General features: G+C 39.8%; 5 protein-coding genes, 1 non-coding gene and 1 pseudogene across 17 annotated transcripts in view; 1 reads left to right on the plus strand and 6 right to left on the minus strand.

Moving 5' to 3' along the window:
- The window catches only part of LOC148346658 (visual system homeobox 2-like), a 16475-nt gene extending 2428 nt beyond the window's left edge, over window positions 1-14047 (minus strand). Inside the window, exons 1-4 of the mRNA XM_088325357.1 lie at window positions 13568-14047; window positions 12584-12674; window positions 11568-11691; window positions 4855-5035 (exon numbers count right to left, since the gene is read on the minus strand). Of these exons, the coding sequence (XP_088181483.1) occupies window positions 4855-5035; window positions 11568-11691; window positions 12584-12674; window positions 13568-14012 (841 nt within the window). The 5' untranslated portion in view covers window positions 14013-14047. The remainder of the gene's footprint in view (window positions 1-4854; window positions 5036-11567; window positions 11692-12583; window positions 12675-13567) is intronic.
- A 22645-nt stretch (window positions 14048-36692) lies between these two features.
- On the minus strand, window positions 36693-64196 carry LOC148346659 (adenosine 5'-monophosphoramidase HINT3-like). Of its 3 annotated transcripts, none has more exons than XM_088325331.1 (6): window positions 64077-64196; window positions 63902-64019; window positions 58351-58420; window positions 58161-58287; window positions 58003-58091; window positions 36693-36850 (listed from the first exon to the last, which is right to left on the minus strand). In XM_088325331.1, exons 1-5 carry the CDS (start codon window positions 64152-64154, stop codon window positions 58044-58046), a joined length of 441 nt encoding a protein of 146 aa, XP_088181457.1. In that variant the 5' UTR covers window positions 64155-64196; the 3' UTR covers window positions 36693-36850; window positions 58003-58043. The 3 variants fall into 3 exon arrangements, with proteins under 3 accessions (XP_088181457.1, XP_088181458.1, XP_088181456.1); XM_088325332.1 differs by lacking the exon at window positions 36693-36850 and adding an exon at window positions 40016-40151; XM_088325330.1 differs by lacking the exon at window positions 36693-36850 and having other exon boundaries at window positions 57385-58091.
- LOC148346660 (uncharacterized) lies at window positions 47745-53060 on the minus strand. The gene has a single exon (XM_088324878.1). The coding sequence runs from the start codon at window positions 53000-53002 to the stop codon at window positions 48062-48064; it is 4941 nt and encodes a 1646-aa protein (XP_088181004.1). The 5' UTR covers window positions 53003-53060; the 3' UTR covers window positions 47745-48061.
- A 4748-nt stretch (window positions 64197-68944) lies between the features above and the next one.
- LOC148346661 (adenosine 5'-monophosphoramidase HINT3-like) lies at window positions 68945-73456 on the minus strand (annotated as a pseudogene). The gene is made up of 5 exons (XR_015848298.1): window positions 73264-73456; window positions 72600-72717; window positions 72458-72526; window positions 69954-70080; window positions 68945-69868 (listed from the first exon to the last, which is right to left on the minus strand). The product of XR_015848298.1 is annotated as an adenosine 5'-monophosphoramidase HINT3-like (transcript).
- Window positions 73457-73682: 226 nt separating this feature from the next.
- On the minus strand, window positions 73683-111561 carry ncoa7b (nuclear receptor coactivator 7b). Of its 8 annotated transcripts, none has more exons than XR_015848195.1 (18): window positions 111077-111413; window positions 110620-110792; window positions 99798-99964; window positions 96046-96113; window positions 95871-95978; window positions 95711-95803; window positions 94585-94710; window positions 89574-89758; window positions 87649-87803; window positions 86194-86619; window positions 84773-84944; window positions 84554-84701; window positions 83521-83646; window positions 83206-83358; window positions 83007-83102; window positions 82790-82863; window positions 80931-81213; window positions 73683-73982 (listed from the first exon to the last, which is right to left on the minus strand). XR_015848195.1 is itself a non-coding variant. In XM_088324398.1 (17 exons), the coding sequence occupies exons 2-17, from the start codon at window positions 110655-110657 to the stop codon at window positions 81078-81080; spliced, it is 2271 nt and encodes a 756-aa protein (XP_088180524.1). In that variant the 5' UTR covers window positions 110658-110792; window positions 111424-111561; the 3' UTR covers window positions 78207-81077. The 8 variants fall into 8 exon arrangements, 6 of the variants coding, with proteins under 6 accessions (XP_088180524.1, XP_088180526.1, XP_088180525.1 ...); XR_015848194.1 differs by lacking the exon at window positions 73683-73982 and adding an exon at window positions 78207-78633; XM_088324398.1 differs by lacking the exons at window positions 73683-73982; window positions 111077-111413 and adding an exon at window positions 111424-111561 and having other exon boundaries at window positions 78207-81213.
- On the minus strand, window positions 89897-92635 carry LOC148346663 (general transcription factor II-I repeat domain-containing protein 2A-like). 2 transcript variants are annotated; one of them, XM_088324404.1, is made up of 2 exons: window positions 92119-92635; window positions 89897-91956 (listed from the first exon to the last, which is right to left on the minus strand). In XM_088324404.1, exons 1-2 carry the CDS (start codon window positions 92351-92353, stop codon window positions 90506-90508), a joined length of 1686 nt encoding a protein of 561 aa, XP_088180530.1. In that variant the 5' UTR covers window positions 92354-92635; the 3' UTR covers window positions 89897-90505. The 2 variants fall into 2 exon arrangements, with proteins under 2 accessions (XP_088180530.1, XP_088180529.1); XM_088324403.1 differs by having other exon boundaries at window positions 89897-91080; window positions 91150-92635.
- Window positions 111562-111651: 90 nt separating the features above from the next.
- On the plus strand, window positions 111652-111723 carry trnae-cuc (transfer RNA glutamic acid (anticodon CUC)). The gene has a single exon. It is a non-coding gene; the product is annotated as a tRNA-Glu (tRNA).
- The last annotated feature ends 25656 nt before the right edge of the window (window positions 111724-137379 follow it).

Consider the following 137379-nt stretch of genomic DNA (forward strand, 5'->3'; position numbering starts at 1 on the left):
TGAAATATCTCTTTTTGGTTGGTTGGATCCCTTAACCACTAGGGTCGATGGGGCACCATTTTCTATGGTGTCTCTTGGGCAAATACAGTATAGTGGTGCCAATCCCTTTCCAGACCAAAGTATGTTTCTACATGATTATAATCTGAGATTAGGTCATGTGCAATAGCGTCTGCGTCTCGAGCGGTAACATAACCATACAGAAATGGCGGCATGAAGTACATGTACCAAAACTTCTAAAGTTTGGTAACATTTTAGCTTGGATACGGTGAATAAACAGACGACTATAAGCAAAGTACTAAAGACTATAAGTATAAACACAGCACTTCACACCGTGCTGAAACACCTGGACCACCGGGGGAGCTACGTCAGAATGCTCTTTCTGGACTTCAGCTCAGCCTTCAACACCATTATCCCGGAGATCCTGGTGGAGAAACTTGCACACCTAGGACTCTCTCCCTCCATCTGCCACTGGATAATGGACTTCCTCTCCAACCGCCCACAGTCAGTGAAACTCGGTACCCACGTCTCTCCCACCCTAACACTGAACACTGGCTCCCCCCAAGGTTGTGCACTGAGCCCCCTGCTTTTCACCCTCTACAGCTCCGACTGCTCACCGACCCACCCCACAAACACTATAATTAAGTTCGCTGACGATACCACCTTGATCGGCCTCATCTCTGAAGGGGACGAGGCGGCATACAGGGATGAGGTGGAGTCACTTTCAACGTGGTGTTCGGAAAACCACCTCATATTGAACACCACAAAAACAAAAGAACTGATTCTGGATTTCAGAAGGAATGGCAGGAATCCAGCACCACTCACCATAAAAGGAGACTGTGTAGAGAGAGTCCACTCTTTCAAATTTCTGGGTGTGCACATATCCGACGACCTCTCCTGGTCTGCAAACACCAGAGCGGTGGTAGGGAAGGCCCAGCAGCGACTGCACTTCCTGAGATTGCTCAGGAAAAATAACCTAAAACAGCAGCTGCAGGTGTCCTTCTACAAAGCCACAGTGGAGAGCATCCTAACATACTGCATCACGGTGTGGTATGCTGGGTGCACAGCAGCAGACAGGAAAAAGCTCCATAGGATCATCAAAACAGCCCAGAGAATCGTCGGCTGCTCTCTGCCCAGTCTGGAGGACATTGCCTGCTCTCGCTACCTCAGCAGAGCAGAAAACATCATCATGGACTTTTCTCACCCCGGCCACCACCTCTTCGACCTGCTGCCTTCCGGCAAGCGCTACAGGTCACACAAAGCAAAAACAAACAGACTCAGAGACAGTTTCTTCCCCACAGCCATTACCACCCTAAACAGACACCGCACAAAAAAACTGAAAACTGTTGCAAAAAACTACCTCACACGAATGTAAAATGGTACTCACGTACATGCTGTCTGCACTATGTTTGTTCACTGCTCAAAACAGACACAGCACAAAAAAACTGAAAACTTGTGCCAACACTACCTCATACGAATATAATGGTACTAATGTCTATGTTCTTGCACATGTCGACTGCACTACGTTTACTGCTCACCTTGCACAATGTCTGACCATTTCCTTTTTTCTGCACTATGTTGTCTATGTTTGCACCAATGCATATGCTGACTATTTTTTGCACTATGATGACTTTGCACCAAATGCAATATTGCACAACCCTTACGATACCAACGGTATCACGACAACACTGTATGTAACATCCCACATGCCGACATTTCTTGTGTAAATACCATGTAAATTATAACTATAGCCTTATCCCCCTTGTTTTATAACCTTATCTTCTCTGTTCCTTTATCTTCTTGGCTCATACCTGACTGTGAATGTGTAAAACTGGAGTGTCATGCCCAATTTCGTTGTCACAATATGTTAACCCATTTTGTAACAATGACAACAAAGGTATATCCTATTCTATTCTATTCTATTTTTTTTAAGTCTGCAGCATTTGCTCACTTTGAAAGGCAGATTAGACCAGAAAACTGCAGATGAGAAAAAAGCTTCTTAACTCTGTTTTAATGGATCACTTGGAAATGCTGAAGACTGCACCGGGAAAAAGATGCGTCTTAACTCCATCTTAATCAATTAGGAGCAGCCTGATAAATTTCACCTAATCAATTGACACGTGGCCAAGAGGAGATATGGCTGTAATCTCTCGTAATGAAGTGGGATTATCACGTCATTGACTGGTGCCGTTGTATCGAGCGATGTGACACTTTCTGGCCTTTACTGTCTCTCCTGTGGGAATACATCCTTAGACTGAATGTAAATTTACGGAGGGAAATGTGCCTTGATGAGATAATTCCAAACTGAAACAGGAACCTTTTAGTGTTGTCGTTTACCCTGTTTTGAGCATAAAAAATAAAAATCTGGCATTAAAAAAATTAAAGTAGGAGCTGCAAATTAGGAAAACAACCTACATCAGATAGAGCGTTAATGCAACCAATGGCCATCAGATTAAATAGTGATTTGATTGTCCTTAGTAAAGGCCTTTAAAACTGATCATTTTTTATTTTCCCCTGTTTTACTGTTATTTCTGAATATATTTTTTTTACCTAAGATGCCTGTGATCGACTGATAACTAGCCCCCCCAAAAATTGTTTCACCGGCAGATCAATATTTAAAATTTGAAACATACATAGTTTATCATTTCAATAGTTTAAAACTAGATTCTCTAGCAAAATAAGATAATGTTAATATTTTAATATAAAAAAGCATAATGGCTTTGCCGGCTTGGCGTTGCTTGGCATTGCTGGGCATTCTATTTGTGTGAGATTGTTGGGGCCTTGGTTTTTTAAAAAAGTGCCATTGAGCCACTATTGCGTGCCAAAGAGCCACATGGCTGCATTCAGATCCAGAGGCGCTTGTGCACAAAAGGAGAAGTTTATGGATTTTGTTGGTATTTATTTGGGTACCCTTGAGACAAAACACTCATAGAGGCCTAAAGTACAACTGTGTAAATTTATACAAAAATCAGTTCAGCTTTTTCATAGCCTATAAGTCACATACGAATACACGTAATAAGTTCAGCTGTTTCGTAGACTAAAAGACACACACACACACACACACACACACACACACACACACACACACACACACACACACACACACACACACACACACACACACACACACACACACACATACACATGCAAACACAAATCGGAATTCATAAATATATTTAGATTAGATTAGATGGATACATTCAATCATTTTAGATATTTTTCCCTATTTACTACATTTTTAATACGTTTTTCTAGTGGAATCAGATCCCTTTCCTTATTTCTTAGTGAGTTTTCAATTTTGATATATAAACAAATTATAAAAGTAGTAAAATATTGCTCATGTCTTGTATTCTTTTTTTATTTTACTATCATTTTAATGTTTTTCTCTATTATAAGTATTATTTAGTTATTTTATTACATTTTTCAGATATAAAGAATTTAGTCACAAGAAAATAATACTTAAAATGAGTAATAACTCTACTTTTTATTTATTTGTTTATCTCTTAAAATTTAAATTAAATAAATGAAAAATAACTACATTTTTTCCCATTTTAAGTATTTTATTATTTTACAACATTTTATATTTACTTTTCGAGTAGAAAATAATACTTTAAATGAGCACTCTTTCTTTACTATCTCTCATCTCATCTCATCTCATTAGCCGTACCGCTTATCCTCATTAGGGTCGCGGGGGGCTGGAGCCCATCCCAGCCATCTCCAGGCAGCGGGCAGGGGACACCCTGAACTGGTTGTCAGCCAATCGCAGGGCACACGGGGACAGACAACTCACTCGCTCGCTCATTCACACCTAGGGACAATTGAGACTGGCCAATTCACCTGAAATGCATGTTTTTTGGAATGTGGGAGGAAACCGGAGTGCCCGGAGGAAACCCACGCAAGCACGGGGAGAACATACAAACTCCGCACAGGAAGTCTGGAGCTGGATTTGAACCCACGACAGGTTCCCATGACATGAACTGTGCCGCACAAGCGCTAACCACTGCGCTGCCGTGCTGCTCTTTACTATCTATTAAAATAAAATAAAACGATACAAAAACACCAATGTTTTTTCCTATGTTAAGTGTTTTATTACTTTACCAAATTTCAAATATATTTTTCTAGTAAAATAAGAAAATACATAAACTCAGCAACATTTATTTTTTGACTATTTTTTAAACTTAAAGATAACTAGCAAAAGTATCTGATACATATCTGCTTATCCATCCATCATTTATCTGCTCCGCTTATATCCTCATTAGGGACGCGGGGATGCTGGAGCCCATCCCAGCTGTCTTCGGGCAGTAGGCATGGGACACCCTGAATTGGTTGCCAGCCAGTCTCAGGGCACACAGGGACAGACAATTCGCTTGCTCATTCACCCCTAGGGACAATTTGGACCGGCCAATTTAGTTTGGTTGCCAACCAATAGCAGGCATATTTGCTTATTTTAAGGAAATTTGTACTAATTAATCAAAAACAATTAAAATAATTTTAAAAATACTTTTCCTAAATTTTCCAAGTGAATTTTTTTTCACATAGTTGAATAACCACTGTTGAACATGTGGTTCTTCTCTACAGAGTGTTAAATTAACACTGGTTATTACACTGTGCAGTGTTCCACACCGACAGTAAAGACCCTGTGCGTTTAACCAGCCTATTATGGTAAGTGGACCAAAAATCAAAACACTGCTCGTCAACTAATGTAAGAAAAATGAAACCTTATATTCATGTAGCGTAAAAGTCTGTGGACTCAATAATAGAGGCATGATCAGGGTACAACAGTTCCCGTATTGGTGAGAAAAAGTAGTTTTGTTTTTGTCTAATACAACATATCAGCAACACCTGTCTGCTTCTTACCTAATAACCATGGAGCGTAAGACTCGGTGACGCCCTCCTTGGCCGATTTAAGAATAGACTCTGGTAGCGGGATGGAGTGGCGCACCATGGCCCCGTACAGGCCATACTCTGCCATCACGCTGCTTCGGCCCCAGCATTTCTCACGCTTCCGCCACTTGGCTCGGCGGTTCTGGAACCACACCTGGTGAAAGATGGGGTGCACGAGACATGACGGGTAAAAAACAAGCACTAAAGTGAGCAGTTTGAGGTTGTAATTACAATTTAGAAAAAAACAAACACAAAAAAAACAAAAACAAAAATGTGTTCTTGTAAATACAGCACAGCTGTGTGTCTTCAACAAAAAACATCAACCAAATGGCTGACTGGAGGGTTGTTTTTTGTTTTTAGGAAATGATACGAAAAGTACAATGCATTGGTAATTCAGTGGAAAATTCCCAAAACTCCGGTTGAAATGGATCTTGATGGATTTTTCAGATGATTTGACTCGAGTTCTTCACTAAGCAGAACAGATATCAATTGGAAAAATGTAGAACCTGTATAATGACTGGATCCATTAAGAGATCAAGTGAAGACATTAATAACTATAAGTAGGTAAGTAGTTATTTAAAAAATGATGTGATGATTAAAATACATATAAAGGTTGTAAGAGAGCGAAAATACTTGACTACAATGGAGTGACATATTTCAATATTCTAACAGTATTTATAGTATATGCCAACAGGGTAATACAGTAATTGTATAGTTGCACAGTACTAAAGTAATAGCTATGCCAATTTCAAGTAGCTTCCCTCCAGCCTTTTATTATAAAAGTTAACAATAAGCTAGCATCCCTTTTTCCTGTCTGAACATTTTAGTGCTTAAATATCACTTTTTAGGTATATAACTAAAAGGAAGGTATACAAATGTGTAAGTTCAACTTCCGTCTACCATAGCTGCTTCTTGCTAAACATTGGGCTTTGAAGAAAAAAAATTGGACCACAATGGAGGCTTCCACTTTTTATTACTTGTACTGTAAGTGTTAAGAACCGGAACAGGAGGAGGACCCAGATGCGTGACGTTTCTCACATAAGCTTTATTTTACGGCAAATGGGGCAGTCATGCACGTAAACCTAAAACGCCAGTGATCGTTGGGGGGGAGACGTAAGGCAGCAGTCTGGCGTGGAACGACAGGAAGCCAGAGTCCGACGAGATCGATACCAATTGCCCGAGCAGATGGGGTCGATACCGGACAGGACAGGACAGACAGGATTGATATCAGGCACTGGAGATTGAAATTAAACAGGACAAACTAGACGGGCACGCTACCAGACACTCGAGACCCATATCAAACAGAACAAAACAGCTGGGAACGATACTGTAGATCAATATTAAACGAGACAAAATAGACGGGAACGATACCGGACAGGAAACACAAGCAGGAAACCGGACAGAGTCAAAACACACATCTTGCGGGTGCAGAGGTTCGTTGACGGACTGACGAAGAGTAAGTGAGAGCACTGAGCTTAAATAGGAGGGAAGCCAATCAGTCAAAAAGCCGCAGCTGGCACCAAATGGGCGGGGCCAATTGGGGGCAATGGGCAACCGTGACAGTAAGCAAATTATACAAATATTTTACTTATACAAAAAAAAAAGAAAACTAAAAAAGGGAAAAAGTAGCAAAAAAACACACGCAATTTTTTTGGGACCATGGCCAACCCAAATGCCCAAACACCCAAACAAGTTAGGCACCTCGGCACCTAAGTTAGTCATGCTTTCGTCCCTCCAGATGAAACGGGACGCAAGAAAGCGGCTGTGTCACTCGGGTCAGGGTGACAACACACTCTTCTGTTCAACAGCAGGGCCCGACAGCTTTCACTGGTTTACCCCTGCCGCATCATAAGGGTGCCCAGCCCATCCTTTAGAACGAGTCCACCATCCCACTATCCTTTCCTCTAGCTTCAATTATATTTAGACCTCTTTACTGCAGTGCACTCATCACACTATTCATCCACGTCAATTGCGGCCTTCCTCTCGGTCTCCTTCCATTTACTTCAGCTCTGTAGATCCTCTTCAACATTCACTCCCCATCCATCCTCTCCATGTGTCCAAACCAACCGAGTACTCTCTTATCCACGCGCTTGCTCAGTTCCACTACTACTCCAGTTCTGTCTCTCACAATTTAAATTCTCAATCCATCCAATCTTGTCACCCCTAACATTAAAATTCTACAATAGATTTAATTGACTAAGATTTTAAAATAAACACTGTATTATTATTATTTTTTCCATTGGTGACTGAAAAATTGGTCCTAGTTGTGCATGAGCGTGTGAATGGCTGTATGTCTTCATGTGCCGTGCGACCAGCCGGGAACCATTTCAGGGTGTCTTCTGCCCACTGGCCAAAGATGCCTGGGAACGGCTCAAGAACACCCTGGATGGATGGTTGTCGCAAATTAGCAACTCTAGCTAAAATGCGGCTCGTAAATTCAATCTCGATATTTGTTTTTCTTGCCCAGCAACACACACCTCAGAACGTCACTTGTTTCGTACCGGACTCCGTGATGGACCTCAGAGGTCCGTCCGCATCCCTGTTTTGCATCTTTGCGACACACGAGCACAAGCTATCCATGTGCGTACTTCTCCTTCGTGAGCACAGATTGATTTTTCACCTAGCCGTGCCTCGTAATAGCCCCGGCAAGCTCGTGAATATGGATGAGCTTCAACCTGCGTCGTAAAATGACCCGGCGGGTGGAATGAGGTTGTCGGTATGGAACGTGTGATGGTGCGATTGTGTGTGTGACTGTGAGTGTGTGCAGAGACAGGATTAAAAACGATCAAAGCGGAGAAGCGTCTGAGCTATTCAGGTAGATCTGATGATAACCTCTATCTCATAAAAAGATGGGCCTCAGATGAGCAATCATGGTTTTGGCAGCACTGGATGTGTGTGAGAGATTTTGTGTGAGAGTGTGTGTGTATGAGAGAGGTGACCTCAAGGGCACAGAGCGCTGATTGAAAAATAAGTTAATTTTCAGGCCCGACGGTTGAGAGGCAGGCGCCGAAATATCCCGGGAAATTAAAAAAGAAAAAAATCGAAAGTGTCAGCCGGGAAGGAGACGACGATCAGCTGCTAATTAATTTCTTTGTGGTTATATTTACATAAGGAATTGAGAGGTTACCACATTTCTACCCAATTAACTAATTCAGCTCGATGAGGCTCCGTTTTGTATCAACTTTATACAGCTGTGCCTTGAGATTACCCCCAAAATAGTCCATAATAAAAATATTTAATGTAGTTATTTAGTTTTTGGATGAAAATTCCAGTGTGAGTTATTCAGCCACTGGGGGCAGTAGAACAGTCTTGCAGACACAAAGAGGAATAATCTTTTTCAGCTAATGAGGCTCCATTTTGTACAACCTTATACCATTGTGCCTCAATATCACCCCCAAAATATCCTATACTAAAAATGTATGTTATTATTTAGTTTCAGTGTGGGGCCAGTAGAAAAAAGTCTTGCAGATATGGTGAAATTACATCTGAGCCCTTTAGTGTTACCTGTTGTGTTCCGCAGGGTTCAGTACTTGGCCCCTATCTTTTCAGCATTTACAGGCTTCCATTAGGTGATATTATTCGCAGGTAAAATATCAGTTTCCAGTGCTACGCAGATGACACTTAACTAAATCTTCTGATGGAGGAATCTGCCACACTAAAAGAACTGCTTTTTTCCATCTTCGCAACATTGCTGAAATTCGCCCTATGCTGTCTTAGTCCGATGCGGAGATTATAATTCATGCGTTTGTTACCGCCCGACTCGATTACCGTAATGCACTACTCTCCGGTCTCCCAAAGTCATAATTCAAGAGCCTGCAGCTGGTACAAAATGCTGCAGCTGGGCTTTTAAATAAGACATTAAAGTTTGATCACATTACCCAGATTTTAGCCAACCAGCATTGGTTCCCTGTTAGCTTAAAATGTGACAAGTTCTCTTGCATTGACTTGCTTCCTCATATCTTTCAGGTTTAATTTCCCCCTATGTTCCAGTCCGGGGCCTTCGCTCTGAAAATGCTGGTCTACTAGTTATCCAAAGAGCCAAGAAGAGAACCGCAGATTTGAGAGGTCCATTTGGGCCCCGGTGTTGTGGAATGCTCTTCCCACTGAGATTCGATCTGCACCCTAAGTGGAACTGTTTAAATCTAGGCTTAAAACACACTTCTGTACTATAGTTTATGAATGACCTCTTTCCTGTTGATGATATCTGTGTATTATTTGTTATTGCAACATCCATTGCAGCCTGGTCATCCTGGAGGGGGGATGACCTCATGAGCAGTCCTTTCTCAAGGTTTCTTCATTTTCCTCATGTTGAGGTTTTTGGGTTTTTCCTTGCCCTCGTGTATATTTTAGATCAGGGGACGGTGTAATACTAGTTTGTGGTTTGGTTTGCAATAATCTGTGGTCTTTGCAGCCCTTTGAGACTCATTGAAATTAAGGGCTATACAAATAAACATGACTTGACTATAATGTTATTATTTAGTTTCAGTGTGAGTTATTCGGCCACTGGGGGCAGTAAAACAAAGTCTTGCAGGTACAAAGTGTATATTCACAAAGACTACAACAAACCTTTCTACCCAATTAACTGTTTTAGCTCAATGAGGCTCCATTATGTATCAAGTTTATACAACTGCCTCGAGATCATCCCCAAAATATTCTATAATAAATATGACAACCAACATTTTTAGAATGTGTCTTTGAAGGCAAATAAATTGTCTGTCCCCATCAGGGGGTCATCAAAAAGTAGTGCCCTACGAACATTTGTGTAGCCTGAAGACTGGTTCTGAAAATAGCCCACTAGTGTTTCATTGTGATTTTCTCAGAAATGTGATTTCTAACCGGTTTACAGCCATATCAACCTGACAACGTCCAGTCTTGGGAAGCTGGGTCAGGCCTGATTAGTACTTTGATGGGAGACAACTTGGGAATACCAGGTGCTGTACATCAGTCATTTGGCGCACACTATGTTGTGACAGCACTGAACGGTGCCCCCACTATTTATTTAACTTCTTGATTTATTCAATTGTCCGGTTGTTACTACTCAGCTTCCCCATTATTTCAGCTGTTTATTTTGTAGCCAGAAAGCGGCTTTGAACAATATAAGTATTTGTTCAAAACCTGTATAGATAAAGACGATCATTTGGGGATTTTCCACTCCAGCTATATGAGTATTGTTTTTATTCATGCTTCCAGGGTAAAAGTGATTGTCTGCCAGTTTAACATTGCACTCGTAAATTCCTGCAGTCAATGTTCTGTAGCTCACGTGTCCCCGGAATATTCTGTAATTAAAAACTTCAAAAAAACTATTCCTTGTCCAGCTTTTATTTTGGCTGGCCAAACGAGTTACAAGCTGGATGTAAAAAAACATGCAAAGGAAGAAAAGGACTTCCTCTTTAACAGTTAACTTCAACGGATTTCAAAAAATATATTTTTAACAGTTTAAGTACTTTCTCATGTGATCTCGACCAGCAAACAACAAGTGAATATTTTCATTGTTTTTTTAACTTAGACGCCTGCAAAGGAGATTGTATAGGATGTCGGTTCGTTATTTTACTATTATAATTATACCTCATTTTTCTTTATTTTGACTGGTATGCACTGTTCACATCATTGTCACTATCGGCCAATTATGTTGCTGTTTTTTGATTGCCACACCTGTCAGTGCGGATCTGGTTTATTACACCTAGGATATTTAATGAAAATGAAGGCTTGCTTTTACATCATCTCCTGTTCTTGCAAGTTCAAAAAATAATTAATGTCTCCTTGTCACGGTTGCCATGGCGCCCAATTGGCCCCGCCCATGGACACCAGCTGAAACGTGTTGACGGATTGCTCCCTGACTACTTAAACGCTGTCTGTGAGTCGCCTGGTGTTGGCGCGTCTGCGAAACTCCTGCTAGACTCTGTTGTGATACGTTAAGCCCTGTGAATCCCTGTTTTTGCCTGTGTTTTTGCTCTTGTTTTGCCAAGCCCTGTGAATCCCCGTTTTTGCCTGTGTTTTTGCTCCTGTTTTGCCAAGCCCTGTGAATCTCCGTTTTTGCCCGTGTTTTGCTCCTGTCTTGTTCTCGCCCGATCTGTTTGATTTTTACCACTTCCTCGTTCCAATCAATCTACTTCTGCGACCAACGATCCCTGGATCGAGTGTGCGCTCATTCCTCTTCCCCCCAATAAACTGTGAGTAACGTTAGGTGAGTGGGTTCTGCCTCCTGTTTCCTGTCCTGGTCCCTGACACTTCTCTCCTTATTCTGAGTGTCTACTTAACTATAAACGTTTCTCAAGTATATTATTATAATTTTGATCTTTCTTTTGATTTTGTCAATTTTTCGGATTAACTAGAATGCTATTTTAAGGTTACGTTAAATATTCATAGGTATCATTATTTTTCAAGCTCAAAAGCAAATTTCTGATCTGAGGCAAAAACTGAGGCCCAATTTCTAATTGCAATCATTTGTAATATCTATTTAAAGATATTGTAGTTATGTTATGAAAATCAACACAAAGATATATGCTATAATGGATGAAAATGGGCGAATACTTAATTTTGAGTAGCTAAAATTGTAAGGATAACAGTAGATAAAACCCTACCACCCTGTCCTAAACAGATCCAGGATTTGCCCCAGTCCAAATCCCGAATGAGGACAAGCAGGACTAAAAATGGGCCTCACCACCGAGCCATCTTCCCCCACCCACCTGTATTCTGTCCTCTGGTAGCTCAGTCTTCATGGACAGCATCTCTCTGGCGTACACGTCGGGGTAATGTGCCTCATTGAAGGCTTTTTCAAGCTCCTCCAGCTGATATGAAGTGAAAATTGTTCTGTGTGAAAAATTGTATAGAATAATTATCAGGTAAATATTGTAGACATTTTTATACAGTCATATTGTCTATTGTTTATCGACACAATGCAAAAACCAGTGTTAATGTACCACTCCAAAGATAATGATATCAACCATATAAATAACTAAGGAAGTGTTAAAAATTTAAATTAACACTGTTAATGGGTTTCCTAAAACAGTGTTCGATTAACACTTAAAGAGTGAACTTTTAACACAACCTCGGTGAACATATACTGCATATATTGGGTGTTAAATTAACACGGATTATTTTACTGTGTGTGGGCAGCACGGCGGCGCAGTGGTTAGCGCTTGTGCGGCACAGTTCATGTCATGGGAACCTGTCGTGGGTTCAAATCCAGCTCCAGACTTTCTGTGCGGAGTTTGTATGTTCTCCCCGTGCTTGCGTGGGTTTTCTCCGGGCACTCCGGTTTCCTCCCACATTCCAAAAACATGCATTTCAGGTGAATTGGCCGGTCCAAATTGTCCCTAGGTGTGAATGGGCGAATGAGTTGTCTGTCCCCGTGTGCCCTGCGATTGGCTGGCAACCAGTTCAGGGTGTCCCCTGCCCACTGCCCGAAGATGGCTGGGATGGGCTCCAGCCTCCCCGCGACCCTAATGAGGATAAGCGGTACGGCTAATGAGATGAGATGAGATGAGATTTTACTGTGTACTGGATGTACATTGTCTTTACAATTTAGGCTAAATTTGTAGTACTTCAGGTAATTTTAATAAATTCGGAAATACATAAATAAAGACGACATTTATCATTAGCGCCACAGAACAAAAGTATGAATTGGCTTCATGGTAATTTCCTCAAATACAAATTAATTACGTAAGTTGATTTTTGTTTGTTTGTTTGTGTACTGTTTTACCTGTGTCGTCTCTTCTTTCTTTTCTTGCTTTGGCTCAAGGAAGATTTTGAAAATTTGTTGTCACTTGATGGTAGACTCATATCATCAGAATCTGTGAGTGATAACAAGTAATATTATATTTTGCTTTGATGGGTTACAAACATGTAGATTGTACTAAAGAAAGATGAGAGGAAAATAGTTCCTGAGAAAAAAATATTAAGGTTTGTATTTAACGAACTAATAACAGTATGCAGAATATTTATGTGAAAAAAAATATTTAAAAACGGATAAAACTGAGCATGAATATATTTTCAAGAAAAACGCATGCAACCGTTTCAACATTCCTCTTGTCCTCATTTTAAAGGATATATTTCAATTTTTTTTTTTTACACAGCTTACGTGGAAATGTGGATAAAACAAGATTTCAGTTTTTCTAGGATGCCCAATAATTAAACTGATGTCATCCAGGGGATTTTTAGAATAGAATAGAATAGAATGGAACAGCATAGAATAGAATAGAATGAACGAAATTGGAGGGTTCTCTCAGCGAAAAATTAAAATAAATTAATTATTCTAACCCTCCTCTTGTCCTCATTTTAAAGGATATCTCTGTATTTTTTACACAGCTTACATAGATATGTGTATTAAAGAACATTTCATTTTTTCTAGGAAAAGTTATAAGCTTTAAAGTTATAAATATATCATATGGGTAATTTTTGTAATAGAATAGAATAGAATAGAATAAACCAAATTGGACGGCTTTTCTCTGTGCAAAGTAAGATGAATTAAAAAGATAAGATACGAATGTAAACATGTAGAACACAATATATAAATGAAATAGAAATAAATTTATTTAAATTCAGAGTGGCGGTTGTACAGTACTCTACATTGTGGTCAAGAACGCTGTAGATGGGAGTTCAGAGGAAGAAGGACAAGAGTGGGTCTAAATTCTATGAATTCCAACAGTCAAAAAAAAAACCCGAAACATTTTATTTTGCAATTTACCCGAGCTAGTAGAATGACGCAAATCGTGCGCGTGTGTACTGGCCCTGTGCAGCGGCTGCAGGTGCACGCCGTGCGCTTCGTTGAGCGCCTCCAAAAAAGCGGGCTGGCTGTAAAACGAATGGATCCCGTCCGGGCCCAGCAGGCCGACGCCCAAGCCGCCGTGTCCAAGAGCCGAGCGTGGGGAGAGGACGTGTCCCCGGTGGGGTAAGGCCTCCAGGGGCCGCCTCAACACAACTCCAGCAGGGGCTGCGGACGGGGACACCAGCGGAGGCGGTGGTACAGGCTCTTTATTTAGGCCGAGGAGCTCCTGGATGCCGAAACCGGTGCGTCGGTGCACCGTGGGGGGCATCTTGCAGGCGGGTTGCAAAGGGTGCGCACCGCCGTTACTGGCAGATGTTTGCTTATTTTCTGCATCTGAAAGCACGGTGCTGTCTTTACCCGTCATAATGCCGCGGAGATTTCACTTTTAGTCGGGTGGGATGCTCGCTTTATCCGAACACACACACCCACCCTCCTCTCTACAAAAGGCAACAGGCGTCAGCCAATCACGAGAGATTCCACATTGAACTTTCCATCATTATAAGCATCTCTTTAGGTTTTATGATCGCATCTTAGCACGACAAACCAGGACGGGAGATTGAAAATTTGTTTTTCTACATTGGAGATTATTTTTGGGATCTAATTAGGCAAAGAGGAGATTATACTTTCCCCTTTTCGTGCTCGTGTCAGGCCCCATCATCATTGAGCTCATCTGATGGAGCCAATCAAGCGGAACGAGCTCTTAAGTTCATTGCAAAAATCAGACATGAGGCTAACATTTGGTGTTTAGCTGCAAAAAAAGAATATTCTTTTCCCCTGGAAAAATGTCGGAATATAATTGCATTATGTTAGTTCTACGCAGATGTTGATTTTTTTGATTTGCAACAATATAGAATGATATAAAAAAAAACATTTGGTTAACAGTTTAATCCTTGACATTTCTATATATATATATAAACGTGTTTTATTGTTCAGTTAAAACCATATAAGAATCCATTTATGAGTACATTTTTCTGGATATAGAGAAGATATTAATAAACTAATAGGCCCTAAAACAATTCTTTATGAATCATAATGAGTCTGAAACAGTCCAACAGTTTTAATCAAGTTTCTTTTTAATATTAAAACGTTTATTATTGTGAAAAAAAGTTGAATAGTTTAATTTTGTGTTATTTAAACTTTTGTTATTGTGAAGTTAAAACCATAAGGATGTATGTACGAGCAGATCTGTCTGCAATTTATCTTTTTATTTTGTATCCAAAACAACAGAATAGTCCTACGCAGTTCTGAATTAATAATAAAACACAAGAGCCCTAAAACAGTTCTATATCATTTTAAAACATCAGGATAGGATTACACAGTTACACGGTCAAGTCAAGTCATGTGTATTTGTATAGCCCTTAATCACAGAGTCTCAAAGGGCTGCACAGATCAAAGACTATTGCGAACTATTATTACTAGACACACCATTAAAATTATAGTACAGATTTTTTATAGACAGAAGTACAATTAGTAAAATCTTTAAGATAAAACGTCCCAAAAATTGTTTTATTATATTATTTATTATTTATTTATTTATTTCTTAATTTAAATTTAAAAAATCCTTTTATTTTCATATCAAAACTTTTATTATTGTGCACTGAAATCCATAACATCTGAGATTTTTTTTTTTAGCATAGAGTACATACTGGTAAACAAATGGGCCCTAAACCCGTTCTGTATTCATAATAAAACCCATTGAGCCTAAAACAATCCGTATACATATTTAAAAAAAACACACACAATGGTACAGCACAGATAATTTGATATTGCAGAAGTATTTTTAGTGATATCTTAAAGAGGTAATATTCAGAAACATACAATTTCCATTCTGCCCATGAGTTTGAGTTTGAACAATTTTTATTGACACTTTTAACAGCAAATAAACAATGTAAGGTTTGGAAAAATTTTATCAAACCTTTTAACAGCAATTAAACATATTCACAATTTCATTGTATCATTTCTAACAATATGAGGTTTGAACAATTTATACAGTACATATAACTTGTCAAAATATCCTCTTCCAACTGTAAATTTACAACTACATATGAAAACCCCCCAGACCGTTTTAAAAATAATAATAACAATCGTAACTTAAAAAACGTCATGCATTAATACACGTTGAGGTAATAAGGGGGGGGGGGGGGGATTTTTAAGGGTTATTGTTCTATCTTCTTTATTCATTATCCATGATCTGTTATCGGTCAGTGAGGTAATAAGGCAACGAGGTCACAAAACCATCACGTCTAACTTGCTCAGTCATTGATACGTTAGACTTGCAATGTCCCACCATGCGTGCTCATTTGCATATTCCAATTAGGTTTGCACTCCATAAAAAAACGTTTTTTTCTTATAGTGCTTGCATCTGTTGATCTGTTACTAAGCTGCTTTTCGCCCCCTTTTACCCGTCATCCACCAACAACTCTCTTTATAATCGGCCACGTGATCAAACGTGCACGTCCCACTTTAGAGTATTGAGGACACACAACATTCTATTTAACATTCACTGCAGTATACATTTCATAAGATGAGAAGAGATAATTGCACGAAGTCAATCGTTTTTTCCCTTCTAATCGGCTATTTATTCAATTAGAGTCTGATGATTTGTGGCCCACGCGTGGGCAAGCCACACGCACATGATGAATAACACAAGCATCAATCGCAAATCCTGAGGGGACTGTCTGGGCGTTTAAGAGATGCTTGCAGATAAGAGACACGCGCGCAGATGACGCCGCGTGGGCCATCTGTAGGCCTGCAAAATCTTTTGGTGCAACCTTTATTGCTGTTGCACGAATTCCACGTGCCCAAAACACAAAAACCTATGAGCATCTGTAACAGGACCGAATCGGAACTCATCCTCCAGGGTGGGCACCGGGGACAATTTTAGGTTCAGAGCTGTCGGTGATCAGGGGTGGGCAAACTATGACCCGCCCAAAAATGGGTATATATATATATATATATATATATATATATATATATATATATATATATATATATATATATATATATATATATATATACACAGTATGTATATATAGTATATATACTGGACTGTCTCAGAAAATTAGAATATTGTGATAAAGTTCTTTATTTTCTGTAATGCAATTAGAAAAACAAAAATGTCATACATTCTGGATTCATTACACATCAACTGAACTATTTCAAGCCTTTTATTATTTTAATATTGCTGAATTTGGCTTACAGCTTAAGAAAACTCAAAAATCCTATCTCGAAATATTAGAATATCATGAAAAAGTATACAAGTAGGCTATTTAACTAATCACCTGAATCATCTGATTAACTCGAAACACCTTGCGAGGGTTTCCTGAGCCTTAAAAACACTCAGCTTGGTTCAGTAAACTAAATCACTGCTGATCTGACTGCTGTCCAGAGGACCATCATTGATACCCTCCATCAGGAGGGTAAGACACAAAAAGAAATTTCTCAAAGAGCAGGCTGTTCACAGAGTGCAGTTTCAAAGCATATCCACAAAAAGTCTGTTGGAAGGGAAAAATGTGGCCGGAAACGCTGCACAACCAAGAGAGATGACCGCAGCCTTAACAAAATTGTGAAGAAGAGCCGCTTCCAGAATTTGAGGGAGCTTCAAAGACAGTGGGCTGAAGCTGGAGTCCAGGTATCAAAAGCCACAGTTCAGACGTGTCCGGGAAATGGGCTACAATAGCTGTATTCCCATGGTCAAGCCACTTCTGAACTCAAGACAACGGAAGAAGCGTCTGACTTGGGCTATGGAGAAGAAGCACTGGACAGTTGCAGAGTGGTCCAAAGTCCTCTTTTCAGACGAAAGCAAGTTTTGCATTTCATTTGGAAGTCAAGGCGCCAGAGTCTGGAGAAAGGCTGGAGAAGAGCAAAATCCAAGTTGCTTGAAATCCAGTGTGAAGTTCCCACAGTCAGCAATGGTTTGGGGAGCCATGTCAGCTGCTGGTGTTGGTCCACTGTGTTTCATCAAGTCCAGAGTAAATGCAACTGTGTACCAAGAGATTTTAGAGCACTACATGCTTCCATCTGCTGAAAAGCTCTATGGAGATGAGTATTTCATTTTCCAGCATGATCTGGCACCTGCCCACAGTGCCAAAACCACCAGTAACTGGTGCACTGACCATGGCATCACTGTCCTTGATTGGCCTGCTAATTCCCCTGACCTGAACCCCATCGAGAATTTGTGGGGTATAGTTAAGAAGAAGATGAAAGACACCAGACCTACAAATGCAAATGAGCTGAAGGCCGCTATCGAAGCATTCTGGGCATCAATAACACCTCAGCAATGCCACAGGCTGATTGCCTCCATGCCACGCCGGATTGATGCAGTAATCCGTGCAAAAGGATTCCCAACCAAGTACTGAGTGCATCAATGGACATTTTCAAATGTTTGATTTAGTTTTGCTGTTATAAAATTATTTATTTTACTTGGTCTGAGGAAGTATTCTAATATTTTGAGATAGGATTTTTGAGTTTTTTTCAGTTGTAAGCCAAAATCAGCAATATTCAAATAATAAAAGGCTTGAAATAGTTCAGTTGATGTGTAATGAATCCAGAATGTATGACATTTTTGTTTTTTTAATTGCATTACAGAAAATAAAGAACTTTATCACAATATTCTAATTTTCTGAGACAGTCCAGTATATATATATATTTATATATATATATATATATATATATATATATATGTATATACTGTATGTATATACTGTATGTATATATATATATATATATATATATATATATATATATATATATATATGTATATGTATATGTATATGTATATGTATATGTATATATATATATATATGGTTCTCGACCAAAATCCGTTCCAGAATCCTGTTCGAAAAGCGATTTGTTCGAACACCAAAATCATTTTTCCCATTACAAATAATGTAAATCGTTTTAATCCAACACCCTGAATGTTTACCTTTGTTTACCTTTAAGTCACAAATAACATAAACATAAATGTAACCCAGGCTAATTTCATACGAAAGATTACGCTAACATGAACGTGTAAAAATTAAAAAAAAGGATAAAGAAAAGAATTATGAATAAGATTTTTTACCTTTGTGGTGGTCAGCAGAAGGCACAGGTGGACGGTGGAGAGGGATGGAGGAGGAAGGAAAATGATTGTTTGGAAGGAGAGTCCCCTTCCATAAAAACTTCGGGGAGCTCTTCTGTCTGACGGGTGCTCACACGTTCAAATCTCTTTGCTACGGATGACTCGGCTACAGGATGTTCTTTTCTCTTAAAATATCTATCCAATGACACTTGCTTCTGCCTTCTTTTTAGCACTTTTCGAAAGTGGTTCATGACAGCTTCGTTAAAGTCATTGATGACTCTGGTGGCTGCAGCTTCATCGGGGTGGTGGAGTTCGACGAAATTCTGTAACTCGGCCCATTTGCTACACATTTGTTTAATCTCAGACATCCCCTAGTGTAGTGGAGGTGCAATTGCACCTGAGAAATTTAAAAGGAGTAAAAAAAAATGTGATGTGAAACATCCACCCCTAGACGGTACCACTGCACTACAGTTAGCCATAGCTGTATCGCGGAATACTTAACGTGGTTTTGCGAATTCACGTATTTTCATCACCCGTACGCCGCTCAGCATCCCACCCTCGCATACGCACTCACACGTCGTACCGGCGTTCGAACTCCGATTTTTGTTCGAACTATGAAGCAAGAATTTCTCGAATTTTTTTGTTCGGACTCCGATTTGTTCAAACTGTGAGTTGTTCGAAAACCGAGGTTCCACTATATATATATATATATATACAGTATATATATATATATATATATATATATATATATATATATATATATATATATATATATATATATATATATATATTATACAAAAAGTAATAATGTAGTAATGAAATACTACAAAGACATTAGAAAAATAAAACTACAGAACTACTACCGCAACACTACAAAATTATGACTAAAGAAATACTACAAAAAATACACCTGCAGTGATACGACAGATATTTTACAAAAATTCCACTATAGAAATACTACAAAAATACTACTGCAGAAATACATTGAGTTGTTGCTAGGAATCAAATAGACTTAAGGCAGTGGATTTATCTAAAGTTTTTCATCATTTTTAAGCATATCCTGTCCGTAATTAGGGAAAAGAGAGTTTTAAAAATACTATCATTTTGGGGGGTGCCTGGGTTGAATGGGGGTCATTTAACTTACTTTAACAAATAGCAACAAGTTATTTTTGTTCTTTTTTGTCCTTTTTTCCAAACCATACAAAAATTGTCAGGAACCAGAACTGACTCTCAGATCCAATAGCGTTTGTTTCAAAGGAGTTTTTATTGGAAAGAGTTGTTGGAGCTGGCTTGTGACGCCGGCGCTTGTCGGTCATCAACCTCTTTGGCCGGAATGGCAGCTCCGTGACGGGTAAATGGAAGGTACAGCATAGCGGGTAAGTCGATGGCCAGGGCGGGAGAGCAGGTCGAAAAACGTGGGACGGAAACAGGACAAAAACGGAAGGCAGGCATGAATTAGGCAAGAGGAGTCGTAGGTACTTTGTAGTCTGGAGAAACACACAGGGATACAAAAAGTACAATCCGACATTCATCTCTGGACGCAGACCGCTTAAGAGGAGAACGTCAGCCAATCAGGAAGTGCGCTCCAGCGCGCCAAACAATTGCCCCAGGTGACTTCACTTAGGCAATCACGACAAAAATATATTGGTTTAAAAATAAAGTTCAAAGAATGGACAATAAAAAATGTCCAGAGATAATTATTTTTCATTTATTACTTCTTTATTTATTCAGTCATAATAATGTAACTTTCCTTATATAATCAGAAATGGTAAATGTTAGGTGTGTCGTCTTCATTTCTTGGGTAGAATAGACAATGAGTGACAGGAAACATCAATTTCAGCTCAAGAGGAGATTGGATAAGATCAAGAATGCCCGGAACATCACATTATGTTAAGTTCGGGTTTCATCCCAGTTCACAAAATACAATTAATATCCTCAGTCAAATGTTGAGCGGTTTGAGCTGGATCTCCTCTAGGATAGTAAGGCTATCATCAGTCGATTAGTGCTTTTTTTCAACTGTGACACCACTTTAATGTTTAATATGTCACTTTGTGATACATTTACAACTTGTTGATGTACTGCCATTTTGTGAAGTCCTACAGCCATTGCCTGTAGCTCATTTATGTGTTAAGTTTTGAGGGTGATGGACCATGTGGGAGAGGCAGGATTATTGGATTAATTGGATTTAATAACAATAGGAGGTACAAACTGACAAAAAACATGGGTTCACAAAACAGCGAAATACCCAAACAAAACCAAAAACGTCCAAATAAGAAACAAAGACTGGAAGTAAAAATGGAAAATACAGGGAAGCAAAGTAATAAAGAAACCAGAAACAAACAAACCTGGCACGGTGGTGGAAATAAATACAATACCATGAAAATCGGGATGACAACGTCAGAAGAAATGAAAATGACCCGACGATGTGTGATGTTCAAAATGTCCTTTCAAAGGGTTCCGGATAATTGGGCACAGGTGTATGATAATTGGACAAACCTGTGCCCAGTTCAAACTCCGGTTGGGTGGTAGGAGTGGTATCAGACCCTAACCCTCCATCTATCCATCCATTATCTTCACCGCTTATCCTCAGTAGGGTCCCAAGGGGGCTGGAGCCCATCCCAGCTATCTTCGGGCAATAGGCAGGGGACAACCTCAACTGGTTGCCAGCCAATCGCAGGGCACAAAGAGACATACAACTCACTTTCTCATTCACACCTAGGGACAATATGGACCGGCCAATTAACCTGACATGTGTGTTTTTGGAATGTGGGTGGAAACCCACACAAGCACGGGGAGAACATGCCAACTCCACACAGGAAGGTTTGATCTCATGACCTCAGAACTGTGCCGCACACATGCTAACCACTGCACTAACCTTCAAAGGAACTGCTATACTATAAAAACATAGCTGATCACTGCAGGTTACAATAATGATCCATTCAGTCTATTTATATGAAATAATCAGGTATTTTTTTTAAATTCCAAATTTCAGAGTCAGAAAAAGTACATGTGATTTTGTTGTAATATAGTCCCCTTTTCCCAAGAAGGTCCAGTGATTACCATCATAATCATTTTAGAGCACAAGACCACATATAAACAAATAAATTCCACTTAGTGCTCATTTTTGTTTAAAGTGATACCCACAAGTAGTAGTTTTTTGCATAGTATATATAAATATATAGATTTCATTAGGTTATTTAAATTATTTTCTGTGATAATGCATTTTAAAGAGAGCCTGTCTTGTCTTTGACTTCCTAAGTTTTGACGTCAGCAAGACAGTCACCATTTTGGTTTACGCGTTAAGTAGTTGAATAGGTTTTGAGTGTATTAAGCAAAGTTTTGCTAGTTTTTGTGGTGAATACCTAGGTGTTGTGTCGCAGGTGGGTAAAGGAATGGCAATACAAATGGTGAACAGCCTGAATGGGGTGAACATAACAAAAATAGCACACAGAGAACTAACGGAGACCAACCCAGCCAGCACACGGCAGGCCAGACGGCTACTTAAGAGGGCTAACCAAGAATATCAGTGGAAAAACGGGAGGCTGGCTGACCAAAAACATGCAATAAGCAGCCAGTCTATGTGGGAACAATCAACAAAAAATGGCCACGGGTACAAACGTAAGTGCGAAATAAACCAAATGAACACAGCAGGCTAGCCGGCTGCTAAAGAGACCTAACTGGGACCGATCAGCAGAAAATCGTAAGGCTGGCTTACCAAAAACAGGCAGTAAGCAGCCAGACTAGCTGGGACCCAACAACGAAAAATGGATGCAGCGACAAACATGCGAAAAAATGCTAACTGCTAGTGGGGTTATTTTAGAGCAAACATGTAAGGCTTTAGCTGCCCCCAACAATAATGTTGAGCTATCTGGACAAAATTATACAATTTGCAAGACGTGTGGCAAAAAACAAAACAAAGGCCACAATTGCCAACCTAAACAGTGGCGAAGGGGAAAACGAACGCACACTGAAACAATGGCACGGAAACTTACCTGACGCAGCTTTTGGAGATCGGAGCACGCAACTCGGATAAAACAGTCACAAGTCCCCTGACAACACGGTAAGCAAAGTTAAAATATCTCCGAGCCGAAATGAGCATTATGCAATCAATGTTCACTACAATCGCGGTCTGTTTTAGACGTGTGTCATATGTTATCTCAAAGAGGCGCGGCATTGTTAAAAGACTTGTCTTCGTCCGGCGACATCATAGCTGTAGAGGATATATGCTAAATCGAGCAAAGCTGGTGCGTGGAATATTGAAACATATCTACATGAATGCGGGGAAGAAGACACACATGTTCTGTGTATAATTGTTTTTCTATAATCCATTTAAATGCACAAAATGTATTGATTTTAGGAGAGTCACCAAGAGACACCCAGTAAACAAGCATTGCAGACACAAAATGGCTTCCTGAGAAAACGTCTTCATACTTAAGGACGTCCTCAAAGCGTTACAAAAGTAAACTTTACGGGCATGGTCAGGTTTGTGAAGCCTGGCTCCTTGTGATGTCCTTTGTCCTCAAGGCCCAGAAATGGCTCCCCTAATCTAGCTAATTGCCGTTTCCCAGCGTCGGCGGCGGGTCAGCAAACAGCCGTTGATCAAAACATCCCATTAAGGTGAGGACACAAAAGCTTCCCACAATGTGCCAATGCTGCTTGGGCGCATTAATTAGGGCAATAACTTCATGCTATTGCCTTTCTCCAGTCTCCATTTCTGGGAGCTCGGGTCTCCGCTTTTGGTGCCCCTCTGGCCCCGTTGCATGTGCAGATGTGTTATTGCCGTAATGAGGCCGATACTTTCATGGGAGACAAACCGCAACTTTCTTGATCGGGGGGAATCATCGGCGTTGTGCGTAATGAGAAGCGACATAATTACTCGGACCCGTTTCGAGTGTAATTAGCACACTCCTGCAGTGGACAGGGACAAGGAATCGGACAGGCATGGCGGTGGCGACACACACAGAAAAAATGGGGGCCCCTGCTTTCAGCGTAATTAGGTGAGACAATGCCCCTGACTGTTTTGAGCCACGACGGCGGCTCAGGGCTAGCGGACGCCCCGCCAGGGACATGCTGATAAGCCCCTAATTGTCCTCTCCCGGTCTCACTTGGGCTGCCCCGACCAGGCCCCCTGCCGAGAGCCCCGTCCTCGTCCCTCACGATCAGGAGAAATTGAAGTTGACTCACCCAGGACCTTTAATGTTTGCTCCTCCAAACTCCAGACAACTTTTTCAGGGGGGTGTCACACAACATCCTGTTGGAACATGGGGGAAGGACCATGGTATCTGTATTTTTGTTGCCAAAACCTATGAGGGGTTTCAGATTTTAATCAGAAATTCTCATTGATTTTTGATAAATCTGGCCTCCACTTCTTGCTTGGGATGGGTGAATGAGGCTAAGATCTAAAACACTGATGTCAAATACAAGGTCCGAGGGCCAGATCTGGCCCACAAGAAGATTTTCTACAAGCCCCTGAGATGATCTCAATCTTGTATCGACGCTTTGCATGTGATGCCATGTTGCCTTCCCTGGCAGAATAAGATCTATGACGAATGGCATGAAGCACCCTAGCTGACAGCACTTGAATGGGTCTTTGAGTTGAAACAAATATCAATAACCACGACAGAAAAATATAACCACTACTTTTTACGACGGGGATTTATTGCTGTGCGATGGGCTGTGCCAACCGGTCAGGTTCTAGACCCGATTTGGAATTGTATCCCATCCCCTTTGATGAAGACAGAAGATGGCAAGGTTTATCTTGCGTCAAACAGAGGGACACTGGCAGGCCTCAAGTATTCCTAGATTTGCAGCGAACATTCTTTACAAGGCACATTGAATGTATTTCCGAGCAATTTTATTTTAAGTAGGTACGAGTCACGTTAAAGACACACAATATGATAAGTTAGCTAGCGCTGACTAGCTAATGTTAAGTTCTTACCGTTGCTATTCCTTACTATATAAACGAGTATCTTATGTGTTCTACCATAAAGCTTTTACACTGAAATTAACTGTCAAATTGTTAACAGATAAAACGGGAAACGGAATGTTTAGAAGATTAAAAACATCCTTTCGCCAAAGTAAATATTTTCAACATGCTCAAAAGTGATTTCTGTAGAAGTGCAAATTCCCCGATCTTAACTGTTCTATCACATTCTCCCAAAATTAAGATACAGTTCGTTTGTACGAGGGGGGAACATTTTATTTGCATTTTTCAGCACAATGAAGCGCAGCAATGCGTAATAGATATGGAGAATTGGTAAGCATCCAGTTTTTTGATCAACGCTGGTGTGTGGGGATACTCAATTTGCAATATAGTGGCACAGGTCGTGTGGACTGAAGTTAGGACGATTTGGTTAGATGTTTAAATATGTGAGGAGGAAGACACTCTGCCTCAAATTCTCTAAATAGCCCTTCTAGTGATTTCCAACTAGGTGAGCAACCTCATCGGACAGCCGCACAACATTGGTTTGACTAGTCATTGCCAATGGTGTTAAATAGTATAGCTTTTGTTGTTGTTCTTTAGTTGTTGACTGTTTACCCACTGTTTACTATGGTTTACTGACGTCCGCCATGGTGTTGTCACGTGGTTCGGTCGCATGTGTGCAATAGTACTTAAAACACGCCTTTTGTTACTTTCACTATTTTCATGCAACATTAACAAATAAATGTTGTTGTTTTTTAAACGGTGATGAACATGACGTCCATTTCCAGTTCTTCATCGCCTTTTTCATCCAAATTAATCTGTTCTACATTAACCGCTTTGCTGAAGTTGTTATGGTTTCTATGGCACCCAATTGGTCCCCGCCGTGTGGCGCCAGGTTCTGTCACGGTTGCCACGGTGCCCAATTGGCCCCGCCCATTGGCACCAGCTGAAACGCGTTGACAGATTGCTGCCGGACTATTTAAACGCGGTGTTGTAGAAAATAAACTTGCATTTGTAGAATATATTTGCATACATTTATAAAGAAATGTAGAAAGACTTGCTTACAGTTAGGAGAAATGTTGTTTACATCTCGGGAAGGTCTCGAAGGACGAATTAGTATAAACAATCCTCCTCAAAGGAGGACAACAGATAACGGCAAAGGGCAAGGTGACATAAACTGGCATAAACTGAAAAACACTTCCAAATAAGGACGGAACCCTGGGCATGTACGCCTTCAGGCGTGAAAACGGACGGGGCCAAACCGGGTACACCTGCTATGTTGAAAACTATAAAGACACACGCATATCTTTGATTCGCTGAGTCTCTTGTTGAAATTGTGTATCAATAAAAAGAACTCCCTCTTATGTCATTTTGATTCCTGCATTTCTTTGAACACATTCGAGACGATTCAACAAATTGGTCTTATCTTCAACGAATGGCGCCCAACGTGGGGCTGGCAAAACAAAAGAGATTTCTCGTCGTGAACGCTGCCCCGACGAGCAATTGAAGTAAGGGCAATTTTTTTTCCTTATTTCGTTTTGCTAGTCTGGGTAAGTTGAAGTGCAGGTTTCTGTGACGTGAGAGCCAAATTATTGTCAATTAGTGCACGTGATTTTCAAGTCTGCAGTCTGGCCCATTTTGGACGAATGAGATATATTGAGTATTGCGTGAGTTGAGATTTTTGTCTGACAATAATCCGGTGCTCAGGGATTTTTGTCTTTCTTTTTGGACTGACTGCCAAATCTGATAAGATGCAGTGGTCGCCCGGGATGTGTAGTCCGTATAATTGTCTTGAGATCTGTGAAAAAAGCGGTGATAAGACGTCATCATGGCTGAAGTGACAGTTCAAGAGTGGACAATCTAGATATATTTTATACTGGAATGTGTTTCCCTAGAAGGATTGAGGTTTGGGACGTTGACGTGCAAATATAGTACTTAATTACAAGTGCGGTGCATGAAACTTCGCTATTCCGGCAATCTGAAAGATTATACCGGCGATTAGAAAAATGAGCAGTTAATCAGATGTTTAATTATTAAGATCCAAATCGCATAGAGAAAGTGATGTAAAGACTGTGTGTGTGGAATACTAACATATTTCTGATCCGTGGTAATGTGTTCGTTTGCCGTTTAAAGGTCTTGTATGTGCGTGTGTTCGTATCTTTTGCGTGTCTTAAAAACCTTTTTTTTTTATCCGTTCTCCTCTCCACTCCCCCCCATCTGTCTTCATTTCCTTTTCTCCTTAGACAATGGTTTCAAAACAAGGTGCGAACAAATTTTGTAAGAATTTCAAAAAATACTCAGGACGAGGATACCTTTTTTACCTTGGGTACAGGCGGCACTGAAAAGGGGGGTATTTGGGACGAATGGTCATGCTGTGTTTTTTTAATGAAGTTTTTTTTTTTTCTCCTTGGCTGCGTGTGTGAGTATTAACTATTTGTGTGCTGAATGGGTTTGTGTGAGAAACACGCAGGCGAATTAAATTATTTCCTTTTTTTCGGCTGGGGAGGGGGATTTGTAAAGAAAGGAAAAAAAAAAAGGGACAAAATAATAAATAAAGAGTGGAGTGACTATTTTTTATTGTATGCAAATCTCGCCCGCTTCGTCTGCGTGTGGCCTCTTGATTTGTGAGATCTTGTTCCGTTAAACATCTTAATGCTTTTTGATGCTTAGGCAGTGTGATAGTTTAAAATTTGAATTTGAGCGTGTTAAATGTTGATATGTATAGTTTGGGTAAATTAAGAAAACGATTTGTCAATGGAGAGAGCATTTTCAAAAGACAATGAGGAGCAGATTAATCGATCTTGAGGAAGACCATGGAAAATTTAAGAATATAATTGCTAAGATAATGTCTGCATGGTCATTTAACCTAGAGTAAACATCCGAGTTTGTAAACATGACCGATTTAACAGGATTCTGAAGTCAAATGGACTGTTGAATAGAACTGAAGGTGGACAATATACGGGTCGCTGTGAGGGGCAGGAAAAAAAAAACTAACAAAAAACAAACAAACAAAGACATTCACTCATCCATTGTCTGCGCCGCTTGTCAACAGCAGGGTCGTGGGGACACTGGAGCACATCCAGGCTGTCCTCAAACAGTAAGTAGGGGGCAATCTGAACTGATTGCAGCCAGTTTCAAGAAAAAAAGAGAAAGAAAACCGACAACGACCAAGGTCAGTGTTGCACTGATAAGGCTCATGGACACATTCAAGCAGCGGATTACGAGTGAATGTCACAATGGACTGAGCCAGACGTCCAAGGCCGTCAACGAGGCGGGAAAACAACACGAGTCTGCATTAAGTCACATTAGGGTCTTGTTAATTGACGAAGTGTTTACAAATCTGAGGAAAATTATTTTATTTTTAACACAGGAATACTGCTAAAATTGTATTTTGAATATGCTTTCCAGGAACCGGTGATGTGTCTCTCCAGATGCAGGAGCATCAGGAGGATTTTTAGGGAGACTAGGTAACAGGAAAATACCTTTGATTTTATATCAGTTGACAATAGCACAATTTAGATCATTGTGCAAGGGGGTAGGTTGTAAAATAGATGAAGAAAAAAGGTTACTGGTCTCCATATTTACAGGCCACGGTAGACGAAGTGCTCAACCAGTGTGAGATCTGTGCAGAGAATAATATCAGAAAATGTAGCAGTTCCATCAAAAGATCTAGGTGCGGAAACAGTAATTAAGTTTTTTGATCAGAGAAGTTATTCCGCCATTTGGTATACCGTCAGAAATAAGCTCAGATAATCATAATAAGCATTTGTTCAAAAGGTCGTGAAGGGCATCCTACAAAAATTACACATCAAACAACGGTTGGGTGCGGTGTATCACCCACAAAGTCAGGGGATGGTGGAAAGAGTAAATGGAACATTGAAATCAAAGATAAACAAGATCTGTGCGAGTACTAAGCTCAACTGGGTGGATGCGCTACCGTTAGCGCTGATGAGTTATCGCATGCAAACTCATCGGATCACACATTTAACACCGCATGAAATGCTAACAGGCAGACCAGCGCCGCATTTGAGAGGTCCCTATAAGGGGCCGCCACTTGGGCAACTACAAACTGAACTGAGAGACTATATGAGACAATTGACGGCTGTCCAGAAGGCCATCTACCGGCAGGTGAAGGGACAAGAGTACAAAGTCGAACAACCATTAGAGAAGACGGTGGTCCCAGGGGATCTCGTGTACATCAAGGTGTTTCAACGAATGTGGAACCAACCGAGGCGTGAGGGACCGTACACCGTTGTGAGGGCAACGCCGACCGCAGTCCAGGTCGAAGGCAGCTCAACCTGGTACCATCTGAACCACTGTACCAAGGCTCACGCTGCCACCGTCAATGAGACCAACCAAGATAAACAGGGCAGTAACGTTAAATTAGGAAAACAAGATGTGTATGATAAAGTTGTGTGTGGTAATAAGTTGTTTGATATGGTTGTTACTAGGAGCAGAGCTCGAGAAATCGCAACAGCGGATGGGAATCGCGGGTCCAGAAGTGCAGCCTGAGATCCGAACAGCGGCGCTGCAGTTGCAGACCTTGACGCATCAAAGAGACAGCAGCCCGGTTAAGTGTGACACTACTGTACAACATGCCAAAACGGTTGAGAATTTGGAAAGTACAAGTACATTTTACCTTATGAAAGGCTCACTGGCTCCAAGGTATGGAAGCTCAAAAGTACCAAAATGAAATTATTACGGGAAAAAAAAAGTGAAATAAGACAAAAACGTGCAAATTGTCATTTGTAGAATATGGTGTCATAAGAAACATGCACTCAAAATCTTTTAAAGGGACAGTGTGTATAATTTGACCCCAAGATGTCTCTGCATTGTGTAGTGCAACCGAAATAAGAGTGCTTAACAGGAAAAAATACAATGCACAAAATAAATAAATAAATAAAGAGAGTCAAAATGCCCAAAGAAGCACTATTTTCTTCTAATTATTGTGTCATATCCGCTGCCTCTAGGTGATGCTCATGTTATGGAAAACTCCAGTAACTCCAGTTTACAGTCACGCTGTCACACCAGCAGTCCCCGTTTTGGCTGTAAATTGCTAAAACTACTTTATAAGGAAGCTGATTAAACAATTTAGGTTCACTATCGAGACATTTTTTAAGGGGAACTCACAGGAAAAACTTTAACTCAAAACAAACGTTTTACCCAGAAGCTGTAGCAAAGCACCTCAAACAATTTGATTGGGTAAGTGTTAAGAATAGGCGGAACTATAAACAGGAACTGCGCACTTTTACTCCATTACCCAGCGCCTGTGCTAAAAGTAAATACGTAAGTATCTTCAGTTTTAGGAATTTCTGACATTTTCACAAAATAACTTTGCTTGCACCAGGTTTTAAATCAATAATTTAAGACAAAAATGTCAGACAAAATGAGCCTCAGCACTCAAAAGTAACGGCGGGAGGGAGTTGAATTTTAAGTCCTATATCTCCATTGATATGGAACCCACAAACGTCGCCAGTGAAATGAAATTCGCTGAAGGAAAAATACCCCCCCCCCCAAAAAAGACTGCTAGACTCTGTGTGATATGCCAAGTCCTGTGATTCTCCGTTTTTGCCTGTGTTTTGATCCTGTTTTATTTTCGGCCCAATATGTTCGATTTTGACCATTACCTCGTTCTGATTTCAATCTACTTCTGCGAACATTCCTCCTCTCCCAACAAACTGTGAGTAACGTTACGCGATTGGGTTCTCATTCATGATTTCTGTCCTGGTTCGTGACAGAAGTAAGATAAAAGCAAATCGAACTCATCTGGGCATTGTTATCAATTGACTAATAAAACGTATTTAATGGAGAAAACATTCTACTTTCAACTTTTTTAAGGACATCTCAAACAACGCACCCCAATTTTAAATAAAGTCAAGTCAAGTCACATTTATTTATATAGCCCTTAATCACAAAAATGTCTCAAAATACTGCACAGGATTACAATTACAAAATTGCACAATTACCTGATCTTAAACCAGCAAGCGGACAAGGAACAACTCAAAAACCTCTGTGTGAGGAGAAAAGAGAAACCTTGAGAAAGGACCTCACATGTGGTAATTCCCCTTCCAGGATTGACCAGGGTGAATCACAATTAGCATTACTGTACACAGAATAGTAAACACTAGGTAAGATGTTGAATCTGGAGGCTTGCCTTACTGAAATTCAAAGATGGACGTCACTTAACTTAAATAAAAAAATGATCTTTTAAAAAAGATCCTGTGTTATTTTGACTTGAAGGGACAGTGTGTAACATTTAGTGCCTCCTAGTGGTACAACAAAGGTAAATTCATTAAAAAAATTAAAATAAAAAAAAGATAAGAAAAAACCTGGTGAAATGCTTGGCAAAAAGAAGTAAACCAGTGCAGTGAGTTTGAGTTAAAGGTTAAATCGGGCCTAAAAAAAATCCATCCTGACCCAGTGCGGGCATGCGGTTATTAAAGCTTGACCCTGGCCCGAGGCCGACCAACCAACTTGATTTGAGGGAGCCAAATTAAACCGGAATTTTCATATTTTGTTTGTGAAGACGGGGCATTGAGTTGGGCTCGGGCCGGACTCGGGCCAAAGATATCTCTACTTTGAGTTTCCAGGGATTGTATCTTCCTTGTGCTTTTTAATCACTTGTTTTTGGTTATATGACACAATACAGTGACACCGAGAGATCAGATAATGCCCAGTGCCCCCTTTAAAAGATAGAGTGAAAAAAACAGGGACAAAAATATGGTTAGTTTTAAAAAAAAATCTGGGTCCCAAGTTTATTTTCTAAACTAGCAATAGCAGAATTTTGTACTATGTCACAAGTAGTCAAGGGCATTCGTGCAAATGGAGAATTTCTGGTTCTCTAAATATTCACTTTCGTTTTCCCGCAACTTGTCAGATGTCGCAACAGGTTGCATTTCAACACTGCCCAGTCAGACGCAGGCGCATATGTTAGGGGCCACATGCCGAAAAGGCAGGTGGGCGTCACAAAGCTTTAACGTAAGCACGGCTCACTCTGGCTGCGTTTAGGCACATGTTGAGGTCGAGGGCCGGGCAAAGGGAGGGCTCCATGGGCCCTCACTTCTTTAATTAGCTGTCAGTTGGTGCAAATGAATCAAGTCTTCGCCTAATTAAGCAATGCCACCAGGCAGCTCCCATACACAGGCTATTGTGTGCAGCGCCATGAGAAAGGCACAGCTAGCAAACTTGTTTTGGATCAGGAGTGCAACTTAACCACCGCTTTGTCTCACAAACACACATGTACGTGCATGTTGCACACATACTGGGAAAATATAGCAGTCTGGGGTGGGGAGTAAGGAGGTGCAATAGTGCAAAAAAAGGCGGAATTTTACATGCCAAATCCACCCAACACAAGTGAGATTAATTGCTCAAATGGCAGAATTCAAGCAGAGTGAGAGTGTCAACAAAAAATTCAATTAGCATCCTACAGGGGTGATAACAAAGTAGGTCGAAAACAATCTTTTTCAACCTCTTTAAAAACATGTTTCCTCATTAAAGGGACAGTGTGTATTATTTGACCATTAGATGTTGCTGTATGGCACAGGTGTCAAAGATTTTTGATTCGGCCCACGGGACGCCCAGAGAAGCACGAGAGCTGCAGTTTGAAATATGTCCACTTGATGTTGACAAAGCCAGGCACCACTTGCAGCATAGCTGGAGCTATATAACTTTCTTTCTCTCTCTTATTTTCTTTCACTCTCCTTCTTTATCTTTTTTATCTATTCATCTCTCTCTGTTTCTAGCTCTCTCTTTCTCTTTTTCCCTCTCTTCCTCTCTCACCTTTTCACTCTCCTCTTTTTTTGTCTCTCGTTCTCTACCTCTCATTTTCTCTATTTTTTCCTTTCTTTCACCGTGTCTCTCTTTTCTCTCTCTCTCTCTCTCTCTCTTTCCCTATGCCTCCCTCACAATTACTATTTATTTTCCCTCTCTCTTTCACACACTCTCTTTCTCTCGTTCCTCTCTTTTTTTTCTCTATGTCTCTTTCGCTTCATTCTGGTTTTTCTTCTCTTACTTTTTTGCACTCTCTTTTTTCTCTTCCATCTCTCTCTCTCTCTCTCTCTCTCTCTCTCTCGCTTTTGTTCTCTTTCTCCCTGTTCACCTTTCTGTCACTTTTCTCTGTCCTCTATCTCTCTCTTTCTCTCACTTCTCTCTTGTTCTCTCTTTTTTGTTCTGATTTTCTTTCTTTCTCTCTGTCTTGCTTTCTTTCTTTAATTTTATTTCTCTCTTGTTCTTTCTCTCTCTTTTTTGTCTACTAGTCCGGCCCCTGCAAGATGATTGTTCTACCATGTGGCCCCCAAGCTAAAATCAGAGAGACAACCCTGCTGTATGGTGTAGTGCAACCGAAAATAAGTACTTAAAAGCTCAAGGAGGAATACAAACTAAACTAGAGAGACCAAAACTTACTTCTCGATTAAGGACAATTATCCCTTGAGGCTAGGCTAATGTTACGTAAAAGAAATTTAAATATATTTACCTAAATAAGTTTTGAAAAAAATCATGTTCATATGATAGTTCATGTTCATGGTTTACCACTTCCTGTGGTGTGTCTCGTGCAAAAACAGCCTAGCGGTGCCCATCCCCCTCCAGGCCATTTTTCTGAGTGGGGTTTTGCCTACCCTCATGAAACAGCTAGTACTGATTTCCATGGTTACAGGTAGCAGCCTCCTAATCTGACTAAGATACAGCACCTACATCTGGTCACCGTTATTTCTTGATGTAAAGTGTAATCTCGGTCTTTACTTTTGCTTAACAATTAAATCAATGTAGTTTTTTTCAATTATTTTTTTCATAGTAGCATGTTCTAAATAATCCACAAAGTCTCTTTTAAGATATGGATGTTAAATAGCAGACCGATACCAATATCGATACTCAACTCTTTAAGATATCAATGCCACATATTGATCATACAAGTACATACAATTCCCTTCCCTGAGCAGTGCTCTCAATAGACTGCACACCTTCCATGACTTTGCATATTACTTTGTACATTACTGGCCACTTTAGTTTACCTAATTTTGCAAACTCACCACTGGAAGTATTTTGTTCTTTTAATTTTTACATTTTTCTTAAATAATCCTTGTTTTGTATTGTCGATATTCTTCAGCTGTTTTCCATTGTCTTTTATTGCTGTAACAAAATACATTTTCCCATTGTGGGACAAATAAAGGATTATCTTGTCTTTATCTTGTCTTAATATAACTTGTTTCCTTAATATTGCATTTCATTAATAGAAATGTATCATTCCTCTAATTTGAGGATCCTGGTAAATAGCCACTAAAGTGTGGCCGATTGAGCACCGGTACCTTATAAAAACAGGCTGGCATTGGTACACTTGATTCATATTCTATTATATATTTTCAATAGCTATTAAGAACAGAGTTCTCCAAAATTTGATGAAAACTGTTCCACTATGTTTTTTTTTACCACTAGGAGGCACAAGATGATACACAATGTGCCTTTCTGCCTTCCTAGATGGAAAATAGAGGATGGACGTCTATAGCCGTCAACAGCGCTACATGTGTTAAACATGATCAATACTAATCATTTTTAACTTCTTAAAGTGACAATGTGTATGAATGCACCACTACAGGTCACTGTAGCTTAGATTGAAGCTAAAGTGAGTGCATTCAAAGAAAACACACATTAGGAGCCAGGATACTCTTTTGGCAAAATTGAAAGACTAATTCCATAAATCTTTGCGTGAGCTTGGATGATTTCTAGTAAGCGAACGGATAAAAGTAGGTCCTTCAAGTCACAGCAAAAGACCGAACAAGCTGTATCCACTCGGAGCGGCTGAAAAGAGCAACTAGCTGGAGTTGATTAAAGCTGGTGTCAGTGGCTAACTTTAGTGACTTGCAGGAGCACCTACTGAAAAGGCCAGAAAATACCAAATTAAAATTTGTCAATCGTTGGGACACTGAATAAAAACGAATCAAATCGAATAGAATAGAATCAAATTGAAATGAATAGAATGTCCTCCAGACTGGGCATAGAGCAGCCACTGATCTTGGTGGCTGTGTTAAATACTTGTTTTTGCTGTTCGCTGCCATGCTTCCAGCATAATGAATCCTGGAACTCAGCGATGTTTGCATGTCGGAAGTTAAAATAACAGAGACCACTCAGTACCTCAGGCTTCTGTTGTTGTTGTTGTTGTTTTTGAGACACTCAAGGCGCCTAAGGTAATCCTTAGTAGCGCCAGACTCACTCGTGGGAGGCTCCGTAGTTCTCCGAAGGAGAGGGGGCTGCGACTGTCCTGTGCCGCCAGGCCTGACGGGGTGTGACCCAAGCAAACCAAGCATAAGAAGCCTCTGAAGTCCTTAGTACGTTCGGACAGGCCAGTGCATGATTTATGGAAGCCCCGTGGGCAGGTAGTACAGGTGATTGGGATGTGGTCGCAGCGAATGGTTCGAAAGTACCACTGGCATTTGGACTGGGGGCCAGGGTTGTTCTCGAAGTCGCCCGCCCTAAGAAGAACAGAGAAAGGAGAGTAGAAGAGAGAAAGAGAGGGACAGATAGAAAGAGAGAAAGACAGACAGAGTAAAACGCAAAAAGGGGAAAAAGAGAGTGAGAGAGATGGGGAGAGAGTAGGAAAGAGAGGGATAGAGAAAATGAGAGACAAGAGTGTAAAGGGGGAAGAGAGAAAAGGAGAGACAAAGAAGGAGAGAGGACCAAGAGAGATAGAGAGAACGAGTCTGAGTGGATTGAGTTGGATTCGTAAGGCTCCCCAGGCGAGAGCCCTTCGCAGGTCACCACGGGAAGGTTCCTAGTCTTTGTCCTGCGGCTTCTGTTATCGATGGCTAACTTGTTTGCGGATTTTGAATTGAATTGTCTTTATAGTAATTTATATCAATGTATTTTTCATTGTGGTCAACAGAGAGCACACAGCAAATGCTATCACAAGGCAGACTGTATGTGTATACTAGGTGGGCATGATTGTGGACGACTGTGAAAGGATGGTGTATGCTGTCAGTCAAACAGCCAGGGTGGGCGGGCGCATATCTGGCCACCAAAGCAAACGGCGGAGCATGGGGACAGCTTTTAGCTTTAGAGGCTCATTACATTGAAAATAAATTCATCAATTAAATCTGATTCTGAGGAATGTCAAAAGAAATGCTGATCACAAGCAAGTGCCCCGTGGATTGTTGTCGCATCTGGGGATCAACTGAGGCGGCGTCTGGAGAGAAAGCAATACACAGGCTGCAGATCCATCTGACTGCTACGGCTAGGCTAACACCTCTCTTAAGCTATACCTTTCTAGCCTGTATCTCACCAACGCAAGATCCGTTACCCATGAAACGGATGATCTGGAGCTACAATTTGTGGGAAACCTCTACATTCGGGACGGTGGTATTTTAAAGTAGAGGTTATCTGATGCTAACATGCAGCTATTCAGCCGCTCAACAAATCACTTACTTACACTGAAAGGAGAAGCCCTCTAATTTTGTTGTACTTTTATATAATGTCAATAAAGAGCATTTATTTAACTGCAATTCTGTATTTGTTTTTTGTAGCCTTACAGTTGTTATTTTGTTAGTTTGTATACTCTCAGACGGTAATGACTTCATCTCGAGCTAAGTTTGACTCTTGGGGGCTTTGATAAATGTGTGACGCTACTTTGCAGATTTTCCACTTTTTGGGGGTGGTTTCTTGTCCCAATTAACCAAGATAACCAAGGAATCTCTGTATTTCTTTTAAAATAGGAGTCTATATAGTAGTTGTATTATACATGTTCACATATCTTGCTATCTGTGGTGATTGTTTGTAAATAATAGGTAAAAAAAAGCAAGCCTCAGGCTGATGTGGGGTTATAATGGATACGCAAGGGTGCTTATTTTTCATAAAAGAAATTATTTTGAAGGCTCGATGCACCCCCCTTAAAGCTACCATGGACCATCACCAGGCGTAATTGTTATTTAATGGATTACACATTCATCCCTCCTGCTCTCGTCCCCAGAGGGCCTGACAACAGCGTTCTCATAACTAAAGAGCACCCCCGCCCCCACCCACAAACACACACGTTCAATAGACAGCAGTGTTTGTGCTTAAAATTCAATTACCCATTTATTGATAGTTCTCTCGGGTGCTAAAGGAAGTGGACACAGTGCGCATGATTTCCCAAGAGTCTTTTGGGCAGAGGGCCGCGCGTCTCCAGCTGGATCTATTTCATGGTTTTACTCATCAGCGGCGAAGGCAGATGGAAACGTGCGCGACTGCTGTTCAACTGCAAGAGAAATACGCAAGGCGAGGAAAACATGAATTGCTTACAATGGTATGGGCAAACAGAGTGAAGAATGTAAAGATGAGACAGTTTGACAGTGCCGTGATCAGACATGGGTCTCAGGGGGGAACATATCAAATGCATAGGGGCTGGCACAACTAGTATTACCCTCCAAAATATTTTGCACAGCACTAATGCACCTTAAACATAACCAACAGTACATCCAACAACAGCCTGCATACGCTTAATTTTTAAAAACAAGACAGCCCTTCCAGATGTTTTTCCCCTTTTCTGATTGGTCAAAATGTGTTTTCCATGGGTTCTGTGTTGTTGACTTAGATTTTAGAGTATTTAAAAAGTTTAACGTTTAGTTGTATCTGGTCTTTTTTAGATTTGTGAATATTTGAATTCATGTTTCCTGTGTTTTCAGGTACAATTTGTTTTACGGTTATTCTTTCTTTAAACTTTATAGTTTATTCTTGTATTTTGTAGTTTATTAGTTATTGCACAACACCTAGACATTCTCCACAAAATCTACTAAAACTCGGCCTAAAACACTCAAAACCTTTTCAACTCGTTAACATGTAAACCAATGGGGTGTATTTAACATGACGTCAGAGCTCAGGAAGTCAAAGACGAGACAGACTGTCTTCAAAATATTTTTTTTTCAGAAATCTACTTGGTCATATCCCTCGAGAGGGGTGACTGACAGCAAGACGAACAAATACACAAAAACAAAGAAAAGAAAAAAGGAAAAAGTAGCAAAAAACAAAATAAAATTGTGACCATGGCCAACCCAAATGCCCAAACACCCAAACAAGTTGAGCAACTCTGCTCCCAAGTTGGTCATGCTTTCGTCCCTCCAGATGAAACGGCACAGGAGAAAGCGGCCATGTCACTCGGGTCAGTGTGACACAACACATTCTTTTGTTCAACAGCAGGGCCCTGCAGCTTTTCCTGGTTTATCCCTGCCGCATCATTCTGGTGCCCTGCCCATCCCTTAGAAAGCGTCCAACCATCCAACTTTCACAATACCTCTCCACTCATTCCTATGACCAACATATATCTATATCTATATATATATATATATATATATATATATATATATATATATATATATATATATATATATATATGTGTGTGTAAATGGTTAATGGTCTGCATTTATTTTGCGCTTTTCAAGTCACTGAATACTCAAGGCGTTTTACTTGTGATTCACACTTAGCCACACACACACACACACACCGATAGGAGCATCAGTCTAGCAACGCCTCTTCTTGCTTATCAGGGGCATAAGGGATTTAACGTCTTGTCCAAGGACACTTCGTCATTTGGAGGAGCTGGGAATCAAACCTACAACAGTTTTGTCATGTATTTTGTCATGAATTTTGTTGTTTGTTTTGTCCTGTATTTTTTTCTTCTATAGTTTGTCGCATATTTTACATTTTGTCACACATTTTATAATTTGATTTTTCGTGTATTCTGTTTTATATTTTGTCGTTTATGTTAGCGGATATTGTGTCACGTATTTTATCATGTATATTGCAGTGTATTTTGTCATGTATTTTAATGTTTATTTTGTAGTTTATTTTGACATTTATTTTGTGTATTTTAGTGTATTTTAGCGCATACTTTGTTGTGTAGTTTGTTTTGTTTTAAGTTGTGTATTTTGATATCTATATATTTTGTCATGTATTTTGTTGTGTGTTTTGTTTTGTCAAGTATTTTCCCTTGTGTAGTTTGTCGTGTAATTTGTCGTGTTTTTTTAAGTTTATTTTGTCAGGTATTTAATCACATATTTTGTTGGGTAGTTGTTCTATAATTTGACATGTATTTTCTGACGTATTTTTTTCGTGTGTTTTGTCATGTATATTTTGTGCATTTTAGCGCATATGTTGTCGTGTATCCTGTCGTGTATTTTATATTTTGTCCATTTTTTTGTAGGTTTCATCATTTATTTTTCAATGTATTTTACCACATCTTGTGACGTATTTTGTCATGTATTTTGGTTTTTATTTTGTTGTGTATTCTGTCATTTATTTTTGCTCCTATTTTGTTGATTAGTTAGTCGTGTTGTTTGTTGTGTATTTTGTCATTTATTTTGTCGTGTATCCTGTATATTTATTGTATAGTATTTTATTGTATATTTTTTTTGTGTATTTTGTCGGTAAGTTTTGACGTGTATCCTATCTTGTATTTCATCGTATATTTGGGGCATGTTTTCATGTATTTTGTCATGTATTTTGTTGTGTGTTTTGTCATGTGTATTGTCAAGTATTTGTTTCTTGTGTAGTTTGTCATGTATTTTGTCGTGGTTTTTGAAGATTATTTTGTCTCTTTGCAACAGGTAGCTCCCTGCAGATTAGCCACGCGCCTCAAGGTCCCTCAGGCCCTACAGGTCGGATAGGCCCAAAATTACCCGCACTCCCAGGAGACCTCTTGGCTTGCTGCTGGCTTGGTTCCTTGCTAATTACAGTGCTCATGGTTCCTCCTCCAGGAGGATGCTAGTAGCCTGATGACAACCTGCTGCCTTTTGCCTCGCCGCCAAAAAACAGCTGAGGCTAGCTGCGTCTCAATACTCAAGAGGCCAGGAAAAAGACATGAATGAGGGTGTGTGTGTGTGTGTATGGGGGGGTGTATTCATTCACACCATTCAATGCTTTTGTTGCTTTTTTTGCAAAGATAGATCTAGACTATGGAGGACTAATCCTGACATATGTAGAAATCAATAAATACCGACAAATATAAACTATATTAATCAATTAACACTTAAATATGTCACAGACCAGAACGGACACCGGACTCAATAGCATACGTTTCTCAGTTTTTATTGAAAAGAGAGGGAGAGTAAGGCTTGCTTGCTTGATCCGAGGACGGAAAACGGGAAAGAGCGAGGCGGGAGTGACACTTCCGTGTCGGACGAAGACAGGCGGGAATGGTAAGTCGTTTGGCCGGGGCTGGAGATTAGAGGCGATGTCGAGTTTGTAATCGGGGTCGTAGGCAGAAGGCAGGCAGGTAACGAAGCAAAACGGGTCAGGTAACGGGCAGGCAGAACGGGCGTAGTCAGGTCCAGAAACGGGTCAAAAACGAAGATCAGGCAGGGTAAAGGTATAGCAGGAACGGAGTCAGACGGGACTGCTTACTGAGTGGAATACAACAGCTCGCAACGATCTGACAATGACTGAGAGAAAGCCAGGGGTTTAAAAAGGGAGTGTCCACCAATCAGCTGTCCGGGCTGTTGGTGCCAATCAAGCCGCCGCAGGTGCACCAGATTGGCAATCACGACATATAAGTCATGTCATACCTAAATAGATGGCATAAATGCAATATATTCATTTATTCATGCATTTGTCATTTATTCATTGCAGTATTTATTTTGTCGCGTATTTTGTCGCTTATTTGGTCATTCATGTATTGTATATTTTGTCATGTATTTTTTCGTGTATTTTCTCTGTGTGCCATGCGCCTTGCGCAACGAGTTCAAGGTGTTTCCTGAGCTAGTTGCCAGATAGCGGGGATGGGCTCCAGCACCCACCGCGACCCAAGTGAGGGTAAGCGACAGAGATGGATGGATAAAGATTTGTGGGTTATTGTTGGATATCTATATATTTATCTGTACATATGGCTGGATTGGTCCTCCACAGACTGCTGGGTAAATTTTCGATCGAGACACAAAATGTGTCCTCTGTTCTGACGGGATCTCGCGCTCCTTTAACCCCCTCAAAGCCAAAGTATGTCACAGATCGATGGGGCCCCGAGGAGCCTCCGTCGCTTTGGTGATTGCAGCGGCTGTTCATTAGCAGCGGCACTTGGCTTTAATGGTAGGCACAATTTGTCCGCAGTAAATCTGAAGAGGCAAAAAAAACCCCTAACATCCACCTACTCTCGTCTCGTAAAAAACGCTTGTGAAGAATGAAGCCCGGATGATGAAAAACAGAATTAGATTTATCTGTGCCTTCCATCCTCCGCCTCCATGCAGCGGGATGAGCTGCTTGGTAAACGGCCATAAAAAAAGTGATGAAGCCACTGGATGTACTTGAAGTGCATGTTAGGGCGTGAACGGTAGTAATGTTTCTCTCGGGAAGGATATACAGTAAGCTTAAGAGACAGTATGACTTTGCTTCAAGTTTCATACTAAGAGTAGCAACCACTAACATGCGGTGAGCTTGTGTCTGGTGAAGCACAGACAGATGTACAAATAAATGAACCTACATTTAATTCACCACAAGCATAATAGCTCGGTGTTGCCCCCGGCTTGGCGATCCCTGGAATTGAGGTTCCAGCATAATGAGGTTGTTGGGGCCGCGTTTTGTTTGAAAAAGTGACAGGGAGCCACTACGGAGTGCCAAAGAGCAGTACCTGGAGAGACGCCTGTATATATATATAGATATATACATATCTATATCTATATATATATATACACACAGTCAATCAAATAAGTATTTGAACACCCTGCTATTTTGATATTTCTTCCGCTTAGAAAACATGGAATTTTCATTGTAGGTGCATGTCAACTGTGAGAGAGATAAACTCCAGAAATCACAATGGATGATTTTTTTAACAATTCATTTGTGTGATACAGATGCAAATAAGCATTGAAACACCTGTGTATCATCTAAAATTCTGATCCCAAAAGACTTGTTACTCCGCCTATTAGAAGTCCACCTGCACTCCACGTATCATCCTGAATCAGATGCACCTGTTTGAGGTTGTTAGCTGAATAAAGACACTTGTACACCCCAAATAATAATAATAATAATAATAATTTCCTTTGTATTGTCATTCTTTGTAACAATGTACACAGAACGAAATGTCGATACACCTGACCCGTTGTAGCGAGTCGATGCAGCCGCAGCCAGAGGGCGCCGCCATTATACCAATTAATAACCAGTAAGACTTTAATTTGTAAAATGTCAAAGACCAAAGAGCTGTCCAAAGACACCAGAGACAAAATTGTATAACTCTACAAGGATGGAAAGGGCTACGGAGCAATTGCCAAACAGCTTGGTGAAAAAAGGTCCACTGTTGGAACAATCATTAGAAAATGGAAGAAGCTAAACATGACGGTCAATCTCAATCGGAGTGGAGCCCCATGCAAGATATCATCTCGTGGGGTCTCAATGATTCCAAAAAAGGTGAAAAATCAGCCCGGAACTACACGAAAGGAGTTGGTCAATGACGTAAAAAGAGCTGGGACCACCGTTTCCAAGGTTACTATCGGTAATGCACAAAGACGTCATGGTTTTAAATCATGCATGGCACGGAAGGTTCCCTTGCTTAAACCAGCACATGTCAGGCCGTCTTAAGTTTGCATATGACCATTTGGATGATACAGAGGAGCCATGGGATAAAGTTCTGTGGTCAGATGAGACCAAAATGGAACTTTTTGGTCAAGATTCAACTCAGCGCGGTTGGAGAAAGAAGAATGAAGAGTACAATCCGAAGAACACCATCCCTACAGTGAAGCATGGGGTGGTAGACTCATGCTTTGGGGATGTTTTTTCTGCACATGTTAATCATTGGTCCATCTAAATGCTGTGACTTGTTCTCAAAAACTGCTCCGAATATTGACAAATTTAATATCACCCAGAGTGACTCTGTCAAAAATTTAGGTGTCACATTCGACCCTCTTGTAACCTCCCCTCTCGATTACTGTAATGTACTACTCTCCTGTCTCCAGAAGTCCAATATCAAGAGCCTGCAGCTGGTACAAAATTATGCAGCGAGGCTTTTAACTAAGACAAGCTGGTCTGCTAGTGATCCCAAGAGCAGAGAAGACATCGGCAGGTCCTAGACCTTTCTCCATTCAAGCCCCGGTGCCGTGGAATGCTCTGCCCCCTGAGATTTAATCTGCAACATCAGTGGAACTGTTTAAATCTAGGCTTAAAACACACGTCTATTCTATATCTTCTGAATGAACTATATTTCATGTTGACAATATCTGTGTATTATTTGTTATTGCAACATCTGTTGCAGCCTGGTCATCCTGGAAGAGGGATTACCTCCTGTACAGTCTCTTCTCAAGGTTTCTTAATTTTCCTAATGTTGAGGTTTTTAAGTTTTTCGTTGCCCTCATGTAGGTTTTAGATCAGGGGATGGTATAATAATAGTCTGTAGTTTGCAATAGTTTGTGGTCTGTGCAGCCTTTTGATACTCCTATAGGGCTATACAAATAAACATGACTTGACTTAAAAATCTGCATTTTTGTGGTCTGCTTTTGTGGCGTTTCTAGTGTTTTCTGGAAACCAAACTGAGTACTGCAGCTCCTAACCAATCCAATTTATTATCGTCCTGGCATTGCCAGTTCGATTTTGCTTGTTACATATTACTTGTACAGTCTTCATAATGATTAATAAAATGTTAAGCCAATCAGAATGCATGCAAATCCGTAAAGTAGCAAAGCTGTGAAAATTAAACAGCTAGGGAATACTGTACTATCACTAATACATTACTATTGTCCGGAGCTGTAGTGCGCACCAAAATAGAATCCTTGGTCTCGCTATCGCCCTCAGCCAATAATCAAGAGAATTGCGTGAGTCTGCAGACGCTCAGCCCCGTATTACATTACATAGGAGTTGTAATAAAAATACTTATAATATAATGTAAACATTCAAACATTGTAAAGTTAAATGAGAAATAACCTTAACAATGGCTGAATAAATATAACCATTTAACATATGTTTTTTTTTCATATTTGCAAGATGACAGGAAAACCCTTACCTGCCTCCCCTGACTGCACATTAATGCTATAAACTGTTACATGTGTGCGTAGGCCAACACATTAGCATCAATGCTAATTTTGAAGTCAGCCTATTCCAACTTCATTAAGTTACATCATAAACGTGTCGTTAAATTTAAAAAAAAACATTAACTTACCACCTGCAAAATGTTATTTGAGGCAGTACTTTACCTTCCCCTTTGAATGCACGTCATTGTTAACAACTCTCACACAGAAAATCTGAAAAATAGGGAGGCAATACCCAACCTAATAACAGTCCAGCAGGATTTTAAATCCACTTGTAGAATTGCATTGCATTTGATCGTGCAGCATGTCCCATTTTTGGTCATGTTTTAATAAGGATTAAATAAGGGGATTGACTGGTGAGTGATGACGGAGGGAGGTGGGGTTCTGGGCGAGGTCAAAGCAGTCATATAAGAACAGTTCTAACTAATGGCTCCAAAAATGATTAAAGTCATTAATTAGGCCACATTACAAAGCAATGAATAGGGCTGCATATAACAGTTTATTCATAGCCACTAGGATAGATAAGTCAATGAGACATTTAACAAGGGATGGACAGGTCCCTATTCAGGTCATTTTAAGTATCCATTCTCAGAATAGTAGCTGATATCGGCTGCCTGTTAGTGGCCATTTAAGAATCAGGAAATCAAAGTATTGGTAATTTCCCGAACAGATTCACTTCAGAACCCCGGGATATTGCATTAATCCATTCCTAGGCGGTGCCAAGTGAAATTGCATACCAGTCAACCTGTACGCTTTTGCCGTACAAAGTACATTTATTATGCATTTTAAGACGTGTACGACGTACAAGAAAATCTGTACGGAAAAAACGCAAATTCGTCAATTATGGGTACTAGCCGGTATACACCAACCATCACGAAGCGGCAAATCAATCAAGTCAAACGAGTTCGCCGCGGTAGCCTTTATCTCAGTATCGTTTTTTTTCGTTGCAAACGAAGCGATCGGTTTGATGCTACTGTGCACATGCGTCTGCCGCCTGGGGATTTCCCATCATGCATCATTTGAATCACACGTGAACAAAGCGAAAGCAGAGCAGTAGGCCTATATTACAACATAAGTTTTGAATTTTCTTTGGATACAATCATCAAGTCGCAATGGCCGAACCTGTCATGTCCAGCATGGTCGCCGTGGTGACCGGCTGCCCCGCCCCCTTGGCACCGGCTGTAGCAGATTTTCCAATTTGCGTGTGTGCTTCTTGGGGGCGGGTTGTGGGGATTGCTGGTTGCGGGTTAATTGCATTACTTTGCATTATTCTGTTCTGTTTGACTTGAGGAAACCTGTACTAGCCCGTTCTGAGTAAAAGCCTGTTTTGTGAGTATTCCTAGTCTGAGTTCCTGTTTGCCTGTAAACCTGTTTTTGTTTGTGTCCCTGAGTGTTGGACGACTTTTATTTCCTTAATAAAAGTAACTCATAGTTAACGCGAATGAGTTCACCCTCCTGCCTCCGATCTGGTCCGGTCCCGTGACGGAACCTGAATTAAAATGCTGTAAGTCATTCTGATCTGAAAACAACAGGCGGGATTGATTGAGTAAATTTGAAATACATGTGGTCTTAAAAGACATCGGATTTTATGTGGTAGTTGTGTAGTGAAAGAAAGTCCGTCTCTTTTTAGAGAATCGGCTTTTTCGGCTCAACTCATTAAAGAGAGCCGGCTCTCAAATGGCTCACTTGCTTTGATGCATTGTATTACGAATTATTATGTTGTATAAAGAAGTTAAGAAAAAAAGGAAGTATAAAAGGAGAAAATGAAAAAAGACAGGTTTTTGGTTGTCCCTTTAATCATTATATTACCAACAATTATTTAATGCAGAAAATGAATTAATAATTTGAATAAGAAAATGTATTATTCTACTTAATTATATTTGCATGTATTTTTCCGCCTACAGTGAACATCCAAGCTACTTAATTTTTGAACTTTTTTTATTATAAACCTCATTCATGTCGAGCAACTCAGTATCTCACAACAAAATGTTGATTAACAATATATATCATACAATGAAACACATGTACAAAGTAACATGTTGAACTACATAAATGAAAAAAAAATATGGTGTAAGATTATTTTGTATTTTGTAAGGGAAAATACAACATTTTGTAAGGGCATGGAGCCCTGGAGGTTAACAGGTATAAAATTGTCGTATATACCCTTTCATTTGTTTGTAAACATTGTGACGTGTCCGGTAGGCGGGGCTTACCTTAGACGCAAAACAATACTTGCGCTGGTCAGAAAGCAGAGGGGAAAAAAGCAGCTGTGGCTGCTAGTTGCCGTCATGTTGTTTGTGTGCATAAGAGAAAAACGTTAGTGAATTTAAAGTTTGACAGGGATCCCAGCAGACGCCCCTGATCAATCCAAGTCATTTATTAGATACATTTAATTATTAATGTATTTGTTGTTTGTATTTTCTATTTACTTAAGTGTGAGGCAACTTGAATGATATAGAAAAGTTAGCGGATATAGAGGCGTGAGACGAATAAAAAAAAATGAATACCTCCTTGTTTTAAATTCTTATTTTTAATAATAGTCCTGATGATCCATTTGTTATGGCTACATTTCTAAGAATAATGATTTTTGTGGCTTCTTCAAATTTCTTGATAATCCCATACTTCATTTAAATGGTTATCAGGTTTTTGCTTCCCCCTTTAGCATCACTGCAAGCCTTGGGACATGACGAATGCATACAAAAAAATACAGTTTTGTATCACTGACCAGTTAAGTCTTTCCGAAGCACACGAGAGTCTGAACTGAAAATAAATTTTGGGAGGTAGTTCAGCCGATAGCCAATCGGCATCTTCGTGATCCCATGACGTAAACCAATTGAAGATTAGCATTTTATATCATATCGACAATAGCAGACAGGAATCTAAGAAACATAACTAGTCATACGTACGAACACCGCAAAATTTGGATTTCATACGTTTTTGGGTACGAGAAATAGGCTGTTGTCATAGGTGGAAAATTTCTGTGATAGGCGAAAAAACACACCGTAAAGGCTCGATCGTTTTATCCCGAAGTCTACTGTAAAAACATTTTTCACAATTACTGATATTTCATATGCATGGGGGAGAATAGAAAACTTATTTGTTTCCTGGTTTCCTTGCTTTGTACTTCTTATTCTCTCTTTTCTTCTTTCGTTCTATTTTCCTTTTTTGTTTTTGTTTTTCTTCTAAATTTGTTCCTTACTATATAACTTTTTACCTATTTCTCCTTGCTTTTTTCTTCATTTGTTTTATATTTTCTGTTTTTATCTTTTTATTTTTCTTTCATAGCTTTTTACTTCATTTTTCTTGCTTTTTCCTTTTTATTCATTCCCTTCTTTTTGTTTTTTTTCTAGCTTTTTACTTGTTTTTTTATTGATTTATTATGTTTTTCTTTTGATCTTTTTTCTATTTTTTGCTGTATTTTTCCCTTTTAAGTCATTTTTGTGCATGTTACATAATGATTAGTAATATATGGATTAAAGCAACAAAATCTAAAGAGCCGCTTGGGAGCCAAAAAAGCTGGCTATTTATATTTAGCTGAGCTGAAAGAGACACTTCTCTAAAGAGACAGAATTCTCATCACTACAACAAAAGGATATGCTGGGATGGGCTGCTCAATAGGGACTGTGTTCTGTAGGGGGCAGGAGAGTCCACTCTAGTGTCTGCTGACATGCACAACATAATATGAGATACCACATGCGGCGTCCAGACTGCCATTAGAACTACATCCACTTTTTTTGCGGTGGGCAGAGCATGTCCGTGAGTGGGCATCTAGTTGCTACGCAGTGATTATTTGGTACTGATTTTCATTTACATTAGACAATACAATGCCATCTAGTGGTCTCATATTACACACTACACCTTTAAAGTAGGCGAAGAAATCAAACGCCAAAAGAAAATTAGATTTCATTCTGAATAAAATTGTCTTGTTAGGTATACTATCCTATAGGTTGACAGCTATGAATTGCAAAAAATAACGGTGCTCCTGCAGGAGCAGGATTGGAGGTATTGTGGTTTCCCCTGGATTTGTTTTTTGTCAACTTTTCCAGGTCAAATAAATTGTGACAGAGAACAATGCACACTCCCCACTCGATAAGGCACGTCTACATCTTGCCGCTCTGCCAACGACTTGACACAATGGAAAAATGAAGACTCTTCAGGTGTATATTTAATTTAATGCTTTGTCTTCAATTTCAAACATCTACGATTTGTGAAGGCTGAAAAATGGGAGAAACAAGTGCATCGCTATTCATATCATTCGTGTCATGTATATTCACATCGAGTCACTGAGCTATATCGGTGTTCATCTGCATAACGTTTGAGTCACTAAAAGAGTTTCAAACAAGGTTCACTGAAGGAAATTGATAAAGACACTGTCGTCAGGAACTCGTTTCAGGTATGATTGCGCTCCATTAATTTGTTTTCAATGTCAAATGTTAATTTTGTACAAGCAAATACTTCAGCCTCTTCAGTTAATTTGGCATTGACCGGTCCTCTTCAGGTGGAGAGTTTATCCCTTGCTCTTCACGTTCCTCATCCTGACGCTGAGCATTTGTCTCGTGGTGCAGGGCTGATGAAAAGTTCTGGACAGATTCAGGTGCTGTAGTGGTGTCATGTTGAGGTTCGACAATGATCTCGCTCTGTAATGCTGAAGTTGTTGTCTCGTCTTGCAGAGGTGCAGCAGTTGTCTTTTCTTCCGTGCATTCAGTTATTTTATCCAGCCAAGTTTTGGTTTCACAATCTTGAGGTAATATGGGAGGGCCATCCATGCAAAGGTCAATTTTTGTCTTGTTCTGCAAGGCGTTTGTACTGGGGTCATCTTCTTGAGGTTCGCCAAGTGTCTCATCTGGTTTTGCAGTAGTAAACTCATTAGTTTGAGGTTCAACAAATGTGTTTTCCTGGAAACCTGGTGTAGGTGCCTCAAACATCTGACTTGTATCAATGGTCTCACATTCCCATGTTCCAAAAGTAGTGTCATCTTCTGGATGTTCAATATTTGTTTCATCCTGTGATAACTCTTTCTCCTCTAGTATAGCTGTGGTCCCGGCCGTGTGTTTGACATAATCAACTTCAATCTCTTTCTGCAAATAGATTTTATCTCCCTTCGGCACAGCAAAAGACCCAGATTCCTCAGCAGTGAGGGACTGATGTTCCTCTGGCGTGGGAAAGGTATTAACATCTTGATTCAACACAGGCTCTGGAAAATCTGCATTTGTCTCAACCCATGGATCAAATGAAGAAATCGGATCCCTCCATGGTTCCTCAGTGTTCTCTTGTTGATGTTCAAGATAAGGTTCAGAAGCGGTTTCATTCTGGAAAGCCATTGTAGGTATCTCGTCTACTACAGGAGTGGTGTTGATTTCGTGTTCCTCAGGGGGAAGGTTTGTCTCATCTTGTGAACCTTCTGAAGAGATAGCAGTCTCATGTGATACAGTAGTCTCCTCCTGAAAAGGTTCAACACTTGTCTTATCCTGCAAAACTGATGTAGATGTCTCGTCTTTCGAAGGTAAAACACTAGCATCATACCTATGAAGTTCAGCCTTCATCTTATCCCTTAAAACTAATGTAGGAGACACGTTTCCTTCAAGTCCAACAAGGTCGGCGTCCATTTCAAGTTTAACCTGCAGAGAAGATGGCAGGATTTCATGTTCCGGATCTGCCACAAACGTGTTGGCTTGAAGTTCATCACCGATCTCAAAATACAGGTATAGTGAGTTGGTGTGATCTTCTTGGGGCTCAGCGGAGGTGTCATCCCCTGCAGGTTCAACATTTGTCACATTCTCTAACTCAGCCATCAGTGTCTCCTGAGGTAGAGAAGTTGCATCGTCTTGCTGATTAACTAAAGAAATTTCCCTTTGGAGTTCAGAGTGTGCCTCATCCTGTAAAGCTGATGCAGACGTCTCACTTCCTTCTTGTCGTTCTTCTGATTCTGAGTTGAGATCAAACTTAACTTTCTTAACCAACTCAGGTGCTGCATTTATTTCACTCTCATTTGGTGGAACTGTTTGGTCAATGGTCTTTAGTCTTACAAATGTGTCATGATCAATAGGAGCAATTGCCTCGTCTCTCTGAACTGATGGAGAACTGTTCTCCGGGATGAGTATTTCATCCATTTGGAGTTCTTCACTTGTCCAAACTTCTTGAATTTCTGAAGTTGGATTGCTTTTCAGAGTTAACAAATTATCTTCAGGTACGGCAGTGTTTGCCTCAGGCATCACCGATGTCTCGGATGATGCTTCATCCTCAAAGTCTTTATGTAAAGGAGCGTAAGAGTCTGAGTTTTCAAAATAATTAGTTGTTTCTTCCTGCTGTGCATCGATCCCACACGCCACAGTAGGAAATGCAGGTGTCCCATCCCCCTGATGTGCTAAATTAAACATGTTATTTTCTAGAGATGTAAAAATGGTGTTCACTTCCTGATGAACTACAGACGTCTCCGCCAGCTGATAAGTAAAGGTTGCCTCATCCTCCATCCATTGGTTTATGACCTCTTGATATTCTAAAGTTGTATCTTGCATCTGAGCGACTGTAGGCGTGTCTTCTACAAAATTTGTTGTGCCAAATTCACAAGGAGCTGTGGTTGGTTCAGAAGTAAGCTCTTCAGATGAAACGAAAGTTGCATCTCCAGGGGATGCAGTGTTCTCATTGTTCCCCGGTGTTTCAAGGTCCTTCTGGTAAGTTTCCTTTATCTCTTCCTCCTGATGTTCTCCAACGGTCTTGACCTTTTGAGATTCTGTCTTTGCGTCGTCCTGTGGTTCCATGGGCACATTGTTTTCCAATTCGAATTCCAATTCCAATGCGTATTCTCTATCCTTCTGTGCAGGAGTAGTGGTGTCATCCTCCTGTGGTGCAGTATTTGAGTGATCATCTGGGACCGATTTTATTGCATCCTTCACCTTAAAAATATGGGTTTTGTAGTCATTTGAGAGGGTTGGGACTATGACCTCCAGGAGTGTAGTATCTTCATCTGGCTCTGAGGGAATTCCAACTTTTGGAGGCTCTATATTCAACTCAACCGTTTCAGCTGTCTCCCCCCCTTGAAGAGTCACGTTTTGAGACTCTGGCAAATCAAAGGTTGTCTCCTCCTCCTGAGATGCTCCATTGTTCTCTGAACCAGGTGTACTGGTTGTGTCACCTTTGAATTCTGAAGGTCTCCTGAACCACTGAACAACCACTTTTATTTTGACCTTCTCCGGCCCTTCTCCTGAAGTTGTCTCATTCTCAGAGGAAGAGGCACTTGTTTCATCCTCTTGTTTTGAAGCACTTGTGGCTTTAACAGTTACTGCATTTACCTTGCATGATATAGGGAATGCTGCATTGTTTTCTTTCGTCTGATGTTCAGATTTCTCCTCTCCAGGTGTTACATCCTTCTCTACCTCTACAAAGGAAGTGGTGGCCTCCTCTAGAGTTGTTTCTGATTCACAGCTCCCTTGAGGTGCAGTTATATTTATTTCATGGGTCCCTTCATAAATGTCATTCTGTGATGTAGCCAAAATGGCATCGTCACTAAGAGGAATTTGCAACATTTCAGCAGTGACGGCAAAATCAGTATCAGGGATTTCTATTCCTTCAATTTCTGGGTGTGAAGCAGTCGTGTGTTCCTCGTTGTCTACGGCAGTTAACTCACCCACCTCTATAAGTTCATCTTCAACAATCGGAGATAAGGTCTTCTCCTTCGCCAATCCTGCACTTGTCTTGTCCACATAAGGTGCAATCCACAAATTTAGATCTACATTCACATCTACGTTCACATCTACGCTCACATCTACAATATTGTCTTCCTGCTCTGAAGTTGCATCGGTGTCCTTTTCTTTAGGTTCTGTCGGAGTTGCATCATCGTCTTGTTCTGCACCCACCTCCGCCCGTACATCTTCAACAATATGAGATGAGGTTGTCTCCTCCGCCAATTCTGCATTTGTCTTATCCCCATGAGGCGAAAGCCACAAATCTAGATCTACATTCACATCCACATCCACAAATGTGTCCTCCTGCTCAGGAATTGCATCCGTCTCATCTTCTTCAGGTTCTGCCCGAGTTGTGTAATCCTCTTGTTCTGCAGGTGTCTCATCAATGTCGCACTGGGAATCTACTTCTCCTATAAACTCATAATCCATCTGATGGGTTTCCTCCTCTTGAGGTTCATCATCTATTTGCATTTCCTGTGGCTCTGCATTTGTACAACCCGCTGTTGGGTCTTCAGAAGTTCCCTGCTCTGAAGATAAAACATTTAGTTCATCAACCCTCATTGTTTTGACTTGCTGGAGTATTTTTCCAAAATGAAGCAACGCTCTCAGCATCAGTTGTTTCATTTTGAAAGAAGTCAATTCTACGTTGGTTAGATCATCCTGAGATCTGAAGTACTTGACATCCTTGCGCATGGGGATTCGATCGTATGCGGCGTTTGCTTCTTGTACTTGCATGGCTGTGGTTTGGTTATCTTCATTCAACACGAGTGTCACATTCTCAATGTCATCTTCGTGACTTTCTTCATTGAACATGTTTTCATTGGGTGCATCTTCCTCCAGAGGATCAAAGTTTGGACCATCCTCTGGCGTGGATGCATTTGTCTCATCCTGCAGAGATTCAGAAAAGGTTTCATCCTCAAGGTTTATATTTGTCTGGAACTCATTGGGTAATGGAGGTTCTTCCTGCTCCTGAACTCCAGTGTCATCTCCTGGTGACTCGACTTTTGTCTGTATTTGGTGATGTAATGGAGCCTCTTCTTCCTGAGGTGCATCAACCTCGACATTTGTTTCAAGTTCATGTGGTAATTGTATAGCACTTGTTTTATCCTCAGAAAATGCAAGATTTGGGCCATCCTGTAATGGGGCATTTTCCTGCTTTGGGGTCTCACCTGAGGTGTAGTCCTTTGTGTCATCATTTAAAAAAGTTGCTTTTTGTTCCTGATCTACTTCGCTTAACTCCTGTATGTCACGTCTCTCATGTTTCAAATCTTTACTTGGTTCCATTTCAGCATGACTTGGTGTCTCAGTTACGGTACCCTCTGCAGATGTGTCTTCGCATGGTGTGAAGATAGCCCCTTGTACCAAGCCGGTCTGAGCCTCCAGGAGTGATGTGATGGTTTCGTCCACAAAGGAAGTTGCAGTGCTCTCAAGATCTTGATTTTCAGTCTTCTGTGGTGCAAGAACCTCAGTCTGATCCACATCCTTCTGTAGGCCTCCAGCTCCATCCTGGTTCGAATGTTTCTCGTGTTCTGCATTTTTTTGGACTGGCTGGAGCGATGCCATTAGACAGCCCACCTTCTGAACCATGGGCGTGGGCCCCTGTTCCACCTCCATCTCCGGCTCTTCCTTTTCATTGTGCTTCGGCGTTGGCGCTCGCTCTGACCTCTGGTAAGGCGTTTGTTGTTTTTTTAAATGGCGGCGTTTCTTCAGCTTCTGTTTGCTAGGCATGTTAGAGTCAGCTCACAGCAGAAGTGGGTGAGAAGATATTCTGATTAGCGTGCATTATGTAGTTTGGGGCCTCCTCCCACCACACCCTCACTCCATACATCACCAATGACTCGTGCTTTTTAAAGTACTAACATGTTTTTGTCATTAGAGACATTGAAGCACCTTACTCTCCAACGCGTGGATAACGTCACACCAGAGTAATCAAATGTGCTGAGTAACACAGCGCCACCTATTTTACTGATACAGTACTACGGCCTCACGCATTCGTAGTCCACACATATTTTACCAGGCGTGACAAGTGACGATTTTAGTGCACAGGGTCGGTTTAAGTTTTTTAAATTTTGTTCTGTTTATCGTAGCAGAATTAATACAATACATTTTTTGTTTATGTGAAACTTATTTTTTTAATAATAATTTTTATTTAACATTTTTTGATAATGTTATCTGGCCAGTTGAAGACTGAAACGGAAAATAAGTCTCTACTGACGCGTAGTGGTTTAAAACTGTAACGGCAGTGGATAGATAAAAAAGAAAATAAAATAAAACTAATAACAATGCATTTTGTCTGTACCACAGGTAAAGGGAAAATGTAAATAAAATAGTAAATAAATTAAATGCATAAGGATAGAAACTACCAGTTTTACTGTAGTGACATTAAAAAAAAACTGCCCATCGAATATTTGGACCAGTTTCGTATTCAGTAAATATGAACAACAGTCCAACAGTATACAAAAAATATGCACAACATTTGAAAGTTTTTTTTTTCAGATGTGTCAAATTCAAACAGGTGGAATGGTCAAATAAATAAAATTAAACTACAAGACGGGGGTCAGCCTGATCAAATGTCGATTTTTTTAAAAATGACGTGTGTAGTCTAGGGAGCCCGATTGGACGTATGAAATGCTGACAAATACTCTACTATGATCAGACGAATAAAGTAGTTTTTTTCTAGGTAATGTTTAATTCATAACAGGGACAAAAGAATTTCCTTTATATAAAATGTCCATAACTTGAACATTAAATGAAAGTAGCCGGTATTATTCAGGCAGGATCAGTAACCTATAATTTATGGATTCGAAAAAGTGGGCTGAAATGACTCAAAATATAATACAAATATTCTATCATTCACAAAACTACAATAAAAAGAAGAATTATGTCATGGTTGCCATGGCGCCCAATTGGCCGCGCCTGTGTGTGTGTCACGGTTGCCGTGGTGCCCAATTGGCCCCGCCCGTGTACGTCACGGTTGCCATGTTGCCCAATTGGCCCCGCCCGTGTGGTGCCAGCTGCGGCTCGTTGAGAGATTGACTTTCTTTAAGCTCAGAGCTCTCTTGCTTCAGGGTTAGCCCGTTAAACGAACTTCTGCCCCACAAGACGTGGGTTCTGACCTGTTCCTGTTTTCCCATACAAACTTCTGCCCCACAAGAGGTGGGTTCTGACTCGATCCTGTTTTCCTGTGATTTCTCCAGTCCGGTATTGTTCTTGTTTATTTTTGTACTGTTTAATTTCGGGTTCCAGTTTTGTTTTCCGTCTATTTCTGTCCTGTTGGTTAGTTTCTCCAGTTTGGTTCCCGTCTAGTTTCTCCTGTTTATTTTCGTTACCCCGATTTGTTATCGATCTCGTCAGTCTCTGGCTTCCTGTCCTTCCACGCCAGACCGGTGTCCAAACGTGCATGACTCCCCATTTCCCATAAAAAAAAAGGCTTGTGTGAGAACGTCACGCAATTGGGTCCTGTATCTGTTCTGGTTCTGACAAATTATCGTAGTGTAGTGATAGAGAAATCAATGCTTTGTGGACCATTGAACATGGGCATAACCAGCCCGTTTTGGGGGGGTGCTCATACATACTGTACACATAAATAAATTAATAAAAATACAAGAAAAAACATTTTAAAAACAGAATAGGGTTGGCACTAAAAAGTTTCGGCTTCATCTACTCCCTTTGGGCACGTGTTTATGTGTCAGATCATAGTTTTGTAAAACAGTTCTTTGTGCAAATATTTTGTTTACTTTTATAAATTAGTGGTTGATCCTAGCAAGAAGAACTGGACCAAAATCCTGGCCAGTCCTGACCAAGTCTCAGGTCAACAAGCAGCCAGAGAACCTTGCCAAATCAGGAGCCAAGCTAGCGGCCAAACCTTTAGAACAAACCCAGCGACCTCAGAGAAGCCTCAGGCCACAGGCAGTTAACCTTTGCTTCAAAACCCTGAATCCTGTGGTCCTTTTCCCAACTGGTTCTCAAGCCTACCAGGAGTCCTCATCTCTCTACAGCCGAGGACATAAGGACTGCACGGTTATCTTCATCGACGCAGAACTTCGCAGAACATCTCATTGTTGCTAGGTATTGGTATTGGTGTGACTTAAACAGTGTTCTTGTTTGCCCACGTCCCTGCGTCTTGGACGCATCATTTTCTGCTGGGGACGCATAGTGTCAAATCAACGTGCAAACCCGGAACGCAAATTTTTTGACGCAAAATTGTCATTATTCCCCGATTACTTTTTTTATTAACAAAGATTTACCGCACGCCAAACTTTTCGTCAGGAAGATCCGCCATTGTTTTGGTCTTGCGACGATCTCGGCAAACGAGATCTCGCTGCTTCGAGATGACGTCATTGTTGTGGTTGTCTCGAGTGAAGGTGAATGTTAAGTATGCCTCAGAAAAACTGTATTAGGTGCAAATCAACACAAAAATCGTGATTTATTCAGTGTCAGTAATAAGTTGAAACATAATGCAGAAAGTGATAACAACGGCAATAATTCGGGCACAAAAACGGAGGAGAAATTCTTCGGAAGACCGCGTCAGGCAAGGAAAACATGTGTGTTGAAGCGAACGATTTGACGAAAAAAAAATAAACAAAAGAATACTCCTAGCAAGAAAAGGACTTTTCTGCCAAAATTGACTAAATTATATTCCTGGTTATATATAGACTAATATTTCAGCAATATTATTTTGTATAATGTACAATATTTTTGTGAAGTGAAGAATCTAAAGTGATAACTGCTTTGTATTACTAATTAACTGTGATGATTAAAACTGAATGAAAATATAGATTAATATTTCAGCAATATTATTAGTGCTGTAAAATATTGTTGTGAACTAAAAAATCATGAAGTGATAACTGATTTGTATTACCAATAAACTGTGATGATTAAAACTGAAGGAATATATAGATTTATATTATATATGTGTCCCCAATTTTACAATTTCAACCTCGATAACACTAAATTTTGGGGACCCAAAGATTTTTGAGCATGCGAGTCCCCGGGACCCATCACTTTTCAGAGCTAAAATGAACACTGCGTAAAGGGGGAATTCTATCAAAATACAGTAACATAATAATCGAACCAACATTTTTGTCCATCCAAATGGTGCGAGTTTAAGTTCTCAACTTCTAGTTTTGTTTTTGTTTTATTTTATTATTATTTAGTGTTTTATTCAAGCTTCTTATGTAGATGATTAGTAGAAGAAAAGTCCATACATCCAAGAGTGTGTGCGTCTTGATTAAAGTACATGGAACTATCAAAACGGTAAAAAGAATTCACCTAATGTGTGTGTAGCCACCGTTCAGAATAACTTAACAAGGTTTTTTCATCTGTTTTCCTGACATAATGATCTAAAAACATATGTGGTGCTCCAAAAAGGCGAGATGAGTTTTAAAAAGAATAAACTGGGCTCTTTGATTCAATTCGTCAATGAATTGTTTGTTTGAATAATTTATTTATCACCCAGATTTGCTACCAATGTCAACTATGATATGCCCACAACATCCAGAGCCCCTCATAATATACAGTATTGTAATATTAACTACAAAGCGGGAGATAGAGAATACAAAACACAAACCCTGAAATACATTTAAATAAAAAAGTGCCATTCAAAAAACAGGGTTTGTATGACTTTTTCATGGCCAAATTTAAGCACTTTTTCAAGCACTTTCAAGGCAATTCTTTCATTTTTTCCAGTACCGACAAAAGAAGGAATCTGGTACAAATCAACAATGCACACTCAGCTTGGCTACGACACACTCTTCTGCAAACAAGGTCTTAGGTAATATAGAAGACAAAGATAGAAAGGAAGTACTGTATGTATAAGAACAGTAAAATGAGCCAAATTTGAGCATATTTCAATGAAGTAGAGTGCATTCGATCTTTTAATCAACTGCTGATCTTTTGCTCTTGTTTTACATATTTTAGTTTATATGTTTTGCACGCTTTTTCTAAAATGTCTAAAATGGTTAAAATAGAATTGTAAATATATATATATATATATTTATATATATATATATATATATATATATATATATATTTATATTTTTATATATATATATATATATATATATATATATATATATATATATATATATATATATATATATATTTTTTTTTTTTTTTCATCATTTAGAAACCTGAAGAGTTAATATATTTAATTTTTATTTTATTGTTTTGCACTTTTAGGGATTTTGTGTTGTTCGACTTTAAATCTGCTCCGTGTGCAAAAACCTGAAATTGTTTTGCATTTTACAATTTTTTAGATCTGTGAATATTACAATTTACATTTCATGTGTGTTTCAGGGATCCCCTGCAAAACATATAAAATTACTTATTACTAAATAATTTGGTGCAAAATGTTTTAAAAATTTTGCAGATATATCTTTAAAAAAAAATCTAAGGCACCATTTGGGAGCCGAGCCTAAAGAGCCAGTTCTCTAAATAAAGCTGTCCTCTCGTGTAAGACCAGTAGAGGGGTGGTGCCACTTCACATGACAACGCCATAATGACAACCCACCAGAGCAGGCGTGTCGGCGTCATTTTCACACACTTTTTTAGAAAAAAACAATTCTTCATTTATTGTGTGATCTATAAAGTCAAACTGCCAAGAAACAAGTCACTGACAACAATTTTAAGCATTTTCAAGCACTACACCCAAAATACAAGTATTTTCCTGACCTCGGAAACACATTAAAATTAAAGCATTTTCATGGATTTCAAGCACCCGTACGAACCTTGAAAAGTGTCCTATACTTCACGTCAACATTTCAAATTTTTACTTGATTCGGCCTTGTGTCCTGAGCAGGGCCAGTGCGTCCTCTACCTGTAGCACAGGAGCAAAAAATGTGAGAACCGTCGAGTCTGCAAAATAGCTGTTGAAGCACCAACTCACCGCAATAAACCAATGCGAGCGTGCACCGTATCTCAGCTGTGAGCTTTCATTCATCTTGCTGGCTGGGGCTAGAGCATGCAAGTGGAGGTGGGCCACGGACGAGAACGGAGGCACGTGGAAGCCAAGCCTGAATTTTGGTGTCAATATATTACATGGGATTTGAATATTTGCATTTGAGATTGGGATTTACCTGATGTCCTGGAGGTCTCGCACTTTATTTTTCTCCAACACGCATCTTCCCATCTCAGCCATACGCTCGACTATGAGAAACATCACAAGAAAAACAGCTTTGATTTAGGTGCCACTGCATATTTCGAACACCACATTCTCCTCGTGCTGATTTATGGTACACTTTCTTCACTTGTGACTGAATATGTGACAACAAACAACATGATCCAAAGTTATTTTGTTGTCATTATCTACAGCACGGGAAAAATACAGGAATAGAATAGAATAGAATAGAATAGAATAGTCTTTATTGTTATTCATATCAGTGTTGTAAAACATTGTTTGCAATGAGATTAGACAAGGCACTCCAGGGTAAAACATGTAATAAATACGCTGGAGAGAAAAAGGATAAAAGACTTTCCAGGATAAATAGAAAAAAATAATAGGAGAGAATAGTGCAAGAATAGTGCATTGTAAGAATAGTGCAATAAAAATAAGAATAAGTAATCCTTTCCTTTAACGTGTGCATTGTGTTCTGCATTCTGATTGGCTAAACAGTCTCCCCGCTTATTATTATTTGGCGGTACAGTAGTTATTTGTAAAAAAAGGAATGATCACAAATTAACAATGTTTTTACAGTACTTCTATGTGTTAAACAAATGCTTGAGGCTGTAAAAGCGGTTAGTTCTTTGGTTTCACTGTGCATATAGTATAGATTTTAATTGAATGATAATTCTAAATAAATTATGGTTTCAACTTCACATATTCTGCCTATCACAGGTTCTTTTTGGAACCTAACCCCCAAGAAAAACAAGTGATTACTGTATTCAGTGCTTTATATTTGTAAGGATGTGCTGCCATCTAGCAGTCAAATGCTGGATGAACATCAATGTTGCTCAATGCACCCCAATAGCAAATTGGGGAACTACATATTTTGTCGATAAGAGGTTGAATAGATTAAATTTAGAATTATGTTGTTGTTTTTAAAAAGGTATTATTCATTGAGTATCTAGTGATTAAAATTGCAAATGAAATGTAATCTATTAATATAAAAATAATATGAAATTACTCTAAACCTTAAGAGTATATTACATATCTTGTCTTTTTAATGATCAAAGAAAAAGCACGGAAAAACACTACAGAAGGTTTCCTAGAGAAAAAAAAATGTATGTAAGCGGGAGCACAGCGGCACAATGGTTAGCGCGTGTGTGGCACAGTTCTAAGGTCATGAGATCAAACCTTCCTGTGTGGAGTTTGCATGTTCTCCCCGTCTTGCGTGGGTTTCCTCCGGGCACTCCGGTTTCCTCCCACATTCCAAAAACATGCGTTTCAGTTTAATTGGCCAAATTAAATTGTCCTAGGTGTGAATGAGAGAGTGAGTTGTCTGTCTCTGTGTGCCCTGTGACTGGCTGGAAACCAATTCAGAGTGTCCCCTGCCCATTGCCCAAAGATGGCTGGGATGGGCTCCAGCACCCCCGTGACCCTACTGAGGATAAACGGTGCAAATAATGAATGGATGTATGTACACTAGTGTCCCCCAAAACATTTTGAGTCGTTGGAAATTTAATAAAAATATGGAAATGACGAAGTCATAACACAATAAAGGTGTGAACATACCATGGTCAAAATATCTATGGTAGACAAAATTACTTTTTATCTCAAGGGTTAAGTAAATGTTATAATTTCAAATACTAAGTAGAATAAAATGTGATTGATTAGTTTGAAAACGGGATATTTAATCTTTTTCAAATAATTGATAGGGTAATAGGACAAAATCAATGGCAATGAATAATAAACTGACTTGAATTCATAATCCCTCATTTATTGCAGTTAATGGGGACCAGAAGCCCCTGCAATATGCAAAAATCAGCAAATAGCCCCACCTCACCCCTATTTTTAAAAATACGCTTTGTTGCCCCACAGCACTAATCGACCGGGGTTATGGATCGTGGCTGAATGGGTGCTGTTTATTGTAGGTGGTAAGAACGGTAAAAAAAAAGAGCCTCTGCGCATGACACAAATTTACTCCTCTCAGGGCCCCGGTCTGAGCAATAGTCGACTGGGGATAAGGGATCGTGGCAAAGACAGTGCAGTTCAGTGGACAGAATAGAAAGAAAAATAGTGTTCTACCGGCCCCTGCTTTCAGCAACAGTCGAACAAGGATAAGAGATCACAGCCACAGGAATATTTTAACATCAAAAAAGGCTGCCAGGCCTCGACAAAATTGCACTGTGCCAGTCCTTGCTTGTAGCACACACACCCAAACCACTTTTTGCCCGACAGAACGGCTAAGTCAGGGGTGGCTAACGCGGTCCTGGAGAGCCCCATTTCCTGCATGTTTTGGAGGTTTCGCTGCTCCAACACAGGTGACGCCTATTTTCAGCTTTTTAGCAAGCTTTGCGAGAGCTTGATAATGATCCAAGAGATTGGAAAATGATATGCAAATGCACAACCTGATAACGCTCAGGAAAGTCTGAAAGCACAAAGGTATTCAATGCAGTCTTCTGATCGACTGCCGAGTATGCAAATTGCTAAACAAACCGAAATTCCGAAATTTCCAAACCGAACAAAGATTTTGAAATCGGAATAAAGCAAACGTTTGATTTGGAAAAAAAAAAAAAAAAAAAAAAAAAATCCTTTTTTTTTTTTTTTTCTTCCTTGAAAAAGTTGTCGGCCACCCGGGCAGAGAGTTTTTGTAAGTTGTACGCCCGACGTAAAAGATGCATGCCCTGGGCGTCCGAGCAGACGTTATTTCAGACACTGCCTTTGTTCGTCTGATGGCTGACTTTATGACAGGAGCGAGAATCATACCTAGACCAACGTTTTACATTATATATGGCCCCTTGTTTGTCCCCTGGTATGTCCATTAGCTAACCCTAAAGATTAGAGATCTTAAGGATTAAATCAACAATGACCCAATGAAGGGCTCGTCCAAGAATACAACCTGAAACCTCTCACACCCTAGGCGAGAATCATGCCTCCAGACAAACGAGCCACATTTTACATGGCCTGTTGTTTGTCCCCTTATATGTCCATTGGCTGACCCTATAACAGGGGGTTTCTTAAAAAAAAATCACAATTGCTCTAGACCAAACGGCACTGTTTTGAACGACCTATGGCCTTTATTTATCCGATGGCGGACCTTATGACAGGAGGTCACTTAAAGATTATACCATCACCAACCTAATAAAGGGCTAATTCGGGAATTGAACCCGAGATCTCTCGTATTCTAAGTCAGAATCATACCTCTAGACCAAGGAGCCACATTTGAAAGTATATAAAATAACAACTCTGAAAGACGGGATTTCTTAAAAAATAAATCACAATTGCTCTATAACACAATGACCACACACACCCAAATCAGGTATCATACCCCTAGACTTAACAGCACAGGTTTGAATGATCTATGCCCAGCTCTGGATTGGTGGGGAACCGGCTGCTGTCATTCACTCCCAAGAGATGCTATGTCTTTTTCAAATATGCATGCTTCAGCTCCATTCTAAGCTACAACGATGTCTATTTGTGAATGATCAGGACCGAATTAGTAATCCGGTACAGTTACTAATTACCTGTTGAAAAATTTCATTAGTAGCATATCCGAATTTCATAATATTGCAGTAATGAAACTTGATTACTCTTGATTACTTTTAGATTAGACCAAATATGCTCATAAAAGACACAAAAACTTAAAAATAAATACAATTATTCAAATTTTAACAAATTATAACTTTAACCAAGATCGGGTAGTTGCTTAAAGTCCAACAAAAAAGTGTTCACATTTTAACTATGTAGTATAGTGTGGGTGAAGTAGGTAGATCCCTCCACCACTAGAAACGGGGGGCAGCATTTCCTGCAGTGTGTCTTCCATCTGATCTTGAAGATGGGTCCTTTCGCGTGTTAAGCAAATGTGCGAACCACTTCACTACCAGTGTATTGATGAAGTGTATTGTCTTCAAGTACGTTACAAACCCAATATTGTCTGTAATTTACTGCGTGTGTGTGTAATGAATGATACGGCAGCGAGAGAGTGGCGCGACCGGACAAAGCAAATTCAAACAAAGCTAATGCTGACAAGGAAAAGAATGAAAAACATAAAAACTAATACTCACCAGACTTAAATATCCCCTGTAATGTGCAACATAAAATACTTTTAAATAACATTGTAATCCTGCAAAGTAATCCTTATTTTTACAAAATATAACTGTAGTTTGATTATGTCTTTTTTTCTGTAACCGTAAGCTAATACAATTAGATTTTTTGAATCCTGATTATGTAACGTCGTTACATGTATACTGTTACACCCCAAGCCTGTAAATCATGGTGGGGGAACCTATGGCTCGGGAGCCATATATGGCTCTTTTCATGAGTACATATGGCTCCGAAATAAAATGTAACTATTGCACATCTCTCTCTGTGGCGTTCCAAAGTCAAGTGATTTCATCCCGATTTTGGTCCATATAAAGCCGAAGCAACTTAATGCAGAAGTTCGATAAGAAACCATTTAAACTGATGAATAAAAACGATGGCAAACGACTTTGATTGGGTGAGCAGTACAGGTGGGCGGATCTTTGCACGCAGCGCAAGGCACTTCCTTCTCTCTCTCTCGCTAAGTGCAGTCTAGATCGAAAGGGAATATGACGATATGCTCATCGTTTGCAGTAATTTGTGACATTTTTACAAAAGAACATTGCATGCACCTTGTTTTGAAACCGTTGTTGAGGACAAATTTCATGGAAAAAATTGCCTCGACACTCTTAACTGAAGGTGGAAGACAAATTGTAAATGGCATATTTACATTGATTTGGGACACAGGATTTGGCATTACAGTGGGACCTCGCTACTTTGCGGTTCCATGTTCGCGGGTTCAGAGCTTCGCGGGTCTAAAAAATAATGATAATAAAATAAAATGATAATATATATATATATATATATATATATATTTATTATTATTATTATTTTTTTAAAGCATTTTTGAAGGGGCGTCGCTACTTCCCGGATTTTTATTTTTCGCGGGTGGTTTTGGTCCCCATTGACCGCGGGATTACTGTATTATCATTTCATACATTTGATTAAATCATCAAATGATACACAGTGACATAAAATGAGCTGAAGAATTAGCTTTTGTCTAGAGAGCATGTTTGGCAGTTTTTTTTTTTCAATTTTGTCTGAAAATATATGATGTGGCGCTCTCAATTTCTTTTTAAAACATTTTTTGCTTTTATGGCTCGTTGGGTCAAAAAGGTTCCTGACCCCTGCTGTAAATGATCAATCACTGTCACTTTAACCTTTGGCACTTGGACAGTCGTCGAGCTTCTTTGACACAAATAAAAGGACTATATGCAAATTACTGTCTGTTTTGTCTCATTCTTAAAAATATATGAATAAATACATTTCTAAAAAAAAAAAAAAAGATTCTAGCGCAAAACCTGATGCATACATACACGTAAGTGTAATGTTTATTTGTGTTTCTTCGTAATAAAGTTTTTATTTCCTGTTAGAATACCTTGTTCCTAAAACTGAAAAATGAGTAAAAATGCACCAGTTGGTCATGTTTTTAATATTTAAACATTTACCAGTGGAAATATGTTGGGCACTCAGCTTTTTACAGTTGCTGATGTGCGTCCTGGTGATGACGAGGTAGTGATGGCCAGCGCCCGGTTTGACATCCCGGAAGCACAACAGCTCCTCATCCTACACACAAACAATACTAAAAAAAACACGTCCAGTATTTACTGAATAATTACTCACGCTCATGAGAATTTCTGTGTCCGTTTGGTTGTTCGCTATCTGACAAAAAGGACATTCGTCATCTTCTGCAGTCGCCATTACATTATTTAGAGAAGTTTTGCAAGTGAGCTGTCAGGAAAATTAATCGATGATCGAGTGAATTGAGCTAGGATGCGTTCGTGATTTGCCGTAAATTCCAGTATTTTTTTTACTGAGTCATGGCAAATTAAAAAATGGCACGAGACAAAACAACTAACAAATTTTAAAGGAACAATAAATGCTACGGATTTACGTAGAATGGGCTGCATAGATAAAGCAAATTAGAAAAAAAAATAGGAAACGCTTACCTCAAGCCAAGGGTGGGATCCTTAAGTGCAGGAGTGTCAAACTCATTTTAACTCTGGGGCCACACGATAGAACACAATTTCTGTCGGGGGCCGAACTAGTAGATTAGAGAGAAAGAAAGAGAGAGATAAAGAAATAAGAGCAAGAGGGAGGGAAAAGAAGAGAGATGGCGGAACAAAGAAAGAGAGAGAGGCAGAGAGCGTGAGAAACAAAGAGATAAAAAGAGAAGTCGTGAGAGAGGGGGAAGGAAAGGGAGAGGAAGAGAGAAATCCAAAGAGAAATAGAAAGACAGAAGGAGAGAGAAGAGAAAAGAAAGTGCGAAGGGTAGGAAGAAGGAAAGAGAAAAGAGAGAAAAGGAAAAAAATGAAGTTAGAACAAAAGAAGTTAAAAAGACACAGAGAGAGAAAGAGACAAAGAGCAACATAGGAAAAGATAAAGAGAGACACAGAGAGTGGGAGAAAAGGTGTGGAAGAGAGAGTGAGAGAGAGAGAGAGACAGAGAGAGAGAAATAAATACAAGTGCAGTGTCTTTGTGAGAGGCACCTGGCTTTGGCAACATCAAGTCGACATATTTCAACCTGCAGCTTGTTTTTCTCCTGCGCTTCTCTGAGTGTTGACTCGCGGGCCGGATTCAATCCCTTAGCGGGCCTGATTTGGCCCGCGGGCCGCCTGTTTGACACCTATGCTTAAGTGTATTGTACATTATTTGTGCATGGGGATTATTTATCATATTTAAAAATTTAAATACAAAAACTAATTAGTTTATTAAATTGTTTAAAGTGTTCACAGATAATAGAATGTATCCATGTACAGAGCGGTGGTGGGCCGTTGCTGGCCTAAAAATATTCAAATCATGTGATGTACTGTTCTTATATTTTGTCCATGAATACTTACAAATTGTCAGCTTCCTTTCATTGCTTCTCCCTGGTTGTGCGGCTTCCAGATGTCTGCTTTCATATTTGAGCATTTATTAACCAATCACCTTTCAGCAAGGCTTGTTGCCAGGCTCAGAAATCTGCCCAGAGGCCTTCACAAACAAATCACAAGGCCCTGTATCATAACATAGGTGTAATATAGCCAGATTTCAAGATAGCAAACTGAGGGCCTTCTGGAAGGCTTTGATAAATTTCAGCTAAGTAGCAAGAGAGTACTCAGTTGGTTTGGACACATGGAGAGGGTGGATGAGGAGCGAATGTTGAAGAGGATCTACAGAGCAGAAGTCAATGGAAGGAGACCAAGAGGAAGGCTGCAATTGACGTGTATGGATGGTGTTATGAGTGCACTGCAGGAAAGAGGTCTAAATATAATGGAAGCTAGAGCTCTTGTTGGTGATAGAAAGGAGTGGAGAGGTGTTGTAAAAGGATAGTGGGATTGTGGACGCGTTCTTAAGGATGGGCTGGGCGTATGATGCAGCAAGGGTAAACCAGTGAAAGCTGTCGGGCCCTGCTGTTGAACAAAAGAGTGTGTTGTGTCACCCTGACCCGAGTGACATGGCCGCTTTCTGGTGTCCCGTTTCATCTGGAGGGATGAAAGCACCAAAGTCTAAAATATATTATTCTACTAAATTATAATAGCGTTTGTTTTCACTTTACATTGTACTTTTTTATAGTGAGGGACTTGAATGTCAAGCAACTGAGAATATCTGAAAAACACACAAAAAATGTTTAATCTTTTAACATTGCAGTTTTCAGTGCAACAATAAAAAACTAGAATACATTTTACTTTTTTATGTATAACACATTATTTCTGAAAAACGCAGAATACATTAATAAAATATTTACAGACTTATTTAAAAAAAGATAACATAAAAAATAAATACACATCACTTCACTGAAGGCCTAGGTGTAAAATGCTAGGCCCCCATTGGTTAAAGACTGTGGCAATAGAAATATTTCCTTAGGAACATGAATATTAAAGCAACACTTTAGATGATCTTTGAACAGTTTTTAAGCGGCAACAATATTTCGTAAAATAAGTGAAGGCTAGAGGGCGGCACTTTGAAGCCTGGTCAGCACGAACGCCTCACAGTAAAGAGGTCCCGAGTTTGTTTCCAGCAACCAGCCTCCCTTTGTGAAGTTGGCATGTTTTGCAAGCACTTCGTTTTCCTCCCACAATCCAAAAACATAAAAACTGTATACAAGTGTATACTGCCACCGCGTTTGATAGTGAGGATGGTGTTTTCAGGGTTATGTGCAGTGTTACTCGAACACCAAACAAAACGCTTTGCATTCAGCCCAAAAAGTTCAATTTTGGTCTCATCTGACCTGAGGTGTGTTCAGGAGAGTGAGTGATTGCTATCGCGAGCTATCGCTAGCTTCTGAACGGCCAGTGATTACTGAGCGCTCGCGTGCCCGAGTAATCACGGGAGAAAGACCGCTTACTTTGATTTCCAACATGGCGTCGACAGTGCAGAAGATGGAGGATCTCACCCTGACGAGTGCTGTTGGCGATGTAATATATCGTCTTACATTGCCTGGTAATGTTTGTGAACAATGCAAGACAGGTATGACCCTTCCACTGCGTTTAGGATAACCTTAACTGTGTCAATATGCGAACTGTCGCTCATATCAGCCAACTCGCTCAAAGCAAGCTGTAGAACGAAATCCATTGTACTGTCGTCGGCCATTTTGGATCAGTAAGGCAATCACAGTGAGCGATTACAAAACGTTCAGCAGTGCGCGGCAAGCGATTATCAAGAGACTACATGTCTGATCACTCTCCTGAACACGCCTCAGAACACCTTGTTCCACATGTTATTTGTTTCTCCAACATGGCTTCTGGCAAAGGCCAAAACTGGCCTGTCAAGGAGCGGAGCGGGAAACAGAAAATAAGGACCCATTCGCGTAGACGTACTCACAATTTATTGGGGGAGGATGAGGAGGGTGCACACGCTCGATCCGGAGATCGATGGTCGCGGAGGGATTTAGAAATCCAAACAAAAGAAAAGTTGTCAAAAACAAACAAACGTATCAGACCAAAAACAAAACAGGATCAAACACAGGCAAACCTACAGACTAGGCATTTCTCAGAGCCAAACCGAACTTGCAGAAATCTCACAGAAGGTTCACAAAAATCTCACAGGTTTAACAAACGCTCAGGCAAAGCATAGTTAGAAGGAACGCGTTTAAGTACTCCAAAAAGCAATCATTTAATGCGCCTCAGCCGGTGTCCATGGACGGGGCCAATTGGGCGCCGCGGCTACAGCTCCAGAATCCAGCGCCACCCGGCTGGGACCGACTGGGAACCATGGCAACCGCACCCGATGTGACAGAAACCCCCCTTCAAGGGACGACTCCTGAAGTCCCAACAAAACCCAAATACATCGCCCCCCCAGAATGGGCTAATGCTCTCGAGGAGGGCAGCCCCACTCCAGCCTCTGAAAACGCAAGAACGGGGAGAGGCAGGGCTGGCAGGCGGACGAATTGGAGCGGCAGGCGGACGAACCGGGCAGGTAAGCAGACGAATCGGAGTGACGGGTAAAAGAATCAGACAGGCGGACGGGTGAACCAGGCAGGCAGACAGGTCGACAAACAGGCATGGCAGGCGGACGGACGGACGAGTCTGACAGGCGGACAAGCAAATCAGGCAAGGAGACGTGAACCTCTGACAGATCGGTCGTTGCAGGAGAGTTGAACAGGCGAGTCAAAGAGTCGGAAAGGCAGGCAGACGAATCGGAGTGGCGAGCATAGGAATCGGACATGCAGATGGGTGAATCTGGCAGGCAGACAGGTCGGCAAACAGGCATGGCAGGCAACAGACGGACGAGTCTGACAGGCGGACAGGCCAATCAGGCAAGCAGGCTGGAACTTCAGACAGATCGGGGATTGCAGTAGAGTCGAACGGGCGTGTTGAAGAGTCGGAGTGGCAGGCAGACGAATCGAAGTGGCGAGCAGACGAATCGGACTCAGACAGATTGGGCGTTGCAGGAGATTCAGCCGAGTCAGACGGGCGAGTCAAAGAGTCGGAGTGGCAGGCGGACGAATCGGAGTGGTAAGCAGATTAATCGGAGTGGCGGGCTGGGTAGTCAGACTGGGGAGCAGAGGAGCCTGACTGACAAATGGGTATGGAACGTTGGCCGACAGGCGCGGAGTTGATGCCGACAGGCGCGGCTTTGAGGTCGACGGGGACTTCGGACAACTCTGCGCCAAATCTTCCCGGAAACCCCATTCGAGGCACAGCAATTTCCACGGCGGGCGAGGCCGTGGGTCGGATGGGCAGGAAAGGTGACAACGCGGTCGGAGAAGAGACCCCGGGAGGCGGGGCTGTTGCCGACAGGAGCTCATTCAGCTGACGCGACATGAACTCAGTCCGCTGAGCTAATTGCTTGAACTGGCGTCATATGCTCCGTTGAGTTTGCTCGACCTGCAGTTAAAGGGTGGTGACCTCACTGGGCGATCGCCAGACGGTGCCCTCCGTCCGATCCAACTGCTGGAGAGCGCAGGGAACATCCATCTCACCCAAATCCGCGCTGGTGTGGGTCCACGTCTGGCCTAAGCGTTCTGTCACGGAGTGGAGCGAGAAACAGGAAATAAGGACCCATTTGCGTAGACGTACTCACAATTTATTGGGGGAGGATGAGGAGGGTGCACATTTCCGGGGATCGATGGTCGCGGAGTGGATTAGAAATACAAACAAAAGAAAAATTGTCAAAAACAAACAAATGGATAAGACCCAAAACAGGATCAAACGCAGGCAAGCCTACAGACTAGGCATTTCTCAGAGCCAAACAGAACTTGCAAAAATCTCACAGAAGGTTCACAAAAATCTCACAGGTTTAACAAAGTTTAACAAACGCTCAGGCAAAGCACAGTTAGGAGGAACGCGTTTAAGTACTCCAAAAAGCAATCAGTAATTGCCCGCGCCCGACGTGACATGGCCTTCTTATGGTAATCTTTCAGAAAGGTCTTGCTTCTTCCAACTCTTCCATAAAGGCCAGATTTATGCGGAGTACAACTAACAGTTGTCTCAACTGTGTATGCCTGCAGGTTATACAATATGATCGTGGGTCTTTTGGTTGCGTCTCTGATTAGTTTTCTTCTTGTTTAGTCCAACAGTTTAGAGAGAAAGACAGGTCTTGGTAAGTTTGCGGTGGTATTATGTTCTCTCCGTTTATATATTTTTGCTTGCACAATGCTTGAAAAGATGTGGAAATGTCGTGAAATCTTCTTGTATCCCATTCCTGCTTTGAACTTTTCCGCAAATATATCCTGGACGTGCCTATTGTTTTCTTTCATCTTCATAATGCTGTCTGTAGAACTCTTAGTCTAGAGTGTAGTGCATTTAAACTGACACTGAATTCACAATGTCTCCCATTGTTGGTCATTTAGGTCGACGTTGGATCATTCAGAAGTCATCAGGGAAGCTCTGGAGTCAGTTAGCTGAGCTAAGAAATCAAAGGGACAACATTTTTACAACACCTACAGAACGTGGGGAACCATTCGTTTGCAGGCGTTTCCTTAAAGTGTTTTCCTAAGAAAGAACATATGGGAAATGATCATTGATGCATCATAAAAAAATTCATGCAGTAAGTGAAATTGGATCTGCTGGAACTCACATTGACAAAGGAAGGTGTCCCTTGTAGAAATTTAAAGAGCATGTTGTCTTCTATCTCGGTTGCCGGGGCCAGAACGTGGAGGTGTAAATGATTGACCGACGTGTAGGGAGGTTGATGGAATCCGATCCTAAAAAGATATACGAGACAAAACAGTGCACATGCTAGCTTATCACTAATGATAAAAAAAAACAACTCCAGTTTTTACTTCTGATTTCTTTCATATTCTGATAAAAAAATGTGTACCATATTTTATTGGCAATATAAAAACAAAGGTTAAAAGGACAGTCTATGTTTTTTGACCACTAAATGTCAGTTTGTGGTGTTGTGCAACCAAAAACCGAGGACTAAAAACCACTCAAAGTGACCCAAATGCACCATTTGACTTCTCTTTTTTTTTTTTTATTTGCCCAAAAGTTTTGAGGTTATTGGGTACCCGTAGCATCAAAATGACGGACAATTATGTCAGCTCCCTTTAAGCAAGGCTCATGTTATGTAAAATAAATGATAATTTGTCAACCAACAAGTATTTGAAAAATGAACGCTTGCATGATAGTTTATTTATTTTTGCTGATTATTCAAATAAATATTGTGTTTATTTATGAATGAAGTTTTCTTTTAACCACTAGGAGGTACAAGATAACACACACTGTTTCTTTAAGATATGGTCAGTAACATGGAGCCAGGGGAGGCAGGTGAGGCACTGCCATTGTAGATATAAAATATTGAAATACATTAAATAATATTTATTTAAGTTATTTCTCATTTAACTTTACAATTTTTGTATTTTCTTTTTCAAAATCAATGCATTTTCATCTCATCTCATCTCATCTCATTAGCCGTACCGCTTATCCTCATTAAGGTCGCGGGGGGGCTGGAGCCCATCCCAGCCATCTCCGGGCAGTGAGCAGGGGACACCCTGAACTGGTTGCCAGCCAATCACAGGGCACACAGGGACAGACAACTCATTCGCTCATTCACACCTAGGGACAATTTGGACCGGCCAATCCACCTGAAATGCATGTTTTTGGAACGTGGGAGGAAACCGGAGTGCCCGGAGGAAACCCGCGCAAGCACGGGCAGAACATACGAACTCTGCACAGGAAGTCTGGAGCTGGATTTTAACCCACGACTGGTTCCCATGACATGAACTGTGCCGCACAAGCGCTAACCACTGCGCCGCCGTGCTGCCCGCATTTTCATCCCATTTTATGAATATTAATACAGTTAGTACGTAACACATTATTGTGCCGAGCAGATACAGAATGAGGCAGGCAATCCTCGTGCCTCATGGCAGGTGGCTATAGTGAGACTAAGGCAGACCTGGGCACTCCGGTCCTGGAGGGCCATACGTCCTGCCAGATTTTGAAGTTTGCTCTTCTTTAACTCAGGTGATACAAATTATAACCTCGTTAGCAAGCTAGCAAGTGCTCGTTAACGATACTGGTGATTGGAATCACCTGTATTGGATCAGAGAAACCTCAAAAATCATGCAGAACATACGGCCCTCCAGGACCGGAGTGCCCAGGTCTGGACTAAGGATTCAGACTTGGCGCACACTTCAGCCCCAAACAATAGAAATAGGGATAGTATTAGTAAGCTAACAAAAAGTCAAGACATCCAGTATTTCGTTTCTATGCATGTAGACAGTGTGAAGTCTTTTTTTTTTGTTCGTTTGAAAGTTCTTTCTTTCTTTCTTCATTTGGCTGACGAATTGAGAAAGATTAAAGAAGAACCCTTAGGTGTCAAACAAGTTCTTACTTTTGAGGAACGCACGGTCAAAAGAGTAACAAAGAACAACGACGGGTTGATTGTTTTAAAAAACTTCAATAAGAGAGGACCCGACCCGAACCTTAATGTAATGATTGATGGGCTTGGTTGGGTTTGGGTTCATGCTTAAGATTTTACCTCTACCGGTCATGCAGGTGAGGCTGTTTCTCACCTGTCATCATGGATATATAACATTAAAAACACATCAAATGATTATATCTCATCCGTGTTAAATTTCTTGCTCATTTAGGTTGACAATTTTTGGACTTTCTTTTTCAAAATCGTGGATTTTTACATCAGATTGTGAATATTATTGGACAATTAGCATGTAATGTATTACTGTGACGGATGTCTGCAGATGCAGTGAGGCACGCAGTTCAGACCAAGGATTCTGATTCGGCACACACATCAGCCCCCAGAAATAGAATTGGGGATTGTGTTAGCAAGCTACCTGTTTACAGCAATATCACCCTGAGAACACCTGATTCCGGGAAGCTATGCAGTGTCGGGCCCGGTTAGTACTTAGACGGAGAAAGCCTGGGAATACCAGGTTACGTAAATCAGCCATTTGGCACACGCTCTGCTGCAACAGCACTGACTGTGCCCCTCCATACTTTTTCTGCACTGCCAATTAAATAAATAATATGTAGGCTAATTTACTGTATTTGTAAATCTGACCTCACCACACGTCCCGGGAGTTTGATAAATTGAAAGACTGTATACTTTCTATATCCTACCTTACGTCGTTCATATCTGCGACTCCTTGTTCCTGTATACTGCTCGTCCCATTTTAACCATCTTTTCCACTGTAATAAACAATTTGTAAGCAAAATATTTTAACATTTACACGAATTTAGCCATAATAAGAAGCACACAGACCAAGTTGGACGTGTCCTTGGTGCAGGCAGAAGCAGTTGACAATGTGCTCAACGGGAACAACCAAGTAATGATGAGGAGCAGCAGGACAAATGTCCTGAAAACACACCAGCTCCTTATCCTGGATCAATAGGGACAATTCTGAAGGAAATGCACCATGCTGGAAAACTTGTCTGTTTAACGAGTGTCCTTAAAGGCAGCATACTTTGTGGTGCTTTCAAGAACTTGTTCGTAGTCAGTATGAGGAAGAAAATTGAAAATAAAAACAAAATATGCTATATTGTTGATAAATTTTGTTCATGTCAGACCTTCCAACTAATATTCTTCAATGCAACGTCATGGCAAATATGTGATTTATGCATTGAAAAATACTCGTTGTCTGACCTTTTAACTACCGTACTTGAACGCACCATCACGGCAGATTCCTGAATGGTACATGGTCTGCATTTATGTAGCGCTTCTCAAGGGAATGTGTTTATACATAAGTTTTAAAAATAAATTCGTAGTATTTTATCTTAAAATATGCATGAAGTATTACATACAAAATGATTTTTTTTATGGCAACTAAACTATTTTAGACTGGGTTTATAATCACAAAAAATCATTCGCTTCCTGTTTGCCCCTCTGTCATGACAAGAACACCCGAAAGACAAATACAATGAGTTACCTTTTTTAACACTTTAGCCTCTTTGTCTTCACCGTTGGCTATCATACAGAAAGAGCAACAATAACTTTTGCTCGCACTCGAGTCCATTTTGTTTCACTTTTGGAGCGTCTTCGGGCTGCCTCAATTGAGTGACATAACCACGATCAAGAATGTGCCTGCTCCCTTTCCGTGACGTCACTCAGCACGAAGCGTGAGAGTTGATCGACTCGCTTGCAGTTGTCAAATCGTTTAAAAAACGCGACCTTTTGCTAAATTCATTTAATGACATTCCCTTACATCAATGCAGTCGAAATAGCACTCTCATCTGTTTAGCACAGTGGTAGACAAACAAGGCATGCTTTGAATGAATGAAAACTTTATTCGAACGTTAAAATAAAAACAGAAGTCAAGTCAAGTCATTTTTATTTGTATAGCCCTAAATCACGAAGAGTCTCAAAGGGCTTCACAGATTATTACACTATATTACACAGACTGTTTTTCAGCCGACGAGAAGAGTAGGTTATTCATATGCTATGGAGTAGAAGTGAGTTTTAAGTTTAGATTTAAACATTTCCACTGAGGTTGCAGATCGGACCCCAGGGGAAAGAGCACTCCACAGCACCGGTGCCCGGATGGAGAGCGCTCTCGAACCAGCAGAACACTTCTTTGCTCTTGGGATCACCAGAAGACCGGCACTCCCAGATCGTAGCCTTGGACCGGGACATAGGGGCAAATCAGATCTGAAAGATAAGAGGGAGCAAGTCCATGTATGATTTTGTATAATACTGAGAGAACCGTGAAATCACATCTAAGGCTAACTGGGAGCCAATGCAGGTTAGCCAAAATCGGTGTTATGTGATCGTACTTTTTTGTCCTAGTTAAAAGCCTCGCTGCGGCATTTTGTACCAGCTGAAGAGACTTGATTCTAGACTTCGGGAGACCAGAGAGTAGTGCATTACAGTAATCGAGACGGGAGGTAACAAACGCATGAATTATAATTTCCGCATCCGACTGAGACAGTATTGAACGGATTTTAGCAATGTTACGAAGATGGAAGAAAGCGGTTCTAGTAATTTTCTTTACATGCATTTCAAAGGATAGATCAGGGTAAAATATGACACCTAAATTTTTAACTTAGTCACTCTGTGTGATGTGACATTTGTCAATGTTCACAGCAGTTTTTGAGAATAAGTCACGGCATTTAGATGGACCAATGACTAACATTTCGGTCTTTTCAGATTTAAGACGCAAGAAATTGAGTGACATCCACTCTTTTATCTCAATGAGGCAGGCCTCCAAATTTCCACAGTTTAGTGTGGGAGATTCCTCCTACGAAATATATAGTTGAGTGTCGTCTGCGTAACAGTGGAAGCTGATATTGTACTTGCGAATAATATCACCTAATGGAAGCATGTAAATGCTGAAAAGAAGGGGGCCAAGCACTGAACCCTGCGGAACACCACAGGTAACATTAAAGGGCTCGGATGTCATTTCACCATATTTAACACAGTGCGTCCTATCTGAGAGGTAGGCTCTGAACCACGAGAGGACGGTTCCTGAGAGACCAATCCATTTTTCCAACCGTCCTAGTAGGAAATTGTGGTGCACTGTGTCAAAAGCAGCACTAAGATCCAGCAGCAGCAAAAGTGATGAAGCGCCAGAATCCATTGCCAGTAGGAGATCATTTGTTACCTTGATCAGAGCTGTCTCAGTAGAGTGGTTAGCCCTGAATCCTGATTGCATGGATTCAAAAAGGTTATTCTCGGATATGAAATCATTCAGCTGCTGTGCCACTACTTTTTCAAGTACTTTAGAAAGGAAAGGTAGGTTTGACACAGGTCTATAATTACTTAAGATTTCTGGATCAAGGTTGGGTCGTTTCAGTGTGGGTTTAATAACGGCGGACTTAAAAGCTGCTGGAACTACACCTGAGGAGAGTGATATGTTTATAATATTTAGAACTGAAGGCTCAAGGACGCCAAAAAGACTTAATAAGTGAACCTGGAAGCAGGTCGAACTGGCAAGTTGTCGGTTTGGCCGCATTCACCACCTGTTTGAGATCATCAAGTGACAGTTCACTAAAACCGGACAATTTCCCTGGACAGCCACCCTGTCGTGCATCTGTAGATTTCAGCCCTTTAATATTTGTGGTATTAATAATTTCTTTAGCAATTTCTTCCTGTATGCATTGGATCTTCTTAGTAAAGAAGACCATTAAGTCATGAGCAGAGTGCATCAAACTATCTGCGATAGTCTGTTGCCTTGTAAGCGATGCTACAGTGTCAAAAAGGACTTTGGGATTGTTCTTTTGAGACGCAATCACCTTCGAAAGGTAGGCCGATTTTGCAGAGGCCGCTTTATACTTTAACAAGCTGTCACACCAGGTTTGATGGAAAACCTCAAGCTTGGTAGCGCGCTATTTTCTTTCCCATTTTTTGCATTCTTGTTTAAGGGTTCTCGTTTCATCAGTAAACCAAGGCGTACGTCTTTTAGGACGTGATTTTAGCTTTATGGGCGCTATTGAATCCAGGACACTAGTCAGGGTGGTATTGAACTCATTCATGAGTGAGTCAATCGAGCCATTGTATGAAGGAAAGGACGCAACTGCTCCAGGAAGGAGTTCAAAGAGCTCAGAAACTGTGCCAGTGCTTATATTGCGTCCGCTAAATCCTTCAGCTTTTTTAACACTACATTTAGCTAGCACCTCAAATGTAACTAAATAATGATTCGAGATAACAGTAGTACACGGTAACACCATAATGTTTGAGGTTAAAACTCGAGTCAGAATCAAGTCTAGCGTGTTTCCATTTTTATGGGTTGGCAAATCAACCAGTTGATTAAAACCAAATGCATCAATTAGAGACCTAAACGCAATAGTAAGTGAACTGAGTGGGGAGTTCATATGAATGTTAAAGTCCCCCATAATTATAATTTTGTCTGCATAGGTTACTAGTTCAGACAAAAGTTCAGCAAATTCGTCTAAGAAAGGTGTGTATGGCCCAGGTGCGCGATAGATAGTTATTACATAAATTGTAATTATTAGAGGTACGAGGATTAAATTTGAGCGATTTTTCAGAAATGAGCGCGACACCGCCACCCTTTTTCAACGTGCGTGCTACATGGCTACTCGCGAGGGGGTAAAGCATAATTTAGCGCTAAATACTCATCTGGGCGTAACCAAGTTTCACAAAGACCCATACAGTTAAGTTTATAATCACGAATAATGTTATCAACAAGTAAAGCTTTAGGAGCAAGCGATCTAATATTTAAAAGACCAAATTTTAGCTTTGCTGAATCATTTGACTTAGCTGTAGTCTTTGTAGAGATCGTCAAAAAATGCAGCCGCTGGGGCCGTTCGTGAGCAATACACAATAACAATAACTCAACAAAATAATGTTACATTATATGTTCGAAAAGGGGTAGTAAGAAGCAAATGTTTATATTCCCTACCCCTTCATCTTCCCTATTAAATACACCAATGACATAACAATTGTTATAATATTAATAATAAGTCATATAACAATAGCAACAATGACACAAAGTTAACCATTGTTCTAGACGCACTATTCTTAATCTCTCGTATCACTCATACCCCATTTTCTTCATTTCTGTATTCCACCCGGAATGTTTTTTGTATTTAAATTTGAACAAGTGAATAGTTGGACATTTTTTGATTTCGTCTTGTAAATTGTTCCAAAGTTTGACTCCACACACAGACACACACATACTTTTCCTGGTGGTTCTCACCTTTGGGATTATGAATTTACTACAGCCCCTTAAATTATAATCTCCCTCTTTTCGAATGAATAATTAATGGATGTTTTCTGGCACTGTGTTTTTGTTGACCTTAAACAGCAGTTGTGCAGTGAAAGATTTTACTAAACCAGCTAATTTTAATAATTTGGACTGCAGGAATAAAATATTAGTATGATCTCGATATCCTACCCTGCTTTTGAATGTGAAAAGAAAAATATATTCTACAGAAACACAAAAACATACAGCAATCCTATACTACAAAAATACTACAAGAATGCAATGCCAGTTCTATTACAAAAAAACTAAATAAATATGACAAATCTACTATGGAAATGCTAAAAAAGAATATACGGAAATAGTCCTAAAATACGATCTGTCGACCCTGGTCATATCCCTCGAGAGGGGTCACCGACAGCAATACAAACACAATACAAACACGTACACAAAAACAAAGAAAAAACAAAGGAAAAAAGTAGCAAAAACACAGAAAAAAATGACCATGGCCAACACAAATGCTCAAACACCCTAACAAGTTATGCAACTTTAGTTAAATGTAGTTAGTGCTCAACTAAAATACTACTGTACTTTAGAAATACTCCGAAAATACAATAACAGTAATACTATAAAACACACACACTACTAGAAAAAAAATCACCACTGAAATGCAAATACAGACGTATTACAACAGAAATACTGCAAAAATACAACTGCAGTAATACTACAAAAATCTACTATGGAAATACTCGTCAAGTCATGTTTATTAGTTTAGCACTTAATCTCAAAGGGCTGTACAAAAAACTACAATTAAATTACGAGAATACTACAGAAACACTATAAAATACTACAAAAATAAAACTAAACTAATATTACAAAATACTACAGATTTATAACGAAAATTCTACTGTGGAAATGCAAAAACATGAAAATACTACAAAAATACTACTGTAGAAATACAAAAATATACAGTAATACTACAAAAAAATACAGAAAAACAACAAAATCTGCAGCAATACTAAAATAATTTAACTACAGTAATGCAAAAAAAAATAATAAAGTGCTTTAAACAGGGACCCAATATATTAATTAATCCCCCCAAAAATACAAAAAAATACAAAAAAAAAGCAATTTTTATTTCAACCCGATGCGGCCTGTGACTCCAAATGGTTGTCCAACCCTGGTTTAGCACGACACCAAACACCATTTGAACATTTTGAATATGTATGAACATTTATTCATATTGAAATGCAGTAGCACTAACAACCCAATAAATAAAGCCTCACTCACAGAAAAACAGCAGTTTTTGGGGGGGATTCACGATAAATGAGAACACATTCACAGTAAAGACATTTTCTTTAACACACAGCTCGCTACAACTGCGATGGAGAAGTACAGTCCAAATAATTGCACAGAATATCCATGTACTTCCATTGACAGATATGAATGAAATGTTTGCAGTTTAGTGGTTATTCAAGAGTGCAGCGACACCCAAACGGCTTTCCTTTTTGAAGTGGCGTTGGGGTGACAATAATTCAATGTACATTACATGCCTTTTTTTGTCCCGTTTAGTGCAAAGCGACAAGCCCGTCCATCTCTCCAGGCCTTTTAGGGAAAAATCTTTGTCTAGTGCTTGTTGGCCTGCATCAGTCACAAAATATATAGCGTAAACCACAATATCTCTATAAAAGTACAAGCGTAAAAAAAAAAAAAAAAAAAATGCAGTACTCATATAAATACGATTAACATAGTACTCTAAATTAACATAAAATCATTAAGAAATGAAATATTTGGTCAGCGAAAACACTTTGTGGTCACTTTGAAGAGGAAATGTAACAAAAGAGGCTCGCTCAGACGGAATTTAGCAAGTGCAGAGTTTGTAAACAATTGTTCGATAATTCTTGAGGGGGAAAAGACATATCTCACTTCTTTTTTCCCCCAACGTACACAAAACATTCTCTGCACTTCCTTTGTGGCTGTCAGTTGTACATTCAAACATGGCTGCTGGTTAAACACAGTGATTCAAAACTATTATCGAAATAAGGCCCCAATTAATGGTCTTCCACTAATTGAACTTATTATTATTGTAACAAAACATGTTTGTTTTAAACCTAAACCTTGTTTATTTTGAGTAAATGCAGGTGGCAGCTTTTATTATTTCTGTAATCAGGAAGTTTAAGTGTTAGCATTACGGTAGTTCATTGGTTAAGTTAATGTTTGATTTCCATACAAATGATTTAATTTGGTCTGCTTCTTATGATGAGTTTGGGATTTTGTATTTTTTTTTTAAATTGTATTTATATTTGTATACTTGCTTATCTATATTACAAATTACATGGCAACATTAAGCTAGCAATTTTAGATCTTTTTTTTTAATTTTTTTGTACAAACCCATCATTCTATGCGGCCCTCTTACTAATTAATTTGATTCGTGGGGAAATACGTTCTGCAGCAAAATTACCCAAGTCAGGAGGCGTTAGGATTAAAAATTGTTGCGTTAATGCTTGATTTCTATACAAATCTTGATTTCATTTGGTTTGGTTTTTATGACGAGTGATAGTATTTTTTTTAATAGTATTTATATTGGTTTCCTTGCTCATCTATATTACACATAACATGGCAACATTAAGTTAACACTTTTATTATGTGGTGTGTTTTTTTCCAAAACCAATTTTTCTATGGGCCCTATTACTACTTACTCTGATTGGTGGGGGAGTAAATTCTGCAGCAAAATTACTCATGCGTTGGCAATTTATTGTCTAAAAGGTGGTTTACGAATAAATTTGATTTTATTTAGCATTACGCTAGCAAATTGGTTGAGTTCATGTCTTTCAATACCAAACTTGATTTAGTTTTTGAGGAGTATTTGTGTTTTTATTGCATTTATACGAGTTGCCTTGCTCACCTATGATATTACACATTACATGGCAACATTAAGATAGCACTTTTATAATGTGGCTTTTTTTTGTCCAAACTCATCGTTCTATGTGGCCATTTCTCACCAATTCCAGATAGCGTTAGCATTAAGATAGCAAATTTGTTGTTTTAATGTTTTTCTACCCATAACTTGATTTAGTTTGGTCTGCTTAAAAGGAGTTGTTTTTAAAAAAATGGGTTTACACAAGTTACCTTGCTTATCTATGATATTACAAATTACATGGCAACATTAAGCTAAGACATTTATTGTGTGGCGTGTTTATTTTGTTCAAACACATTGTGCCATGTGGCACTATAACTAATTATTCTAATAGGCGGGGAAATAAATTCTGCAGCAAAATCACATTTTTTACCCATGTCAGGAGGCTTTAGTCTTTAGCTAGCAAATTGATCGAGTGGATGTTTTTTAATACAAAACTTGATTTCGTTTGGTCTACTTCTCATGATGAGTATGTCTTTATTTTTTGTATTTATGCAAGGTTCCTGCACATCTATGATACTACACCTTAATGGCAACATTAAGCTAGAACTTTTATCATGTGGTGTCTTTTTTTTCCAAACGCATTGTTCTATAAAGCCCTGTTACTAGATATTCAAATTGGTGATGAAATAAATTCTGCAGCAAAATCAACATGTTTTACTCATGTCTCTTTGTGAAGATCAGTACAGAACAGAAGTAACAACCAATCACGACTTACCTTTTTTCTAAAGCTGAGCTGTTATTGGTTATTACACCATCCCTGAGCGCCTATTTTCATTTAAAAAATTGCTGCCACTGGAGATCAATATAAGTCTTATTCCACAAACGAAATTTATCATTAAACTAAGGGGACCATCAAATAATTCTTAATGTTACTTATGAATTTTACTAAGTGTGTAAACTATTCCTGCATTTCCCTTCCTATGATGAGAGTTGTAATATTTGGGTGGTACAGAAATGTAGAAAAAAGTTAAGAAACACTGGTTTAACTGAAAGCTCTGGGAATCAACCGTGTTCTTACCAGTTCCTCGAGGCAGCTTGCATGCAGCGAAGGAACTGGAGACTGCAGCTTGCCGGTGCCCGCCGGACATTTAGAGTCACTTAGGGTGTCTATGCTTAACCTCCCGATGCTTGGTATATTTTTGAATACATGAAAAGGTGACGAGAGCTACTCGAAGCTCCACACCTCCAGACTGTGGATGTTGAAGTCCTGCTGGCTGGAGAGAGGCAGGTTGTTAAAGGTGGCGCATTTGGTGGTGGTGCCCCGGTACAGTGATGCATCCAGCCAAAGACCCAGCTGACCACTAATCAAACACAAAGAAACAATTAAAAAAAGTCAAATACAGTATATAAAATTGAACTAAACTCAAATAAAGATTAATTAGAGAATTTACAATTATCTAAGAATGACGTCTTTGTATCGTGTCTAACCTAAATCATATGAAACTGATTTAATTTCAATTAAATTAAAATGTCTTTCTATAAAAATAAAATAAACACGGTCAACACTGCAGACAATTAATTTTAACCATATATGCATGAAATTGATCTCCTTTTGTGCATCCCTTTCCTAAATATATTTAATTCAAAGAGCTGATGGAAGATATTCTTAAATATAAAGTGTGTCTCTGAAGATTAAAAATATATCATACCCAAATGAGCAAATCAGTCTTCCATCCAATGTAGAAAACAAATAATTTTATTTAAGTGCTTATTTCCAAATAATTTAAACAGAATTATAGATGTCTGATACCACAGTTTTTCAGTTATATGCCAGACGTCAACCTTTGAGTAGTCATGAATGCCATGCACAGATACCACTAGTACGTACATTCAATTCTGCCGCAAATGAAAGCTATTTTCTAACAAATGCAAATAAATCCTGTTGTGTTTTTAGCTGAAATTGAATGAAACCAAAAACTGTATAATATTCCCCTAAAGCCTTGTTCCTGATCGCAGGGAAACTGATACCGGTATCAGCCACTATGCCAAGTCCAATACCTGAAAATGAGGCTGGCATCAGCATCACTATACACGTTCCTTTGTATTATAAATATATGGTAAAATCTAGGGGTGGAACAGTATGCTTTGGTCGCGATTCCGTTGTATCACGATACTAATGTGCAGATTTGATTTATATCACGATTCTCCATAATTGTGATTCTACAAGTATTGTGATTCGATATAATTTATGATTACGACTTGACTTTCCTTAAAAAATTAGCAACTTAAATCATACACGACTGGGACAATAAACAATGAATGAGGTTCAAACAACACACATCAGTCTGTGTCAGTCAGTCCGGACGCTGACATTTTAAATTTATGGCCGCCTTAGTTCTTGTTGCTCGCTTTTTCCCTCCAATTTCCACTTCTGTTTGCTCGTCCGCATTTTTACGTACTGCATATGACGTCACAAAAAGAAACTCTGGGGAGAAACACCAATTTTAAAAGTCGCCAAAAGTAAAATCGCGATATTTACACGAATCGATTTTTTGTCGCGACCCCTGTAAAATTATAATTAAAATAAGTATGTTTGTCTAATATGGAAGGTGGCACATTATTTAACTTATTTGGAGTATTATTGTTCTAATCTTAGTAAAAATAGTTGATAGTTTTCTAAATACAAGTTTTCAAATTTAAAAAAAATTAGTGAAATAATAAATATACCTAAAAAAAAGGCACAATTTTCTGCCATTTAGGTCTCTTTTTGTTAGCTGTGTAGTCTATTTTTAAGATTAGTATCCTTTAGGCTTTTACCCTATTGCTGTATAGGCCAGGTACCTGCGTCTATCTAAGGACCAATATGAATTAGTAGACGGGTAAATGCAGTCGCACCCAGGTCATCGGCAAAAAAGTGAATCCCAAAAATTCACTTACCTGCCACCCCCCATCTGCAACGAGTCAATATTGCCTTTGACAAAGTACGAGTTCTCTCCTGTCCAGCGGTACACCTGCAAAGCGATGGAAAACACGCTTTGGTTTTTAAGATGCCACCAGATATTAATTCAAGAGAGATATTGTCTTTATTGTCATCAATATAAAATGCCAATTAATTTAATTTTTTATGCTAACAAAGAAATAAAAAAGGGCTAACCTTGATCTCTGGACAGAAGCTGTAGAGGAATGTCTCGCCGGTGCCGTAACAATGCTCACTTATTCTGAAGGGGTGAGTGGAGAACGCTCCAAAGATCTGTCAATGTGTCATATTTTAATATTAGGAATCCCTGTTGATCTCAGTTAAAATTACAGCTTTTAAACAAAAAATGATAGGTTGAGAACTTAGCAGCAGCTACCTGGTCATCCAAGTCTTTGATGACCAGCAGAACGGGACTGTCCACTTTAAGTAAGTTGCGGTAGAGTGTTTTGAGGCTGGTACCATGTTTGATGGTGCTGTAGGCCAGCCGCCAAACGTAACCCTGCACGCGGGCCGGCAAGCGACAGGCAAGCTGGATGGCCGAGGGGAAAAAAATACTTAAAAGTGGTGAACAACTGGAAAGCAGGATGTCTCATTACAGTGTGCAGTTTTGGAAGTAATTTAAAGCATTGACTGCAGTTGAGTGTAATGAAAGTCAAACGTCCTTTTGTTTTTAGGTGTGTTAGTAGTATACCTTCTCTATGTGCGTGTCCTGGAGCAGATTGCTGGCATCGCTTAATAATGGAAGCCCGTCTCCCGCCAGTTCACCATCAAAGCTGCCTACACTTTGCCTCTTCTTGGCTTCGTCAATTGTGATGATCTGGAAACAAATCAAGTGGATGCTAAAAGAAACAACACAGAGTATGTTGATTCTTCTATGAGGTATAATGAGCAAAACTGAATAAGAGGATAAATAATAAAAAAGAAAATTGATTAGAAGTAGTGGCGTCGGTTACACCAATGCAGCAATTGTCAACGCCATGGCCTCTAGCGGTAGTGACTAGTAGCATCTGCTGTGCTGACCTTTTTAGCAAACAAAGGTTACTCAACATGTGCTAATACGCAAGCAAAGTCACTGCTGTTTTAATAGAGCTACTTTTAGACCCTAAGAAACTAGTAATTACTCAATCATAGTATGAATGCACAAATCTCCGGCATTAGCATGCAGCTACTAAGAAATCTCATAGCACCATCTTTTAAATATTTGCAGATTTACCCAGACATTTTTTTTTACCTTATTGTTCTCATTTAAGTTTTCATAACGTGTTTATCCTGTAGTGCCTTGCCTAATCTCGTAAGTAATGTTCACTATGTTGTAAGCAATGACAATTGACAGGGTTCACTGAGCTGCAAGGTGCATTTAAACGCAGTCGGGAATTTCAAACACAGACAGAAAACAGTTCATCAATGCATTGGACACTAATAATTGCAAATATTTAAACAATGTCAACTTTTTATTAATCCATAAAAGCCAACATTAGTTTCGTACGCTTACAATACCCGATCCACGGCTATGCTTTCAGCTTCCATTCTACTTGTTAGCATTAAGTTATTTATGCGAAAAACTATTTTTATAAGGATTTTCTACATCAAACCAATATTACAGAAATTTTTTTTACACGTACACGGTTAACCCCAAATGAATAATAGGACAACTTGCATTAATCACGATTAAATATTTGAATCACTCAACACAAATGCAAACTGTTATAAAAATGCATGCTGACCTCCCAGCTGCATGAGGCGGGGTCACCAAAGAAGTTGTCAATCATATCCAGCTCATCCTTCTCTACCACCACGAAGCCCTGCTCCCTGGCCTCCTTGCCGTACACATCAGGAGACCACTGGACGAAAAAGGCATAAAGGTGGTCCACTCTGCAAAAAAGGAGGGACGTGCTTTAAAAGTACATTTCTTGTCAAAAGGTGACGAGAAAGCGAGATCTGACCTCTCCTGAGGCACGGCAAACCAGTACTCAGGTTTCTTTCCCAAGTTCCCAAAGGAATGCACCGGGCTGGACGTGATGCCAGTAGCAAAGGATTTCCTCATCGGTTTGCCCATTTTGAAGCACAGGAACATGGGCGGGTTCTTGCTCTTTTCCTCAGAGGATAGCAGCATGTCTACGTGCAGCAGAGGGAGGTCGAATCAAAAGTAAATGCTCTCGTTTATTGCGGTCATTGGGAACTGGAACCCACAGCAAAAGGCGAATATACGCGAAGGAGGCCCCTCCTCATTTTTAGCTGGCGCTCTGGCACCCCACACTCGCAGCAAGAGTTGACAGGGATAATGAATCGCAGGCGCATCGGTGCTGTTCATTTTAGGTGAAAAGGAAGAAAAGCGAGTATGACACAAATTTGATCTATCTAATCCAGCTCTCTCAGCAACAGGTAAATAGGGATCATGGCCAAGACAATGGGATTTTTTTAAGTAGGTAGCAATGTCACGCTTCAACTGTGCTTGCCCCTCACGGCAATAGTTGACCGGGGATAATAGATCATGGCCAGGACGGCACGCAGACCGACAAAAATGCCTTCTGCTGGTCCCTGTCCGCAGCAATATAAAATGGGGGACAACGGATCGTGGACGCAAAAGTGAAGTTAAATTTTGGCAGGAATACAGTAATGACATAGGAGTCACCAGGCTCAAAAAAGTTGCGCTCGGCAGGCCCCGCTCGCAGCAATAAGCAATCTGGGATAATGGATTGCAGCTTCACAAGCTCAGTTCATTTTTTGGCAGACAGAACAGCAAAAAAAAACTCACCTGGTCTAGACAAAATGCACTCTGCTGGCCCACTCATACAATTATAAGATCGGGGATAATAGAACGCGGTATCGTTTTCAACACGAAATGCATTGATGTTTTGAAGTATGAAGTAGTGGGGGACTACAGTGCTTCTAATTTTAAGTTCCTGGTTTTAAAATGGTCAGGAAAGGGTGTTCAAGTACGGAAACCTAAATATACCTTAATCTTCAAATTATGCTAGGTATTCATTAATTTATCCATAGTTACTCCTCGACTTTGTGGAAAATAATCCAACTCTGTTACAACTCCTTCCATGGGACTCTGAGCTCAATCTAGTGGACTAAGACATCATTATGCAGTACCTAGACAAGAGTGATTAAAACCGGTGAGTGATTATTGGGTCCAACACTGCCCACAAGAAGACAATCTCTAAAAAAATATTAATGGTTTGTTACTATTTTTGCTTTTTTCCCATGTTGGTGAACAGAAAATTTCAGACTTTAGTAAAACAATCTTAGATTACAAATATGAATCTTAAATTTTAATTTTGATCTCGTCAACAAAAATGAGGAGCTCAATAACTTACGTCATTCTGTAACAATACTTAAGTTCAGGAATCATCTTTACCTTGTATTGGCGCCTGAATTCTTTCCAAGAGCCACGACTGCACCTCTCTGTCGGAGCTCTTCCTCCGTCTGTCCGCCTCGCCGAATTGTCCGGTTCTTGGTGGCTTCTCAGGATCTCCCTCAGCAGCATCCGATGTTTTCTCCTCAGCGACCACTTTCTCAAAGGACATCCCAGTCTCCAAAGTGGACTGGATGGACTCCCCGTCTTCGACCGAGCTGTTCTGCGCTAAGCCCTCGTCTTCCTCGTCATCAGTTTTCCCTTTGGTTTGGCTGAGTGGCGACTTTCGCAGGAAATCCCCCTCACTTCTGCCAAATGTCTTTGAGGACGCCCCGTCCGCTTCCTCCGTGCTCCGGTTGACGGTCGGTTCCAGCTCGGTGAAGCCTTCGTCTGAGGGGGACTTGTCCGTCTGCTCTCCTTCAGAGCTTACTGGTCAGACAACATCAACTGATCAGGGGATTGCTCCATACTAGGATAGCACGATTAACTGTAATCTAATTGATACCGTGCTGTGACGTGTTGCGATTGTGTAATCGTAATCCACTGCATTTTTTTCAAGGATTTATAGTTCCATGTGAGTGATGAACTGGGAGAACTGGGAGTCAAGTTTTATTGACACAAGCTAATAAAATTGAGGCAAAGTTTGCATGCAGTGTCCCCCCCAACTGTGATAGGCTGGTGTATGCTGTCGGTCCAACAGCAGGTATACTTTGCTCAAATGCCCAACAAATTAAAAGAACACGATAGCTTTGAGCCTTAGCGGTTTGTTACATTGAAAATGAATTCATCAATTAAATGGGATTCTTAGGAAAGTCAGACAAGCACCAAAACATGGTGATTACCAGCGGGTGCTAAGTCGATTGTTATAGTGTCCGGGAATCGACTTAGGTGGTGTCGTTAGAGGCTGCAAGTCCAGCCCATTGCTACAGCTAAGCTACGTAGCAACCCTCACAAGCTACCCCCCCTGCGGAGCCTGTATTTCACCAATGCCAGATCTATTACCCATTGAACTGACGAGTTGGAGCTACAACTCGTGGGAAAACGCAACAATCCGGACTCTTGTATTTTAATCATTGCGGAGACCATGCTGAACCCAATGCTAGGAAGCAGCTAGCTAGCTGCTCTCTAAATTGCCTTCTTACTCTGAAACGAGAAGCCCTCCAATGTCCTTGTACTTTTGTATAATGACAAGTTTATTTAACTGCAATTCTGTTTTTGTTACAGCCATATACTCTTAGTCATTAATGACGTAATCTCTAGGTAAGTATGCCTGTCACTATGATTAAGTTCTAACAAAAAACAAAACTACCAATGAAAATGCACTTTTCGTTTAAAACTTAAAAAACGCATCGAAATTGAACACAGTACAGGTCTGAAGAATCACAAATAGTTTTTTTTTTCAAAATTAAGCAGCCCTACTTCATACGTCCTCATTTGGGTGGACCTGCCCCTCCTCACCCGTTTCCACGAGCGCCGACTCCAGGTCGTCCAGGGCGATGGGCTGCTTAGCATCTACAGCTTGGTAGCGGCTGAAGGGGTTCAGATCTTGCTCCGAGGGAAGCTGTTCCCACTCGCCGGGCCTGTAGACAGGGCACAGATCCTGGGGTAGGTCGCTGCGGAGGTGGGGGTCATGGGGGTGAGGTGAGGATGAAAAAGGAAATTCAAAATAAACAAAAACAAAATGAAATGAGGCTGAAAATAAATGAAACATGAGCAAAATAGAAAAAAAATAAAAACACAAAAGTAGAAGGACAAAAACGGTACATACAGTGGACCTTCTACATTCAATATTATTTGTTCACAGATCAAACTTGTCATTTTCCCCATAGGAAATAACTGAAAACCAATCAATCATCCTGGTTAAACTTAAATAGTTAGAAAACACATCCAAACAGTAATTGAACATAAAAATGGAGTACAGTGATGGCTCTAAATAAGAGATGAATTTGTTCCTGGTTCGTGCTCATAACTAGAATTTAGTATCTCGAATGAATTTTTACCCATAAGAAATAACAAAAATCGCTCCCCTACTTACGACCATTGGACTTACATTAAACGGTACAACATTTTTTTCGGGATGTAGAAAAATATCTGGACATTGCTGTAAGTTATGTTTTGTGTGCACCTTTTTCCGAGTACAGGACATTACTGTAGTGCTTCTTTCCAACGCTACTGGCATGTGGTGGCGCTGTGAGAGGTCACCCAGCATCCACCCCAAAGAAGAATTTCGGCGACTACTTCCTAGTTCGTGTGTAAGCATATTACGTGCACTGTATCTCTAAAACGTTGACGTTTTTTTGTTTAATATATCGTGCATCCATTCAATACGGTTGGTGTAAGGGGTAAAGAAGTGGCGAGCCATTTCTTTTGAAATGAAAGTGGAATAAGAAAGCTTGATGCGGTTGAAAAAAATGATTAGAACCCTTTTTTTCGGCCACTTTTTACACGGAGGAGGACCTCTTGAAGCGCATCTTCCAAAAGTAAGTTCAATGTAACTTTAATAATATTTATAGAGCATATTATTTTATGGTATGTTTATTTTTTAGTACAAAACAATACAGGTTGCTTATACAAGCCTTAAACATACTTATTTAAACCTTAAGCATACAAAATATATCACTGAAGCCACTTACGAACAAATTTGCGAACGATGGTCCAGAACATCTTGTTCCTAAGTAGGGCAGCGTCTGTAATCTGAATGTGGCCTCCCAAAATGGTTCAAGGTAACCAAAATAGCTAAAACAAATACAAATTCAAATACTAATTGAACATGAAAATACAGGAATAAGTTAAATAAGAGTATATTTAAGAAATAAACTACGATTTAATTAAGAGAAATTACCATGGAGGAAATCGGTGGTTTCTTATTTTATGAGTCCTAATTGTGCTTTACTTTAGAAACAACAGTGGCATTAACACACAATGCCAAGTTTAGACGAACTTTTATAGGCTAGTGGCCCGCCAGCGTTGTCTTCTAAGCTTTAGTTAATGTACTGCATGGCTTTTTTCCCCAAAATATGTCTGTCTCAGTTTTCTGTGGAATATAACTTTCAAAAATTAATAAAACAAAGCGCTGTGTAAACTCCTATTAGTATCTACTCTTGACGCCCAACCAGAGAGTGTATGCAAGTCCATTTAAAGCACTCAGCCCTCTAGTATTAGCGCCTGGAAAGTCTTCTAACTTGGATGGTGTACGTCAAGGTAAATTTTTGCTCAAAGACATCTTGTACCTCTAATTTCTCGTAACTGGAGTAACTTGTATGTAGAGGGGGCAGCTGCATATATAAAGGAAGTTTTCAAAATGGTGCGCTTCACACAACCTAATGAAGTGCTACCTGTAAGAATGAAAACACTCCTGAGGAAATAGTTGGGGATTAGCTTACGACGGCAAAACATCTTTCAGCTTCATGCGGGACACATCGTCATAGAGCGCCACAGAAACTACTTCCTCCATGGGGCAGATGAGGCCGTATTCCTCGCACCCATGTTCAATCACCAGAGGGTCCGACTTGTGGGGGTCGAACATAATATTGTTGGGCGTCACGATGAGTACGCCGCCCACAACGCCCTGCAAAAGAAGATATGATATCACTGCTGCGTTCACTGATGTCGGTGGGAAAAGAAATAAAAATGTCACAAAAAAGCTCCCCTTTTTATGCACTTTTTTTTGTCACAAAACTTAGCTGCATGTTCTAGCTCAGGGGTCACCAACCTTTTTGAAACTGAGAGCTACTTCACGGTTACTGAATCATACGAAGGGCTACCAGTTTGATACGCTCTTCTGAAATAACAAATTTGCTCAGTTTGCCTTTAGTTATACATTATTTATAATGATTAGTAATACTCACCTATGTAAAGACACTGATCATGTTAATGATTTCTAACAATGATTATCAAAAATGACAACAAGGTGGGAAACAGATATCAATATTCAACACTTTATCTCTATTAATCACAGTATTTGTTACATTTTCAGATGATCACTTACATCACTACATTTTAGCAAAAAATATCCCATTTGCACAAGCCACTGACATGCCCTGTTAACAAATCATGAACTATGTTGCAACATGTTTCAAAAAGTTAACAATTATGTAATGTTAAACAAAATCAACTTACATATTTTTAAATATGTAATACATTTTTTATTTCACATTTTGAACTAATGGCCAAGTCTGTGTTATGTTTAACAAAATTATAACTTTTAAATGTCATGAACACACTTTTAAATTGAACACAATTCTTCAATATTTTAATTCAACTTTGCCATGGCACTACCATGTTGTCACTGACTACATCTGGTATCCGTCCTTGGTTAGTGGGAAGACTGGCATTGCATGCTGTTCACCAGTGTGTTGTAATCTGGTGTGTAACTTGACACTGCAACTGTGAGTGAGTCTCTCAGATGTGCATCAGTGAGGCGTGTTCTGTGTTTGTTTTTGATGAAGTTCATGTCAGAAAATGCTGATTCACAGAGATAGGTTGAGCCAAACAGGCTGGCAACCTTCATGGCTGCTGTGCATACTCCACTGTACTTCTCTGTGTCAACAAGGCGCCAAAAGTTTGGTGCAGCCTGGTAGGCTTTGAGATGGAGATCATTTTGCAATGTTATAATTTCAATCTCCACCTGTCCAGCATCCAAGTTGAACGTTGCACTTAACTGCTCAGCAAAGCATGTTGTGTCCCCATTCATGAAAGGGTTGGAAATGAAGAACACACATGGTTCAAGCTGATGAAGGTCACAAAACCTATTCTCAAACTCTTGCCCAAGTCTGTTTATTACTTCAATGTACTTTTCTGCCACTTTTTCAAATGTCTCAGATGCAGAAGCATTGTCTTTCAGCACTGACTGCACAGAGGGAAAGTGCAGAACTTTTTTTCTCTGTAAATCTGCAGAGAATGCATTCATTTTGGCTTTAAATGCATTTAAAGCACTTATCATATCGACAACAGTCTTACCTTTGCCTTGCAGCTGGCAGTTCAGGAGGTTTAATTTCCCAGTAATGTCCACCAAAAATGCAAGGTCAAGTGTCCACTCTGTGTCCTCTAGCAGTGAGACATCTTCGCCTTTGGACTGCATGAACTCTTTGATTTCACGCAAAAGAGACAAAAAACGATGCAAAACTCGTCCTCTGCTGAGCCATCTGATTTCTGTGTGTAGCAGTAGGTCCCCATATTCTGCTGACATCTCCTCTAATAGTACCTTGAAAATCCTGTGCTGCTTTGCTTTGGAGCGGATGTTGTTTATGATTTTCACAACGGGAGTCATCACGTGCCCAAAGCCGATCACTTTCGCACACAACGCCTGCTGGTGAATGATGCAATGGTAATGCAGAAATTTGGGGAAGTCTGGGTCACGTTTACAGTGAGCGATGAAACCTGTCTGTCGGCCGACCATAGCAGGAGCCCCGTCTGTTGTCACCGCTACCAGCTTTTCCAATGGCACCTTTTTCTGCACGAAAAACTCCTTCACCGTGTTATAAATGTCAACTCCTCTCGTAGTTGTCTTTAAGGGCAGTAGTGTCAGGAGTTCTTCTTTTGTGGAGAAATCATTAAACACCATCCGGATAAAAACCAATAACTGCGCTGTACTGCTGCTGTCCACGGACTCATCGCACTGGAGGCTAAACCACTTGCACTTCGCCAGATCCTGCTCCAACTGATCGACCAAGTTACTGGACATAGCTGATACTCGTCTTGCCATCGTAGATGCCCCCAGTTGGACGTCGGAAAGAGTGGAGATTAGGTCGCTTCCATTTTTCTCGTCTTTAAATACAGTGTTAGCAATTAATAACATCGCTTCTTTGACAACTTCTCCATCTGTAAATGCCTTTTTTTTCTTGATCAGAAAATGTGTAGCTCTAAACGAGGCTTCGGTTGCTTTTTGTGAGTTTTTGGCCGGCCTCGTAAAAAAAGACTGTTGCTTACCCAGAGCGGTCTTTAGCTCACGGGCTTTTTCTGCCCGTAGGGCGCTTGCAGGTGGATATTTATCATGGTAGCTTTTGTGACACGTATTGAAATGTCTCTCCACATTGTGCCGTTTTGCTGTCGCCACGGTCGTCCCGCAAATCAGACACACGCAGGTTTCTTTTACAGTCGTAAAAAAGAACTCCTCTTCCCATTCACTGTGAAAGAGATACGTTTTCTTTCTTTTTTCTGCCATGTTTTTGGGGTACGAAAGTGCATACAGCGCCCGCTAGCTTACTCTCCACATCCCACAAGCTCTACTTTACTGCCCATAGGTAAATATTGTGCGCGTTAACCTTAAAGTATTTTTAAGATAGTATTTTTTAAATCTATATACATACAAGTGTGATTAAAAAAATAATAGCAACAGAACAAAATTAATTTTTAGACGCAGCTCTCTATGAGATGTGCTATTTTTGGAACAGGCCCGCGGGCGACTCATGTGGTCCTTGCGGGCGACCGGGTGCCCGCGGGCACCGTGTTGGTGATTATACAAACAAGCTAGAATCTAGCTAGAAGGCTGGCAACCCTCGGCTTAATGAGTCGCATGCAGCTCTTTAGCTCTGCGCAGGGGTTCCGCTTTTCCAAAAATGTTTACAAATTGAAAAGAATTCGGGGGAAGGGGGCGGGGGGGATTTTGGTTTTAATGTAGTTTCTGTAAGAGGATAAACATGACACAACCACTTTTAACGTTTTCCAATGCTGTAGAACGTGTAGAATAAATAGTACATTTCAACAACGAGCTGGTGCGTTGTTAAACTCCCGCGCATCGCTCTTCTGCTTTCCTCTTCATAATAATATACAAACATGCATTACATGTTATTACTAGGTTGTAATTATTAGAAGTAGTGTTAAAATAAGCTCAGTCAACCACCAAAACATCTACCTTGTGTAAACTCCCTGGGTGAAAAAACAAAACAAATAATATAAAATTTAATCCAAGAAAAAAACAAAATACGGTTGTACACAGAAGGAAATAAAAATAGAATAAACAAATAAGAATTATACTAAACTATTAGTAAAAATAATGCAAAATAAGATTTTTAAGTAAAAACGAGTGTAAAACAGAATTAAGTATTAATTTCTAAGTAAAAATGTACTGCATTCACATTTATTCATTTCATTCAGTCTTGTTTTTTTTATTTATTGGTTTAATTCAATCCATATACAGTATTTATTTTTGTATCATTTGCACATTTGTTTTGATATTCACTGTTTGAATCTTAATTTTTTTTAAACGCATGTCAAATGGGAAATGTACATTTTTTTACATAATGTCGCCTTTTTTGTCATCCATAATGTAGTGCTACATTGTGCTTTGAGGGCGCCGAAAACTATAATTGTTTTTTTCAATGGGACTATTTTAGAAAAGTAGTGTTCTGATTTAGTTCTTTATTTTCTGTAATCCAATAAAAGAGACAGTGTGTAATATTTAGTGCCTCCTGCTGGTACAAAAAATGTGATTCAGTTAAAAAACATTGATTTGAATACTAGGCAAAAATAAATGAACTATCAAACAAATGTTTCTATTTAAAAAAAAATCACAAGTTGAGAAATGTGTATTTATTTTAAATAGTGAAATCCCTACCGCTGTGCTCTGTGGCACTGGTTTTCGTTCACATTAGACAATACAGAGCCATTTAGTGGTTAAATATTACTCACTGGGGCTTTAAAGAAAAAATCATACATTCAGGAGTAATTACAATTCAACTGAAATATTGTAAGTCTTCTAATATTTTAACATTGCTGATTAGGGCAAAAACTGACAATGCAAGACATTGTTATTTTTTTTAAGCATTACAGAAAACAAATACATGTCACAACATTGTAATTTTCTGAAGCAGTCCTGTATGCTAAAAACAAGTCGAGTAGCATCCTTTGCAAAAATAATTTGCTTAGAAAAGTAGCTTCTTTAGTGCTGAAAATTTGCGTTCTCCTCTGCAGCTCTGAAACGTAGCGCCGCTATTTTCCTTTAAGCCTCATTTTCACAAAAGCCACAGAAATTTTTTTTTAAAATGCAAGTGGTGCATTATGTTTTTCTCCTGCGCATTGAGGCGTTTTAGACCCAGTGTGATTTATAACCTGTAAAAAACATAGGTGACAAAGCAGGAAGCTAATATTAGGGTTCGTGCATCTATTTTAATGGCCAAATTCAGGCACTTTTTAAGGACTATCAAGCTAATTTTCCAATTTCTCCAGTACCATTTATCAAAGGGAAAAACATTATTTGAGATTGATTGCCGTTATCATTATTGATCCCACAACACAAATGATGTATATCAAGGTGGGTGTAACCCAAAAAAGTCAATTCTTCTAGTTTTATTATTTTGCATTTGATGCGTAGTCTATCGAGTCAGACTGTTGAATGCAGCAGCAAAAAAAAAAAAAACACTAACTACTAGCTTCTGTTTGTGAACTTATTCTCACCATCCCATCAGTGAAGTACTTGCAGCTCATCTTAATAAATTTAACTGTTGCCGGGCTCTCATCCTCTGAATTCGGAGAGAGCTGGCGTTGGAGGACCCTTGCAGTCATGCAGTCCGGGCTGTCCCCCTGAATGCCGGAGAAAAAAAATTAAATTATCATAGCATATCCATGGAAACATTATACAAAGACCCCTTGCTATTTCACGCTTCAGTTATTGCTGGTTCACTCCTTCGCAGATTTTGAATTGAATTGATTATGTCTTTGTTGTCATAAATATAATTGTATCCTGCATTGTGTTCAGTGGGGACGGATAAGGGAGAGAGCTCTGTTGTTGGGTGTGTGTGTGTGTGTGTGTGTGTGTGTGTGTGAGCGCGGCCATGATAGGCTGGTATATGATGTCAGTCAAACAGCGGGCAGGCGCGCCTACGTAAACAAAGTGGGAAGCATTGCGACGTTATTTTTTTAATGGCTCATTACATTGAAAATAAATTTATCAATTAAATTGTCCTCTGCGGATAATCAACAGAATGGTTGAGCACCAGGACATGCTTCGTGGATTATTATGGGGTTCCAGAAAAAACTCGGGCAGCGTCTGGGAGAAGGCAAGAGTGGTGCTACTGGTAAGGTGTACTGGTAACGGCTAGGCTAACAACTCTTCGAAGCCACCGCTGCGAACCCTGTATCTTACCAGGTCTATTAGCCATTAAATGGACGACCTGGAGCCAGATCTTGTGGAAAACCACTTTAATCAGGACATTTTTATTTTACTCATTGCGGAGATCTTTCTTCATTCAGGGACACTAGATGGCCACACCCTAAATTGCTTTCTTACACTGAAAGGGGAAGCCATTCAATCTTGTTTTACTGTATAATGACAATAAAACCATCCATTCAACTGCAATTACATTATGTGTTGTGTGTTTTTTATTGTAGATTTATGGTTGTTATTTTGTTACCATTGTATACCCTCAGTCTGTAATGACGTCATCTCGAGGTAAGTTTAACCCTTTAGGGGCTTTTATAAAGGTGCGATGCTCCTTCGTGAATTTTCACTTTTTGCGGGTGGTTCTGGTCCCTATTAACCAAAAAAAACGTGGGATCTCTGTACAGACATTTTTTGACTTACATGAGTCATCTCCAACGAGGAACTGTTTGTTTGAGGGTTGGAGTCCGCCTCAAACCGGAGTTCATTCTCGCTCACATCAGGGACAAAAAGTTTCTATGACAGCAACAATGACGCCGGTCACCAAATTTAATCGGAGAGAGAGGGATTTGAATCTTCTTACCTGGCCAGGGTAGACGCTGTGACAGAAGAGCTTGTTCAGCTGCACCAGTTTGTTTGGGGTGATGTTGAAGTTGAGAGCAATGCTGTTGAGGGAATCGTTTGGTCCAACCTGGATAACATTCATTGTGTGTGTACTGGAACTTGAATGAGACAGTGTTGTACTTTTTTTAACTTACAATAAACTCCACGGTGCCTGGTGGCCTTTTCTTCTCCCGCTTTGCCAATTTTTTATTTTTAAAGCCATCTGCTGCGAGTAAGACAAAGAGAAAAACCAATGAGGCGTCAGACAAGTCAAAGTCAACACAGGACACTTTTTTTTTCAAAATAACTAATTAATCTGATTTATTGCAGCCTGCAGCTAAACAACATGAAGTCCATTACATTTATTTGATCCAACTTTCCCTGCTTTGTATGAAAAAAACGTTTTTGTGTTGTTCTGAAGCAGGAGTCATATGCACAGTTCATTTGAAAAAAATTATGCAATTTCTATGGTCTAAAGAAAAATGAGCCATTTTCGGGGTTGTTTTAAATAGATGGCACAGTGTTGGATCAAAAAAGTGGATGCTGGTATAGATTTATTGAATTATTAGAAGGTAATTATTCAGCGTATTTCCACTGATTTCTTAAGAAAAAAAGAAGACCACAAAGCAGTTTTTCAGTTGGCTTCTTTTGTCACCCGACTGCCACATTGAAATCCACCTCACACTTGAGTTGTCCACAACCAGGTTTTGCATCACTGTTTATGTCATAGCAAATTTCAACTCAAGAAGGTATGCACAGTGAATCAATACCAGAACCTCTAAGTTGTGAGAAAAAAATGATAAATGCTAATAACGTGCAGCAAAGACAACCATCTAACAATTATTTAAATGTGTGATACTATATAAAAACATAAGTAAAGAAAACACTGCGCCTTGTAATCAGGTACAAAGAGTTGCCTGCCCCAGTTCTCCCCATTATGTAACAAACCTCCCACCTACACGTACAGTTAACATAGACATTGATTATTTGACCCATGACAAAGTCCGCAGTCAGCATTTAGAAGAATACTCTCTCCATGCCCTCCACTACCCCCACCATAAAGACGAGAAGCAAGACTAAGCTTTAAGAAAGCGATCGGCATCCAAGAAAAGGGCCGCTTCAACGGACACTGGACCCATTTTACACAACTTGCGTTGAATGCAGACTGCTAATAATAGCTGAAGCGTTAGCTTTATAGAGCTTTTTCAGTGATGAGCTCGACTATAGACCTCAAGGAAAGTCGAGGAAGTGAATCGAAACTGAAACGGACATGATAGCATTAACCTGATGGAAGTGAAGCAGCAAATTAGCAACTCTATACCAGTGGTTGTAATTAGAGCTAAGATTTATGGCCCGAACCCGAACCCGAGGCAATTTCGGGCCGGGTCGGGCCTGAAATGTCAGTCATACGGTCGGGTCGGGTCGGGTTCGGTCCTGCTTTTTTTTTTTTTTTTTTTTTTTAAATTAATTAATAATGTGTTAAATGTTCATTAAAAATATATACTTAAACTATGTATGGATACTAGACCAAGGAATACTTGTTATAAAATAAATAATTTGGATAAAACGGAGAAGGAGCTGTAATTGCTTTTAACGGAGCCAGAGCATGCTCTGTGCACGTGACGTGACGTGAATGCTGTCCTCTTAATAATCTTCCCCTCCGCAAATTCGCGTGATTTTGGCCTGGTATCCCCGATATGGAGTCGGACCAACAAGAAGTTAAGGATAAACTCAAAAGAGGAGAACTGACGAGGAAAACGCACTCTGGTAAGAGTCAAGTGTGGAGCAATTTCAAATTGATAGTAGAAAATGATACACAGACTTGCGTTGGCTTCGCTGAGTGTCAATGTGGCAATTTGCTCGCATACGATAGCAAAAAGACTGGGACCTCGACGCTGATCAGACATTTAAAAAGCTGTCCTGGCAAAAATAATGAACGTCAGACATCTATATTATCATTTGTCCCAAAGACAGTTATTATAATTAGCTCGCTTTATTGTTTTAATAAGCGTTTTATATAGAATACGATCGGGGGGGGGGGGGGGGGGGGGGGGGGGGGAATTTTCATAGGAGTCGGAAAAGGGCACAACACGTCGTCAACACCCCCTCAATGAAAGTGCGCTAAAATCTTAAGGACGTACTACTACTGCTGCTGTGGATTATGGCCCAATGATCAAGTCGTCAAAATGACGGACGCCCTTAAATGTTTTCGCTACCTCGAAAAAAAACCCGTCAATGACAGATTGTCGCTTAATGTGACATCTGCAGTGCAGACACAGAAATATAAAAGATGTAAATGTTTATACAGTTTTATTTAACTTAGGCCTAGATGTTGTAACAAAAGGCAGAGTTTAATTTGTTATCATAAATCACCCCTCCTTATAAATAAAATATGTAATTTCGGGCCCCTCGGGCTGGGCCAGCAAATCCAGTTAATTAGTCGGGCTCGGTCCGGGTCGGGTTTATTACCCCTCGGGCCTGCGTCGGGCTCGGGTGCTTTTTTTGGGCCCGATCTTACCTCTAGTTGTAATGCCCAAATTAAAACATGGTATCAATTAGTAGTGTTCAGCAAGAAAATAAATCATTGTATTAATTTATCAACTAAAACTTTGATCATTTGAAAATTTTCTGAATTGGAAAATCGTGGGTCGGATTTTATGAGTTCAGTTCAAATTATGTATGCCGTCTGACCTTTGCCTCCTTGGCCCATGGGGCCAAAAAAGGCAGACATCTATGGCCTTGACCCCTCAGTGAGGAGGCCTGGCGCACTCCAGCCACTAGGCTGGGTTTGCTCATCTGTCTCTCTCTCTCTTATTCCCTCTATCTCTCATGTTCTCTCTTTCTCTTGTTCTCTCTCGGTCTCGTTCTCGCTCGACTGAAAAAAAGCATGATGGAGTCAAGGGATAGAGGGATCTTTCAGTGGGGGGAGGGCGCAGAAAAATACATAAGCTACCGTAGAAACGTGCAGGTTAAGAAGTTTGTATTTATGTTATCTAGAGGGAGTTGACACTTTTAATTTGTGTTAATTTATGTTTTAAAGTAGGCAGCAACAATAAATAAATACAAGTATTTTCCTTTGTAAATTAAAGGGACACTAAGCGTTATTTAGCGCCTAGTATTGGTAAAAAAGTAATTCATTAAACAAAAAATATTGATTTGAACAATATGAAAAATACACAAACTATCACAAAAACGTGCACATTTTTGAAATAATCCTAGGTCAAGAAATTCTATTTGATTTTACATAACATGAGCCTCATTTAGAGAAAGCTGACATGATTGTCCGCCTTCTTGCTGCTAAGGGTACCCCAAAGAATCAAAAACCTTGTTGAAAAGCTGGGGAAATTTTTTTTTAAATAGAGCGGTTTGGTTACTTTGAGTCTCCATGGTTTGTATTCTTCCTTTTGCTTTTAGCACTCTTTTTCTGTTGCAAGACACAATACAGTGATATCTAGTGATCAAATAATACACAATGTCCCTATAAGAATATTACAGTTACTATTATAGTAGGTATGACTAAAGTTTGTGTTAAAAATGTGTTTTTATTGTCTGAACATTTTGTAAGTGATGCATTTTTTACAAAATAAATTGATATTAAAACAAACAAAAAAAAAAAACGTATTTGCTTTCTGTGTTAGATTGCTGCTAAAAGGAATCTGCTCACTGAAAGGTGACTTTTTGTAGCCTACTAATTACAACAGAATGCAGGATATGGGTTACGCAACATCCCGATGAGGTAATTCCAGCAAACGGCTCAGAGAACACAGAAACTCTGTTTTTCATCACTCAGCACACAATCAAGTGAAAGTGACAGAAGGAGAAATAAAGCAAACCCAATCAGAGGAGGTTAATTGGAACTGACAGCAAATGAGTATATTCCAGAAGCCTGTTTCAAAATGATACTCACTGGAGGAATCTTTACCTGATCCGATGTGCGTTTTTGGAGTTGTTGATCTCGGCAGGCTGGCTCTCCTGATGGGTTCACTGTCATTTGGGACATCCGGGAAGGCGATGACCGCCTCATTCACGCTTTTATCCGATTGGCTTTGCTTGAGTTGTCGTCGCCTCTTTAGCCTGGCATGTACAGGGAGTGAAGAATTATTAGGCAAATGAGTATTTTGACCACATCATCCTCTTTATGCATGTTGTCTTACTCCAAGCTGTATAGGCTCGAAAGCCTACTACCAATTAAGCATATCAGGTGATGTGCATCTCTGTAATGAGAAGGGGTGTGGTCTAATGACATCAACACCCTATATCAGGTGTGCATAATTATTAGGCAACTTCCTTTCCTTTGGCAAAATGGGTCAGAAGAGGGACTTGACAGGCTCTGAAAAGTCAAAAATAGTGAGATATCTTGCAGAGGGATGCAGCACTCTTAAAATTGCCAAGCTTCTGAAGCGTGATCATCGAACAATCAAGCGTTACATTCAAAATAGTCAACAGGGTCGCAAGAAGCGTGTAGAAAAACCAAGGCGCAAAATAACTGCCCGTGAACTGAGAAAAGTCAAGCGTACAGCTGCCAAGATGCCACTTGCCACCAGTTTTGCCATATTTCAGAGCTGCAACATCACTGGAGTGCCCAAAAGCACAACGTGTGCAATACTCAGAGACATGGCCAAGGTAAGAAAGGCTGAAAAACGACCACCACTGAACAAGACACACAAGCTGAAACGTCAAGACGGGGCCAAGAAAAATCTCAAGACGGATTTTTCTAAGGTTTTATGGACTGATGGAATGAGAGTGAGTCTTGATGGGCCAGATGGATGGGCCCGTGGCTGGATCGGTAAAGGGCAGAGAGCTCCAGTCCGCCTCAGACGCCAGCAAGGTGGAGGTGGGGTACTGGTATGGGCTGGTATCATCAAAGATGAGCTTGTGGGGCCTTTTCGGGTTGAGGATGGACTCAAGCTCAAATCCCAGTCCTACTGCCAGTTTCTGGAAGACACCTTCTTCAAGCAGTGGTACAGGAAGAAGTCCGCATCCTTCAAGAAAAACATGATTTTCATGCAGGACAACGCTCCATCACACGCATCCCAGTACTCCACAGCGTGGCTGGCAAGAAAGGGTCTAAAAGAAGAAAAACTAATGACATGGCCTCCTTGTTCACCTGATCTGAACCCCATAGAGAACCTGTGGTCCCTCATCAAATGTGAGATTTACAAAGGAGGGAAAACAGTACACCTCTCTGAACAGTGTCTGGGAGGCTGTGGTTGCTGCTGCACGCAATGTTGATCGTGAACAGATCAAAGCACTGACAGAATCCATGGATGGCAGGCTTTTGAGTGTCCATGCAAAGAAAGGTGGCTATATTGGTCACTGATTTGTTTTTGTTTTGTTTTTGAATGTCAGAAATGTATATTTGTGAATGTTGAGCTGTTATATTGGTTTCCCTGATGAAAATAAATAATTGAAATGGGTATACATTTGTTTTTTGTTAAGTTGCCTAATAATTATGCACAGTAATAGTCACCTGCACACACAGATATCCTCCTAAAATAGCTAAAACTAAAAAAGCCCCACTCCAACTTCCAAAATATTCAGCTTTGATATTAATGAGACTTTTGGGTTCATTAAGAACATGGTTGTTGTTCAATAATAAAATTAATCCTCAAAAATACAACTTGCCTAATAATTCTGCACTCCCTGTACTTGCAATGAAAAAGTTGAAACTTTCTTACAGGGTTCCTAGAGCCTTAAGGCAAGTTGAATTCAAGATTTTTTCATACTTTTCAAATGCGTTTTGAAATCAAAATTAAGACAAGGTCGAAAAAAAAAAAAAAAAAAAAGACAACAATTCAAACCCCCCCCCCAAAAAAAAAAAAAAACTCACAAAAACATTACATGAATAGGAGGCAATTTAAAAAAAAACGTTTTTTTTAAATAAATTACCTTATATCTATCTACCCTGGTCATATCCCTCGAGAGGGTTGACCGACAGCAAGACAAACGCATACAAAAACAAAGAAAATTAAAAAAAGGGAAAAAAAAACCACACACACACACACACACACACACACAAAGATTTTTTTGACTGTGGCCAACCCAAATGCCCAAACACCCAAACAAGTTAAACACCTCGGCACCCAAGTTGGTCATGCTTTCGTACCTCCAGATGAAACGGGACACAAGAAAGCGGTTGGTCACTCGGGTCAGGGTGACACAACACACTCCTCTGTTCAACAGCAGGGCCCGACAGCTTTAACTGGTTTACCACTGCCGCATCATACGGGTGCCCTGCCCATCCCTTAGAACGCGTCTTAACATCCCATTATCCTTTTACAACACCTCTCCACTCATTCCTATCACCAACAAGAGCTCTAGCTTTCACTAGATTTAGACATCTTTCCTGCAGTGCACTTATAACACCATCCATCCACCTCAATCGTGGCCTTCCTCTTGGTCTCCTTCCATTTACTTCTGCTCTGTAGATCCTCTTAAACATTCGCTCCTCATCCATCCTCTCCATGTGTCCATACCAACCAAGTACTCTCTCATCCACACGCTTGCTCAGTTCCACTACTTGTGTTGCTCACAATTTCATTTCTCAAATCTATCCAATCTTGTCACTCCTAAAGTACTCCTCAAACACTTAATGTCTAAAACATTTACATCATTACAAATCGCATTCTGATCCTGTTTAAAACTTTCTATCTGAAAAGCAGAACTCTTCAAAGTTTAAGACATGTAACACATTAATGGATTAATCATGGTTTCTTAGCCAAAAGATAATTGATAAATGTTACTAAATCTTTTTAGATTAAAAAATATAAATCTTATTAATGTGTTCACAATTTGAAGACTTTCAAAAATTTGATTTAAAACATTTTAATGTCAATTAAGGCCATATTTCTATTGAAAAATGAACTCAATGCCTTTATAATCTTAGGTTATCATGTTACCTAAATTGACCGTACAGTATAAATTTGTTTCTGATCATTTGGGGTAATCATGGCTCTGGATACAGGTTATTCATTTTAGTTAATGATTTTATAGTCATTTTGGATTTAACTATATTTATCTCTTTTTTTTCTAAAAGATTAACAAATAAAATACTTAAAATGAGCTAAAGATGATTTTAATTTAATTGTATTTATTTCAATATTTTTTGCAAAATGATAAGTTTGTTACAGTTGGACGAGTGCAAAGGAGATCTTTTGGGATCCCAGTTCCTTATTTGGACTCACTGTTGTACATTGTTTTGACCTATGCATCCCTGTCGACATCGGGCAATAATGTTGCTATTATTTGATCTCCACACCCTTTAGAGCTGTTCTGTTTTTTTGTAACCTTGAAGATTTAATAAAATGAGGGGAACATGGAGGAGAGCTTTAGAAAGAGAGGCAATTCTTCTGAACCGAGATTTCTTCTCCTGGTCCTCCTTGCAAGTTTAAAATCCGTTGATGTCTTCTCGCCTTGTTTGAGTGTCTACTGAAGTTTAAAAGTAATACGGAGCCATTTTAAACACCTTAAGCAAACAATAGTTTGTAAATACAGGTATATGTCCCTGTATTACCTAATGAGCAGATAATTAGTATCTGAAAAGAAAGAGTCAGTTGCTACCACTTACTTATATGGATGAGTGTAAGCTAAGTTGGCTGATGATTGGAAGAAAGAAAAGATACTGAAAAATGCCATGTTTTCTTTTGCAAATTAAAAATTGAGATTATAATTTCCTGATGCAAAATAGACAAGGTCTTGCGGCACACTAGTGTGCCCTGGCAGACTAGTTGTAAAACACTGCAATTGAATACATAATGAGGTTTTTATAAAGGTATTGAAATAACCCAAAATATTCCAAGTTGTAGCGGGTCCAAAGTAGTCCCATGTGCTGCACCAGTCGTGCTGTGTTGCCACAGTAATACACGCTGACTGTAATCCCTAGCAGCAGGCCTTAATTTTTGGGGCGCGCACTTGTTGCCTTCTGCAACTAGGCAGGTTAGCTTGCACTTAGATGTAATGGAAAGTGAAATTTAAGAAGTATGAAACCATTAGGCAAGGAAAAGACAAAAAAAATTGATCGTGCTTTCCCATAGTCGCACTGGCAAAGCTTTAAAAGACAAACAAACAAAAAAGCTTCTTGAGTGTTCTTAATGGAGAGGCGAGATTGGGTCGATAAGGCCTCGCCCATCGCCTCGGGCCGCCACTTTCACTGATGCAATGAATGTTGATGTGCGTCTTGCTAGCTCTGGAATTTTCAGACACATTCCTGATAACACCATGTTTCACTTCAAATTAATTTTCAAAACTTCTCTTTCACTTTACCAACTTGTCAATTACAACTTCCAAGCAAGACAGAAAATCATTAAATTAATAATAAATAGATTTGACGAGGGTGCGTAGCTTGCAACATTAGAAACCACACAATCTGGACTTTTATTAGTGCCTTCCATTATTGCGAAGGAAAATCATATATTTTTTTTCCAGTCGACTTTAAAACATGAATGAATGAAAAAGACATTGTGCAAAATTTAGCACCTCCTAATGGTAAAAAAAAAAATCATTAAAAAAAAAGAAAAGTAATTTTAATTAAAATAAGCAAAAAACATAAATTATACGAATTAGCATTTTTAAACACTCGTAGGTCAAGAAAATTGCATTTATTTTACGTAACATGAGCCTCACTTATAAAAAGCTAAAATGATTGTTCGTCATCTTGCTGCTATAGGTACCCCCAAAAACCCAAAACCATGTAGAAGGCTGGGCAAAAAAGTGAGAAGAAAAATGGTGCGTTTTTTGTTACTTTGAGTCTCCCTAGTTTGTGTACTTTCTTGTTGCTTCAGTTGTATTGCACAATGGTCAAATATTGCAGTGACCCTTTACTAAGTGTGTTGTCAAGATTCTTTTAAACCAAAATATTTTTTATACAAGTACAAAATGTATTACAATTCATTAATTCAATCCATATTATATTATTTAAATGTTTTTGTGAGATTTTTTTCCCCAAAGAATATTAAAAAAAATACAGTTCATATATACTGTAATGTGTACATATATATATATATATATATATATATATATATATATATATATATATATAAACAGTGGAACCTCGGTTTTCGAACGCCTCTCAGTTCGAACAAATCGGTTCTCGACCAAAAATTTCGAGTAATTCTTGCTTCGCTTTTCGTTCAAAAAAATCGGAGTTCGAACGCCGGTACACTGGGGGCGATGCTGAGCGGCGTACGAGTGTAGATTGCCCCCACCCCTCGTGAAGAACTGTTGTCACGGCAACGCGCACTCCTTCTCTGCTTTCGTTTTTCAAAAGCGGTGAAGGGAGTGTTTTAACTCCTAATTATGCCTCGGAAGAAGGTTGGTGCAAGCAGCAAAGTTGCTACAGGTGAAAAAAGAGGAGTAGTGCGTACAACTATTGCATTTAAGAAAGAAATAATAGCAAAATATGAAGAAGGTGTGCGAGTTTCCCTTCTTTCAGGAATACAGCATGGCTTCTGCAGACAACCGCCAAGGTAAGAAATCCTACTCATAATTATTTTCTTTATCCTTTAACCGCTCACCACTTGTTGTGGAGACCCGGGTGCTAAATGACGTGTAAACGACATGATTTTTTAATTTTTACACGTTCATGTTAGCGTAATCTTTTGTACAGAAGATTACGCTAACGTAAACGTAAGATTAGCCTGGGTTAGCTTCATGTTTACTTTCGTGGTAAACATTTAGGGTGTTGGAACAGATTAAAACAATTTTACATTACTTTTAATGGGAAAAAACGACTTCGGTGATCGTACAAAGAAATGGAACGGATTATGGTCGAGAACCGAGGTTCAACTGTGTGTGTGTATATATATATATATATATATATATATATATATATATACTTACTGTATTTTAATTTCTATAACTTTTTATTATTTTCCTTTTTTAGGTGTTAAATTTATTTATAAAAAAATAAAAAACCTAAGTTTTACTTTCTTTAATCATTTTTTTAAAAAATCTACAATCTTGACCACACACTGAATGGCCTCTTTACGCTGAAACTGTTTTTTAGAAATCTGGATAACAACACTGGATAAAATCAAACTATCTGAATATAGAGTAGTTTTTAGTTGTACTTTTATCATCACTATTATAATATGAACGAATACAATTCTTATGTTCTTTTAAGCTTAATATTATTCACTAGAAATTGGGTGTACAAACTTTTCAAAAAGCCGGCCAGTTTTGGAAAGCTGAAAATGTGTGAGCCTGGCATTCTTTGAACAGTCTTTAATGAATAGAACCTTTACAAAAGGTCTTCAGTGCTTGGCGGTCAGCGTTGCAACCTTGTAGCTCGCCTTTGTAGCATTTTCATTTGACTCGCAGGGTCTCGTTAAAAAGCACAGCTTTGCCGTTAAACAGCTTCAGCTTGCGTCATATTTTACAGCGTTTGTTTAAAGATAGATTTTTGTAGTCAGTGTTTTAGCATATTTTTCATACTGCGGTCAAAACTACTGGTGGTCCACATATTATTAATTTTGTGACCGAGGCCACGAGCTTAGAAAATTTTGATCACAGGGTGAAACTGGCCCCCCAGGCTGGACTTAAGACATGTCTGTGCTACACAAATGTTACATTTGTCACAAATGAAATTCTGCTATAACTGAACTGTAAAGTTGAGAGGAAACATGACTATATCCTTTAACTTTTATCTATTTTTTAAATCTCAAATGTCATGCAGGAAAATATACTTTATATAAGATAATATTTTGAGCTTTATTTGACCATATGTAATAAGTAAACTTTGCCATTAAGTGGCCAAAGTCTTGGAGACACTCCCGAGCTGGAATTGCAGGAGGTACCTAAAAAATGAATCATCTCTTCCTCCTTTCATTCTCCATGCATTTAACCACCTGTAGGCATCCGTAAGCAAACTATCATCGGACGTCACTGAGCGTCTTGGCCTTGCGTTGTACGCGGGGTGACAATTTCACGGCTGCTTTCCCGTGTTATCGACTTTCGGGAGAGGGCGGAAACTCAATTTGCGAGTCGTTCTTGCTCAGTCCACAGCGAATGGTGAGTGACGAGGGCGCGGCGCTGGAATAGGTGCTGACATAGACGACCGAGTAAAGGCAGCAGCAGATTACAACAAAATGTGTTGACGTCTTGTGCTACAGTAACAAAACAACAAAAAAGAAAAATATATCCATATTTACCGGAGGAGTAAGTCTTACCATTTTTAATCAGTTTTAATGGTTTTGTATTCCTGGGGTACGATGTGATACTCAAGATTTAAGAACAAAATATTTTTCAAAGTGATTTAGGAATAGTATCAGTATTGTAACACACATACACCGCAGCGTGTCAACGCAAAGATCCGATACGATTATTTTCATAATCGATGAATCGAAAAATTATTTTTTTCTATGAATCGGATTTCTTAAAGACATTTTTAATTTGCTTCTCTTTATTGAAATATCAAAGTTTTCCACACCCTTTAGAGCTGTTCTGTTTTTTGTAACCTTGAAGATTTAATAAAAAAATAGCGCACAAAATAACAGAATTTTCTATAAAAGAAAAGAATAAAAAAATCCAAGTGTTTATCAATTAACTTGACGATATACAAAAATACATACAAATGAATGCTATGTAAATTAAAATATGTAAGATACTCTTTTCCTATCACCTTAACCAAAAATCATATTATATTTGGACATACAAAACAAAAAAGAAAATTACATTTGATTTAATGGGTAGTATTTATTGTATTCATAAAAGATATAGCAAAAATAAAAACCCACTTAAAGTTTAGTCAAAAAATTAGAAATTAGAAAAAAAAAATCTCCTTTGGTTAAATCTTGAATATGATAGACATTCTCAATATGAAAATTATATGTAATTTGCTTAAGAATCTCCCCCTTTTGTAGTCAGGTCAAGTCATGTTTATTTGTATAGTCCTTAATCACAAGGAGTCTCAAAGGTATGTCCAGACTACAGACTATCCTTACACAATCCCCTGATCTAAAACCTAAATGAGGGCGAGGAAACACCTCAGCCTAAAGAAATGAATAAACCTTGAGAAGGGGCCACACATGAGGTAACCTCTCCTTCCAGGATGACCAGGCTGCAATGGATGTTGCGAGGGGATCAACCAAATATACATATTCATCATTATCTTCTCTTTTTTTTTTAACTTTATTTATTTATTTTCCTCCTTTTTTTCTGATTTTTTTTCACTGGACCTCTTCAGCACGTTCTATTCTCTTGAAAGTTAACTGTGACAGTCAAACATTACAAAGCTTAAACCTTCATGCTAATTTTGTTTATTATAATGCAATGTTCAACAAAAAGAGATTTAACAAAAATGTAAAATAACTTTTTGATAAAAATGGTTTGGGCGCTCTCTGCCGGACCAAAGTGGTTCTATAACTCTCTGCATCACAACGGAATGGCATGCACTCTTATTTGCATTGCTTTAATGTACTTCATGTCTTATATTTTATGTGATAGAAAGAATAGAATATCTAATTAGTTGCCAAAGCTTTTAATAATTGATTCTAATCGATTTTATCGATTAGTTGTTGCAGCCCTCAAGATCCGGATCATCTCTGAAGAGCGGGATGATGCTTTACACAGAAAAATAAGACGGCAATCAGACTTTTTCTGTCTATTTAATGTGGGGGAGCAAACCATTCCTAAAAAAACAGCCTGGAGAGTAAACCCTTCCTAAAAAACAGCCAGGAGAGTGATGAGCACCCCCAGGCTGTACTTGCCCAAGACACATTACAGGAAGTGGTGCCCCAATGATCCAGGTAGTTAAGGGATTTGTGAGCCGTGAGCGTAAATACTTGAGATAATTTTTTCATTTTATTTAAATTTATAATATTATTAGTATATATATATATATATATTTTTTTTTTAACAATAATGTGTTCACCTGTGTGATACTACTTTGTGCTTGGAGCGCGGCAAAAACTAGCGTTTTTCTTCTATGCTGGAAACTTGAGTCTTTTATTTTGCCAATAACTAACTGTATTTTTTAAAACCAAAATCTAGCGATGTTATCTTCTACACGGACAGCTAGAATAATCATCTATGATGCCACAAAGTTGCAACTTTTGCATTGAGACAAAAAAAATTGATTTATTTTATGCCGAAAATTATCCACTTTTTATTTACCCGAAACTAGTGGTCTTCTTCTAAACTCAGAAGAGCTTAGTGATCTAATGTAAAAATGCTAGCATAAGTTGCAGGTGCAACAGGAGAGTATACTGTCATACAGCATCAAGGTGTGGTTTGCTGGGTGCATGGCAGCAGACACGAGAACATTACAGAGAGTTGTCAACACAACCCAGAAAATCATCTGCTACTTTCCGCCTAGTCTTGTGTGGAATGCTAACGCAGCAGAGCCGACAACATTATTAATGTCAATCAATCACAATAAAGACCATTCTTAATTATTCTAAGCTGGAAGGAAACCTCATATTTTACAATGCTAAAATAGTCCATAGCTGATGTAAAAACTGAAAAAAGCGTATCAACAGCACAAGACAAAGAGAGGCGCTCACATGAGGCACAGTGCAGTACTATAGACTTGTCCATACATGTTTTTGTTGTTGTTACTTTTGCTTTCGAACCGTATTATGCACTACTTTAAGACGAAGAAAAAGGATACAGAGGACAATAATTTAATGGAATTTACCAAACACACGAAAAGTATTGTTTGGATTTTCTTTTTTTTAAAGGAAACCCAATTAGCCTCCTATAACATTAGTTTGAAATTTAAAAAATGCAAAATACTGTGCAGTTATTTTGCACTTATGTATAATTTTCTCGCTCACAGACAGTGATGACAAGGATGCTAAAAAAAATGTATGCAATTTTGTGGAATGTACAAAACAAATTGTTAGGAAATGGTATGATTTTTGGGGGGAATTGTGCAGGTTTCTTATAAGATGGTTGGTGGGCCAGACATGCCCTCCTAAGAAGTAGTTTTGACACACTGGCATAAAAGAGACATAGTTTATTTTGATTTCTTTGGGTTTTGTGTGTTCTCTGTGATCAGTTATTTAGGGACCACATAGTGAGCTACGAATGCGGGTGTGGTTGGAGCTTTCTATGACACAAGTTTATATTGAGAAGAAAATAATAATTTATTGAGATAAAAAACACACACAAAAATGGTATCGTTAACATACATCTATGGATAATAAACTCATTTAGAGCCAGTGACAACCAGGATTTTGAAGAATGTACAAAACAAATCACTAGGAGAAAGTATTATTATAGATTCTGGAGGTTTCCAAAACCATGGTCAGTGAGCCACACATCCCTGCCTCCCAAGTAGTAGTTTTGATGCCACTCTCATAAAGGAACGCCACATTTTTGCTTTCGATTTCTTTGGCTTTTGGTGTTCTTGGCGAGTGATCAGAGATGAGAAAAACAATTGAAAGACTCCCTTTAGGTCTTGTGAAAAATATACAGTGAGTCCTCTTGTACTGACCACATAGCGAACTGGGATTGCTGCTGTGGTTGGTATTAGTGCCTTGATGTTGCGGGGTATACATTTTCCTTTAAACACATGTATTTTTTGCGGCTTAACATTGAATTTTTTTCAGGTTTGAATAAATTTATTGACACTAATAACAGAAAACAATCTTGACAATCTCAACAGCAATCAAGCACATTCACAATATTATATTTCAATATGACGTTTAACAGCAAACACAATGTGAGGCTTAACATTGAATGGCAGCAACACATTTGTTGAGTAGGGCGGTGCATATTGCATCCCTTACCTGGCAAAGTATCCCGGCTTCCTGTCCCGCTTCTCCATTGGGCCAGGCTGCTAAACGTGCATGCAGGAGATGCAGGCACCCATACACTTTAAACCGCGTCCATCCACCCTAATCGTGCACCGACGTTTCAGACGCTGCAAGTGTCGTAGCTATTGTTGCACGTCTTTCTCGTCCTTGCAAAGGGAAGGGAGGTGCACACCCTGGTCAACACCCTTTACTCATGCTCAGTGCAATAACAACATTTAATAAAAACTTGTATCCTAAACAAAATATAATACACTAATGTTTGAAACTGTAACCCCCACATTCACGCACTGACTCTTTGAATGAAGACTGAAGAAAATAAAACGTTACGTAACAAGGTTAATTAGTGCGTAAAGTTTGGTCCGAGCGACGTTTTTACGCCCTTGCACCTAGCTACATTCCTCGCTCCACATGGTCACATTTTTTTACTTACATATCCAAACTCTGTGGACGGACAAAACGCCTTTGAGAGACGGAACCAAATTCACAGGACGTAGCAACAAGATAAACAATCTGTTCTTCGGAACACCAGGAGCAAAGGTCCACTCTACGCAGCTGATGATGCTAACGCGCCTGCTAACTGATAGCCCGTCTGTTGACAAGACAATAGAAACCCTAGCGGACGGAAAGGGGGACGTGACAGATCATTTGGACATTTCTCCCTGCTCCTGCAACTTTGCGTCGTTCTTTTCAATCGTTCTGACAATATAATTGCATTCGGCTGCGCACCGATACATTAAAAACCACAAAACAGCGATTAGTGCCGAAAGCTGCACATACCTCGCATGCATCCTTGCTCAAGCTCGTTTCTACTTAGGAGGCACCTTTGACGCCCTCTAGAGGACAATAGAGTTAGATAACGTTTTCACAAGAGAAAATGTAGTTGTCATATCGGACGCAAGCTACTTTAGTACAGTACATTATATCTAAAGTTAAAAAATAAGCGGAACCACGAGAACGTGGATAAAAACATCGGACAGTAATCAATGGTCTGAACAGCCTGTCATATCCCTGGTGGTCTAGTGGTTAGGATTCGGCGCTCTCACCGCCGCGGCCCGGGTTCGATTCCCGGTCAGGGAAGTTGATTTTCCTTCATTCCATAAATATACTTTCGCAACGAGATGGAATAGTCAAGTCAATTCATGATTATTTCTATAGCCACTTGATCACAAGGAGTCTCAAGGCGCTGCAAAGACTCTCACACTATTGCAAACTACGGACTATTATTACACCATTCTCTTATCTCAAGAGGATTGACCGACAGCAAGCGTGGAAAAAAAACAACTCAAACTCAATTTTTTTTGGATGCGTACCCAAAATGCCCAAAGACGCAGACTAGTTAGGCACCTCGGCACTTAAGTTAGTCATGCTTTCGTCCCTCCAGATGAAACGGGACACAACAAAGCGGCCATGTTACTCGGGTCAAGGTGACACAACACACTCTTCTGTTCAACAGCAGGGCCCGACAGCTTTCGCTGCATCATACAGGTGCCCTGTCCATCCCGTAGAACGCGTACAAACATCCCACTATCCTTTTACAAAACCTCTTACATCATCAACAAGAGCTCTGGCTTCCACTAGAATTAGACCTCTTTCCTGCAGTGCACTCATAACACAATCCATCCACGTCAATCGCGGCCCTACTTTTGGTCTCCTTCCATTGACTTCTGCTCTGTAGATCCTCTTCAACATTCGCTCCTCATCCATCCTCTCCATGTGTCCAAAGCACCCGAGTACTCTTTTATCCACACGCTTGTTTAGTTCCGCTACTACTCCAGTTCTGTCTCTCACAATTTCATTCGCTGGCGGCGATGATGAGACGCGAGTGCTTGCATGCGTAATGCAGAAAAGTTAAGTTAAATTGAATGTGATACGGAGGGAATCTAATTTGCAGTGTTTCTCCATCGTTAATGTATTCAAATTGTTTTTATATAAATTCTTGTCATATAAGTAAATACGTTTTAAAGTTATAAAAAAAACCTTGACACGGCTAGTATGTTTTTTATTTCAGTAAGCACGTAGAGATGTATTCAACGATTCTGACACTTTAGAATTATTCCCAGCCTCATGTATTGCTAATATGGCATTATGTATAACAGAATACCTTTGTTTACTCTATTGTAAAATGTAGTTTTGCCTTTTTTTATATGTATACAATACTTTGTCTTACGGTGTTGCCGCAAGTGCTGCTCTTCGCCCAATACACCGCAAGGTGGACACCTTGCAAAACAAATTGTACATTATTAGCTGTATGAGAGGAGAGTTTTGTTGTATTTTAATATTTACAGCAGGGGTCTCTAAACCTTTTCAAGCCGGGAGCTGCTTTTTGGTACTAATTATTGCAAAGGGCACCCAGTTTGATATGTATTTCTAAAATAACAGCTCACCACGTTATTACGATGTTTTTACTATGTTATAATTGTATTTCTTTATCGGAAGCAGGGTTAAATAGACTCAGTAAACCACTAAAAATATCATTTTAGTAGAAAATCACAATGACACAGTAATTTCAGAAAAGGTCCGCGGGCACCTCAGCTAACCTTAGGGAGCACCCTGGTGCACACAGGCACCGCGTTGGAGAACACTCATGTACAGTAAAATATATTATTAAACCAATACATATTCTTAAATGTAACGTATTTACTGTTTTACATGTTCCAACAACCAACCTGAACATGTGTTACCTGAACATTGATCAAGGAAAACAAGGTTCATAACAACATTTGAGATTGGACAGAACTGGGGAGTAACTTGTAGCTGACGAACATCTTTTGAGTTTATTTTTTACAATCATTATCATCGTGAGAGTCAAGAGATAAGTTTCCATATGGATTGGTGTGGCGCCGGGGAGTCACACTCTATCTTCCTCCGGCCCACGTTGACTCAAAACAACCCCTTCCTTGTTTTAGCTCCTTACCGATAGCGAAATATTACGTTTTGAACACTGGTTATCGTATCATAAGACTTTAGTGAGATGATCACCAAAGTAACTAAATAATATTACGATGAACTCCCACATTGCTTTGGTTTTTATTTACGCTCAATGCAGGGGTTACCAACTCAACTAAGTGTGAGTCACCCCAGTTGGGGTCTGGGTGAGGTTGAGCTCCATCAGGTTTTGCGCAAGGAAAACTCAGATAAAAGCATTCCACAGTTCTCAAATACATTTTTCTAGACAATTTAGAAAAAAAACAATAAGAAAACAAATAAATCAGTAACAAATGTGTAATAATAATAATGCCGAAAATGACATAGACTTAAGAAAACTACATATGTAATGTAAGCAGAAAAATCTTATTAATGTTATTCAAATTCAAATGTGTGTACTAACAGTCTGTATCCTTTAACTTTCTGAACATGAATGGACTTAAGATGAACTATTTTGGGCATGGCTAATTTATTGTCACATTTATGTTTTATCTGCGCCTTCGTGGCTGAAAGTGGCAGCCGTCACACAAGTCACCTGTGACATATGACGACATGAAATAGGCAAATACAACCAACTCGTGTCTTACAACAGTGGTCAAGCAAATAAAACCTGTTGTAATCGGGTCAAAGACAAAAGCTCATTGAGAGTTACTTGCTGGTGTCATGATTACTGATGCAAGGCACCTGTGCCCGCTCCTTTGGCGCCAACTGCCTCGGACACTGATTGGCTCCCTGCCACTATTTAAACCCCCGTCTTTCTGTCACCTGTTGTCAGTCCGTCTGCAAAACCTCAGCTCACGCTAGGCAAGTTTCTCGACCCTGCCTCACTCCTGTTCTGGCCTCCATCTGTTTCCCGGCTTCGACCCAGTTTCTGATCTCGACCACGTTTTTGCTCTCCTGTCCTGGCTATTGACCTGTTTTTTCCGCTCTCGACACCGCCATCGCTCGCCACGGAAATAGCACTTCCGCGTCTGAGTAACCACCTCCCCGCGACCAGCGATATCCGGATCGTGTGTACAATCCTTTCCCTTCTTCCCAATAAAACTAAGAGAATCGTATGCAAGTGGGTCCTGTCTTCGTTCTGGTCCTGACAGCTAGGGGCATCCACTGTCCTTTTCTTTACTGCCCAGGCCCTGGCGGTTTCAATGTATCCTTCGTCTTGTGTTAGGGTCGCCAACAAACCGTTTTGGATTGGAAAAGCTTACCAAAACCACATACATTTGTGTATTGCATCAAAGCTTCTTAACTTTATAAGGAATGTCTAGTTCAACATAATAAAGTAAAAAGAAAACATCTGCACATTATAAAATGATCTAATTGAAATTGTTACATTTGTATTGTTAGGGCCGGTTTTGACCCGTTTATAAAAAGATTATAAAACACTAACCACCGACAAAATCTATATGTAGTCAATATTAAAACGGGAAAAAATAGCTAGCAAATGTGTTGTAATACCCCTCAGTAATAGTCAGGTTACAGAAAGCACTTTTATATAATTATCTTGAGATTTATTTAAAAAATATATATTTAAATCATTAGCAAGTGTATCCTGGGGCACAGCGGCGCAGTTCAGTTCCCCTGCCCACTGCTTGAAGATATCTGGGATGGGCTCCAGCACCCCCGCGACCCTACATAGGATACGCGGTGCAGATAATGGATGGATGGTCTGTGATTAAAAATATGAGTTTAATTCCGATACACGGTGTTCTTTGCAGAGTATTAGTAATTTGTACATGCTGTTAGCATGTGTGTACTTTTATTATTTAGCGAATCGTTAATGCGAGTTCAGACACTACTGATTAAAAATTTGAGTTATATATTTTTTCCCCAAAAATGCTGTTCTTTGCAGACGATAAAGAATGAGTGAGTAAGAACAGTGTTAACATGGTTTTTATTTTAATTATAAAGCCAATCATAAATGCATGCTAAAACTTGGAGCTATTGATTGGCTATGGACATCACTAGAACTGAATAAATAAAAATTAAAGGGTACATTTATTGTTAGAAAAAATGGCCAGAGACCCACACCAAAAATAAAAATAACAATATTTTCATGGATGGGCGGCACGGGGGATTAGTGGTTAGCGGGTCAGCGGCACAGTTCTGAGCGCATGGGATCAAATCCAGCTACCAGCCTTCCTGTGTGGAGTTTGCATGTTCTCCCTGTGCAAGCGTGGATTTCCTCTGGACAATCCGGTTTCCTCCCACATTCCAGAAATATGCATGGCATGTGAATTGGTGACTCCAAATTGTCCCTAGGTGTAAATGAGCGTGCGAATTGTCTGTCCCTGTGTGCCATGCAACTGGCTGGCGACCAGATCAGGCTGTCCCCTGCCCACTGCCCGAAGATAGCTGGGATGAGCTCCAGCACACCTGTCATGATTACTAATGCGAAGCACCTGAGTCTGCTCCTTTGGCGCCAACTGCCTCGGACGCTGATTGGCTGCTTGTCTCTTTTTAAACCCCCGTCTCCTGTCACCCATGGTCAGCCCGTCTGCGAACTTCAGCTCACGCTAGGCAAGCTTTTCGACCCTGAACTCTCTCCTGTCCTGATTCCTGTTTGATTCCCGTCTCCGACCCCTTTTCTGAACTTGAATACGTTTTTGCTCCCCCGTCCCGGCCATCGATCTGTTTTTGCCCGCTCTCGACACTGCCTTCGCTTGCCACGGAAATATCACTTTCGCGTCTGAGTAACCTGCTCCCCACGATCAACGGATCCTGTATACTACCCTTTCCCCTCTTCCTAATAAAACGCACGCAAGTGGGTCCTGTCTTTGCCCCCGCAACCTTTCTGAGTATAAGCAGTGCAGATAATGGATGGATGGAATATTTTTTGGAACAAGGAAGCCTAACAATGTAACCAAGAAATGAGGGAAAAATAGGTGATGTAGTATTGTTTTTAGCCTATTTTACATCTAATTTAAGTTACAGGCCGCCACCCACCCGCTAACATGCGGCATGTTACCTAAAAGCTTACAAAAGAAGAGGGTTGAATAAAATATTTCAAGATTACATTGGAATAATTATTGGAATAAGCGAGTTTGTTTAAAGTTATAGTCTGTGATGTCTACTCACTGCCATGGGTCAAACCAAGAAGAAGCTAGTGAAACATATTACAAGGGAGACAATCATTATGAAACATTATCATGTGAATTGGTTCACAATTTTGAGCCCTGCCTAACAAATTAGTATGGAGGTAGCATTCATATATAACTCTTGTGGGCCACACTCACATATTATGACAAGGGCCCCAAACTATCGTCTTCCTGGCCCCGAATGGCCTGTGGGCCACGTGTTTAGCGCGAGGAAAAGTGAACCAAACAAGAAGAAAGCGGCACTTAAACAGGTCAAACTAAGACAGGCTCTTTTTCTTTTTACACCGATTTGTTTATGGTTTGCATTACTGCAGATGAGATAATTTGCTGATATATTCCTTGGACAGGCCTTGAGAAGATCTGAAATGATTTTGCCAAACGTCACACTGAGGTCCAGCTTAGACTACCGCCGCTGATAACGGCAAGTACGCCGTGGCAGCAGGAAGACACCAAACCTAAACACTGAGAGCGATCAGGTCACACAAACTGTGATTGATGGATGAATATGCGGGGCCCTGTAATTCCTTCTGACCATGTAAACGTGTGAAGATTTTCAAGAGAAATGAGGCAGAAAGCACTTGGGTCTATTTTGTTTATAATAGGACACTAGTGTGCCTGACAGGCTGTTGTTGGGCAAGCCAATTAGGACAAGAAACATTTGAGAGGGAGGTAGAGGACACTTTTTTTTTTATAGCACTTCTATATACAGAATATACACTCTAGCATAAACTTTGCAGGAAATTTAACACAAACCCCAATTTTTTGACACTTTTTTTCTCATTTACAGATGAGTCCGCCTTGGTGTTCGCTGACTAATAAACAGCCTCTTGGGTTACAGTAAGGATAATTAATTCATAACTACAAACATGATAATCAGTGGCATGTACAGACATTTTGGGAATCAAGTGCTCAGAAGGGAAGAACAGGGGCGCATATGTGCCAGTTGAATACATAAAAATTGTAATAATTGTTGAAAGCAATTTGAAATTGAGACATAAATTCTACAAACAAGTTTTCAACATTTAATGCATCAGATTTACAATGGATCAAAAGTTGCAAATTACGACGGCAGTATTGACCGCAGTGAACAGTTTAGTGATTATAGAAATAATTTTAAAAACTTAGATAATGATTGAAAATCAATTTCTAAAGCTCTAGCTTCACCCTGTGTATGACTGTGCACGCAAATGCACAAACACACGCGAAAGAAAGTAATTATGGTGGATTCAAAGGGACTCTGCATTATTTAAAACAGTGGTGGGCCGGGACGCAAAAGTTGATTGCAGACCCGTTTTCAGTGTGTTTCGGGCCTTTGCCCTGGCCAAATAATGCTAAGAAGATAAAACCGAGGGGCAATTACACAGTCAATGACGATAACGTCCTGCCTGATCCCTCTATTCTGTTTTGTCAATTGGCGCTGTCCCAGTTGTGTGTAATAGGGACCACATCTCATTTTATTTTGATTTTGTTTGTTTTATTTCCTTTTTCTGCTCAGAAAGTTGGTGATAAGGCGAAGGAAAAGATGAAAACAGTGACAACAATGTTTGAGTCAAAAGGAAATTATTGCGTAATACATTGATACCTCTACTTATTCATGTCCCTACATGCAAAAGTTTTAGGTTACAAAGTACCCGAACGGTAAAATATTGCATCCAGTTACAAATGCGTTATAGGATACAAGGTCAAAAATATCGTACAGTACGAGCTGCTATTAGCCGCTCCCAGAGTTTACCGAACATGAACATACTAGCTATCACTTAAAATTTGCCTGGCAACCCAGTGCACATGCACGCTCCCAGCATGCTCTACGTTCCCCCCTTTTTCGATGCATTGTCAAAGGCTACAGACATCATTGGATCAGTTTTATAAGGGACGCGAGGCAAAAAGGTGAATTAATATTTTTTTAATTTCCTTTATAGTTTTTTTTTTACATTATGTGCCTCTCCTGTTATGTTTATCATGCGGAAATCTAATTTTAACACGTACATTATTTGTTTCACGTTCTGAGGCTCTTTTATGATTTATTAAATAAATATCATACTGTACTTTCTCTACTCGTCTCTAGTCATCTCTACTTACAAAGATTTCAGGTTACGAAGCTGCTCCCAGGAGGAATTAAATTCGTTAGTAGAGGTACCACTTTATTGTACTATGGTTTGCCGTTCAAGCACTGCTTGAAAGTCCAAAAATGCTTTGAAAAGTTATATTTACAGCTTTTTAAAAAAATCAGTAGATATTCTACACTATTGAATAATTATCGTTGTTTCGGTACATGGTTTTGAAGGTATTTTGCATACAAACCTATTTTTGTAGGTGGCTATTTTAAAGCAGTGTTAAGGGGTGGCTTATATGTGATATAGGGTTGTATGCGAGTACGATAAACGAAGTGGTTTTAATTTTGCCAGTCATTTTATCTTTTTGAAGAAAAAAGGGTGAATATGTTCTCTGCTTGATATTGCACAAACATTTCATTCGATACACTTAAAGTGGATTTTTTTTTACTGATTTAAGCGGCAGCTTGTCATTAGAGGAGAATGGTGGGTCCCCAAGTCAGACCAGTTGAGAACCACATATTAAAGATATCGCAGTATGGTGTCGTGCAACCAAAAACGAGCACTACAACGCACAAAACGATTCACCACTTAAAGTGTGGTCACGATTTTTTACACAATGTTTTTTCTTATTTTTCTTTCCAGGTTTTCCCAAGATTTTTGGAGGATGAAGGACAAATTCGTCAGCTCCTTCGTTGAAGCTCATGTTATTAAAATCAATACACATTTATCGATCACTTTCATAAGATAGGTTGTGTATTTTTGCTTAAAATCAAACTTCTTTCCACCAGGAAGCACAAAACAATACAAAGGGTCCTTAAAAAAAGGTACTGTACACCATCTAGTGCCACTACCCCCACTGTCATTCTTCCAAGCCAGTGGAGGCACTGCAGCGCGTGACTTCTGACCCCGGAGCTAAGCAATCGACAAGAGGTTATCAGTGTTGGGGTTTTGGCTCTTAAAGCTAGAGTGAGGAGAGTGACAGAGCCCCCGAAATATACAAAAAAGAGCGAATGCTACAAGCGTAATATCGCCCTTTCCGACACCTTTTCCTCTGTGTTATTTTTTTGTGGATCACATGACTGTGGTAAAGGAGCAAACAGAGCTTGGTTGTTTACCCTCCTTATCAGCTGTGTTGTAACCAGTAGACGGGCACATGGATTGGACGCAACATATACAGGCACACTCAGAGAGAATTTTTGCTCAAGCAAAATCTTTTAATGAATAATTATTTTTTAAATGGCAAAATTTAAACCTGGAAAATACACAGTCCCTCTAACATTTTCAATTTAAAAAGCCCAACATGTTTGATTTGGTCTTTCCTGTATTCATAGGTATTTCTAGTAATATTCATTATCACTTCTTTCAGGCCAATCCCGCTAATCACTAATTCAATACAGATGCTATATATCAGTACCACCATTGCTGAAAATCCCATTCCTCTTACCTGAATGACTCACAAAATGATGTCCCACTAGTTTGTCATTTTTTATCGTAAAAAATGCTCACATATAGGCGCTCAATTTTTGTATCAACCACTATTGCAAGTAACAATATCTTATAGGGATGGTATCGCCAGAATCACCACGCATATAATAAACATCATATCGGTACTAGAAAATCCCTAGTAATTAATAAACGTATGAAAACCGGTGGTGCGTTCGTACCTATATCTGTCATGATTACTGATTCGGGGCACCTGCGGCTGCCCCGGTGGCCCCAACAGACCTGGTCGCTGATTGCCTCCTTGCCACTTTTTAAACCCCCTGGCTCCCTGTTACCGGCGTCTGATCGTTGCGAACCTTCAGCTCCCGTTAAGGCAAGCCTTCCGAACCTGACTCCCTCTTTTCGACTCCCGTATGTTTCCCAGCTTCGACCTGTTTCCGTTTGATCACGTCTCTGCTCCTGCGCCCCGGTAACCCGACCTGCTTTTCCCTCTTCGACACCGCTATCGCTCGCCAGAGAAGTGCCACTTCCGCGTCACGAGCGACCTGCTCCCCACAATCAACGATCACTGGATCGTGGGTGCCAGCTTACGTCTCTTTTCAAATAAAACTAAGAAACTAACACAATTGGGTTCCCGTCTCCGTTCCTGGTTCCTGACAGAACGATCGGACCAGAAAAAGACCCCGCGGAAGTTTTTTTACGAGCGCCGATAGGCGAAAGGAGACATGCAACGTTCCCTTTAAATTGCTCCTTAACTTTAATATTTTTTGACTTTCTTAAATATCCCAAAACTAATATATCAACACTTTTTAGAAGGGACACTGTTTGATATTTAGGGGCTCCTACTAGTACAAAAAAAAATCATTCACTAAAAAAAAAAAAAAAGAAAAAAAAGAAAATTGAAATACCAAGCTAAAGAACCTGAACTATCATACCAATGAGAATTTAAAAAAAATCATCTGTAGAGAAATGTACATTTCTTTTACATAATGGAATCCTTACCTATGGTCACCGTCATGTTTGTCTTCTTGCTGCTTCACTCTTGGTAATAGTTTTTGTTTGCATTAGAAAATACAGTGCCATCTAGTGGTTAAATATTACACACTGTGGCTTTAAACATTTAAAATCCCCAATGGCAACCCAGATAATAAATCACCAATCATGCATTTAACTTCTGCCGTGTACAGTAATAAACTCTTTTCAGGCAAAAGAACAAAACAGCCCATAAGTGCTAATACGAGGCTCGACAATAGCGGCTGATAAATAAGAGCCATAAATTTCCTCTTGATTTACAAGCTTGTTATCTGTGCACTTAGCACAAGTCAGCTTTTCATGCACCATTGAAGTAAATTTGAAGGTAACTTGAGCGTGCTGTTTCTTCTTCTTTTAGATCTTATTTGTTTTTGAGTGTAGTATGTATACACCCACACATGCATGTATAAATATATATGTATATAGGTACTCCTCCCTGCACTCAAACACTGTTTTAGACCAAGCCAGCTTCACATCAGTCCATCATCACAGATACGACTCGCGGTTAGATAGCAAGTCTGGCAGCACACAAGACATTTTGTCCACTCTGTCATGTTTACTTAAAATGATAAGCTTTGATGGATTCTCAGTCCAGCTAAAGACGCCACACACAAACATACGCTGGTCCTCGCACCACACACAAACAAGGAGGGATAAAAACAATAAGTGGTGACCCAAATGTTTTCGGCACTCGATTACAAATCGACGGGGATGCATTGAAATCAATGAAAATAAGTTAAGCGTTTGAGACGTGACACTACAAAGCGAACTCCCTCAAGATCTTGAAAGCGGAGTTCAAAGTTTGGCTGGATTGAATCAAGACCACCGAGCCGTCTAATAAAGGGAGTGGATGTTTTTAGTACCAAGTGGTAGTGGGACCGTACTGGGAAAAAAAGTAAAGATTACATTTCATGAATTAATAGAAATGTGACTCCTATTCGGGTTAGATTTATGAGTTTAAATTGTCAGTTACATTAAAAACAAGGTTCAAGATCTTGTCCAAAGTCCAGCCCAGAGGTCAGTTACAGACTGTGATCATATTTTGGTCTGTCATAAAATTGATAATACGTTTACCGCGGTATAAAATACATTTTTACCCCAAAAAAAAAAAATCCACTGTTTCACCACATAATGGCAGTAGCCCTTTCGCTTCCTAGGCCTTGATTTTGTTTGAGAATTTAAGCCCACCCTAATTTTGACATGGCAACTGTATATAAAAAAAGGAAAGTTGACTGTGAGGGCCGCCGCTTCCAGGACGAGTGAAAATCAGAGTATTTTTTCAACGAAATGTGAAACAACTGCGTCTGCCTTATTTAAAAAAATACAATATCAAGAAGTACTGCCAGACGAAACATGCTGACTACAAAAAGCTAACCGGAAAGCAACTGGAAGCTGTTTTAATGGGACAGCAGTGCTTTTCACCAGTCCCCGCGAGTCAAATGAAAATGCTACAAAGGCGAGCTACGAGATAGCTGATGGTTGTTCATAATAAAGTAACGGGGATCTAAATAGATATCTTAGGTAGGTATTTAGTATAGTTAAAGAAATTATATTGAGTCAATCATTTTGTGCAATTTGCGGATCACAGATCCTTCAAACCCTAGGGTCGTAGGGGCACCACTTCTTGTGGTGGGTCTTGGTCAAGTATAGCCTGGCAGCACCCGTCCCTCTCTAGGCCGTTTTTTTTTTAGGGGGTAGAGATTTGCTCCCCCACCTCAGTGTTGACAACTGCAGTGTGGGACATAACTGATACTGGGAAAAATATTTTGTAATGACTCTCAAAAGTGCACCCTATAATCCAGGGCGTTTTGTTGACCAGAAAAAAAATTATACATCAATTTTGAATACATAGGGACATTTTATTGCTACTACGGATGGTAACCATTTATAAATGAATCAATCCATTTTTGTGGTGATACCAGGTTTTATTAAAGTCATGTTTTGTGAAATTATTTTTTTAATCATTTGGGGGTTTCTTTTGATGCAACATTAGCTCTTGCAGTCGTTTTAATTTAATGCGCTTTATTGTACAGTACACCATATATATTAAAAATAACTCACCACATACTGTTTTGAAATGTGCGTCTTATAATCAGTGTGTCATGGTCGCCGTGGCGACCGGTCTGCCCCGCCCCCTGGGCACCAGCTGAAGCAGATCAGCTAATTGCGTGGCAGCTACTTAAGGTTGGGTTGTGGGTATTGCGGGTGTTGGCTCATTACACCTTTTCCGTTCTGTTATGCCCTGTCCTGTTTAGTTTGAGTCGGAGGAAACCTGTACCTGACCATTCTGAGTGTAAGAATGTTTTTGTTCTGTTTTGTCCCGGAGTTTTTGGACAACTTTTATTTTGGTAAATAAAGGTTTTGATCGTCACGCAATTGAGTTCTCCCTTCCTGCCTCCTGCCTCCGTTCTGGTCCGGTCACCCCTTCCACCTCGTGACACAGTGCCCCTTACAGCACGGAAAATACTGTAGATTTTCATTGTTGTAATAATGCAATTTATTTTTGTGTCATTACAACTTTAATCATTTAATTTCATAATCCTACTAAACCAGATTTCTTAAAATAATTTTGTGACATTTTTTAACATGTTTTTTTGTAATCAGTTCCTCACATTCACTCAAAGGAAAAACATTGTATGAAGTTCTTCCTCTGTCAATTTAGTCTGCATCAATGTTGTCTCTGCCAGGCCGGATTTTGCACTCTGTGATCCGTCCGTTCTGGTTGCTCTGCTCAGTGTTTCCTACAAGTCGGTTTACTTAAACCCGGCGTTGAGCCAGACTCCTAAATGGACCGCAGTGACTTGTATGGGCCAATTAGAAAGACTAATGAGGACTTTTATTTTTCCGCACATTATGTCGTAGACCGCGTGGCATGCTACTGACTCAAAGGAAGCAAAGGGTGTGTGGTCTTAAGAGGCTATTCTATGAGATTTTTTTCATCACTTACTTTTTAAAAAGAGGAAATTAGACTCTTCCCCGATGATCGGAAAAGACTAACAAAAAAAGACCACAGATGAGTAAATAGTAGTCTTCAATTTTCCCATTTTAATGCAAAACTAATCTTATATTAAAAGAAAATGTTGCTCATTATAAAGTATATATTCTAAGCTATATTTTTTATCTTGTTTTTCTACATATAATTCCGGTACTTAAGTGAGTAAAATCATCTGACCTGGTAGAATTTTGCCTAATTTATGTTTCTTTTTATTTATTTTTTTAAAAAAAGAGGAAAATAATGCTTAAAACTTCCAAAAGTATCTAATATTGAAGAAAACAGATAATTTTGGTTGTATTTTCCTTATATTGCCATAATTCTTCTTAAAATAAATTCCCAAATACTGTTTGTTTACATTTAAACGTATTTTTACTCCACTAAAAGTAAAAGATCAGAGCTAAAAAATTTGTTATTATGTAGAGATCCTGAAATTGTCACTTACAGATATTTCAAATGTAAAGTATTTTTTAATCCACAAAGATTAATGATTGAAATAGAACAGTTACCATAATTTTAATGTTTTATTCTCATTTTAATATATATATATTTTTTAATATATTATATTATATTTATTTTTCTTATGACATTTGACCTAATATGTAAAAGCGTAGTCCGTATCCGTCCCCCCATTTCTTTGCCTAAGTAAACTCACATTTTCGAAGAAAATAAGACAAAAACACTTGTAATTTGTAATTGCTGTGAAAAAACGCAAACAATGATGCTGCATTTTTGTCTCGTTTTTTTAGGCAAAGGAATTAAAAAACATATTACTTGAAAAAAATAATTAATGGAATATTTGGTCAATATGGTCATTGGCTTGTTAAGTTGCAGGCCTATTTAATGATTTGGTTGCAAGGTGAAATTTGAAATAACCAATCAAATAGTAAATGTCCTGGCATAGTAGATAATGTTCCATTTCCCCTTCCAAAACCTGTAAAATGAACCCATATTTATCCCTTCCTTGCAATCTGGCTCATTATTTTGCAGTTTTTCGTACCCAAGGCCGCCATTTAGGCGCTGAGGGAGGGAGCCATCGTGAAAAACAACGCTCGCTTTTCGATTCTTAGGCACTGTCTCACCCCTCCGCCGCCTGTCAAGGCCACCCTTTTGTTCCTCCCACTCTCCCGACCCAGCAGAGGTCAGAAAGAGAGAAAGGGAGCAATCCGCAACACACACACAAACGTGGGACTGAACCAGCTCAACCGTTGCAAATCTCCTCCGCCTTATCGGGGACAAGCCACTGATAAGTGTGTCTCCACTCCCCATCCGAGAGATCCATCTCCGAGAAACATCTGAGACGCTCTCTGAGGTTTATAAAATGTGGAAATAAATATGGGGATAGAAGGATTGCTCGTTTCCCTACCGGTCCCAAACCCGATCGAGATGTCTGAAACGAGAACTGGTGCGAAATAAAAATCCAGATTGAGGGAAGATAATTAACAGAGGTTTTCTGAGACAACGGCCATGGGAGTTGCCAGGCTCAGGGTGTTTGCTCTGTTTGGGAGTGCTGCACCTGCAACTAATGATGTGAAACCGGCCAACTTGGCTCCTTTTAGATCGGACTTGCACCTCGTGACCCGTCCCCCCAAAAAATAATCTGACCGTGAAAAATGCAATAGCACCCTTTGCATGGTCTCCTCTGACTTCTATGGAGATTTATTGGCTCCCCCAACAGTTCTAATCAGGCTAAATTATGACTTTCTCATTTATAATTACATCTGATGGATTTTTATTTACAGTCCTCTGGGAGGTTTCCGACAAGTTTATTTTATGATCCTTGAATTATACAAGGGGCTGAACTTAAAACTCTGTAGTGATAAATAGGATTTTATCTGCGAATTGTTATCTATCAAAAACGGTTATTTTAGCCTTTACATTTCTCACTCAAGTTGTTTGGGGTCCAATGTTTATTTTAGGCCGAGGGGGAATAATAATATACTAAACATTCGTATCCCGTTGGCAGGATATTTTGCTCATTTTGTGCATACTTTTTATGCTCAAAATGATTTATGGAAATATTAATTTTTGTTTTTAAAATATTATTAAATATTTTCATATTTTATGATGTTTTATTAAGTATCTAAAAAGATGAGAAAAAAATCACCCTTAAATAAGCTAAATATCTAGAAAATAATAGATAATATCGGTTATTTTATTGAGCAAAATATCTAGCAAAACGTGGATACTTTCCCTTACTTTAAGGAATATGTTCCACAAAAAGGAGAAGAAATTTCTAAGATGATCAAAACAATTTATAATCTGCTACTTGACAGAGTATGACTAATTTTAAGTTCCAGTGGTCTTTTTAATGCAAAAGAGGAGTGAATTTTTTTTTTAAATAACTAATATTACCCTTAAAATAAAACAAAAATACTCTATCAATAGAGTAAGAGTTTTTACTGGATTTAGATTTTTTAATTACAGAGCTTGGAGTCAAATCTAAAGTTGCCTTTAAAAGGGGTTTCTTTCTTATATTAGAACTTTTCATGGGGAAAAAAATCTTATTTTAATCGTTAAAATAAAGAGGGATTAAGGATGAATGTTTTTCTCTGCCCATAACCGAGAGCTAACTTTTGTGCATATGTTTGTGTACTACCTTCTGAATTACAATAAATCATAAATACAGAATATAAATATTATGTTTTCGGCTCCCATTAGTAGAATGTTAAAGCGTCGCTTTAAGTGTCCTTTTTTTGATTATTCATTTAAATATTTTATACCTGTGTAAATGTCACTCTTTATATATTATAATCCATCCATCTATCTATTATCTGCACCTCTTATCCTTAAAACGGTGAGGGGGGTGCTGGAGCCCATCCCAGCCATCTTCGGGCAGTGGGAAGGGGACACCCTGAACTGGTTGCCAGCCAGTCGCAGGGCACACAGAGACAGACAACTCACTCGCTCATTCACACCTAGGGACAATTTGAACCGGCCGATTAACCTTTTTTTGGAATGTGGGAGGAAAATCACACAAGCACAGGGAGAACATGCAAACTTCACATGGAAAGGCTGGTGGCTGGATTTGATGCCATGACCTTAGAACCAGCCGCCATGCCGCTATACATCATCATTCCAATAAATATAGCTTTGAAATTTGATGTGCATACCTTAGTCATAGTTGACTTGTACAGTGTAGAGTTGCTCACCCTTTTTTCAAATATCCATAGCTCCTCTAGGAGTCACATAGGAAATTTAAAAGCAAAGCCCACCCAAAAGCCAACACACATGTTTTTCCCTCTAAATGACAAGGACCATTATACTTAACTTTTATACTGAAATTTACAAAGAACACCCGAACATTTTTTTCGGAGATACGATGACAAAAAATTGTTTACTGTAATTAATAAAAAAAAATTCGACAATGTTCTCTGAGCTCCTGAAAATAGTGCGTCGGACATAAATGTCCGCGAAGCCGTAGCTTTGTCCTATAACATATGTATTAAAATAGAATGCAATTCTAAATCCATAGTGCTTAATGTAAATCTTATAGGGACTGGGTACAGAATCCTGTAAAATTCCCTTTTTAGTCTAAAATAAGTTAAGCTTCCACAATCCCTTGCTGTGAACAAGGGGGCAGGAGGAGAGGAAGACCAAGGTCTGGTTCTGAAAATATCTCACCAGAAATAGGTCATTGTGATTTTCTAGGAACTTTGATTCTAACCGTCATGATCTTGTAGCGGTTGACTGTGTCCATTTTAACTCTACTAATATATACAACCAGAGCGGGATGACAATTTCTACTGAAAAACTACGGTTACCAGTTGATGAAGGTGCTCTATTTGAGTCAGCTTAGGAGGCATCTCTGACTACTGGTTACAGTGGAAACCAGTTATCTATTTCATGAGCAAACCCGGCCCGGAGAGGGATGGGCGCCGCCACAGTGTACTTGTCTAACACACACCACAGGAACTGGTGCCATGATGACCCAGGAAGTTAAGGGAACCCCTTAAAGTTCTGCCGGTGGGCCGTCAGACTGTTGATAAACAAAGTCATGTTTGTACGATGTCACCAGTCACTGAAATACGTCATGCCACATAACAGGACGGTCCAGTGAATTCAACCATGTAAAATATTTACTCTAAAACACAGGATAATGCCAACAGATTCAAGTAATGCACCTAAAACATTCCTGCATCGTTCGACGATCCTCTTTGTAATCAGTTCATTTTGCTCTATAACTCCTCTTTAAAAATAAACTCACTCGTCAGATGATATCCAATATGGCCATTAGCCTCTGACCATTTCATTGACACAACTCTCGACCAATTGCAAGCTTTTTTTCATGGTCCTCAGCCTGCCATAGCCTATGAATGCCTGTATTGAAAAAAAAAGATATGACCTACTTTGGCTTAAAAAATCTTCAGCCAAAAATGACTGATTCAAATGATGATCGACACATTGGTTAGCCAATGAAATTCCTAACATAAATCTATGCCATTTTACAGAGGTGCGTTCAAATCAGAGCTGAAAAGAAATGCCCGTAAATGCAACCCGGAATCCATTTTTACATGCTATTATCACGCGCAGGTGTGCACAATCATGGATTGACTTCTGGAAAAAGAGGTCAAACATTTACAACTCTTACACAATATCTAAAAATTGGCCAAAGCAAAATAAACATTTGCAGAGGTTTTAGGGCTGTAAACTGGTAGTCTCTGAATGGCCACTTTTGGAAACACTTTGACATAACATTCTATTTTACGAATGTTTCTAAAGGTAGGTTTTTCAGATTGTGATCAGATTTCAGTGGGGACCAGGTATTGCTTCATGCTATTATCCCAGCTTTTTTCCAGCTAAGATGCCTAAGCTACTCTCTTGCAGGCATGTGATAGCAAAATAAATTTAGGTGAATTTTACAGGAACGCTAAGGGATTAAGGGATCCTTGAATAACAGAATATTAAGATGGAAATAAAATGATACCTCGTCATTTTAGAAATGCATATCTAACTGGTAGCCCTTTGGATAACCAGTAACATAAACATAGCTTTCTGTCTCAAAAGATCTTGCAGCCCTTGCTGTATACTCACCAAATTATTCAGAAGTGGAATTAGCAATACCTTTTCTTGACAAATTATATATCTATATATATATTTTTTTTAGCTTAACATGATGTGTCAGTTCACACGTACAGGGCGACTCAGCCAAGGTGGGCCGGGTCGGCGGTTCCCACAGCCTGCTTGGAGGCAGCCTCTGCCACGCTATCAGGCTCTGTCTCCGGCCTCAGCACCAGTGGGGCCCCCATGACGTCAACCCCCGTGCTGATAACGGGGTCCGCTTCAGGCCTTGGCTAGCGACCCGGCAGGCGGTTTGTATTTTCTTGCGCTGGTTTCGAGGGATGAGGTGGAAGGAGAAGAGAAGAGGGAGGGAATCGGGGTTACACTAACAGAACCGGTGGTGGATAAGACCCTAAGAGAGATAAGAATGGGCCGAGAGTGGAGCCTCTTTTGTTTTCCGCTGCGCCTCCTGTCTGGTGGCATCTTCATAGCCCGCGTTCCCGTTCTCTTTCTCGAATATGTTCCACCCCTCCTCTTTTTTTCCAAACACGAATATTCCCAGGGTTATCAACTATTTGTGTTTTGACAGTCCCTGGATGGAGACACTTTTCCTTGAGCATCCACCTTTCTAAACAGAGTAAATGGGTGTGCCCCTGGCAGACACCATCTTGATACGTGTTTCACCTTACCTGTTGACTGACCTCTGATTGACCCACCTCGGAGCCTGGCTTGTTGTGATGATGTCATATCACCTTTACCTAACCTGACGTTACTCCTCAATTGCTCTTTTGTGTGCAAACAAAGCTGTGTTGGGCCACTTCTGCAGAGTAATATGGCTGACATTTTATTTTTTTTGTCCTATACGACTATTTGTTGTTGACAATTTTAATGCATAGATACATGAAAACTGAGCATACAATGTCATTATTGAAATGAAAATTATAAGCATGGTAAGAAAAAGTCTAAACTAAGCTAGCTAGGAGTTGCTGCCGGAAAATAATGTATTTAGTTAGCAGGGTTTTTACAGGTGCTTGAAATCCTTGAAAATGCTTGAATTTGAATGTGTTTTTGAGAAACAAAAAGTGCCATCATTTTAAGTAAAGTGCTTGTAAAAGTTTGACATTGTTTCCATGTTTCTAAACAAGTCTGCAAAAGGTGACGCTGACTCTGCTCTCTGGTGCCTTTTCTTTGCCATTACATTTTTTCTTCCCTTATGACTAACGGCAGCTGGCATTAGTTCTTATGGCATTGTCCTATGAAGCGTCATCGCCCCTATGGGTCACGCCCAAGAGTACAGGTGCATACTACACTTTAATAGTGCACTATGAAATGTTTATTAATGCAAAGATTACATGTCAATTGTGAACATTTATTATGGGCCATTCAAGCAATTAAGCTAGTGTTTCACCTAGTGGTAAATTGCGAAGAACTTCCTGCAACCGAAAAGGTAAGCTACATATTACTGTGATTTTTTTTACCCAATACCTATATGGGGAGAGATTTTTCTCAAGAGTATTTACTCATGTATTGTCCAGAACCACAAATATATTTGTGATTTACTCAAAGTCTATGAATCATATGTCTTGATAATAGCACACGCAAGATTAAAAATCGCATATGTAAATCACAGATACATATCAGTGCCTAAGAATCGAAAAGCGAGCGTTGTTTTTCACGATGGAACACCTGCGGCGGCTTGATTGGCACCATCAGCCCGGACAAGCTGATTGGTGACCACACCCTTCTGAAGCCGCCGGCTTCAGTTCAGACTTTGTCAGATCAGTGCGAGCTGTTGTGTTTCATCCAGTGAGCGCTCGCGTCCGATTCCGTCCCTGTTAAAACCTGTCTCATGCCTGATCTCCGTTTTTGACCCGTTTCTGGACCTGACTACGCCTGTTCTGCCTGCCTCCTGCCTACGACCCCGATTACGAACTTGACATCGCCTCTGATCTTCAGCCCCGGCCACTTATTGTTGCTGTTGAAGCAGGAGATGTTGTTGCTGATCTAGGAGTTGTTGTTGTTTCTGGACTTGTTGTAGCAGGGCGGTGACGTAGTCGACGAGCGGGCACCCCTAGGACGACCTCGGCATGGAGCAGGCTGGTCAGGATGCTGGCGATGGAACTCCATGATGAGAGAGCGGTCCAAAATCTGTCGAGCTGGGATTCAACAGGTATCAACAAGTATGGACAAGTTTTACAACAACGATCTGGCAAAGCGCAGTTCAAAAGAGCACGTTTAAGTACCCACAGGAGTAATCAAAAAAAGCTGGGCGCCATGGCAATCGTCCAGAACCTGACAAAACCCCCCCTTCAAGGGACAGCCCCTGAGATCCCAAAAAAAATAAAAAATAAAATACCTCGCCCCCCAGAATCGGTAGACGCTCCCGAAAAGGGCAACCCCACTCCCTCACCCGAAAACGCACAAACGGGAAGAGACAGTGGCGGCAGGCGGACAAATCGGAGCGGCGAGGAGACGAGTTGGACTCAGACAGGTCGGGCGTTGCAGGAGAGTTGAACGGGCGAGTCGAAGAGTCGGAATGGCAGGCAGACTAATCGGAGTGGCGAGCAGACGAGTCGGACCGGTAGGTAGAAGAATCAGACAGACAGGCGGACGGGTGGAATCAGGCAAGCAAGGGGGAACCACAGACAGATCGGGCATTGCAGGAGAGTCGAACGGGCCAGTCGAAGAGTCGGAATGGCAGGCAGACGAATCGGAGTGGCGAGCAGAAGAATCAGATGTGCGGACAGGCGAATCAGGCAGGCAGACAGGTCGACAAACAGGCATGTCAGGCAGACATCGGGACAGGAGGACGGGCGGACGGGTGGATCTTGAGACTGGTGGGAAGGCAGGCGGACGGGCGGACGTCGAGACAAGCGTAAGGACGGAACTCGAGACCGGTGGGAAGGCAGGCGGATGGACGTCGAGACAGGCTGGCGTTGAGGTCGACGGGGACCTCGGACAGCTCGGCGCCCAGTCTTTCCGGAAACCCCATTCGAGGCACAGCAATTGCCACAACGGGCGGGAAAGGTGACAACGCTAAACGACTTACCATTCCCACCTGTCTTCGTCCGACACGGATGTGTCACTCCCACCTCGCTTGCTCCCGTTTTCCGCCAGTCCTCGGATCAAGCAAGCACGCCTTACTCTCACTCTCTTTTCAACAAAAACTGAGAAAACGTATGCAATTGAGTCCTGTGTCCGTTCGGGTCTGTGACAGACTGTAAACATTTTGTCATTTTACTTTACAAAACACCCATAGGTAATATTTAAAGTTGAGAACAAAATTTAACCCCCAAAAATGACTTTATAAAAAGAAAAAATACTCAGCAACATGTAAATTTGATTTGATCCCCTTTAAAAGCAACATAAATGTTAGGTGTACAATTAATCAAACTGACTCTGAATCATTGCACATACCTCTTATAAGGAAAAAGAGAAAACTTGTTGAATGGGATTACGCGAAGAGGTATTCAGATGCCAAAAACTATGAGATAAAAAATACATGTTTTTTTCTTGAACTGAATTTGATGTGGACAAACCCAGGCATTAACAAAATATATATGCGTTTGTGCATCCCTTGTTTGTTCCTCAGGCCTTGGCTTGCAAATGGACTTTGGCTGCCGCTTATCAACCGGAGAGGACCCTGGAGACCTGTGTATGTCTTTTTATACTATAAATACACACAGGCTCACAAAAACAGATTGAAATACAGAGAGGGCCTCAATTTAAATATCAAGCAAATGTAAATAAATATAATTGGGATGTATAAATACTAAACTTTCACATTTGGCCTCTAAAAAAACATTTTGTTGACGCCTTTGAATTTTAGATCGGCACAGCTTTTGACTCTGAGTGAGGATTATGATGTGAATTTCACTTTTGATGAATGATGCAAACACACGAAGGTTAGACAAGTTCATGTAAAGTTTACCCCCCTAAAAAATATTTTGAATTACAACAGATCCAGGCTCTCACTCTTGTCCAATATTAGTAATTTCTTGGTGGTTGAATGCAATTTTTAAAGTGAAAAATATTCGATCATTTAATCCTTATCAGGTGTAAGTGAGGGTCTGGCGCGACGTTTGAGCTGCTCTTCAAATATCAAGAATGAAGGGTCCACTTAAACACCGTCACAATTGAAAACTTCAACTGAAGAGTTAATTATTGCTTCAGAAACACATTTGTGCTGTGTCTGTTCTCGTTCGTAATGGAGGAGAGAGAATTTGTGTCTCGCCTGTTTGACTTTGTGACCCTTACCTGGTCAAACACGCTTAATCCGCAAGAATAACACGGGGATACCTTAAAATAACACACACATACACTCCCTGACTGGACACAACATTAGGTACACTCGTACCTGCTAATCAGTGACAAAACAATTTCAAGTACTAAAATATATTATGCTGTGTTGCAGAATCTACAATTAAAATTAAATATTTGCATTTTTTGTGCATCATAAGTTAATGCTTCTAGTTTTATTTACATTATACTCCTGCTTTGGACATCTTGGAAGTCAAGGTAAACGTAAATAAAACAACACTGGAGTAAAGGAGTTCCAATTTAAAATTTTGACCCTCAGACTGCAGTGCAAACTAAATATTTACCTTAGAAAAATACATAACCTAATAATTCAATAAACACTTTCCCCATTCATATATTTTTACTTATTCTGTCACAATCACCCGGATCGGGAACACCTGTGTTCAGGATTTGGCGCCAACAGCCAGGACAGCTGATTGGCGCACCCTGTATATTTAAATCCCCAGCTTCCGGTAATACTTTGTTCGATTGTACTATGCGATCTGTTGCCATCTGCTCAGAAAGCCCGTACCTCCGACTCTTTGCCTGCCTCCTGTTTTTCTACCTGATCTCCGTTGCCGACCCGTTTCCGAATCTGCCTACGACCTGCCCTGCCCGCCTGACTCCTGATCTCTCTTCCGAACACAACGACGCCCTTCTTCTCCAGCCCCAACCAACAACACGACGACTACGCCTGTCCCCGACCATTCCCGCCAAGCCTTCAACCGCGTGTCAAGTCTCGACAATCCGTCAAACAACGGATCGAAGATTCACGTCTTGTCATTCCTTCCTTCCAATAAAAACCAAGAAACGAGTGCAAGTGATCTCAGTTTTCCTTACATCCTGCCAGACTATTCTGTAAAAACAAAAACAGTAATAATCCTAAAGGACATTTTATTATAATCAGAAATGGTTTACAAAAAAGAATACTAAAAATGAGCAAGATTATCTACCAGTAGAATCAAATAGAAGAAAATTGTGTTCAGATATTCATTTTCATGTCTTACAGGTGTTTTTTTTATATTTTACTACAAAAAATCAGATATTAAAATGTGGTAAAATATTAAAAATTATCTGGCATGAGGGCAGGCTTCTCTTTCTCCTTCCCCACCCCCTCACAGTGTAAATACTAATTTTGAGCATTGATTTTGCATGATGCTTGTTTTACAATACCCAGACAAATTTGTTGAAATGTGTCTCTGCATTCTTTTGGCTTCAAAAAGACTTTGCTAAAGCGACTGCAGATTTTTTTGTGTGTTTTACATTGTGTGTTCACGTAACACTGGCTGACTTTGGGTTTTTTGCAATGAACAATACACACACATCAAGTTAAGAAACACTTTAATGTAAAACACCAAAAGCCTGTTTTGAGAAAAAGTTTGTTCATGTTTTCAAGCTGTTTTTGTTTGAGTGTCAAAGTTGATCGTCAACATGAGTCACACGGAAACCTGACGTCGACACGAGCGTGTGCACACTGAGCTAAAGTTGATTAGCATTGTTTCATCATAAACACCTCAGCGGAGTTCTAATGATTGGCCTGATCAAATTAGGCTTGCAAAAAAGGTAGACGATGATGTCAAATTAGATAAATGTGAAAGGAAGGATGTATGCTGATGCAGCAAAAATGACTCAAGGTGTTTTGGTGTCCCAATGTCGCTTTCAGCTGCTGGGTTTTCCTGCATCGCCGTGTGATGCGTCTTCCTGGAGCCAGGAGTCTACCATCAAACTTGAGTGTGTGTGTGTTTGTTTGTAGGGGGGAAAAGAAGGGCCAAAGTAAGTCAGTGACCCCCACATGATTGAGACCCAGCCAAGACGGGGACGCTTTTCCTGGTGCCTGCTTTCACGTATTTTGTGGCTTGCATTTCCTGCACGTGTCACTTCCGCAACATACTTTGACCTAAGAGGATGTCACTCAGAAATAAAATAAAAAACACATTTATTATCAACATACTGACAAATGGAAGAGGGTTCAGGCCCTCTACGTGCCTTGCGGGGTTTTGTCCTCAATTTAAAACATTTTAGGTCAGTTGATAACTTTAATTTTTCCTCAATACCAGGTATCTGTATTGGCTAATAAAAGCATTTTAAAAGTACTTGGGATTTGTAGCTGATAAGGAGTATTTGCTGCATCTTAGAAACCATACATTAAAAGTAGTAAATTGTCATTAAATAAGTTGAGTATTAAATGGATAGTGTATATTATCTATACCTGGTAAGAAGAAACTTAATTCATTATAAATATGTATTTAAATAATAAGCAAAAATATATAAAGTACCGTAGAAACACATTTTGTTAAATACTTGTAGGTTGAGAAATATGAATTATTTTACATAACATGAGCCTCACCTAGAGGGAGCTTACATAATTGCCTGCCATCTTGCTTGTACGGGTACCCAGAAATGTAAAAACCTCACAAAAGGCTGCCCAAAAATGGATACGAAACATGGTATGGTTTGGTCACTTTGAGTCTGTGTAGTGTGTATTGTTCCTTGTGCTTTTTAAACACACAATATAGTGACATCTAGGGCTCAAAAAATTCACACTCTCCCTTTAAAGAAAACATTTTGTTGGGATTTAATGTTTTTCTTTAACAATAACATTCATCTGGAATAGAATATTGCTATGTATTAAGTACATCCATCCGTGGTATTGACCAACAGGCACGAGGTATCGGTATGAATGACTATTAAGGCTTTGGTTATCAGTATCAGTCTGAAAAAAGGAAAAATGTACATCCGTAGTTTTATTTTACCAAGCTTCAATTCAATAAAAAAAATATATATGATTTACTTTCTATAAATATGTATAAATGTATACAAGTAACCAACCGGCACATGAGGAAGTCATGCTCTGACCAAACAATGTGATGAAAAAAAGGTTTCTTATACAACTACATAAAACTGCACTACTAATGCTACAAAAACAAATACTTTGGCAGATTACTGTGACATAACAACATAAATATGATATTTAATTGGACAAAGATCCAAAACCCATCAAAAACTATATATAATTGTCATAAAGGCTTTTCTTTGTTTCTGCAAAGGAATTCGTGTTGAATATTTGTAGTATAGGTACCGGTAGCTTTTGTACTCGTACAGTACTTTTAACATATGAAATAATTATTGCTGTGCTTGTAGTGCCTCTCGTAGTATTTCCTAAGGTACAAATAGCGAGAATCGGGGTTTATTTAATAATTTGCCCAAGGGGGTTGACTATTCTGAAAATGCGAAAATGGTTTTCTGAACCAGGGCCGTAGTTGTTCCTTGATTCAAGCCACTTTGATGTCATTTCCATATAAATTAATATTATTTATGATATTACAATGAAGGGAAAAGTTCAAAGTGAAGCACAGCACCTGGTGCTACAGTCATAAGAACAAACTCATTGGACACCAACTAGCAGTTTCTTCCTCTCTCACGCACACAAACACAGTCTCAGGCTCTGGCCAGTGTCACTGATACAAGGTGGCATGTGCAAACACAATGTACTGTACAATAACAGAAAGAGGATGGCCTCTGAATATTATTCTCCCGTTGTCGACTGCATGAGTGGGATCACAGGGAGTCCATTTTAAGCTTCGCACGCAAAAAAAGCAAAAATTGCATATGGACACGCCTCAAAATTATTAGCCGGCTTATCAGCATGCACGCAGTTACACATTGATGACAGTTATTTTTAATTGAGCCAATATTGCTCGATTTTTCTTAACCTGCACTCTAAGGATAAGTATTGGTTGAATTGTCATTAGCCCTAGCGGGAAACCAGAGCATGGTTGGTGGCCAAAAACGGGTCGTTAGCCCGAGACAAACGGAAAATCAGGAACAGAAGAGTAGTATATGGATAAAGACGGGACCCAGGGTCAAAGTGCTTGCCTTGCATATGCAGAGG

This window comes from Urocampus carinirostris, chromosome 20 (genome assembly GCF_059441175.1).
Source record: "Urocampus carinirostris isolate Australia breed hairy pipefish chromosome 20, RoL_Ucar_1.0, whole genome shotgun sequence".
In the NCBI taxonomy this organism is placed as follows: Eukaryota; Metazoa; Chordata; class Actinopteri; order Syngnathiformes; family Syngnathidae; genus Urocampus; species Urocampus carinirostris.

Excerpts from the sequence above, each read along its gene's own strand:
- LOC148346660 (XM_088324878.1), bottom strand. The coding sequence starts at position 53,002 with ATGCCTAGCAAACAGAAGCTGAAGAAACGCCGCCATTTAAAAAAACAA.
- LOC148346659 (XM_088325331.1), bottom strand. The coding sequence starts at position 64,154 with ATGGCGACTGCAGAAGATGACGAATGTCCTTTTTGTCAGATAGCGAAC. Across the intron at positions 58,421-63,901 it reads TGCCCAACATATTTCCACTG|TCGAGCGTATGGCTGAGATG; the intron begins GTAAATGTTTAA and ends TGTTTCTCATAG. Across the intron at positions 58,288-58,350 it reads CGAGACCTCCAGGACATCAG|GCTTGGCTTCCACGTGCCTC; the intron begins GTAAATCCCAAT and ends ACCAAAATTCAG.
- LOC148346663 (XM_088324403.1), bottom strand. The coding sequence starts at position 92,353 with ATGGCAGAAAAAAGAAAGAAAACGTATCTCTTTCACAGTGAATGGGAA. Across the intron at positions 91,081-91,149 it reads CTGCCAGCTGCAAGGCAAAG|ATTTACAGAGAAAAAAAGTT; the intron begins GTAAGACTGTTG and ends CATTCTCTGCAG.
- ncoa7b (XM_088324398.1), bottom strand. The coding sequence starts at position 110,657 with ATGGAGAAGCGGGACAGGAAGCCGGGATACTTTGCCAG. Across the intron at positions 95,804-95,870 it reads ACAGCGTCTACCCTGGCCAG|AAACTTTTTGTCCCTGATGT; the intron begins GTAAGAAGATTC and ends TTGCTGTCATAG. Across the intron at positions 84,945-86,193 it reads AATTCAGGCGCCAATACAAG|ACATGCTGCTATCCTCTGAG; the intron begins GTAAAGATGATT and ends TGCTGCACGTAG.